Source organism: Anopheles maculipalpis, chromosome 2RL (genome assembly GCF_943734695.1).
Source record: "Anopheles maculipalpis chromosome 2RL, idAnoMacuDA_375_x, whole genome shotgun sequence".
NCBI lineage: Eukaryota > Metazoa > Arthropoda > Insecta > Diptera > Culicidae > Anopheles > Anopheles maculipalpis.
Genome location: NC_064871.1, coordinates 35,946,261 through 36,066,389, shown reverse-complemented (window position 1 = coordinate 36,066,389; position 120,129 = coordinate 35,946,261). Strand labels below are relative to the sequence as shown.

Genomic DNA, 120,129 nt, shown 5'->3' with positions numbered 1-120,129 from the left:
CACAAGCTCGCGCGCACACACACTCACACACTCACAGAACACACGCACTGTAACGTCCTTTTGACAGCTGGAGGCTGGAGAAACAAATACAGCTCCTGGTGCGAGGCAATGGTTAGCGTTGGATGCTGTGGATGCTGTGCTGCGAATGTTTCCGTGCCGTTCCGTTCCGTAAGGCACGCACGCACTTGCAAATGAGTTGTGGGCGCGAAATTATGCTAGCACTATCGCGCCGGAAAACGATGGCCACCCTGGCCTGGTGTAGATACGTCAATTCGGTGGTAAAATTGGCCAGAACACGGGAAGCACACACGTCCGCAGACGTTTTCTTCGTTCGGCGATTGACGTTTTGCTCTCCGAGTCGCCCGCTAGAGGCGCACCAGTCGGGCGTCGGTTGCGTGTCGTTGTGGCTTCGGGGGAGAGCACACAAAAAGCATTGCAAAAAACGGCTCCACACCCTGCTAACACACGGCGCTTTGGCCTACCGCGATAGGGATATTCGTGTGCTGAGCATGCTGGCTGTGGTTGAATCTCTATTTTCTGTGCTCTTTCTGTGCAGAATACTGTTGCTGCTACTACCTTACCCAGGCTACGGTGGATGCTGAGTTTGGGAGTCGCTCCGTAAGAGAGCGTCGACATTTTTCCGCTTTTCTTCCTGTGACAGACTCTCGAGGCGTTCTAGAGCGCATGATCAGCCATGCTTTCACTCCGAAACATTCCCGAACAGTTGACAGTACGAATGGGAAGCTTTTCTCAACAGGCACTGGGCTGTGGCTGCGAGAAAACACAATCGGTGAAACGCGCCGTTCACGGTGAGTTTGCTCAGTTCACTGCACAGAGATTCATCTCACGCTGCTCTTCGCTAATCACTCAAATTTTGTCTCATCGGTGAAAAAGTGCCACCAGAAATGAGTTTAATGGAACGTGGAACGTGTGCCACTCATGACGCTTGCTCGGGCACGGCCTGGATTAGCCCAAGGCGAAGGATGAATCTTTTTTTTTCCTCCTTTGCGATGACGTTGGCATACACAAGCGTTTCTACGGCGAAAGAGACTTTTCTTGCTCCTTTTTTTATGAATTACGCTACAAGCACTGGGCGGTTTCGCGAGCACAGCACACAGTTGGACTATTTCGAACTTCTTCTGCCACGTGTTTTCGTTTCCTGTCGCCGTTACACTCCCGGCCTTTTGGGGGTTGGGTGTGTAGTGTTCCCGGAATATCCCGGAACATGCGACGACAAGGAGCAAACGGGGTTCCCGTTCCATGAGCACGCGTCACCGTCAGTTAATTTATCGTCGGCGGGAAAAGAAATGGTAGAAGAAATGTCGCAAGACAAAAAATTGAAAGCGGACTTATTTCTTGATGGCAAGATTACAAGAAATATGCGAAAGAGCGGAAACGGATGGCGCTAGTTCTCGTACGAGCTTCACCAATGTCGAACCGAAATCACCGTTGGAAATGGCTGGTGAGCGGGTATGGAGGGAGGGAACACTTGGTGGCGGAAATGAATGCAGCCACCATGCTAGTGTTACATAATACGGGCAAAATGACTTCCGGCGGGCAATGTGTTTACCAATGGGCAGGCAGGACGGGCCGGACCAGTACCGGAAATGATTCGGTTGGCTCGGCTGGCTGCCTGAGCTTTGGGGCACCTTGTAAGGTGATTCCTTTTTTTCTCTGTTGTGTTTGGTTGTTCACCTCATATGCTCTTGTGTATAACTCCATCTTGCAATCTAATGCACAATTACCTTTGAATGGCGCGTTGCGGTGATGCTTGACGGGTGAATATTCCAAACCGGACGTTACTTCCGACTGTTGCCACAATCGCTGGGAATGAGGTCACCTATAGGATGGTTTTAGTTGGGCCTGTATTTAGACGGGACTGTTCGTCCTCCGAGATTTCCGGTTTTCTAGTGAACCTACCAGTCAAAAGGTGGTAACTGTAACGGTACGATCTAAGATCATCATTCAAAGCGCCTGTTTCTACGGGCAGTTAGGCGTGAATGTTTTTATTCTATATTAGAAAAGGCCAACCTACTCCCCGGGTGTCACACACACACACACACCCTGAGCGCTGGTGCAGATTAAAAAGTGTCACCAGCTGACGCCTCATGGCCATGGCGGATGCTCGATGACGGATGAAAGTGTGAATTGTTTTCGGTGACAGTCTCGGACGGAACCCCGGAAGCGGACGGTTGAGGAAAACTTTTGTAAATAAAGTGTAGCGAAAATTAATGGCTAGCATCTGGCCCCCGTGTAATGAGTATTTAATTGAGTCACCGTACCGGATGGTGCGGAAATGGTGGGAAAACATTTGGACCCATTTTTACGCCGTTTGGGTGGTGGGTTTGGCTGTACTACCGATTAGCGGACCGTAGCAAGTGAATTTGATCTGACAGCTTTGGAGTAAGGTTTTTGACATTATTTTGAAGTTGGAAATGCATTATGTTGAGATTGTATTTGGATAGCAATTTACAAACAGTAATGCTTTTTCGTATTCTTTGTTTCCTGCAGATTGATGAAAATCGTATTTTTTATGCACAGTCCGTTACAGAATGACAAAGAAAAGAAAGAATATGTAATTGGAATTTTGATTTTAAAATTTAAAAGGTGCACCATCACAAATGACTTTGTTTGAGATTCTAATTTGAATTTTTTGCCATACATTTTATTCTTTTATTCGACTCTTCGTATTCAAATTAATACGTTTCATTGACATCAATACTTTGTTCTGCTTTAACTGCTGTAATTACAAAGAAGTATCTGAAGTTACTAGGACTTTTCAGGAACGTCAATCGGATTGAATTGAGGATCAATGTGATGCAGACAAAATACCTGCTTGCCGGAGGCTCTGACCGCAATAGAGATTGACTCGTTAGCTAAATATCAGTTGATACTCAGATCTCGAGGTGGTAGAGGAGTTCTGCTACCTTGGTACGATCGTAACTTCGGACAACAACGTAAGCAGAAAAACCTGCGATCCAGAAGACTCCAGCAACACACAAAATGCACGATATTTTGCACCTCGATACGTGCGGTAGTCCTCTACGGACACGAGCCCAGGGCTTTACTGACGAAGGACGCCAATGCACTCACTATTTTCGAACTGCGGGTGTTAAGGACTTTCTTTGGGGGTGTGTGCGAGCAGGGCGTGTGGCGAAGGAGAATGAACCACGAGCTAGCTGAGCTGTTTGGCGGTGCTGATATTCTGACGATGAGGATGTGATGGGGATGCCCCACCAAGAAGGTGCTTGTCAGCGACCCGTTCGGCACGAGGCGTAGAGGAGCACAGCGAGCTCGATGGCTGCATAAGGTGAAGTTGAACCTGTTGTGTATCGGATGCAGCCGTGGATGGAGGACTGCAACTCTAGACCAAATTTTCTGAAAAAGAATTTTCGACCCTGCTATATTTTAGAAGACCAAAAATAAAGATAAGAAGAAGAAAAAGATGAAGGGCATGTTGGCGAGCTGTTCTGCATTATTTCGCCAGACGTCAACGCAACTCTTCAACAGTATTTAACACAGATGTCGTTACCTTTCGTAAGATATTCGCTGCGTAGGTAAAGATGTTAAAATATATCGCCAAGTATAGAACATTTTATTTTTCCTGACTTCATAATCTACAATAGCCTAGTAGATTGATTGACTGAACTAGTCGATGCAACGTAGTAGCAGAGTCAGACCTCACTACGAGGGAATGGTCCGGATGGGATTGGAAAACCGACTCCGTTATTGCTTCTACTACCTGTACGAAATCATGGCTGGTTCAGTGTAACTAGAATAGCTGCCAAACCTCACATAGTTGTATCAGATTTCACTGTATGTTCTCAGACAAAATTAGACTAATTTTGCTTTAATTGGATTAATTATAGACTCCCTGTGATAACAGGCCTTATATCCGTACATGGCAAATCCGTAACCCCATCCGATTGGGAAGTACTTTATTGTGTGTATACCGTCAAATTTAGAGTTAAGTAAAAATCGTTGACTATTCTAAGCTGGAAACTCGTTGAGTTATATACTTTTCGGGGGAGATTTGTTTAAGGGTAAGGTTTAATTTTATTTTATTTTGTGATGACAGCCAGGACGTATCCCTAAAATCTAATCTTAAATCTAGAATTGTTAAATTCATCAAACTTATATCCTATTGGGAGGGTAGACATTTCCTTCTCCGGGATAAGTGCACCTTATCCCGGGTAAGCTCGGTGGTGGATTTTGTTACTGCCAACAGTTTAAGGGATTAAGAAGTATGTAATTTGCGAACCGATAAGGAATAACACTTTTTAGTAAATATATGAGTTCTCAAAAAAAATTATGTAATGTTGTATAGGTAAAAATTTACATAAATAAATGTGTTCATTCACATGCGAGGAAGGCAAACGGCGGCCGACGGTACTCAACTATGGCGATAAAATTCAAACCACACGGTTTTTTTTAGAATTTTAAAGGCAAGTATTGCGTAATTATAAGGTACTTATAACGAACATTATTTTGAAGAGGTGGTAAAATGACACATCTGTATTGCAGCTACCATTTCTGCGTGTAGCAATCAATAAGCCCGGCTTTGCGGAATCATACAAGAAGCTTTCGGAAATACACGGTACCGCTGAACGATTGGTTTTGCGGTTTATTCTTCGAACTGGGCCAACTGAACAAGTTCGAGGTAAAGGTAGATATTCCGTGAAGTACGTTACGGAACTATGAAAAATGATCCTTCCCAAGCAGATCGAATAACTCATCAACAAACAAGTGTAAGCGCGAAGTGCAATTCGGACCGTGAAACGAACACTCGTAATAAAATCAATTGCAAATCATGACCATAAACAGCATATTAGTCGCGTCGTTACGCAGTCTGCGGCCAGGACCCGTGGTACGGAATCAAATTATTGTGTGTTTGCGAGAAAGCGGAAAAATAAATGCGAATAACAACGATCGCGGCAATCAAAAGCCGTAACGGTTGTCGGAGCTTAAACTGTAACGTTTTGATTACGTTACGCGAATCTATACGCCGACCGTCGAACGGTTTGTTATGCTGTGGTGAGACGTGATGTACAAGGCGCGTAGGGTGAAGTACGGTTTGGTTATAATTTCTGTGTCCTCGATGATAAATTAAAATTGATTTTCCACGTAAACTTGAACATTTGCATAGCGTTGGGTTGGGTTGACGGAGCCAGCCAGATGTAGCATCATTTGATATTCAGTCACGCTCTACAAATATTGGGAGAGTGAAACAAAATAATAAAAAAAGAGTGTAATCAAGCGAATGATACGGAGAGCTATTCACACAGAACACGGTTTGAGTACGGGCTGTTACTGGAATATTGATTTGCTCCCTTATTTGGCAGCTCGCTTGTTTGTTGCGTGTACTTACCATTGTTTATCTCGCTGTGGTTGATTGATAACATCGGAAGTTGGAAGCCGTGTTTGCTATACACGCTTGCGTATGAAAATTTTCTATCAAGTGTGGCTTCCAGTGAGCGGAGTTTGGTGTACAGGAAGCTGTTGTTAAAATATAAAATTAATAAGCAATATTTATGTTGTTTATAGCTGGTTTACTCATATCAAAAACTAAGGCGTGTTGTAGCAGACAATTGAACTGATTAGAAATTTTAAAGTTCGCTGGGTTAATTAAAAATCTTTTCTGTTTATTCTCAGCACATGAAATGAGTTCTTCCATTGTTGAAGTTAATTATTGTTAGTTATTACGGTACAATGCCGTATTGTCAAGCTGATAAAAGTTATTTAACTAAAAAGCTAGAGAAAATTCAACTGATTTGTGCCCCTGACATTTTGAATATTATTTTCGACCAGTGATTTCCAATGTGGTCCGCTCTCTACCGCTCACCAGTAGGCGTTGGATTTTTTTTGGGCTTTGGGTTTTTAATGGGCGATAGCTTTTCATTCCTATCTTTTCCTTACCTGGTTTTTGTTTATATTTATCGCCTACGGTGTACAGTAGATGAACATAAACAAAATCTGTCAAATCGCATGAAATTTTTTTTGAACGAACATTTCTTTATGTGATTTAACAATTTTTGTTCAATGCTCAATGGCTGTTGACCGCCGGAAGCCGTAAAAGAAGCTTTATTATCACCGAAAAAGAAGCTTTATTATAAGCTTACGAGCGGTTCATTCGTGATAGTAAATTAATTGAAGAGCTGCTTTTTTCCAAACGCCTAGAAACAGAATATCTTCAACGCCTTAAAATACTTCATGAATAAAAAAGCATTCCATTAGACAACATTTTAAGCGTCGCAACGGATGGAGCTCCAGCTATGATTGGACGCCATCGTGGGTTATCTCTCTTTTTTTTAATTTTCTTATGACGGCTAGGTTGTATTCATTCAAATCTAATCTTAAATCTAGCTTAATAATTCATCAAACTTATATCCTATTTGGAGGATATCCATATCCTTCTCCCTCAATTCAAGTGCACCTTCCCGGGTGAGCTCGGTAGTGGATGTTGTTGCTGCCAGGTATGGTTCTGAAGTTGTTCTCTCTATGTCTATTAAGGGGTTGGCGCCTCTTTGGAGCATCGTGCCGTGGAGATTAACAATTGACTCCCTAGAATACCCCCTTTGTTGTGGATACTCCTTGGTGTTCACCACACCATATAGTTGCCAGCATTAGTATGTTATGTCTGGCGGCCCCACCACTGGCAGAATGTACGAGTCCGCAAGCCACTACATCTTTGTGCAGTTACAGTAGCATCTAACTGACCCATTTCGCCAACAGTAAAGCCACCAGTCACAAATACATGTCGTCCAATGGGTTTATATCTTATTTGAAGCAAAAACTCAACATCGACAACATTTAGCAGCAAAAGATGTGAAAGAACGCCTTCACGATAGTTTGCAACTGGTTATTTATGCTTCAAATAACATAAAAAGTAATGCATTAAATTGTGTTAATTCGAAATTCAATGAAGTCAATTTACAATTGCTAGGAGAATTAATGAACAAAGTGAAAACTAAAGCTGTGATTTAAGCATTCACAAGCAAACTTGTAAATTTTGAACGAGATGTGGAACGCAAAGCATTGAGTCGATTTCCTCAACTGAAAGAACGCCAAGGAAAACTGATAGATGACGATACAAAAGAATATTGGTTGCATTTGGTGCTGCTACATCAGGACTTTTGCATGAGATTTTGCGACATTTTAATGCTCGACTTCCCTTCTTGGATTATCGATACTTTCCAGAATGGAAATAAATCTGCTTCTGGAAAAAGAGATCATCTCTCCAAAGCTTCAAACAAATAAATAATTAAAACCGATGTTTAAATTTGGGTATCAGGACTTTTGGCTTCAAACTACCATGCAACAACCTTATCCAAATTCATGGAAGATTGCTGAAACATTCCTTGTACCATTCCTATCATCATACTTAGTAAAACAAGGATTCAGTGCTGTTAATAATTAGCTGAACAACAAGATACCGCTTGCAAATTGTTGAACGAAGCGAATTACGCATAAAACTTATTAAAACGGAACGGAATTTATATAAAAAAAGCTCATAAAAAAAACTTCAGGTGCATCTTTCCCATCAAAATTCTTGGCCTACTACAAAAAAAAAAATAAATAAATAAAATAAAAATTACTAGAACTGAATTGTTCAGTTTTGAATATTTTATGTGGTGGGAGTATTGATGCTTGGAAAGTGGGAGTTGGATAAAAAAGTTTGGGAACCACAGTTCTAGACAAACACCGGAAAATTTTTGAATTTTATTCAATTTTCTCAAATCTCCATACATTACCTGAGCAATATTCACTTCTATCACATTCGATCATTTTGTTTATGCTTTAAGAAGTGCTTTCACTGCTGTGGATACTGTTGCGGATCGATGCCGGCATGCAACATGGTGCTGCATTAAAGTGAAGCGCATTCTTTGCGAGCGCGTACTGCAAATGTGGAAGCGCGAATTTAATTAAAATATTTCTACGTAACGGATGTCTTCTTCATTTGCCAGTGCACCGTTGCCATGGTAAGGTGGCGGGCGTGGAAGCATTTCTTTGCTTACTCTGTGTTCCATTTTCAAACGATGGCTTTCTGTTCTTTTACTCGCACGCTTTACGCATGCCTTCTGTCGCGGGTGGAATGTACGCTTACCGGCGCCGCATCGGCATCGTTTTGCACAGGACGCTGAAAAGGAACCGGAAATAGGCATACGCTATTAATTATAATCTTTTGCTTTTAGTATTTCCGCTGCCGTGCATCAAAAACGGGTCAGGGCAGGGTCGTGGCATGCAAAGGAAACATTCAAAAGAACGCATAAGTAAGGGCAGCAAATCTTAAAATTTAATTTAGATGGTTATGGAATTATTGTCAGGAGGTGGGTTTTTTTTGGAATTGATTTGTTTGTGGCACTCTATGTGAGTTGGATCATTATAGAAGGTGATTTTTGAATTTTAGCTACAGTATTTTTATACAATATTTAGAATATTGCATACCGTACAACATACTGTTGTTCAACGCACTTAGCAGCAATAATGTATTCTACTGCGTTGCGCTAAGTATTTTTCAAGAGTGGTGCGAAAGTGAAAAACAAACGCCACGTTGCAGGTGTGCAGATAGAAGTAGTTAATTTTAAAGGTGTACCATGTTGCCAGCCAATGTAGCGCTTCAAGTATCGTTTTCCACGCTGCATTCGAAACATTCATTCTGGGCACGTATCAGATACGAACCAGAGCGATTCCTACCGTAAATGGGATGTTTCGCTTAAAATCTGTATATAATGTGTTTCCATTCCTTTGGTCCCTGGTTCGGGCATAGTGCGAACTGTAGTTTTTTTTTTCCTGCAGCAAACCTTTTTCGATGGTGTTTTTTTCGTTACGTTCCGGTGCCGTTAGTATCCGATACCAACCCCAACCATTTGCGATGGAGCAGCACGGGACGGGATAGCAACGCAGGGCGGAGAGCCAAACCAATGCACATGGCAAATGGCTGGGAGTTAAAATGTGACGAAAGAAGAAAAAGCAACAAAATTGTTTGCCATTGAGGGATATTGTCGCTGGAGGCGATAACCTTAGCAAAAATAAAAACGAACATCCTTTCGGTGTGCAATTTACGGATCCCCCAAACAGTCCCGGACAAAGTGTTCACAGAGTACAGATTTTGTGTGTGTGTGTTTTTTTTATAGTTCGCTCTGGTCGGCACGGCTGCCTGTTCGGTTCGATCTCAGGTCTCAAAAAGGCGAGAAAAAGCGAGCCAGCACCAATCACTATCGGCAGCACTTAGGGAAGCTGGAAAATGAATGAGGCTCGAAAAATTCACCGGAAACATCGAAAGATAATGATGAAAACGTGCCTACGGCTTTTCCCACGGTCAACCGGTGTGTGTGTGTGTGCTTCACATTGGCCGCGAGTGTTTGATAAAGATGTTAAAAGCGTCCAAAAAGCGATTCTGGGATGCATCACAACTTTGTCGGACGCGCGCGCCGAAGTTCCGTTAATGTGCTGCTGCTAGCACAGCACAGCAATTTACTTTCCAGCATGGTTTTGGTGAGGAATTTCTATTCTCAGCATTATGTTTGTCATATGAATAGAAACGATAGAACTCCTGCATGTTCCCGCCATCGAGCAAAACTCTCGATCACATTTTCCCTTTCCATTAGGATTGGAAAGTTTGAAAGCAGTTTCACAAAGGGGAAAATAATTCAGCGCTAGCATTTGAATGCACCTCAGCATGCGACCACGCGGCGTAAGTGCAGTGTTTCTTTTGGGGCCGGGAAAAGTTTTTCGCAAACACAAAAACCCACTATTTGTACTCCAAAACAAGCTCCCTTTCTGCACGAATGGTTGTTGCCCGTTTTCGTTCATATGCTCCCCATGCGGAATAGGCTTTGTCCGTTGGGTTGGATGATAAAAATGTCACCGTGGCGTGATGGGTTGGGTTTGTGTGGAAAGGATGCAAAACACACACACACACACAGACACACATTCACCAAACATTTGCACCGCTGTATATCGCTACGGACGAAAATTCGAAGCATCCTTCTACATATGAGAGCAACAAGCAGCCATCTGAAAAGTCCCAAGAGCTTTGAGCATTTATCGAGAGGAGTGCGTATGTATGTTGCTTGTGCGTGGTATACGCGAGGGTAGCTTACGTGCTGCCGTGTGTGTATGTGTTTGCAAGCATTCACTTGCTAGCGAAGCGCACATATGACGCAAGGGAAAGAAGTGATGGCTGTGCGGATAGAATATTCCATTTTTATTTTTGCTGCGAAACAAACCGCTCCCTATCCATGTCTGCACTGCAAAAGTTCACAGAAGCAACCATTTTTATACAATTTGAGTTGTACGAAAAATGTAAAATAAATAAATAACCTGATCTGTGACGACCCTTTTGCGCTAAGGGGGGCGGTTTTTTGTTTAGTTTTTGCAAGATGAAAGGGAATTGTTTTAGCAAGCGACGAATGTGCAGCATGTGTACTGTGTAGGTTCGCTTCCTAGAACACAAAACAGCACTCTAACAGGGGAACTAATATCAATACCTGGGGTAGTTGCCAGGGCAGCACCACAATAACGGAACGGTTTACAATCAGCATGAGAATTTAGCTATTTGATTGTATGACAGTTATGTGTGTTTTTGTATTAGTTCGAGCTTTGTAAAGGGGTCCCAAAAAGCTGAGTATCAAAAGCTGTGCGGTGCGGGGGAAATTTATGGTAAGTCGTCTGCATTGCATGTTTATTTTACTATTTATGTAGACATATGTTTTGTCTCTTTTTTCATTAAAAATATTCAAAGATGCGCCATGCGAATCATGTGATTCAATGTGTTAATAGTAAAATGTTGTTATTGACAAAGGATTGGACATTCGAACGTTTAATCCCGTTTGGTCCATCCTCAACAAGCCATTTCAATAATAACAGCAATAGAACTCTCGTAGCTGTACTGCCTACGGGTAGTTCTAACCAAAATTTACTGCTGCAGCTCCGAATGTTTTAAGTTGTTTGGTTATTGATAAAATAAATGTTAGCTTAGGGAATATTTGAAGCATTTCTAGCAGCACACTGCCAGGGTACAAAAATTTAAAGTGAAAAGTAAAAACCACCGTCCCAAACAAATGTATATTATATATTTAACATGTGAGCAATACTCTGCGAATCGCGTCCAGTGAAATATCCTGCAACTTTTTTTTTATAAAACATTAAATTAGAAAAAAAAATTAAAAACCTTAAATTCTAATTTACAATTTAAAGAAAACAAAAACTTGATAAGAACAACTACAAAGGTTACAATGAACATTTAAGGGCTTTTACATCAATCACAGCATTGTCGTTTCCAACAATCTGGATGATGTAGTTAGCAAACAAACATAGGATTGGGATCCGCTTACTTTTACTAACATTTGTTAGAACAGGTAAGCGGAGAGATTGGAATGAGGGAGTAAGGGAGGGCTCGACGTTTTGGATAGCTTGCATCAGAATACTCCAGGCTGTGGGCACTCTGGAACACAAAGCAAATTTGTGTTCAATTGTATCCACCTGGGAGCACTCTGCGCAAGCTGAGGATCCACGATTCTTCCTGGAAAATAGCTCTCCGTGAGTTATTTTATTGTGTGCCAGCAAGTACAAGACTGATCTCTGTTTGGAGGACAGCCGTTGCGAACCGATGTTGCCCCACACTAGTCGCCAGTTTACGGTTGGAGATTCCTGCTCGACCTTTGTGTCGGGAAGCCTCTCAACTAGCATCCGAGGAATCGCTAGGGCGGTGATCTTATTTGTTGTGCTTGGTATGTATGCTAGCTGCATGACAACTTTTCTGAGGCACGGGTAAGTTGTTGGAACAGGGTTGATGTTGTTCGGGACTCCCACGAACAAAATTTGCTGGCCCCCGACTCGCAGATAGTCCTGTTCTGCAACATACCTGCTGGTCAGCAGCGCCTGGGTGTTGATGGCCGGAATATGCAGATTTAGCCTTCCACGGTTGCGGGGTAAGGCTAAATGTAAGAGAGGTACACGAATGCCTCCAGATCCTTGCCAAAGGAATAACCCAATCGTCAGTGAGGCTCTGGTGCCACATACAGATGCCACGTACCATAGCTTAGGCAGAAGAAATCCATTTAATAGGGCTATCTTCTGCATAAGGTTCAAGTCTCTCATACGGTGAAGCCAGACCAAATGCCGGAATTGGTTGATCACGATGTCCCAGTTGAGTCCCACCGCTTCACGAACGTTGTTGGTGCAGAGGATGCCGAGAATTCGCAACTTTTCCACAGTCCTCAGCCAAGCAATAGTGATGGTGTTGTTAACCGTGACATGTCCAACATCAAGTGCTTCGGTTTTTCTGGCGTTGAGTGTGGCACCGGAACATTAACCGAAAGCGTCAATGGCCACTCTGATCCGCTCGATTTTTTCGGGAGAGGTAGTCACCACGGAGATATCGTCAGCATATGCATTAGCATCGAAAATAATTGGATATTCAAGAATCATGGAGATGAAAAAAATTGTTAGCGGATCGAAAGTAATTCACGCATTGTACAGTTTCATTAATAAGGAATTCAAAATTAAACCAAGAAAACAAATTATTATTATAAACCATAGTAATTTGACCGTCTGATTTATCTTCAATCTGGGGATGTTGCCCACAAATGCTTAAATTTTTTTTCCATATTTTTAAAATCAATTTCCTTTAACGAATATTTAAACTGCCTTCATGGTAAAGCACTTTCGATAGACTGGAACTGAATTACTGGAATAAAAACAGTTAGGATTTAGTTAAAATCCCATCAATTCTTCACGGGCATTGAGTCACACTTGTTCACGTTTAGTTCACTTTAGTTCACTTTTTTTGGTATATTCCCTCCATACCCCTTACTGAATAAAGGATAGTTAAACAATTTTTACAACGTTACCGATCGTGTGAAAAACTTTTTCCGTGATCATGTGAAAGACTTTATCTTGGAATCATCTTTAGGCTATTTTTATTTATTTTTTGTACTGTTTTCCTTCTTAGCACGGTATAATATTATGATATGAGGAACTCATACATGACTATGATATGAGTTCCTATTTTAGGACTATGATATGAGTCACCACTTTTCATTTTTGGGTATACACCTCCGAAAACCTTTTTTTTTTAATTCATTTAAGACCTAAAAACTGCGTATTGTAATGTGCGGAAAGTACAAACTGCGTATGTGTTGCTGAAACTTGAAACTTTGCTCAACATTGATAAATACTTTATTAATTTTCCTTCAAAGCTGCTCTATAAATCAAGACGACATTAGCATCCATCTGATAAAGAGTAAATGAATTCACGAATTGGAGGTGGCCCGCTGGGGTAGGCGACATTGACACCGGTCTTCAAATGGCAGGACCAGGGTTAAAATCCCATCCGGACCGCGTCCCCTCGTAGTGAGGACTGACTATCCAACTACGTGGTATCGGCAAGTCTAGTAAGACGATTCGATGGCGTGTCCTTAGAGATCGTTAAGTCAAGAAGAAGAAGAAAAGAAGAAAAGAAAATCACTTAAGTTGGAAATAACAGTCTAATAGCTTTCTTGCCTGCTGTAAATGAAGAAAGAAGTTGAATCGTGAATGGGAAATATGAGCGCATAACGAAGTTATAAAATTGTATCATGCTCATGATATATAAACTTTTTTTTCCAAATGTTAGGTTTGAAATGCAACATCAGTTAAAATTTTTATTTTTTCCACTTTTGCTAAAAGCATACTACGCAAGCGTATATTTACATTAATATATTACAAATCCAGCACAGCACAGTGCCATCTATCAAGCTTTTCCTGGAGAATATATATCACAAGAAAGCAATCGATAAAAAGAGGTTTTCTTCAAATGAGTTCCGCCGTAAGGCTGTCACCGAAAGAAGAAAAAAAAACTCACACACACACCACTTCCTAACAGCTGCTTGTTGATTTGCGGCACGAAGCTCTTTGTTAAATTTACCTCCCAAATTAACTTTCATCAGTTGCGGTCCCCCGGGTTCAAGCTTCGGCAGAGAGCTGTTCAAAGCATAGTGTAGGCATGCAACACCACACTCACGGCTCCGTTGATGGCCATTTTGCGGCAAGAAATGTTTCCAGCTTTTTCCCCCCTTTTTTTTCTTGGTTGTTATTGCTCAAATACCAACGAAACGAACACGAAATCCGCTATCTACTGCCGCAAGACTCATGGTGGAAGAGTGCCCGGTGCCAAAGGATTTCGCACCAGGCTCGACGTACTGTCTGGTCGATTTTTTGACACCTTACGCTTTTCATACCACGTCAGATGCTGTATGTTGGCCAGCGCTGGTACTGGTTGAGGTGATGGTAGCGATATGTCGCCCGGTCGGATGGTTATTGCTTCGATTCGTACATGCTGATCACGCAGCAGTCGACAGTACATTTTGCATACCGAATTTCGATGCCGGCAACGAAAGGTAGTGTGGCTTCTCGCTTTCCGTGGAACCATTCGCTCCATGCTTGCCAGTGTCAGTGCCACTCACTTACGTCACTGTCTTATGCCGTTAGTTAGCTCCGGCCGGAAAAGTCTTCTTAGCGAACGTCAGCCACCAGAGCACCAGAGCTGGCTGGTGCCCCGTTTGCCTGACCATCATGCCAATAATGCTGCCTGATGTGATTTAATGGGATTTGGAAAATTAATCGCTCTAGCTTCGTTCGCTCACCGTCACACATCGATGCATTTGGCAGTGGTTCACTTTTATTAATTAGCTAGCCTGGGTCTGCGCGCGGGAGCAAGTCTAATCCGGAAAAAAGGAAAGCATGGCCGTGAAAGCTGATTGACACATGGGCAAACGTCAGTTGTGATCGCTGCTGGCTGATTGTGGTTGGTGAATAATTGAACTGTATAAGCGTTGTAAAAGGACAACTCCAAGACCAAATGAACGAAGCAGATATAACTGAGACCTGTTTTAAAGTAACCAAATATCGTCTTTTAAAATTCTTCACACTCTTGTACAAAAGTTCCTACACAAGTACCGGTGTTAGTTTCTGCACAAACGAATGGGAAGTTCACTACATTCGGAAAGCCGGAACCTGATTTACGATTCCGCAGATTAAAAGCTAATCCAATTGTAGAAGTTTTGTTCCGTGTCGCTTACCACGAATGTGTCGGGAGCGTTTGTTCGCAAATGGCAACTCGTTTTGTTTGGTGCACTGGTCGTTGGTTTGGGTGGGGGAAAGGGCTCGGATTTCCCGGAAGTCTAACACCTTCGGTACCTTCCGGTAGACTGTGCCGGTTACTAGCGTAAATAATGCAGAGATAAAACTTAAAACTTTACCACGAACAACTTGGAGAATGCCGGCATTCCTGGAAATGGAAACATTACAGGCGCGTAGGTAGACAATATAGGGATAGTAAATCTGAACGGCAATTGCTGGTATGGTAGCACCGGAAGCTTAATAAAAAGATATATACACACAACAGAAAGCAATACGGCGAAGGGTGTATTGGGCAACGTTTTGTAAGTTGTGTTTTTTGTTATGTTAAACAAGCATTCAAAATCTGCATCATGATAATCTGTACTTCAAAAAAGCTCAAAGACGCTCAGCTCAATATTGATAAAGGTTCTTCGTAATCCTTTCACCAAATAAAAGCAACTTTGCTTGGGAAAACTCCTTTTTAGCAAATAGCTTCGAATGGAAAACTTTACAGCGAGCTTTTATTTGCCTAAATGTAAATTCAATGTATCTAAATGGTGCAAACTTTACGCCCTGCAGGCAAATGAAGAAGAAAAAAAACCCGAAACCGATGCACCGATTCGTTGACAAGATGAAAACTAGCAATGTACAATTTGTTGATGGAATGGAACATGCAAGTTCGCCAGGAAAAAGTTTGATTGAAGTAAAAAAAAAGCTGTTTGGAACTCAACAAAATATGCACTTCGTCCCGGTTGATCGTGTGAAAGGGCTGACAGGAGTGCCGGGGAACATATTGTGGCTCGAAGCAGTGGGCGAGGAAATGTATCGTCAGTAATGAAATGGGGTTTCTCGTAAGGCCTCTCACTCTCTTTTATGTGTTTCCCCGGACGGTACGTCTGTAGCGTTGTTTTTCGAGGTTAGGTTTATCTTAGATCTTCTTGTTGCACTTTTTTTTCACTGCTTTTCGTCTTATGCTTTCATTTGGCTCTGATGAAGGAAGGTTTTAAAAAGTCGTTGAGTTACTCGACACTGCAAGGAGGACGGTTGTGTGTGTGTGTGTGTGTGTTTTTTTTTTGTTTTCCTTCTCCTTCTGGAAGTGTACATGGAGGGAAGGTAAATTTTGTGACTTACTTCAAATTGGCCGTTTTTTCGGTGTTTTTGTTGCCGCACGTTGGTCCCGACATTCTCTCGTGGCTCAGTCCCCCGGGACGTCCGAAAAGACGCAAACATCCGGTGGCCGTTCTGCCTGCACGTTTGAGCCACGCAATTTGGAGCATCTGCAGTGCGAAACTCGGGGTCTTATCAGAATCGCTTCAGGGATCAGATGAGGTTTTCGCCTCTTCTTGCCATATTTTGCGCCCGTCCTTATACATCGAATTTGTTCATACGAGTTCCATTGAATGAGTGAAAATAAAGAAAACGGAGCGTGAAAAGGTGAACTTTTGCACGCTCTTCCTCTTTCACGGCGTTCATTTACTGCTGTGTTGCGCCCGCTGTCCTCGGTTCATTGTTTCACGACAGAAAGTTTGTTTTATTGTCCACGATTTTTCCACGCGACCCGGCGTGCCGCTTGCCTTCCAGGCTGGGCAAGTTCCTGCAGGAACGTGGGGATGGAAAATAGGAACGAAACGACGCACCGACGACGGTACTTTTCGAAGGTTTTACTGCACAAACTTGTGCCGCGTTTTCATAGTTTTAAAAGATTGTGTGCTTTTTTTTTGCTGCTACGGCTTCGTCTTAAAAACAATTTTCCCATCAAGTATGAAAATGTGGCGAGACAGAAAAAAAAGAAATGGAGAAATGGGTGTTTAATTTAGAAATTAAAAGAACACGTTTTTACGAGTCGTTTGTTCGCGCCACGCGATTCGAAACTAACTTGTGGGTTTTGTTTCCTTTCTTTCTTTGGATTTCACACAAAAGTCAGTTGTTTCAATGAATGGAAGCAGGAGGATAAAGAAAAGTACATTATGCTTCTTATTTCCAATTTGAATGGCGCTCTATTTGAATGCACACCCTTTTTCCCTCCCTAATTAATACCGGAAATTAATTTGTTAAGGTGTTTTGTTTCACTTTTTGTCTTAGTATAGCATTTAGCGTGGTTGGTGTAGTTCAAGGCTTGGCTGAAATAAAACAATTTTTTTGTCATTCTTTACTCAACACATTAATCGAAATAGCAGTGTTAAAATTTTCCAGGCTTTCTTACGTAGGCTTCCTTTCCGTAAAATAGACGAGAAAATCAAATCAACGGAAGTCTTTGGCCACGTTACACACTATTAATCTGTGACAGACAGCTGACGTTATGACATACTAAAGCAAATATTCATCCGACATCGATAACCGCATTTTCCAATGCCATTTTTCCGACAGAAAACCTTTCCATCCTGTATGCGTACCGCTTCCTTCAGCCAGAAACTTGTCTACCGAGGTTAGGCATACAAAACCGTCAAACGTTTGTTGGGGGGGAACGGTGGATTGTGTGGCATTCCGATATGGTTCGCATGTTTGCCAGTGGTTTTAATATCCTTTCAAATCCCGGATGAGATTGTCGCACAAGAGACTATGTGGCCTCGGTCTTTCCATGGTCGATTGGTTGGTGTTTGGTGCCGATGAACCTTCGGCCGGGTTCGTGCTGTAGGATCGAAGAAGCTCGAGACCAATGGGACGTGTTAGGGGCGCGTGGTGGTTTGAGGTTTCGTTGTATGTCGGTAGATTTACCAGCCGAGATATGATTTCTCTGATTTCCATGTAGAGTTTGTGTAGCGTGAAAGGAGTTTTACATACGATGATGGTGAGGTAGTAATGAAACTATCACATCTAAACAGAAGCAAATATTGATACTGAGGTAGGGGATGACACGTGCGTTAAAGTTTGATAAATAACAGAATGAATATGATACAGTAATTGACAAATTTTTGGAAACAGTTTCATCGGGATAAGATGCAATTTTTAAGTTATTTTCAAGTCATATCGCTTGTTTTTGCTGGGACTTTTGAATCATTGGGTTCAGGGTTCTTGGATCCATAATCTGGAATCCAGGGATCTCTGATCCAGGATCACTAATCTCGGTGCTCAGATGCTCAGGATTTGCGATCCGGGATCTGGGAAGTCTAGGGGTGGCCCGGTGGTATATGCGACAGCGGCGCCGCTTTTGAAACGGCACAGACCAATGTTCAAATCCCATCCATACCGTCTCTTCGTAGTGAGGGCTGACTATCCAACTACTAGATGGCTATCCGAAGAAGAAGAAAATCTGGGAAGTAAAAGATCCAATGTTGAAGATCCAATATCAGAAACTTGAGGTGTGGGATTCGGGATCCGAGATTCAAGATCTGGGATCCGAGATCACGTCTCTAAAATGTCATAAAATGTAATCCGAGATCACGTCTGGGGTTCTGGAAATCTGGGATCCGAGATCCGGAAATTAATATATGGGATCTCGGATATTATAAAATGGAATGATGTCAACTTGGTGCTCCAATGTTAAAATCTCTTGTGTTAATGATCCCAATGCTTGCTATTTTACATTTCAAATTTTCCCTGGGTGGTAGTTAAACCATGAAATGGTTGCCTTAACCACATGTTGATTGGATTACATTACCATCTGGATTACCAGAAAAAACTTAATTGCCAACATCTTATGTAGAAATAAAGGTTAATTTTTGTGGCAATGTTCTAAGCCCGAGTTGAAGGATAAAAATTTTAAAAATGCCACAAATTACTCTACATCTCTAGTTTAACCACTTTTCAAACGTTTTGGTAAGGTGCAATGAATCAAAATATTCTGATGACCACATCTATACTGACACAGCTGTTGCCGCGTGGCAAAAATCGAAACCCGTATCAACGCTCGAGTGGCAGGATGGTTATGCTGTCTATAGATCGCACCAAAAGTACTCAGTGCACTTCTGGCCACACCCGTTCCTGTTTCGATTGTGACTTCACTCTAACTGGTCGCAAAAAAAAGGAAGCAGAAAAGAAAGAAAAAACCAGACACTAAAAGTTTAATAAAATACCCGTGACCACAAAAGAAAAAGCCCGCTGCGATGGCGGCCCTACATGATCATAATTCATACACAAGGATGGAAAGTTCCTGTCCCTTCGTTTGAAATACGGTAGCGATGTCGTTTCATGGCGATGAAATTTTCCTGCCTCGTTTAGTTGGTCGCCGGAAAATATATTTGCATCCCGAATTGCGTCAAAACTGCGCGACTGGAGGAGTGTTGGAGCCAACAAAAAATGTTGCTGGACAAAGAAAACAAAAATTGAAATAAGAAAAATATTATATAAAACTGGAATATAGCGCTGTGCTCTTTCATTTTTTTGTAGGACACTCGCTTTCTAGTTTAAGCTTCTCGTTATCGCTCGCTTTCTCTCACTCTTTTGCTTCCCAGCTTGTCTACTAACATGACAAAGATAAGTTTTCGGGAATCATGGTGCATGTCGTGTGAGGAAATGAGAGCAGGGAACACTTTTTGGGGCAGCATAAAATAACTACGCTGTTTCTCTGCTATTTTTTTTTGACTGCCACAACAACTACTACTGCTGGCGGAGGACCCAGAAGGTTTTTCCGATGATCTATAGCCCGGCTGAGATATGCGGATAACGGGGTGGATGAGTCCTGTTCGCGACTTATGCCTGCGTTTGTCCCAGTTTCTTGAACGCTCACTGTAAAAAGGAGACACCGTACCATCGCACGCTTTGCCATGTTTCGCATGTGCATTCTTCTTATCGTTCGCGATCGCTTCCAAGGACGACGATACACCTACAGCAGCAGTACTCTCAGTCGGTGCGTTTCTTGAGCTTGTTCGTGTATCCTGGTTTGCGTTTCGGAAGATGTTGTACCCTGTCCTGTACCTGTACCCGCGAACTCGTGCGTTCGTCCTCCGTGTTTTGTCCGAAACAGAAGGGAAACATTCCGTGAATATTTCATAACCTACTAACAGGGCCAACGGGTTGGCGCTATGCTGGGTTTGATCCGGCGAGCGATGCGAAATATGAAGGCATGAAGAACGGCTTTCGGGTTGAATTATGCGACGGGCTAGGGGCGGGGTAGGAAGCGAAAGGACATGAATTACAGCAATTGCTTAAGGGATTGCTAGTAAGGCCCGTCCATGTGTTTGGGTGCGTCTGTCTAGCATCTTTCGGTGTGATGTGTGCTGCATTGGGGATGTTTGCACCAAAAACAAACTACCGCCTTGTAAAGCTTTGAAAGGTGCTCGGCTAGTGTCTGGGGTTTCAGCGGTGGGAAAACATATTCTATCTTAAAGTTCCTCCCATCTGGGAAAAGGTTTTGTTTAACTTTATTTATTTCTGTCCATTCTGACAGACTGTCCTGGGTGGTTTGAGAGTTAAAGGGTAAGACGTGTAGGAGATAAGACGATTTAAATGAGATTTTATTAAAATCAATCGTAGAAAATGGATTTTAACTTTTTTCTTAACTATTGCTGAATAAACTTTTTCATTGCACATTCATGTATAGATTGTTTTTTTATTGTTTTGGACTGCATGTACATCGTGTTTTTTTGTATCGGTGAGAGCCAACTATAACACAATTATTATGTATAACAATATTCGCTTTACCTGAAAGACTTTTAAAATTTTATAATAATTCAAGGTAAGGTAGCAATCCCATAATTTACCTCCGCTCCGTTATTGCTGAGAAAAGAGTAATGACGATTGATTTATCATGCTTAAATGAGCATAAATACATATCTCTCCTCTGTGTGTTTAATGTATTTTTTTTTTAGTACGATGATCATTGCTTAAGGTTTTGGTACAGCAAAGGTACGCAATATTACAAAAAAAAAAATGCATTTTAATTCACTGCTGGATGACCTTCGGCGGACAATGCAAATTTGTAAACTGTTGTACGCTCTTGTTGTGATGATTATAATCGCCCTGACAGTCAGTAATATCATTACACGCGGGCGAAGAGCGTTTTCAGTTAATGTTAATTTGACGTGTAACAAGCGATAGCCAGCGCAACCGTTGAGATGGAATTGCATTTGACACAGATTGAATTTCGTACAACCGGATACTTGAGCTGTTAATATGGGTCGGTAAATTAACAGCTATACAAAAAGGCCAAGAGAAGCATAACCTTGTTTATGATGAAAGAGAAATGGTAAATAACAGCGTGGTTTTCCGAATAAAGAGCAATTCGTGGGTAAGGCTTTTCCAGTATCAGGTCGAAAAGCTTTCAATAATATTTTATGTTTGAATGTACTAGTTACGATGAAAACCAACAATCCCAAATATTTTATTTACCGTGGAAAGGACTGACTATTAAACCTTACTGGGTGAGTGAGTCTATGACTACAATGGACGAGTTGTATGAAGAAAATTTAAATTTGAAAGGAGTAGCTGAAACATTAATAATTTAACCTGCAGATAGAAACACTTCCTTCACATTATGTTGACTAAGATATAAGACTACAGAGAATTATAAATTTTTGAACGATTTAATGAATTCAAAAAAAACTTTATTTCAAAGAACTAATGCTGTTGCTTTCACATCATCTTTGAAGAACTCCGTAAGATAATGCTTCCCAGTGACAGACGGTCCAAAATCTTGGCCTTGGAAAATACGACCAACATTTATCTTATCACATCCACTGCCAAATTTCGCTCTACTTGATGCTTCTTGACTCGACACGGCACTGTAATGATTTATTGTCACGTTCACCTGCGGCATTAGTCGACTATATACAAAAGAAACACAACGTTCGCAACTATCGATTGCACTATCCTCTGAAACGCCCCAGCACCCCGGTGTAGCCTGATGGGGTCGAATCTATTAATCATGCTTTCCCTGTTGCTTCTCGTTTGCCATTTCCACGAATCGACTCGGCTAGCTATTTTGAACTTTCTTTATCTTCATGCCAGTGTTGTTGAAGGTTTCCACACTGCGCGATATTCCGTGCGGGATTTTAGGCACCAGTGTGTGGCAGTGTGTGTGTTTGATAATACCGGACTTGTTTTGTTGGTGTAAATTTAACTCCTTCTCAGACGTTTCCGACCAGTTGCAGATCTTTTCATCATACAGCCCGGTGAAAGATCTTCGAGGCCAAGTCTGTATCTTCGAGCATTTCTTCTCCCCAGGAAACGTACCGTGTTGAAAAGCGGACAATGATTGGGACTGTTATAGTCACCACACGGTGTAAGGATGCTGAGTCACACTTATTGTTGCCGTCATCTGGTGTCCATTCGCGTGCGTCCAGCTCACACACAGTCATGGTGTTTGCTAGGTGCAAAAGCGATGATGAAGATGTATCGCTGCTGAGCTGCTCTTTAGTGTTCCAGCGCATCCTGTTCCACCACCTTCCATAGTTGCTACCGGGTCACCTTCTATGGCTATCCTATGAAACCAGTTCATCATCAAGTCACCCAAAACCGATGTTCGCACGGGAATGACTTTGGCTTTTGACACTTATTGGAATCGGTCCACATTTCCACTTCGCCTCCTTCTACCGACCGTCCCACCGTTAGTTGTTAGTATTTGCAGTACATGATTGGTTTGCTCTGCGTCCGAAAAGTTCGCCCCCGCGTGCTGGAAAGTGTTTTGGCATCTTACGAAGCTGATTGGTGGGCGATGACTATTCTGTTTTTGAGCGTTTGCAACGTACCGGTCTGGCCGAGGCCGGCGCAAAGTTCTGCTTAATCTTGGCGTCGTACAATCAACCTACTTGTGCAAGCGTTTTCTTATCGGGAACGACTTGCTTTCGACTTGCTTCGCTGGTGCGTTACTCAAAAGGCGATATTGATTCAACTACTTTTAATTATCTGCATCGGTTCATTTCCGTTTTGAGGCTGAAAGTTTTCTGCCTCATCTCTGCTTCGTCTACATGAATTGTGTGCATCAGCCTTCGAAGCAGAAGGCTGCTGACGGTGGAGGTGGAGGATTCCTTCGTTTACTGTTTCGCTCGTTTTACCGTTGTTCGGAAATTTAAACTTTTCCCCATTGCGGAGGAAAAATGAAAAGCAAAACTAACTTTTGGTTTGGATATTTCGCCGGAATATTTTCTTGCTGTCACTTTTTATCCTATTGGTTTTGCATGCTGTTTGGTATTACTTTCTAACGTTCTGCGTATGCGTGGCTTCTCGGGACGCTTCCAGCGTCAATAATGTTCACGCTTCAGCTCTACCGGAGTGCGCTCGCTTTCCTTGGGGAGCTAGGGAAAGGCGTTCACCGCCAACCGGATGCTTCGGGGCGGATGCTGGTCAACAAATTCTCGTTAGTCGGGTCAGGCTAGGTGATTTGAGCTTTGGGCAAAAGTTTGGCCCGCTGAAAGATGAAGTTTTAATTCACTTTTCGCCTGACTGGTGGTGGTGGTGGTGGCTCAGCGTCGCCAGAAATCACCTGGCGGTAGTGCGTTTGACAGGATCAGATAAAGCGTTTGTAGGTGCAGGTGCAGGGTCCTGAAAGTAGGAACCTTTGGTTCGGATGGAATAAATTACTTTCCCGGTCTGCTTTGTACTATCTGCCGTTTGATGGTTGGTTTTTAATCAGCTGTGATGAAGGATCGATGTTTAGAGAGAAGATTTTGAAAAATCATTTATTTAAGACAATGGACTGTAAGATTCATGACAACAACATTTCGTTCGCCGTTGTTTGCTAAAATTTCTTGTAAATATGGAGCTAATCTACTACTAAATCAGACAACGCTAACACCAGAAAATTGTAACCTCTTGACATTTGGAAATGAGAACTTCGACATGTAGTGAACGTGTTTTCCGTTTTCTGTACCATGTAAATGAAATTGAAATTATTGTATTATATTACAAATACATAAGTCCCATAAAGTACTTCTATCGAAGCATTCATCCACACACATCCTACCTCAATTGGATATTGTAGATGTTTAATAATTGTTCGCGTTTTTGTTCATAACCTCACCAATACCGTGCTCATGGGCCTATGGAGCACAAGATATGCAAGAGAATGTAATTAACTTTTATTAAAATACTTATTAAAAGTTTAGTTAAACCATAGTTATTTACGCATGTGAGCGAAATATTAAAATATTGTTGTTTTCCTTATGATGTAAATTTAGGCCGTTTAGGCCATTGGGGTTCTTCACACCGATGTGTTAAAGTGAAGCGAAGCTTAACCTTCCCTCAATGTTCGTCAAATCATGGTTGGTACCGACTGGCCATCTTGGGGGATTGAACTCCCGGCATGGATTGTCTGCATAGCGCACCAATACGTGTTCCGATCGTCGTCATGATCGAACGAACGTCATGAAAACTCAGCTTTTTGGTTTATCAATTTTGTCGATTGCATTTTTCATGCTGGCTATTTGGCGTTGCGGTAGGTCGAGCAGAGCTGCAAAGGGTTGAGGGTGATACGTTTGAAGAGAGAAGCAAACTTTTTTAAAAGAAAACGTTATTACACCGCATTGCTTCATCTTTCACCGGGTTCGGTGATTCGTCCACTTTTATCTCTCGCTTGAATGTCGCATCGAAAGGGTGGTGAACAAGGACCAAAGCAAGAGGGGATGCCGTTTCCCGTACGGAGTCCCGGCTATGCTGCGAAGCTGGGTTAAACCATACGTGGTTAAAAATGGAAAATTTCACCCTCAGGTGAACGTTTCGACTGGTCGATGGCACATGTCAAGAGATTCGAGTGTGTGTGTGTGTGTGTGTGTGTGTGTGTGTGTGTGTGTGTGTGTGTGTGTGTGTATGTGTTTGTGTGCGTGTGTGTGTTTTTTCCTCGCTCCGATGCTTCTATCGCTGTGGGAAACGTTCTCGTGCCGGGTCGTCGAGTAGAGGCCAGCTTACATTTCATGCTTTTCGATTAGATGAAGTATTATGGATTTGTCGAGAAACGACCAACGGATGAAAACTCCATTTGGACGGTGTACCACTGCATAGGAGCACACCGGTCGCCGGTTCTTCGTCCGTTTATCCGAGACGCAGGCGTGCAAGTACAACAATGTTCGCTGTCAGTAAAACCTGTCCTTCGCAGGATGTTTTTTTTGTGTGATAGTTGCTTGCAATCAGTAGCAGGTTCGCTCTTTGCTAGAATTTTCTTTTCTGATGATAGGGAGATAAGCGTAAAGCTAGTGTAAAAGCGCATTGTGTCCGCTTATGCTTATGCCAACCTCCTGCCCTTCAACATGCAATCTTCAGCATGCTACAGGATGATGTTAGATGATGTGTTTCTTCGCTGGATTCGATCCAAGATGCGGATTACGATGCTGATTTCGTTGGTACTGGGCTGAGCTTAATCTAAGCGTGTGTGGGAATGGATGTTAGCCCCAGGAAAAGGGGAAGGCTTCACTTTCCCGTGCGACCTGCAAAAACTAATGGTCAATATCGGTAAGCTCACCCTACCAGCTTAGGTCGGTTCCATCTCTAATATAGTTGACAGGGATTAGCGTGTGTTACTGCTGTTGCTATTTATTTACCGCATTTGCAAGCGTTACCGTGTGAGTGCACACCTTGTAACGTAGTATGGTAGTGTGTCGGTTGAAACGAACTCATTGAAGCTAAAGAACGGCCCAGGTGGTGATGTTGGAAATTGTTCAGAGTGGAGCAGCAAAAGCAAAAGAAAAACCGCCCAGGCATCTAAACGAGCGCAAAACAAAGGTGCACCGTTGTCGGATCCGATGCAGGGCAAGGTCTAGGACTTTCTCCCCTTGGTGCTTATGAGTATGCACACGGGGTGTTCCGAGTCACTCCGGGCCGGGCCCTCCGTGCGGGTGGAGATTCTTTGCCAACGATTTCGGCTCAGCTGCTGGTAGCAACAAATTTTCACCGCGGTTACCCAATGGGTCTTCCGGGTTTTAGGAGAGCTGGTAGGTTTGGGGAAGGGAAGGTTCAGTGGTACGGCGGGATGAAAGAATGTGGCAGCATAAAAGCACTTCATAAGAAAGGAGCAATGAAAAGCGCCTGAAATTGTTGGAATGACGTTCTTTTCGTGATGTTCCTGTAGCTCCAGCAGATGATGAAGCAAGAGCGAGAGAATGAGGGACGTGTAGGAGCTGTGTGTGTGTTGGTGGACGAGCGGAGTATTTTTTCTTTCGTTTGCATGTACTCCACAAGGCACGAACATCCGTGTGCAGAGAAGTGGGACGCATTTCATTTTTTTTTTTTTATTCATAAGGGACAAGACGCATTTCATGGTACGTAAAAAAAAAATAGCTACGAGCGTTGAATTTAAGATGGGCTTATTGCGCTTGCATAGTAGGAGCGAAAGAATAAGGGACAATGTAATGTAAGGACGTAGGAAAAGGTATAAAAACAAAGCATACATCAAAAACTGTTCTTAAGAATTTTGGGTAAATGTGTTGTAAGGGGATCATTTTATAAACCAAAAACGTGCACCAAGGTAAACAAATCTTGTTAAAATAAGCAAACTTTTACACGCCACAGGGTTGAGCTTTTTGAAAGCAGTACAACACCAATAAGAAAAGGTACAAGAAGTATGAACATTAAATAGTAAGCAAACAAAACAAATAATATTTATTTTTATTTTAAATTGGCAAGCATTTGCTTCCCTCAATGTGAAACGAAAGCACATATGAATAGAAAACAAACAAACACATCTCATATTTCAAGTGTTAACGTTGAAAAGCATCGTTTCCATGCAATGGTCACTATTCTTCTAGGTACAAAAGAGAAGCAGCAAGAAGAATGAGCATAAGCAGGAAAGGTGCACCGTGTTGCACTATGCAAAGGCACTCGCTCATCCTGACAGCTAGTAGCAGTAGTGGTGGTTGTGGTGGTGGTGGTGGCGGTGGTAGGGTGTGGCTTAGTCATAAAAAGAACCGAGAAATGATAACATTATGAGGCATTATTGCTGTTATAAACACGTACACTACATCATAACACACCACTTCTCACCTCCGGGGCGTTCGAGGCTTACGGTTTGCTAGGGAAGGAAGGTTGAATCACCCCGGAACTAGCTACTTGTTCCGTATGAACGCTTGCACAAGCACGCGATTGTATTGTGCGTGTGAAAAAGCTTAGGGAAAGCTGCTGGTACAGTGGTGTGGTCTGTTTGGTGCTTAAGTTTTTCCTTATTTTCCCACAGTCCACAACTTCGATACAATATATTCCAGGTGATGTTTTTAGCACACATTTACATAAATATGTAGTTTTGCTGCGGTTTTTAATTCCTTTGAGAAATTGCCCTTTAATTTTTTATTGATTGTTTAACTCTCATTTTGAAAATGAAGGCTTCCAATACAAAAATATCAAAAGAGACTTCATAGACGAATATGTATTTAGTAATTATCTGTTAGCTTTAGTGTAGATATTTTCATATTTCTATGGTTAGCCCATTTTAGTGGATCAGGTTAATTTACTGTTAAATTTTTGAGTAAAACTTTTTCTTTTAGTTAATCAAGTGAGTTGGGCCGGTCCGATGATGCAGGCGACAGCGGCGCCGATCTTCACACGACGAGGACTGAATTTCCTCACTACGTGGTATTAATAAGTCTAGCAATACGGCCAGGACGTTCCTCAAAAGAAGCAAAATTAATCAAGTGAGGACTGTGTAACACATATTATGAAAAACAGCAGAAGAAAAAAGATCAATTTAACTAAATTGACACAATTACCACATTTATTCACATACCATTCAATGATACGTCCCTTGTTTATCTACATGACCAGGTCTCCAAACAGTTTCCAGGAAATCTCCAGGTTAGGTCTGGTTAGGACTGCAGTCCTCCACCCACGGCTACATCCGTTCTCCGACAGGTTTGACTCCACTTGATCCAGCCAACGAGCTCGCTCTGCTCCTCTACGCCTCGTGCCGAACGGGTCGCTGACGAGCAACTTCTTGGTGGGGCATGAGTCCGGCATCCTCATCACGTGCCCCAGCTAACGTACCTTCCGGCTTTGACTACCGTCAGGATGTCAGCACTGACAAACAGCTCAGCTAGTTCGTGGTTCATTATCCTTCGCCACACATCCTTCTGGATCGCGGGAGTTTGTGGAGTCCATAGTAGGCACGATTCCCCTGAATAATTCGCGAAGTTACGATCGTACCAATGAAGCAAAACTCCTCTACCACCTCGAGATTGTCGCCGTCAACTGATACTCTGCTTCCAAGTCGGGCTCTACCACGGTCAGAGCCTCCGGTAAGCAGGTATTTTGTGTTCGTCGCATTGATCCTCAATCAAATTCTATTAGCCTCGCGTTTCAGTCAGGTGTACGCCTCGCACACCGCCACCGTTGTCCTGGAGGTCTGGATTAAGTTTCTTGAAAATGGATTGGCGATCTTTCCATGTTACTATCCAGTGCCATAAGCATGGACAAAAGAAGCAAAATGGGAATGCTGTAAATTCGCGAAGGAGTGAAAGCGAATTAAAGAATTCCAAGCAATTTTTAGCAATATCCGGACCGTTCCCCCGTAGTAAGGATGAATTTTGCAACTAAGTGGTATCAACAAGTAAAACAATTCAATGGCCGGCGTGACCTAGTAGGTCATTAAGCCAACTAACTGAAAGTATTCCACCAAAAACTATTATGAAATAATTGAAATTTGAGATATTACCACGCGCATCTGCTCTACATATCATTAGAAGTGCTTCCGAATGCTGCCAGCGTAATTAGTTTCGTCATTACTAAACAAATCGCAACCGTGCCTCTGCGATACAGAGCGCTCGAAAACTGTTCGCTGCTGCCAATTGAATCGAATGGTGCATCTGTCTGCATGCGATTATACTAATGTTTCTTGCCCAACGTGCTTCACCACTCTGTCCGAGTCGTCCCGGGCAGTGAGATTTGAAGCTGCCAAAATCAACAGCATGATATGGTTGGCAGCAAACTAATCGGGAAAAGTTTTAATACAAATATTAAAATGCCAAATTATGCCCGCGAAAGCGAATGGCTTTCCGGTTCATGGTTGCGCGGCTAAAGCCAACCGAAGTTCTTTGGTGGTGGGGTTTTCCATGCGTTCCGAAAAACAATGTAAATTTTTACGATTACTTTTATTTGCAGTGCATTACGAGGAAGACCGTCTGGGAAGGGGGAAAATATTCTTTCCTTGCTTACCATTGTTGAGCAAAGTGTAGCAAACGGTTTGATGTAGAAGTTTTCTTAAATCCACCAACCATCTCGCGAACGCTCGGTGCGCTGGTGTTGTGTCTGTGTTTCTTTAATGAATGGAAAAGTACTTTTCACACCGAGAATGTTCATACCATTAGTTCGCGGTGCCGGCAACGATACCGTACCGCCATGTTCGCAAAAGCATCTATTTCTATTTTGCCATCCTGCACATACACACTCACACGTTACTTTGAGATTCTTGCTGGAATGTACACGGTACCACTTTAATGTGTTTGCGAAACGGGAACCAGCAGGATCAGACACATTTCGCCCAGCCCAGCTTTGAGAGACTTCCCGCTCGGAGCCACTCGGTGAACGCTAGCGGCGCAGTGGCGTTCGTGTCTTGTAATTAGAGCAACGAACCGAAGAGACCCACTAACACGTGCGTTATGGTCGACTATCAGGACGCGCGTCCTGGGTATCACCAAACGGTGACGATAAAAGGACATAGTTTTCGCTGTGGAAGGATAGTATCGAGCTGCGGCGTAAAGGGATTGGGAGACAGTGGTCGGAGATGGGCCGGTTGGCACGGAAGCGGTCGCAGCGTTTTGCACGATGTGCACGAGATCTGGTGCCAAAAGCGCAGCGCAATTCTGTAATGAAACCGAGGCACGAACTTTGCCCATAATGGTCCGATGGCCATTACAATCCACAAACATCGCCTTTCCGTTCAACTGGCCATCGGTTTTCGAGACTCTGGTTACTCTCTGGGTTACCGACGGGGACGGGTTTGAGGTTGAGGTGTAACAGCACTGACGGCTCTGTCGTCCACCAAGCGTCACGTCTTTCTCTGTACAGTACACAGTTGAAGCCTTACTCGCGTTTAAACTCAAGCTTAACCGTCCAACCCTTCTCCCCGTTGTAACTTAAACTCCGTTTTAGCTGGCACTAGCTCAGCAAACTGCCTTTTGTTGCACGAGTTGCAAAAATGAAGAAGAAAGCACCAGACTCTTGCTCCGCCGGGGGTCGAAAATTTGGAACTGATCCAAAGGTCCGAGCGCGATTTCTGGAAATAAATTTTCCCCACCTTCTCCGTGTGCTTTCTGGAAGTTAGTGCTTCGTCCTAGCCTTCAGACTTGCCCGAGCTTCCGGCTACCACATCGCAATTTAACGGTGCATACTGCACCGTACCACAATCGGAATCTGAACGCGGCCCAGTAAGGACAAAAGCGTGGACGTGCATGGGGTTTTTAAAATAAACTTCCACAGACACATGGGTTCGGTGGTAAGGGAAGAGCGAGTAGAGCAGCGGATTGTGAAAGTGGTCGTATTTCATCCCGGAGGCAAACTTTAATCGGTCGTCAGCGTAGAAATTCCAACCAGAATCTCATCTCACTACCGATGGGTTTGCTTGATGGTGGCATTGTAGGAGAAGTGTTTGGGCTTGAAGTTGGTGGCTGTACGGAATTATTCCACCTGCTCTTTTTTGTAGGGGACTAAAATTGGTTATAATAAAAATTGTCACCAGTATTGTTCGTGTTCTGGTTTGGCTGCATGTTGTAAGTGTCCAGTGCTAAAGTGCCTTTAATCTTGTGGATGTGTGTGACGTCACAGAAGGAAGATCGTTAAATTTGCTTTAAATGGTGCAAGCAGCACGAGTACGGGACGTTGTAGCCGGAGCTATGCTTGATTTCGATCGTTACGAGAACGATTTTTACACACACATATGTGTATGAGAGAGACAATAAATATGGCAGTTTATGCATGAAATATTTTCAATTTGTAGTTAGCAAAAAAATCGATTATAAATTGGTTTTTCTGTTGAAAATGTGCATACTCTGTTTATTTTTTAAAAATATTTTATTAAACATTTTCTGGGCAAGAAGCATCAGAACAGATTTTTCTGGAAGCATTACGTAATTTATGGACCATTAAATACGTAATGCTTAAATCGAGAATTGACCATACAAACTTTTCTCCCCTTCAAAAATTTTCTTAAATTTATAATTTTAGTTAAAATGCCAAGTTGATTGATCTTTTTATCAAATATCAAATATTACGAAAGTGGTTGGTCCAGTGGAAAGTGGTTGCCGCTTTGCACTCCCCCTCCTCCCTTTCCTTTCGAGTATTACGTAATATATGGACGCCTCCTTAGTGAAATTGAAATATATAAGACCAAGAACAAGGAGGAAATGGAGTGATCAGCCATGTTTATATAATTTAGACATCACAAGCCGATAAGCAATGTGGCATTGTATCGTCATGATTAATTATATGTCAATCAATGATCAATATCAATCAATAAATAAATAAAATTTGAATTTTTATTTATTTTACATCTACATAATAAAAGTCAACCGAGTACGCCTGGGAAAAGGCAAAGAATAAGGAGAAGTGCCTTATCAATATGTTCACATAATTTATTCTATGCAAGCGGTGTTGATAATACGGCATTGTACCTTCATAATGAATTGTAAATAAAAAATAAAACAATAAAAGTCAAAAGCAATGCATTTCCTGTCTGCAATGTCTGAGCATCTAAAGCTCAGGAAATGTACACAAGTAAATCTCTTTTTTGGTGAAAACAGAGCGGTTTTTTATCAAAAGACAAACAGGTCGAAGAGCAAATTTGAGAATCAAACAATTTATCTGAGTCCGTAAGACTTGATTTTCAAGTATTTTTGAATCAGACATGAACACAAATTTCCTATGTTGAGAGTAGATACGAACGTTACCGGAACAAACGAATCCAATAATAACTCTGCATATGTTGAATATGAACGTCATCAGCGTCGTACTCGGGGCGCCTTACTTCCTATTACCCCGCTTCATGTTTAGCGATTTGTTTGAGGCGTTTTTCGATGTGGTTGTTTTTGGTTGCTGGTGGTGAAAGCAAATTTATGGTTGCAATTATAAAAAAGGAAAGCAAACCAATTCCCTTGATGCATGAAAACAGTAATAATGCTGCTTAGCAAATGTACGAGAAACAAGCGATAGATAAACGAGAACAACACCAATCCAAACGCTCACACTATATACACTATTCACGTGGCACCGGTAATCTCTGGCGGTGATCCTCCCAAAAGTACCTTCTCGCTCGAGGATTATGTATTGTGGGGTGAATTTCAAAAGCTGGTCCTCGAGTGGAACCCTACACCCTAGCGTTTGGCCGATGAATAGACAAAGCCGGGGTGCAGCTGTGCAACCAACGGTAGCAGGAAACGCTGAGAGGGTGGAATCTGAGGATTCTCACTGTTGGGCCCGCTGTGTATTGTCCACTCGCTGGTCACAGTCAGCACCACCCACTGTCATCACCAGGGCCACCCCAACTCACAGTGGACCCGTTTCGCATACGAAATAAAGGTCCGACTCACTCCACGATGAGCAAGAGCGCTGAGTTTTGGTTTATTCCGGCAAAAATTCTGTGAAAGCGGCAACGGCAGCACGAGGGACGGGTATATTTTGACGCTTTGGTAGGACTTTTTGTAACTCTAGCTTAATTTATTACACTTTCATTAATAAAATCTTCTTCCGGATTCTTTTCTTTGTACAGTTTGGCCACCCTTTGCTTTGTGCTTTGCGTTCGGCTTTGTGCGCTCTCGATGATAGGCTGTAGAGTCGTTGGTGATAGTCAATTCCAGCTCGCGTGGAAATCGGTGTCGAAAGTTGGCTTTAAAGTTGATGAAAGTTTTGGTCTCTCAGCTTGAGTCCCCCAGCTTGTTAGTGCGCCAGCACCATCACGTTTGTGTTTCGGGAAGCAACATATTAGTGACCCACAAGCTGGCGGCAACAAATGATAGGCATAATTTATGGTGCTAAACTCGCGGGACATTTTCCATTCCCGTGCCATATATGCCGGAAGATACTGTGTTTTCTGCAATCATTGTTCCGATGAGGATTGTGGCTGTTGTACTGCTAGCAGGGAAAAATTGTCAAAGAGACCGTGACCGTTCGGGCAGGCAGAGTACAGTTCAGAGCAATCACGTCCTTGTTGGCCATTTGATTGGGCAAGTAGATAATCCGGGTCCAGTAGGTCGGATGGTGTTGGGCTGCAGTTGAAGCACAAAAGAAAGGAAAAGATGTCATCATTGAATTAGAGGAGGACATGAGCTTTGCTCTTTGGTCCTACCTAAACTGCTAGGAAGTAGGAATAACCGGGTGGGAAATGTATTGATAGTAAAGTTTCTTATGGAATGGACTTTTTTCATGGGTTATAGAAGTTTATCCGGATATAATTATTGGGCCACAAGATGTGTACAACATGCATTATGTGTCAATAGCTAGCATTTTAATGTCCGAGACTATTTAATCTGTAGCCAACAAATTTGTAAAAAATTGAGATCGTGAATGATTGGTAGCTTAATGATCGTGAATGATTGTAGGCAGGTAAAAAAAATGCAAGGTTTATCCCTTCCCCAATCTCCAGTTGATGACATTTGAAGATAAATTCGGATAATGATTGGAGACAAATGTTGCCAACGTGAGGCAAAGCCAAAAGCAAAGGAAAATTAAGCAAATTGCAGACAAAAATACAATCTTTTGTCAATTGTCGCAATTAAGCGATGACAAGCACGTGTCAAACTGTGCTAAAATAGCTTTTTATCGCGCGAAAGCAACCTGTCAACATTGATTTCTTATTTTGTCGATCGCTCACGATGCTATTGCTCACACGTGAAAACACGACCCGTGCCATTGCACGAGCGCGAACTCATGATGACCACGTTCGGTTTGTGCCACCAGGTGAACCAAATGCCGTGGTACGGTGGCTGCTACTTACGTGAAAATCACATCGATTATTTCGCCAATCAATCCGTTGTGTTTGAGCGGTGTTTCGGCAACCTCGCACACGGCCCGCAACAAACATGCCCGCCCATCGCGACCCCAGCGGGACATGCCCTGCTCGAGTAGGGTGAAAAGCTGTCGCCTGCTCTGATCGATTTCTGGCCATCGCACTGCCGTGTCCACGGCCCGGTTTTGAAACACCGATTCCGGGTATGGGTAGATGATGGTGGACGGAATGCGATAGTTGGCCTGCAGATTGTACGTGTTCACGATGACCCGTGGCAGCGGATGGTGAAAGCGAATGGGCACAATTAAACCGAGCACAACCTTTGCCACTCCGCCGTTGATGGGATAGTTGAGCCATCGTTTGGCACGTTCCAGGCGCTCATCGATGGCTTCAGCCGTGGCAGCTGAGGTGGACTGTGCACAATGGCTGGCACAAATGCACACCAGCACCAGCGGAAGGACCTTGCACGATAGCTGCATTTTGGCTGCGATGCCGCTCGACAGAACCTTTCGGAAGAAGTTCGACAACTGCGACGCCGACTCACAGCTGACAGGCCGGACCATTCGACCGTAAGATGGTCTTCTTTGGCCACAAAGTCTTGCTTTTTTGTTGCGCCAATTAGTTGTGTCAATAGACAGGGTGCCCAACTTCGTCAGCCGGGACGGTTTCGAATTGAAACGACTGTCAAAACTCGGAATTGCTCTCTTCCGAGCGCGGCTGCTTTCTCCAACGACGGATCACTTGTAATCAGCTCAACGGGCGTCTTCGTCGATAGGGTAATGGTTTGCGGCGCCTGGCGCTGGTGGTAATAGGTAGCGTGTTCTTTTGAGAGGAACGGTTCGGATAAACATGGGAACAAACGGCGACAGCCATTAGTCGAACGACGTAATGTAAATACCGTTTTTGTGTGCACGTAAGTGGAGTAAAATTGGGTAAATAAATAACTCGTCAAGTGAGCAGTGATAGCGCAGCAGTCAGACGACAGCAATAGTGGTCCAATACAACGGTCGGAGAAACGTCGTAAGACATAAACTGGGGAAAGACGAGAATGGTGTAGTTATGGGCGCTGCAAAGTGTTGAAGCATTTACTGAGAATGAAACCTCGTGAGAGTGAAGAGCGGAAGTCTGGAAAGGCTTAAAGTTTTTTGAAGAATGTTTACGGAACAAGAGTTTTGATGAAATTCAAACAAATTCATAAGGAATAATCGTTACTACAACTTTTGTAGACTTTTTATTCAGCCTGGTTTTAAATGTGTACTTAGGAGTTCTTTATTTGACCACAGCTGCATAATTATGTCATTGACACCTAGCCTAGGTCTATGACTAGCAGTTGCCTTATGCCTCCACTTAAACAAATATCACTTTCAATCTCTTCATAGCTCTAGGGCACTCATAACAGTGTCTTAAGGATAAATAAACTCTTTCGGAGCTTTGGGTGTTTTTTTGTTGTTGTTCCTTTGGTTGAGACTGAATCCATAGTGCTGGCTATCGATGATTGATAGTATATATTCCTCTTGTTTTCACTGGCACTTGACGCATTTCCTGTTTCTTATCCTTTGCCGAACTCGTGTAAGAAACACGAGCGCCGGAACACGCCTGCGGGCTCCATGTACGTGTGCGTTCATTGACGACCTCCTAAAAATGGACGTCAAAGTTTCCGTTCCCAGCTAGCGGTAGCGCCTACGTTAAGCTGCTTTTCTGAGCGAACAGCTCCGGAGGCGGGAGCATAAATCAGGCATAAAGTATCTATTAAACGTAGCTCCCATATATCACGGCCATCAAACAGCAGCCGCGGAGATGGTGTAAACAAGTGAAAGTACCTCTTCCAGCACGGTTCCGAAGATAGTTGCCAAGAGCTTTCCGGGCAAAGATGAGGTTGAGATATTCTTAGCCTTCGGCCTTAGGTTGTCGCTATGTGTGTTCTGTACAACGCTGTGCATATATGGATGAGCTTGTCTGGATAGTTAAACATGCGGCAGGCGAGCTTACGGGGGCGACGAAATATTTTGGATCATCATGGAGTTAGTGGCGTCGGAAGCAAGAATATGCACGTTCGCTAAACTGTAAACATTCCCAACCGTATTACAGCATATTTGAGGACAAATAACAAACAACAATAAGCAGCGCTAGAAGTGGTACGAAATGGTAACATAAAGTCCATGTTTTTCCACCCTCCTTTACGCTAACCTCTGCTCATTGCGCTAGAGGAAACGCGAATATTCTGATCGTTGTTCAGTGCTTGTTTTCTGGAACGACAACGACGATAGTGCTATCAGCGCGATGGAAAAAAAGGAAAGGTCCTACACTAGTGAGCTGGAAGAAATTGTAGGAGGGTAAGTAACTATTAAGAGTGGTGAATGCTGTCGCTGTGGGAGTGAAGAAAGCGGAAGGCATATGACTCAAACACATCCGAAAACATCATTTCGCTGTGTGCGTTACGAGGCGGTAAGAAATGGGGTTGCCGCAGAACGACGATGAAACAGGAAAAGAATAATACTGCTTAAAGGTGGCCTAGTTGCTGGCTTACGGATTATGGAAACTGCGACATGATCGCGTCAGTAATCCAGTTATCGTAGATGTGTGTAAAGAGCACTACTCTTTGGCATGCTGATATTATTAAAATGAATCAGAGCATATAGTGCTGATGGTTGGAAGCGAACGTGTTTAGCGACCGAAGCATTGTGTCATTGTGTGGTGTGAATTTTATACCAAGGAAATAGTGCTAAGGTGATAATTATAATTGTAAAGCGATTGGAATAGACTTGCTGTACTGCATATTTTCTGTAACCGTAGTGTCTAGAACCAAACACATACAAACATTTATATACAATCGGTTTTTGGATTGTTGTCATTGCGCCATACATTTTATATGGAAAGTTACATTTCTTCTTCTTCTCCTTGGGTTAACGACCTACCTGATACGCCGGCCGATACGATATGATGACGTCCTAAACATGTTTAAATCTCTTAATTGAATTGTCAAGTGCTCACCAAGGGGGAGTGCTTCGCATGAGGTTTGAACCCCGGTGCTGCCGTTTGAAGACCAGCGCTGCTGTCACGTTTTACCTCCGGACCGCCTCAAAGGAATCAATGGCAATCTGTGCCCGGCGTATTCCGGCGTATCCCTGGTTTTAAATCTCGGTACACTGATTAAGCTTTTTGGTTTTGAAAGCAGGAGTTACAAATTCCAAATGCATCATGCGATGTTAAGAATCTGAGAAAGAAACGATCTCTAAAGCCTAATTGAGGGAAATGGATCCGTATGCTGTTAACCAAAATCTTAGATCCTGGATCCAAGTTCTGAGTTGCATCCTAGTAACAGAGAAGTTTTCTTTACCAATTGCTGCAGGATTTTTATGGGCAGGAAAGAAAGACACGTCACGGTAATTAGTAGTCGGTATTATTGTAGTATACTTTACGACTTTCTAAACTCAATTGAAACCTTCAAAAATCAGTTTTTCGTCTAGACAAACTCGTGAGAATATTGTTATTCGATGTTAAGTTTGTATATGCCTGTTAAGGTATGCCCACCAGGACTGTAATTGTCTTATAAATAAAGTATAATTAACATAAAAAAGTAAGACGACTCGAATATCGGTGGCTCTTTCGACCCAAAAGCTATTTCATTTTTAAAGTTCGATTCATCTGAGGAAAAATATTTGTTTTATCAGCTGAATTCACGAATCAAAAGTATTTTTTTTGGTCTCAACTTTAGGATGAAGATCGATTTTCTAGTATAAAGATCGATGTGTTTGATTATAATATTACACTCAATTTGGTTGATCAGGGAGAAATAAATGATCAAAGTCAGAAAGATTTATTATTATTCGCGAAATTAGCTATTTCGTACTACTCTAGTCTAGACTCTAGACACAGGTACGATGAATAGTGTATGCTAACTTGATGACTTGTGACCTAATGGTCGTTAAGCCACGAAGAACTTGGTATCGTTTTTAACGTTTGGTAACGTTTTTTTAATAAAAAAAAAAAATGGTGGTTCACTTGCCCCAAGTTCCGCTAAACGGTAATAACTCATATTTATACCATATTTTGAAAAGAAGATAAATAAGAAATGAACATTAATCGATGAAAAAATCAGTAGAACAATACCTTGAAAGACCAGCAGCATCAAGCTCATTTTCCACCTTTTTTTAAATTCACCATACACGCGTCTAACTCTCTCACTCTGCCGCACCATTTCCTGTGTATGAAACGACATAAAACGCTTTCAAGTTCCTGAATCAATCGAAGCAAAGTTTATCTAGAATATAGCCGGCGGCCCTAAATCGCACCAGTTTGACAATTGTACCGACATATTAGATTCTTGTGCTACATTTTCCGAACCTTGGAATGTTGCGAAACGGGATCACTTCTTTTATCGTCTTGCTTAATGTTCTCATCGTTCGATACAAACTCAAGCTAGCAGTGGAACTGGTGGCGATTTCCTGCTTTCGTTCCTTCCTTGTCGTGCATGTGCATGACACCAAATCCAGGCAACAGGGTAGATTTGTGAATGCTAATGTTCGTATCGCAATATATCGTAACCGTGAAAGACAATTTCAATAAAAATGTCTGCGAATGTTTTGGCTACTAACACAGACACGCTTGCATGAGTGTGTGCGACATGAAAGAATGGCGAAGGTTGATCCTGAAGGTGCAAAGGTGTAAAGATGGTTCTTGGAGAGCTTGAAGCAATTGCAAATAATAGAAAACGCACCCCCACAACGGTGTGTCCCACGATGTTTGGAGATAAATTTTAGAATGGTTCTGCAACCACAAACAATCCCGAAGGCTGTTCGGCATTTACCAAGGACAAGGGATAGGTTTTTATCGCCCAAGATTTAGAGGACCTTCTTAGCAAACGATAGGCTTCCAAGGTTGGTGGTACTTTTCCCTGCAAGTTTCAATTTTACCCGGTGGGCATTGGGCCGTCAAACAATTGGAAGGAATCGAGAAAACGGTTCGCTTTGAAGTGATAATTTCATTCTCTACACTTTTCACTTCGCTCTTTGTGGTATGGTTTGAAAATGGGGTTGCTTTTACGAATCCGTTAGCTGGGGGGGATCTGGTAAGAGCTTGCGACAATGACTAGGTACTCCTGGAGCACCTTGAGAATATTCTGTGAAGCCTATGAAAAAGGTCCCAGTTCTCCTTAGGGCATGCTAGCTATTTCGAGGCAAACTCGACAAAAGGAACACTGTTAACGTTCCATCCTAATTAAATGACCTCTCGCGATCTGTGCACGGTTCCTGGAACGGGAGTAATGCCGGTGGGATTGTTGAACCATCGACGACAAGACGACTGTCCCAATCGATACCGCTGTCAAGCAAAGTGACCGACCGCGGAATGCTGTAATCAGCGCTCGAGAGCGAGATGGGCAATCGAGGCAAATGAAAATCGATACCCGCTGTATCATCTTCGTCACGAGCGACCTTAAAAAGGTATTTGTGCAAATTTGTTCCGTGTTGTTAGCTTCCAGAATTGCTGTCCGTGACGGTCAACTACATCGCGCCGGACAAGCCGCAAGCGTGTGGGTGATAAAGGGGAAGTAAACATTTTCCAGCCGGAAAAGCGAATCGGGTCGAATTAATCGACGGGAATCAATTGCAACCATCCTGGCACGCCCGTATTATCGGCGCGGCTCAGGTTCGTCTTCTTTCATTGAGTCTGCTGTTTTTTTTTTTTGTATCTATCTTTTGTTTCTCTTTTCTTTTTGCTCTTCTGCCGGCTGGAGAAAATGGAGAGAAAAGAGATAAAAAATCGCGCTCCCAATGAATAATGTAACGATGCTACTGACCAGCGCGATGATAAAAAGCGGAAACGCGCCAGGGCACGGAGGAAAGCCACATTGCTCGTAGCATGTTTATTGGTTTTCCGTCAGTGCGGCATTATTTACAACGAAAAAGCCCGTTAATTGGATTTCAAATGCATTTCGAGCCCCGGGGTTACTTACAGAGCCAGGCTTTGCTCGTTGATTTGCCACCATTGCGCCTGGTGAGGTGAGGGCTGTTACCAGCGCGGAGAAACAGTTTTGGGCAGAGGGTGGCAGGTTTCTTTTCGGGTGGACAGTTCGGGAGACGGCATGCGGAGCATGAATAATTCATCGCTTAACTGTGTTTACGGAGGCGAGAATTCGTTTTGCGAATTCAAAGCCAATGTCCACCCGGTAACGACAGCGAGATAACAACGATGTGAGCGTGGAAGCATATTGGATCGAACGGTTTAACTGTGGGTTTCAGTTCTAATTTGCTTTTTGTATGTTTTTGATGCTGAACTGGAGGAAATAGGAACGGAGACAACAGAAAGGTAAAATAAATAATTTGGGTTAAAATGGCATTAAACGTTGATACCTTGCGGTGCTTATTTTGGCTCAGAATGTATGATATTATTGTACAATAATGCTTCATTACGATCAGATGTTATACCCTAAAATCCATTTTTAGATGCCAATTATGCAGGTATGAATGTAATTACAAAATATTGAACACATCGTAACCTCGTATAAAATATAATATCAAAGGGTTTTGAATTGATGACTTCTAAAGCAATGCAGCCAGGCCATTCCAGCAGATAAAAAAATGTAGTTCCTCATATTATTTGTTATATATCGTTAAATTTTATTTTGTAGAAGCTATCTATTTTAACTTTTTAACGTTTCACAAATACAGTTTAAACTGACATTTTTACATTCTACAAGAAATGGGTCGCACTGGGTTTAAAACGATTACACATGGCGTTGAATTCGCGGCACATGACGAGGAACATGACGTTCCCATACGTCAAGAAATGATCTAGCACGGAGCGATTTCCCCGGAGCGTAAATGTTGATTGCAGAGAGCTGTGCTGGCGATTCGATGCGTTTGTTAAGTAGACCTGCGACAAAAAGTCTCTGCGCGCTACAATTATGCTGTTTCAGCGACTCCAAACTCCAGAGCCAAGGGGCGTAACGTATACCAGTTAAATGTAAATAATTGTCCTTTATTTACATAAAAACGTTTAAATGTTAATTTTAAATACACTTTCTTAGTTTTCAATACGGTTATATTGCTTGATAATGTTCCTGGTCAGCGACAATTACCGTTTCAACTATTTTGTTTACATTTTTCGTTTGTTTTTTGTGACACCATTTATTGATGGTAATGATTAAAACGCTATTATCATATTATTTTTCGTCATTGCTATTAAGCTTTCAACCTTTTAAGTTTAGTATTATTATTCCTCATAATATTTTTTGCGGACTTAGTTTGCTCAATAATTTGTCGTCTTCGAATACATTATGCCGTCCGTTCTGCGGATCACCTGAACTTCTCCTTAGTTTGGTTAAAATCATGCAACTTCAGTCCATGTGGATGGCCCTATACGGCTTCCAATTTATTCTCGATGTAACCTTTTCTGTTCTCGGCTTTAGCTTCGCGAATAACTAATCGTGTTGGCGAAACGCTTCGTAAGCGTTTAAGCGTTATGATACTTATTAGTTGATCAAACGAATGGTCGCTTCGAGGACAAACATAACATGAGGGTGTCGTTTAATGACATAAGCTTACGAAGAAGAAAACATAAAGTCAGTCGCAACATAAAGCACAAGAAGACACAAATTAGGAAGCAGACAGAAATTGTTAAAATATAAAAGCAGTGATTATTTAAAAAAAGTTGTCCGTGCAAAACGCTATAGGCCTCATTATCAAAGCCTTCTGTCTAACCAAACGCCGTCACCCGTTACAGTCAACGAATACTTTGTCGACTTTTTGCATGCATTCATACTTTTATAGATTGGTTAGTTCACACATTCACAGATGATTTTATTCGAATTAAACTTATCCTGAAATTCTGATTTTGATTTTGAATCAGTAACCAATGAATCAGTTAGATTTAATAATATACTTTTTGTGGTGAATTTTTTTCTTGAGAGGAATTTTGTTGTTCTGGATTCTTCTTTATTCTTGCCAAGAATAAATAAGACTTTGTTCCATGCAATAAATCTTTATCCTGCAAAGTACCAAATTAATTAATTCAAACGTCTTCGAAATGCTTGTCATGTCATATACACTTAAAAAAAATTACATTTTCTATCGAAAAACTCTTACAACTGATTTTAACGGATGCAGACTACACTTTTCGTTGCCCTTGACTGATGGAAAACTTTTGGCAATGACAAAATTTGATTTTTCGTTTAACAAATATCTGTCATCGACTTTACAACGTCTGATATAGCCAAAAGGAAAGACATAATACAAAATTGACAATTACGCGATGTTTAAGAGGACGTTTGGGTTCCACAACAGGCCTTATATGTATATTAGCCTATTGCGCCTTACCTCTGGTTAGCATGCTCAGGATTGAACACGTTTCATACGTACAACGATTAAAATACAGATCGGGAATGCTTCCGTTACGCGGCGGTACGTACCTTACTAAATTAGTTAACGGCTTAACGGTAAATGTTACGAAACCCAATCTTTTCCTAAGTGAGTTTAAAAAGTTCTCGCTAGATAGACTCGCTTGGCAAACTTGAGTATATGATTTATGTAACGGATTCTTCGGTTTGTTGCTTCAACTTTGTCCCATCCATACGCCACTCCACAGTGCATCGCACAGCCGACATTTCATCTCAAGCATACCCTTGATTCAGTGCGATCGTTATTATCTTCAATCCATTTTGTGCTCCTCATCTCGGCAACCTCGGCATCCCTCGCCTGGACAGGCCAACATGCGTCAGCTTGTGGCTTGTAGGTGCGTGCCAGTATTGAAACTTGAACCAAACCCTCATCCATTTTCCGTTCCAGTCAATTCACTGTCGTGGGGCCGTGTGGTACATTTGCCGACTCGAGTGTCACCGTTTGAGTACCTGCACACATATACCCATCCACAGACACACACGCCACTGTACATCGGTACCCTTTCGCCGTTAGATAAACGATGAGTGTGGATGTGTGGCAGATTGGATTTGCAGTCCAGAAACGGGAGAGGGAAAGCTGTTGGAAAAAATATTTTTCTACACCGTATTGATTGTACTGAGACAAGGAAACAAAATGGGATAACTGCTGCCGGTGTATTTGAGAAGCCACCTTTAGGGCCGTTATTTTTTTTTTTGCGAACGGCTTAGAACCCAACGTAGGTGGGTCGGATTACGATGAGTGTGGCAGAGCCGAGAGTGGTAGATTTGAGCGATTTATCTGGCTTCGTTAAATTTATTAGCCATCTGTATCATTTATAACAACTTCCTTCATTGAAGAGCGGCCATCGTTTGTCTTGTTTTCTTTGTTTGTCAAGATTTACGTCGCGCTGTGACAGGCAGCCGTCGTACCGGAAGTACATTAAAAGCGGGAAAAAAAGGGCAGAATTGAACTTCGGTCAAGGTTTCCATTAGCCTCTTGAGAATTGTGTCACCAATCGTTTTTGCCGTAAATAGCCCCAGTGGCAAACTGTTACCCTATTCGGTTCGCATTACAGCTTGGAGCGACTGTTTGTTTCCCGTGAAGCGAGTTTAAATCATTTTTGATTGAACAGATGGGGATGGGATGGCAAAGTTCTGCAAGATAGAATTTGTGTTGGTGGTACTTTTTTCTTGATGGTATTTTTATCATGAGCAATTTCGGTAGTGCAAAATAAACAAAAGTTGTCTTGAAATATTTTTTTCCCAAGTTGTTAATACAAGTTTGTTGAGCTCTTGACGTTATTAGAAAGTAATCATCATATTTCATATATTCTGAATCGATTCTATAGTAAAACACTGCTATGAACTGGTTAAACTTCTCACAGCGCAAACTAATGTTGCATGTGTTTTGCGGTACTGTACAAAACCGGATTCGTTTTGTTATGGGTTTGAGCTTTCTCGAAAAAGTAATACATTACGGAAAGTGACATTCAAGTCAAGGGTATTTGAGCCCCATATCGCCAAACCTTTGGTTGGGATAGAGAGCGGAACACACAAAAAATGGACAAGATTTTCCAATGGCAGAAATCAATTATGATAAAAAATTCACCACGATGAAATATTGTGTCCCATTTGATGAGGGTTCGTACATAGTTGAGTTGAAATCTTGACAAACGTACTCTTTGGAAGGGCTATCGAGTGGGAAAGGACGTATTGTTCAGGGACGACCTAACCACAGAGGCTGGAACCGAAGCAATTCGTCAGAGCAAAATGGGAACTAAAGGAAACACTGAACAAAACTCGTCGATGGCCGCTTTAGGCAGCAAGCAAATCACGCTGTGTAGATGATATGAACGGTGCACAGTTGTGGGTGAATGAAACTTTGGCTGAATGTTTCTCAAGTCCAACGAACGTGGATGCAAACTGGTGTGGTTGATTTTTTCTTTTCATTTTGATAATTTACTAATGGAGAGAGGGCATTTTAGGCGTTATTAAGGCACACATGAACTGTTGTATTTGAATGTATTGAATGAAAATGATCAAACGTCTCTAAGCAATGTGATTTCTTCTGTTTGTGATGTTTCAATTTATTAGCTAGATGAAGATTTTTATGTTTGTGTCATCTGTGTGAATGAGTTCAATAAATTGAACACGATTATAACGTGACGTAAAAAAGGATTTTTGTCTTGGCGTAACGACCATCCAAGGTCACGTTGGCCATCAAAAGGCCTTACTAGCCTTGCCGATAGACAATCCTCAACTACAACTACGGGGAAACGGTTCGGATGGGGTTTCAACCCCGTTTCTTCCGTCGTTTCTTCAGCTGTCGCCAACACCACCGATTGCGATTACAATCATTACATTTATTCAATATCACCGTTATTCTCCGTTCCGTGTTGGCTGCCTGGCAGGATAAGACTGACATTCGTAGAGTATAAGGTTGTACGCTGATGCTCAGGAATCACGTAATGACAATGAATCGAGGTGTCGGGTGCAATCTTGGCATGGGAACATTTAGAAGCATAGTCAGAAAACTGACTAGCTATCTGACTGCCGAACTGACCTAATCAAACCTACTTTAAATGATAGATCCACCAAATTTTCTTTTGCTTATCAATACAGGAAGAGTGGTGGTGGCTCAAAGAGCTGATGAAGTACTGACACTGCTCTATCGATGTGTGGCAGTTATGGTGTAGTGTTGGAAAGGTCAATTGATAACACGCTATTTAAAAAAAAAATCATGTTTCGTTACAAATTTTTTGAATCGGTGGTATCTTCTTAGCATCTCAACAAACTGCAAACGGGATGCTACTGCATTGAACGCAACACCAATTGAAGAGTCCTTTACGAAGAAGCGTGTTTGTATCCAAACAAACACCAACGAAAACAGGCATATCATTCGCTTTGAAACGGCAAAGTTAAAAGTCATCCCAATCCAATTCCAAACCCGACCGAAAGTTTTCATTCGCAAGCGAGTCCCACGGGACTCATCCATAAAAGGGGGAACAATCTAGCAGATGGTCAGTACCATCGCTAAACAAGCACCGAAGCTCGATGAAGTTTATCCGACAGGGCCAGTTTTCTTGATATTCATCGATCTGGTTACAGTGCAAATTGAGGTATCGGTGCAGGGAAGTGTTCGGAATGGTAGACACATAATTGTTCGTGATTCGTTTCATCGACGAGAGAACGGCCATAGTTTCCGGAGGTGGCTACCGGTGGAGGGACGTGGATGTCTCGCCATAAATCACAGCGCAGAGTTCATGAATTCTGGTTTGGTGGAAGATTCCAAACTATGGGCTTCTTTTCCGTGTTCTCAGCTATCCCCAGCTACCAATATCTCTTGGCAAAATTTTACGCTTCCGTTTCAGCCATTTTTCCCCAACTGATTCAACAAAACCTGCATGAAACCTCGGGTATGGAATGTGAAGCTCGAGTATAGATCTTTTATCGCTTCGAGCAGGTTACTTGTTGGGCGTTCTGATGGCGAACGCTAGCGTACCAGTGAATTCTTTTCCCGGGGAATAAGGATGCCATTCGAGCGTCAAGGATGATGTGTTCGTAGTAAACGGTTCATGTCGCTTCTATTTTGTGTACTTCTGCTAATACCATGCTGGAAGTTAGCGGTACATTTCTGGATGGAGGAGTCCCGAGACCGTGCAGGAGTAGGCTTTTCGCTAGAAGCAAATCTGCTCGCAAAACTATTCGTGCGGTAACCATCCAGGAGCAATGGAAGATTTCAACCCGCAAGTCAATATTAGCCATAAATTAGTGCTAAGAAGATAATTTATCGCATTCGGGCGCTAGCGCGTAAGGTCCGTTTCGTCCAGCTGGCATCATCGAAAGCCTTCAAACGGTCGTCGTTTGTCTGTCTACGGGATGTGAGAATCCCGTAGATCGTTCCGGAATGAACGCACTGGGATACCTCGAACTGGTGTGAAATATGGAACGAAGCAGTCGTAATGGTGTGCAATGGTGCTAGATGAAAAATGTTTGCACCATGTACGTGCGCTCGTTATGGCAATTCCTGCAAGGATTTGTTTTAACGCAGCATTCGTTAAGTGTTGCTGGTAATAGGTTCGCTTACTTTAGGTGGGTTTTTCACAGTTTGCTAGATCATATAAACGTGCAATAAAACTACCCTTTAAAACAACATGACGTTTTCATGAGCAAAAGTTTCAGGAATTCGTTTTAACTTGGTAGAGCAAATGAAATGTTTGGATGAAATTTCGTAAAAAACCGTAAGTTGTATTTTTTCTCTCTTAAGTAAGTATATCAGCAAAGATTGTAAACGGTTGCATCTTTTTTTTTTAATTTCAGCTACTTTGGGTTATTTTTAGAGAAATGCATGTTTTTATTAGTGCAAGGCAAAAACACTACACAGCTTTGCTTAAATGATCTTTAATGATTTTTATGCCGTTTGAAGAAGGTCAAATTTTAAAAGTGTACTTTTTGCAGGCATTTAAATGCTCTGTCTATGTGGTAATTCGCTTGCAGGATATTTCGCACATTAAAAAGACAATTTGAGTGTGTGCGTGTGTGTTTTATTATTTAATCCAAGTTTTATTGGTTATTTTTCTTTCAACTAGTGATGTTCTGCTTTTATTTTAAGAATTGGTTTTACTTATTTTTTTCTAGAGTTGAATTGCTTATTTAATAATTCTATAAATCGTTTATGATATATTGATGTTTTCCTCTGGTAGCAAACATTTTAAATATTTTTTGTAATATATCATTACTATCCATAAAAAGAATCACATATCATCACGTTCTGCTTTCACTGAGTGAATGAAAATCATTTAGCATCAACAAATTGGCTTCACCAGTTGTGCCATAATGGAGACGCCTGGTACCTCATTTATACCCGGTACGATGGAGACGCCTGGTACTTGTTGATGTAGCTCCATGACGTTTAACCCAGCCAGCGGCCTAGCTGCACGCCAGCCTGTCAGGGTAATCAGGGAGAAAGATTAACCAAACATGGCTTATTTTGTGTTTTATAATTTTCCAAACACACTCCCTCCCGCTACAGTACACGCTCACGCTTCGACTTTACGCTGGTACGTATTGAAGTATGTGTATTTCAAGCACCGGGCTCGGCGTCGGAGCTAGGGCTGTATGATATTTTGCCATGAATGGAATGCGGCTAGCGTACAAGGTTTTGCCTTTGCTTACCCGTTGACAGAGCGTAGCAGAATGGCGACCTAATCAAGGGATCGAAGAGTTTTAATTAGCAATAAATACACATCCGCTGCTGCCGTTCGTGGTCGTGCATTGTTGGAGACTTTGTTAATGTGGCTACTGGTCTTTGGTGAGGCACACATACACATTTCAAGTGGATTGCGAATAAATCAAGCGTTCGATCCTGTGCACACATTGTATACTACCCCGAGGCAGTAAAACCTTCGCAGCAATGGTGCCGGTAAACCTTTGCAGGACTAACAGTGAAGTGGGGTGTACATTCGTTTTGCTCGTTAGGTAGAGTTTGTTTTAATGTGTGAAGCCAGATTTCTTAGAAATCTGATCGCGATTGTAATTGGATATAGCAACCGGACCGGAGCGATGGCTCTTCTACGGGACAGTTTAAAACAACGAACACTTGTTCGGAAGGTTCCAGCGTTAGATTGCGATCACATACCTACTTCAGCTGAGTGTAACGAGTTAAAGCGGTACAGTGGGAGCAAGAAAATCAGAGATTCTCTAAGACTTCCATGACAACAATATCCGGCCAGCGGGACTACGAAGCGGAAGCAGGTTAGTTAGCTAGCAGTATGATTTATTACGCTCATTCCGTGCGCTGTGTGTGGATAAACAAAAGTGCTGATTTGCGCTCGACACGATGTCTAGCAGGCAAAAAAGATGGTAGCTATGGGTGATGGGAATGATGGGTGTTAGAACATCGGAAATCGGTCACTCCCCGTGGAGAATGCGGCAAACGATTGCTCGTACGACTTGGCGGATGGTGTGAAAGCGATGAAGGAAACGAATGCTTCGGTACCGGATGTGTTCTCTCGAGCAATGATGGTGGTATCGATAACAGAGCAGGGAGTAGATTAATTCCAACAAAACAAAATGTTCAATCAATAAAACGCTGCGAACTCATCGATAATAAATATCATGTTTTCGCAATCACATGCATTTGAAAAAGTGAAAAGTGTCGTTGCTGCTGGGTTTGGTGAAGATTATATTTGATTTTAAGTTTTTCGATGATAACCCGACCAGGATTACAACAAAAACTGATTTTGTTGCTCATTGCTCAAGGCTGCTAATTTTTTATTAAACTTGTTCCCAATCCATACCGTTAAAATAGATAAATCCATATGAAGAATTTGTTGACAGTTGACCTTACACATAATATGAAACGATGCACAACCATTCTGGTATTCGAACAGTTCCTCAGATATAGCTCCAATCCGTAAGATTGGTTGCTGTCGACTGCTCAGTTCATTCTTCCCAGTAACGATCATTACCTCCATCTGCGTACAAGAAAATTGTACGGCCAAAAGGTTTCTCAACACCTAACATTGCATGCATGCAAAACCCATCTTCCCTATCCCAATCTCAGCAAAAAAATCACCTTTTTCCTCCATCCGAAAGCGTCGCCCATTTACTTATGCGACCCCTGGGAACACCCAGAGTGGCACAAAAACAAACGGCTGTGAAAAGTCTGGCTTTTCCGACTTTCATTGCGTTTAGTTTTTTCCTCATCATTGCCTAGCGTGCGATTATATGTATTGCCTGGTGTTCCATTGGCAATAGACTAGGCAAACGAACGACCACCATTTCTCCTGCCCATACCCCTGTCGAGCCGTGTTGTTCATTGTTCGGTTTACCCTTCGATTCATCTGGCTGATTTGCAAAAGTATAGTTTTTGTATTTGAGCGCAAGTATGCTCATGTAAATGCCCTTGTTTGTGTGTGTGTGTGTGTGTGTGCGGAATTCCTACCTTACCTAACATTTCAGTAACAGTTTTTCTAGTGCCGTGTGAAAACATATCCACGGCCTGTTTTTTTTATTCTCTCCCCAGAGCTTCCTGTCGTGTTTTGGTTTTCTTTTCTTCTTTATCATGCATTATTTCTCTCCACTTCTCCGGCCGTATGACATCGCAAGAGTAAGAGAAAATCATCCGTTTAGCACTAAATAGAAGTTTTGGCCCATGTGCGCCCATCTGTGGAGTCTTTTAATTCGATGGCCTTTCTCGGGACTGCGCGATGAAAATCTTTTCCGAGAGGCTTTTCCCGGTAATGGCTCTCGCTCGCGTAGAAGACAATCCTACGCTCACGCTGCTGCTTCACGTGAGTTGGTACGATCATCGTTACCTCACGCCCCAAAATATTCGCGTTTTGCCATATTCGCAACTCGAGTTTACGTCAAGTGGCTTTTTTTTAGTGTGGTTTTTTCTTCGTTCGAATCTCATAAGACATGGAATATGATGGGGGCGTGCGGTGGGAGCTTTACGTCAGCCAGAATCAGCAGTTTCTTGATGGGTTGCTGTGGGATGTCTCTTATTCCTTGGACTGTACTGAAGAACGATTAGGAGAACGCCCGTTTAGCATTTGCAAAGTAGATAAAGTAGAAGCTGTTTTATTAAAATTATGGAAAATATTATGAAGATGAAAGATTTGGGCAATTTTATTGATTTTAAACAAGTTGTTAAGTTGCTTTTAGTTCTTCTCGCTAAATACAGTTTTCAAGTTGTCATAGCCAAAAGATTGTTTTATCTTTACGAAAAGTTTATGGCAAAATACATAACACTAACTTATCGATTTCACTTGCATTAATACATTAAGAACTTAATGTTCATTTAAAAGTTCATTAAAAAATATAGCTACCTTGTTAATATTTAAGAAGAAAATAATTTCTTCGTAAAATGCACTTATTGGCTAATGTGCTGTTTTAAACCATTATTTTAAAAAAATCATAACAAAGTTTGTTGAAATGCTGCAAAACAAGTTGTAACATCATTAATTTAAAACAACGTTAGGGAACGAAACACGCCTTGCAAAATGATTTGCCGCAAGGAACCATGTGGTCTGTCTTACCCCATAAAGCTCGCGGAGCAAAACATCATTAAGCATTTCAGCGCCTGGTATCGTTGCGCCAATTTGACCTGTCTGGTATATTGTCTGACGCCCCGTCGAATGCTGGGCGTCCGCGTTTGCGGTTATTATTGCAGTGCATCCACAGCACGGAACGTCAGTTAGGAGCCCCGTTTTTTCGCTCACCCTTGCTTATGTTTTGCAAACAGTTCCAACGGCAGTAAAAACCATCGCCTACATCGGCCACTGTGGACTGTGGTGAGTAAAAGGTGAGCCGTACGAGAAGAGAATAGTGAACCCGCACGAAACGCCGAACGAATTTGTTGACGTCCGTACGAGCCCTTTCCAGCGGTCCCAAAATAAACCGAAAGGAAAGCAGGCAAGACATGGTCGCACTTCATTCGAGGCGATTTCGTCGGTTTGCCGGGCTACCGTGGCTTCATACGGTGGTTGGTGCGAGCTTCCTGAATGCGACCTCGGATAACTGACGTTTGGGGCACTCCCTTTTGTGGAAATCGTAGAGCGTGAGCGTGAACGAGCGAATGTCGAGCGAGATGCTGTCGGTGAGAGACATTCGTGCTCATCGGACGCGTGAGAAGGTGTGTCACTGTGAGTTGATGTGAAGAGACTGGAAAAATGGCTAGCAAAAATACGGCAGTAAGGCCGTATTCGCCGTTGACAAAAATAATGTCCGATAAGATGCTCTCCATCACGGTGGAATGAAGGAAAATGTTGCTCCCGCTCTCGTGGCAGCTTCATGTTCTCTTGTTGCGAGCACAAGATGAGGATGAGATGGCACCAGCATCCTGACGAACCTCACCCTTTTACGGTGAGCGGTGCGAGTGAGCTAGGACGTCATCTCCGCCCGAACGCGAAACCCGAACGTGTTTGGCCGCGTGGTCGGGGATGATGGAGACGGCTTGCTGCGCGTCGAACCGCTGCAGACCTGCGCAGTTGCGCAGCCACTGATCTTTTCTCAGCCATCTCCAGTTGCCTTTGAGCCCGCGGATTGATGAAATCGCCTCGACCGTTTGTTACCGATTGCGATTTGTTGTCAATATTAGATAATTTTTGTTAACCCAAAATTTAACTGCAACGCTCTGCACGCGACAGCAAGCGCGACGTGCGACGTACGAAAACGAGGTTAAAAACAAACCAAAAAAAAAAAAAACGGCTGACAGACAGCACACTGTTTGTTGGTCCGGTTTCGGAAGTGCTGGAAGAAAATTTTGCGTGGACGGAAGTTTTAGTTACGGCCACTGGGAAGGAAGAAACGCCGTAACGGAAAACGCCCTCGAAACGAAATCGCACGGATAGCGCAGCAGCACACGGTCAACGGCGTGTCGTGGTGGTTTTCCGTTTGCGACCGTTTTGTCTGTCCCATCGTGCCAGTTTGCGTCCGGTAGCAAAGTGGTGGCGATTAGTAGAAAATAACAGCAGCAGCAGCAGCCGCAGCAGCATCAGCAGCAGTAGCAGAAGCACCAACAGTATCATTAGTAGTAGTAGCCGCAAACAACCTTTGCACCAGTGGTAATGCTTGCACAAGTTGAAGCAGAGTTAAGTAGCATCTGGTAAAAGGAAGGAACAGCAGCAGTAGCAGTAGCACCGTGCAACTATTCTTGGTAAGATAATCCTCCGAAATGTTGGTTCCTCCAGATTGACGACCCTGGACCGCGTGTGTGTGTGTTTTGGGCCTTTCCTCGAGAGCATAACTCGAGAGTTTGGTCAGAGGTCACGCATGTATTGGTCTTATCAAGAACAATAAGATTCTGAGTGTTTTCAGTAGCAATCTTCCTTTGGTCAAAATTGTCATTGTCAGCAGTACCAGCATCAGCACCATCATCATCATCATCATCATCATCATCGTTGTCATCGTTCCCAGAACAGCAACAACAGAGAGACTCCTATCGGAATAAAGCTCGAACGAGAAGTCCACTGATGCGCCCTGCGAGAGAAACAGTACGAGAAGAAAAGAGAAAGCAGGCGAATCAGTGTGTGTGTGTGTGTGTGTGTGTGTGTTTGTTTGTGTGCGTATGTGTGCGAACATGTGTATGTGTTTGTGCGTGACCTGTATGTATCGTTGTATGGCTCTCTGAATGCCTTGAATGTATGGGGGAGTATAGCTGGTGCGGGCCGTTTTTTTTTGGGATTTGCGATTTTATGTGGCCAAAAAACGGCCAAACCTTTTCCGCTGGGAAAATTCCATCACTTACTTGGGAGGGATAAAAAAAGGGGTTTTTCAAGGAAAAGTCTGACAATATGAAGAATTTGACTGGTGGAGTTAATGTAGTACCGTGTGAGTCAAGCTCAAGTAAAGCTCGTGGGACAGCTCGTTTACAGTAGCTGCTTTTTTGTTTTGGGGTGGAACTCTTCGAATGTGTTCGTATGCGTCAGTAGCATGTCATGTAATTATTTTTCTAATTTTTTTGGTATAGAAAAATTTCTACTTTATCAGCAGATGCGTGATAAACATGCAAATCAAAATGGGGTGGCTCATTTTCCCAGTGTTTGTGAACGTACGCATGCAAAACTCACGTACGAGTTCTTCATTTTGAGCTACCAAAATCACTGTTTCTTCGTCTGTAGTGTGCATCCCTGCATTGTTACCCTGATGGTAGTAAGCGAGGTATTGTATGACGTGCACGTGTCCGGGCGGGTCGGCAAATGTGACTGTGTGTGTGCGAATGTGTTGTGGTAGTGTTTGTATTCGGGCACCCTAAGGATACGACAGGGCATGGTGATGTTGCTGGTACTGCTGCTGCTAGTGTAGACGCGCCTCAGTGTCAAATCGGTGACGTGCCAGCTGCAATCCACGTCATCGCTAGGGCAAACGGAGCTCGATTGGGCAACGCATTTGGCTAGCAGTAGTAATACAGGGCCGGGTCGTTAGGGCGAATTGGGCTAACGGTTTCATCCGATAGTACGGGGAGGTCATAGTCTAGGTCACGGTGTGTTTTACGGGACTTTAGTAATTTAGTCACTGTTTTGGGAGGGCGGGTGGTGGTAAATAAGCTGGCGTAGTGCAGACTGCATGAAGAGTGAACTTGTCCCTTATGATCCGACACTTGCTGTGTGTGTGAAGATTGAAAGTGGGCCACGATAATAGAAGTATCCTTTGTGATGGTTGCTGCCTGGCAGTGTGTGGGCGATATGGTGAAATGGCAAGTGAAAGAGACATCAAGCGAAAGTTGTTCTTATGGTACAAACAAAATGCATTGTCATGTGAATGTATTTCGGGTGGTATTTATTACGAGCGAAAGACGCAATTGATAGTAAAATGCCCTCATCACGTGATCTTTGATCTAGTTAGATCTAGTAAGAAGTTGTGAGGGACAACAGCATAGGCAAAGTATTAAAAGTGTTCTTTATTGGTGTGTGAATGTGGGCTTATCAAAATTTCTGTGGTAGTCAATGGTCTACCTTGCGATGCATTATTCATTTAATATATTTCTGTAATGCAGTTTAGTAATTACAACTAATATACAATTGATACACTTTAGTTGGGAGGCAATTGTTCCTCTGTACCTCAAAGATGTTTGCCATACAAGGAGTGTGTTCGGTTAGAATAAATTCGTGTTAAAGTCCCACAATTGTCATATAAAGCTTCTAGCATTGAGTGAGAAAAACTGTGTTCTTCTAATAGTTTCCTTGTAATACACCAAACGCTGATTTTGAAAAGAATTATGTGAAATTCGTATGATTGAAACTATAAACTGTAAAGGAACATTCGTTTGCATACTGTCAAAGTGGACAGAAAAAACGGTTAACACCGGAACCTACACGTATTCAGCAAAGTGTTTCATCTGTCAGCGGTGTTGCCCGTACTCTCGTCCTAAAGAAGGCTTTTACCTTTACTGTTTGGTAACGAATTGAATCAATTTCACTACCACCAGCTCAGCTTACTATTTAGCATGACGACTTTTCGTGTGACGTGAGCGATTAGGTCATTTTACAACCTGTTAACGGGGTGGTGAGCTTACGGAGCAGTAGACCTGGAGAAGGTGAGCTAGTCAAATCAGCTCAGTGCTCGGGTCTAGAAGGAAGACGTTGGGACGTTTGTTTATTGTTAGTGGTGCATCGTTGACCTGACGCTTTGATCTTACGACAAGCTGTAATTTATGCACCGTTTCACCGAGACACAGTGTTGTAGATTTTGGAGCAGCAACAGCTCTATGATGTGGTGAGTGTTGATTCAAATGACAGCTTGACATCCGTGGCGTTGAAGCGAAAGGGTTCGGGGTATGTTCTTCCTGGAAGTGTCAGCCACGCAAAGCCGTATAAAGAGATTATATAAAGAGAGGAAACGTAAAGCGTTTCCTCCTCTTAAATAAATATTAATAGACTATAAGTTATTATTATAGTTGTCCCTTGATTTTTAAGTAAATGTTAGTAGCATTGCTAATGTTGGATCACTGTAAAGTAACCGCAAATTAGTAGTATTCAGGTCACGGAATTCAAATTTCCCATTCAGCTCAGCAGGAGCCGATCCGATCGTTAGCTCAAAACATGTGTCCCATTCCGTACTTCCCGTCCTGCCGTGAGTCGTTAAAATTAGTTGATAGAGAAAACCTGTGACCCAGCATCGGTTGTAAGCTGGCCCGGTTTCGTTGGTCCTTGCCTAAACCTTGATGAGTTTCGTTTCAACTGCTCACTCCTTCCATCGGCTTCTGCTGCTAACTTTACTAATCAGCTTGAACGATCCAGCGAAAGGTGGGCACACCCGATACACCCATGAGTGCATAAAACTCAAACAACTGGCAGACAGGCGGTGCATAATGATGATGGTAGCAACATGCCGCGTTGACGGCTACGGATTCTCGCAATTGCTCTAATCACGTCCGCTGCACTTGCTCGAAACAAATCATCCTGCATACGGGACGGATTTGTTGGGAGTCATGAACGTGGCAGTCACCGGTTCGTTGCGATTCGTCGTTCAGTGTTAGGAGTGGTGCGTTTGCCAGATGATAAATCGCTGTACTTTTGATGATAACGACGCTGTACATCAACGCGTCATAATGAGGCCGATGGCAACGGTGAGGATAATGATGGCCGTTTCCCATTCCCGGCAGAAACACACACACACTAACGGAACGGAACGGAAGGAAGTATTCGCCCGTTGCACGAAGTACGGCGAGGAAACAACTTTAAAGCGTGAATGGATTACTTTGGCTTCGTTGAATGTTTGCAGAAAATTAATAATTAAAAACATTTTGTAAAGCACAGCGAAACACATTCCCCTCCGCCCCATTTTCTGCCAACAAGCGGTAGGTAAATAAAGTTGTTTATGTTGCACGAGCTGTTGCCTCTGCCGCACACTGGGAAGGAGGCGAAGCGAAATTGTAGCAGTAAAATGCAGAAACGATTCAAATAAACTGTGCAAAAACGCAGAACAACTAGCTATTAGGCACGGAAGGCAAAAAGTTTGCCTCTGTGTTCTGGCACACACACACAGAGACACCACACAAAGGCGCACTTTTTGAGATAGCTTTGTTCGCAACTCGGTCACGAGGTTGGATATTAAAAGTGTCTCAATGGCAAGCCCCGTGCCGGAAAGTGGGAAGTTCAATAAAACGATCATTTTTATCGCGTTTCGCGGATTGTTCCGCATTGTGAGGTTTGATAGTGGTGGTGGTGGTGATGATGTAGGTTGTTTCGTTTGGTATAAGACGAGCAAAGTGAACCTCAAATTAAACTTGATGCCAAGGGTGTGTTAGTGTCATGTTCTTTTTTGCATCCAAGCATTATAGGCTTAAGCGAAATGGTGATTCCGTAAGCTGCACTTGTTGTGTTGGCGTTGGCTTTGGACATAAATTATTACAGTTTATTATGCGGGAAAGTAAACTTTATTAGCACGTTGAATTATATTAAGAACATGTTTCTGCACAGAGTCCTCCTAAAGGGCAATTATTTCCACATCCGAGATGTAATACATTGTGGCTAGAAGTTTTAAATTCAATCGCTTCCTATCACTGCCAAAGTCATTTATTTTCACATCATGAAGTTACATTAAATAATGTTCTTGTTTTTTTTTATGTTCCTCGTTCAACGCTCAACATTTTCCAACCTTTCCGATGAGTATCGGTTTCATGCGCTCCTCGAGCTTCTCGATAACATAATATCCCCTCGATGATTGATCTACTTTCAGCGTGGGAAGCGCATCGCGCCAAACTGCCCGAGTGTCGAACCGTCGGACGGTGGACGAGCGAAAGAAAAGCCACGCGCAAAAACGAGCGGACGCCCTGTGGCTGCATGGCTGCATGGACAAGTGTATAATTTAATTTCACTCATTTTGAGCAGACAAGAGACCGGCAACTGGATATCAAGTGGGTGCTCCAGCCACAGGGTGAAAAGGTTTAGAATGGGCAAACGGTGTGATTCGTCGTCGCTATTTATTTCACCACGGATGCATCGTGTGTATCGGGCGGCGTGAGTGCCGACCGTGCGGGGCGAGTTTTTCATTTTCTCCCGCTTTTGTGTATGTGTGTGTGTGCTTGTAGATGGAGAAAAACGAACAATCTTGAACGGGGTGTGCCTTTTTGCATGTGCTTTACTACTCGAACGATCTTGATAGTGATTATATTGATGTGTGGCGAGGGTTTGATGGTACTCGGCAGTCGGAAAGTAGGGCGATACGTTGCTGTCAGTTTTTGCAATCGGGTTTGAAACGGGGGAAAAGAGAAAAATTTCGCGTGTGTGTGTGTGTGTGTGTGTGTGTGTGTGTGAGGGAGAGAGAGAGCATGAATGTGCATTAACTAATCGACATCATTTAATCAGTGCATGTTTGTACAGTAGAGTGGGAAGGAAAGGAAGAAAATTACTTTAGTTCGCGTTGCAAGGATCGAGAATTTAATTAAAAAAAGCTTGAGTATTCTATTTAGTAAAAATATTTATTTTTCAAAATGAATATTGTGGCCATATTTTGAAACGCATAAAAGAAGAGACGATTTTTTTCTGTAATAAAAAAAACAGTAATGCTGACAAATTTTGAATGTGTTCATAAATTTAACATTAAAAAATCGAAAATGATTCCTAATCTAATAATATTCCAACAGTCCTATGTCACCGAATATCAGTGTTCTTTAAGCCTGATAAATATTATTAAAGTATTTCCTATGAAAACTACCAGGAATGTTATGGAAATCGTAATAACCTTGAACCGTATCCATTTTGTTACGTTTATTCTTCGACAGGTGTTTTGATTTCGTCCTATATCCTCGGTGATTAGATGGAAAAGAGGACGATCGTATGATGCAACGCGCGTACCAGCCTTGCACCGGATGCGTGTCTTGACGTTTAACCTTCCAACCCACGTTTACAGGCGTAGGTTGGAGCGTTAGCGCTTGCACATACATGAAGCAAAACTGATTCTATTTTTTTATAAACACGATGAACGAAACTCGATTGATATTTTTGATAGATACTGTTTGATGGGTGCTAAGGAATGTAAACAACAAGCCCGGTTTGATGGTACTGAAAATAGGAAATAAGACTAGACGAAACATAAAATCTTTCTCACAGAAACGAATTATCCATCCGTTTATGATGGTATTTCTATTTATTATTAAGTATGACGGCACGTTTTCGTATTGTAGTATTGATGGTTTGCGATAAAATTTTAATCTGACAGTCGAAAATGTATGAACACCATCATATATTTATATTTTTATCTGTTTAAAAAATTATAAAAAATTAAAATTAAAACAAAAGAATAGAAATATCTAAAAGAAATCTTATCCAGCGAAACCTTTTGATAATTCATAAGGATAGTACGTAACAAAAGGAAACAGTATCATATTTTCCTTCGGTTCACAAATTCAATCATAAAGTTACGGGCAACGCTTTCAGACAGGATATCGGCCGCTCGCCAGTAAGCTCTTTGGCTTTCGGTTTAAAATGTGATCCGCTCGGGTTTTTGTATGCTGGCAACATTGTGTTATGCCATTGGAAAAGCCAGCAAAATAAGTACATTTGAAAGTTTGAAGTAATTTACAATTGCTCGAAACTTTGGCAGGCTTCACTTCCGGCATGGAGGCGTGCGAGAACAATACTGCTTTCATCGAACACTTGGTCACTCCCCAACCGTTGGGGAGGGAGTCACAGCAACTGCGTACGCGCTTAAAAATTTCATGCTACCGGGTAGCGATAATCAAGTTTTCCTTATCGTTTGCCGTAATGCTTTTTGGATTTTTTTTTCTCCATCCGTTCTTCTCCACAGGATTTACTTGTACGCCCCTTTTATGCCACCATCAGCGCATCCCCCATCCGGTAGTGTAAGAAGTGGGGTGGTGTGTTACTATACAGCCAAAGCGTGACGGTGTGTTCGAATTTGCGTTCTATATTGCAAGCGTTTCGCCCTTCTTCTCGGGTGGAATGGTTATTTTGTTTTTCTTTTTGTTATGTTAATGGCGAGAAAAAAGTCTCTCCCTCCTTAGCCGGGCCGTGCGACCGGGTTGTGTCGGTGAGCGCATACGTACTTTTTTGGGTGGTTCGAAAATGAAGCATATTTGTTGCTGGTATCGTTAACTCTTGTGAACAAAACAAAAGCTCACCAAACAACAGTTCTTTTCGAGTTGGAACGAAAGTTTCCACGCAAATACGATGATGATGGGGACGAGCTTTTTTGTCACCGTACACATGATATGACTGCTGAAATGGTGGGAAAATAGGGAAGACAGCAAAAACACACACACACACACACACACGCTTACAACAAAGACACATGATTTTTCTCAAGCAAGCACCGAACGCATTGTACGCAGGAACAATCTAACTAAAAAAAAAAAACAAACCACCCCTCGCAGCAACCCGCCGGCACTTGAGCTTGAGCTGCAAATCGCGGGCAGGACTTTCGTGTGAAAATGCTACCATCGTTTTTTGCTTCTCCATTGGAATGTCTGCCATTGTTTTGTTCTTAATAAGTGAAACCATGATGTGGTGGGGCGTGTGCAACAAACCCGGGCAACCGGGAAAACCCGGAACAACAAGAAGCTAAAATCAACATCTTCGCCATGGTTTCCCGGTTGATAGTATGCAGGCCTCGGTTTGCTACAAATGATAGAGCTCGTTAAAATAAACATGTATGCTTGTCCCGTCAGCGATATGCGAATGGGGGAGGGGGACAACATGTTTTTGTTGTTGGTTGTCGTTGCTTTATTCTGGGAATGTTTGTGGCAACGTTCACGCACAAAAGAAACGGAAGAATGGGATACCGTCACCGGCCTGGGTGGTAAATAAAGCAAGAGAGAGACCGAGAGCTGGGTTGTGTGTTGTGTGTGGGTGTGTGTTTGCTCTGGGAGCGGCAATGTGGGCAACGCTATCCTGCCGCTTGGTATCTACCAAAAGCGCAAACGCAACTTCCTGCCGTACTACCTCAACAGCGTTTTGGTTTTCTCTGCGGAATGATAATGATACGATACAATTTTTGCGATTCGGTAAGGAGCGAGCTTCGTACTAGCAGGCTGGCATGGGTGCGCCAGCCCTTAAAGGTTAAAATAGCATCGCTTAAGCCTGGTGTGCCCGGTTGTACATCTGCTGATTGGAGTTCATTTTCGGCAAAAGCTTTGAATTGAGTGTGCTGGCGTATCTTTTTTTTGTGTTTTGCTTCGTTTTGCTGTCGTCTAATCCAATCGAACTGGCGCAAACAGGGCGCGGGATGGCGATGTGATTACGTGTGACAGCTGCTACTTTTGCATCACTCGGAAGGGTTTCAGCGCGATCATCATCATCATAATCAACAGCCGCACGCCGATGGAAAGAAATGAACCAAATATTCCCAAAATATGAATACAGTGTCCCTAGACGGATACGTCGTACTGATATTGCGAGAGTTAAACAGAAATTGATTCAAATTCGGTGAGGTTTAGCAAAAAACAAAAAAAAAAATCTCAACCCGAAAATCCTTTTCGCCACCGATTAGTTTTGCATGTTTTGCTACACTTGCTTAAAACCATGGAGTCCCTTTTTTGCGGGCAAAAATTTATGCAGATAAACGTGCACTGACGTACCGAGCTGATAAAGGCCGGTGTAAGGTAATGTAAACAAGCTTTATACATAACCATTGTGAACGGTGGAACTTTTCGAGGTGCCTTAGCATACCGGCATATTACGGTACGGTTTGCTTTTTCCGCGTTTGTTCAACCACAGCGTGTATGTAGCCTCCGGCTCGTGGACACCGAGCACACCTCAGGATGACGATATGGAACTGTAGTTTTTACGGATTATTTCGAAAGCAAAATATTGCCATCGTCACCATTGCCATCGGGTGGTACCATCTCGGAAGCATGATCTGGCAGGGCTGGACGTTGTGGATCGATTGTGTTCCAATGTGTTTCTGGCGGTTGCTGGATTAGGGAGGATTATTTTGTACAATAATGACACCCGGTTGTGAGTGTGTCAGCATAATAGGCTGTTCTGAGTCGATAATGTGAAGGTTTTAGGTTAGGAATAATTATAAATTGTTTAAAATAAGTATGCAGACAGCTGTTTTGTTCAAAAAAGATAGGATTATGTATGTGTGTTTAGTTTTTATTCAATTTTTTTTAAATAAATTATTGTCTCATGACGTTGAAGATTAATTGAAGATGAATCAGCGTTAGATGTTATTGCTTTGTGATCGGTGTATCTTGATTGCTTCTCCTCTCACTCTTGCCTGGAGCTCGTCCGGAAAAGACAGGAGCTATGTTTAGGCCATGGTTAACGATAGAAAAATGTGTTTGTGATAATTTACTACTGCACTACAGTGTTACATAACCATTTATGTGAGAATCAGTTAAACATCAAAAGAAGAAGATGGGTGACTTTCGTTTAGTTCACTTTATTTATTCTCCAATTCGCACGTCCTTCACCTTCGACATTTCGCGTTCAACTGACCTCCCGACCCAGCAGCGCGCGCCGCTTAAATACCCCCCTTCGCTCACTCGGCGCTCGCCACGATATCGCTATCTCGTTTCCCTACTTCACACGGCCTTTCCTCGACCGATCCTTTCGCCCCGAAGGATCCTCACCGCAATAAAACCGATAGGGTTTCATATGTGACGAAGCCGTCGACGTCACTTTTGGCCCTTCGCCATTGATCTTTTCTACGTCATAGCGATCATGTGGACGAACACTGGTTACCTTATATGGTCCAAGGTACTCAGCTGCGTACTTCCTTCCAGGCCCGAACTGCGTCCGCTTAATCACCACCAGGTCGCCTTCGCGGTAAGTTGTAGCCGACCGCGCTCGTAAGTCGTACGATCTCCGTTGTTCTTCTTGGGCTTTCTCGATAGAAACCCTGGCACCAGCTCGAGTCTGCTCTCGTTGATCGTGATGTTGGGCCACTCGAATTTCTTCCATCAGCTCACCTAGTCGTAAATCTCCTTCGTGTCTCATCGGTACCCCAAACATCGCTTCAAAAGGAGTAACACCGATGCTCTGATGTGGGCTCGAATTAATCCACCGCTGAATATTGGCAACGTGCTTATACCACTTTGCAGGATCGTTTACACCCATCTTTCGCAACATAGCAATAATCACTTGATTTACCCTCTCTACCTGCCCGTTCCCGCGCGGAACACCTGTCGTAACTTCCACACGCTCGATATCCTGATCCTCACAATACCGCTTAAAATCGTTTGACGTAAACGCAGCCCCTTTATCGCTAATAATACGCCTTGGATTACCAAATACCTCGCTCTGTGTTGCTAATCGCTGAATTACTTCAAATGAATTCGTCGTTTTAGTAGGATATATCCAAGTGTACTTACTAAACGCATCAACTACTACAACAAATATTTATACCTTTTCTCCGTAATGTCCATTGGACCCAAATGGTCTACGTGATACGTGTCTAACGGAACGTCACCTTTCGCGATTGGGTATAATAAACCGTCAACTTTTCCCCTTTTACGCTCTGCGAGGATACATTTCACACAACACTCAATCGTTTGTTTTATTTTCTCACTCGCGTTTGGAATGTAAAACTCCTGTTCGATAATACCCTCTATCTTACGAGCTCCTAAGTGACCCTTTTCGTGTATCCTACGTATCAAATCGCTTTGCATCCCCGATGGTACCACAATCACTTCCCTACCTTTCACTACTTTCATCAGCAGCCCATTGCACATGACAAAATCTTCAAAAGATTGCGTTTTTAACAATTCAATAATTGCCTTCGCACGCTCGTCACTTTGTTGCATTTTTCTGATCGCTTCTATCATAGGATCGCTTTTCACAATCATCACCGGTGCCCTGCTCAACGCATCCACATGCTTCATCGATGAACCTGGCCTATGAACCACTTCATATTCATACTCTTCGAGCATCAAAGCCCATCTCGCGATTCTTGCCGACAGTTCTTTCGATTTTAAAGTATGCCCAAACGCTGCACAATCTGTAACGATCTTAAACTTGATGCCTAAGAGATACACACGAAACTTTTCAACAGCGCGAACCACCGCTAGCACTTCCAAATGATACGCACTATAATTCTTCTCCGCGTTTGATGTTTGTTGACTCATGAAGGCAACAGGATGAAACTTGTCATCGTCACTCTTCTGCATAAGCGCAGCACCATAACCGTACTTTGACGCGTCCGTATGGAGCTCGGTTTCGGCACTTTCGTCGTAGATCTTTAACACCGGATCGGTCACCAAACACCGTTTCAACTCGTCAAAACTCGAACGCTCCTCTTCACTAAACACAAACTCAACACCTTTCTGAAGCAAACTTGTCAAAGGCTTCGAAATTGTCGCGTAACCAGCAATAAATTTTCGGAAGTAACTCGTAAGTCCCAAAAATCTTTGTAGCTGCTTCACATTTTTCGGTTCCGGAAAAAGCTGAACCGATCGCAACTTACTCGGCGCTATGCGATAACACCCGTTGCGAATCACATACCCGAGATACTCCACTTCATCCTTTAAAAATTGCGATTTTTTCCAATTGAACTGCACACCGTTCTCACTCGCGACATTTAACAATTCCTTCAACGTTTGAAAATTACTTTCCTCATCTAATGAAGGAATTATTAAATCATCCACATACACCAACACACGCTCACTCTTGATGAATTCCCGAAACACATCCGCTACAAACCGGCTGAAACTCGCTGGACTATTGACCAACCCGAAAGGCGTTCTAAGAAACTCGTACTGGCCTGTGTGGGTAACAAAGCCTGTGTACCGCTGGCTCGACTTTTCCACAGGAACATGAAAAAACGAATTTTTCAAGTCAAGTGTGGTAAAAACTCTGGCTGACTTCAAGCGATCGATTTGATCTTCTATGTTCCTCATGGGAAAACAATCCTTAATCATTTTTCGATTAAGTCCGCGATAATCAACACAAGCGCGTAAGGAACCGTCCTTTTTTCTCGCTAACGTTACCGGACTCGCAAAATCACTCTCACTTTCTCGAATTATTCCCGCGGCTAACCACTCGTCGATTGTTTTCTCCAGCACCGCCTTTTCACCCGGAGCAAAACGCCTTGGCGACGAACGCACAGGCGTCTCGTCATGCAAAATAATTTTCGTCTCAACACGACTATTCACGTTTCCCGCAGGTTTGTACCCCGAAATAACAGCCTTTACTCTTTCCGAAAATCGAGGAGACACATCCAAATTGTCTTCATTGTCACACACAATAGAAAACATTTCATCCGTTGAACCATATGGCCTGACTTTGACACCCGCCGTTGTCATCGTAACTTCAAAATAGTTCAAGGAATCTCTGCCCAATACTGCATCGTAAGACATGCTTTCATTTGGCACCACAAAAAATCGCACACCACTAAAAACGTTATCATCCACCGTAACGTCCACCGTGAACATGCCGATCGCCTTTGTTCTCATGCCACCAAAGCCCTGGAACCACATCGAAGTATCGATCAGCGGTGATCCCTCGATTCTTTTGTAACAACCTATTGTCACCAAGTTTTGGTTGCTTCCACTGTCAAACAATGCCTTGACCGATGTTTTGTTTAACACGACATCAACCATTCCCACCGATTCTTCCGTCACGTTTATTTTCGCAGGAACGACGCTTTTGTTCCGCGCACACTCGCTCGCCTTATGACCGTACTCACGACACGAGAAACATTTCGGACCACCCTGTGTCTGCGCGCACGCGCGAGCTTGGTGTCCTTTGTTTCCGCAATTGTAGCATCGCTGCTCCGCCCGTTTGTCAACGCGGCTACTGGATGACAAAACTCGTTTGTTTTCTTCTTTATCTGTCGTTTTCTTCTTTCGAGCCATGCGCACTTTTTCAAAATTGAGCAACTTTTCTTTTAACACTCGAATTGTTTGCGCCTCGTACAGCAATGATTTGAAAAAATCATCGTCGGTCACACCGTTCACGATGTACTCGCACAAGCTTGGTTCGTCTAAATCAATTTGGGCAGCAATTCGTTGCATTTCGTAAACGTACTCTCGCATCGTCTCGGCCGTTTCCTTCTTCCGATTTGCGAGAATCCGATGCACATCACTCGACCTCACAAATGGAGCAAATTCCGTGATCAGCTCTTTTTTCAATCTCGCATAAGTTTGCACATTACGCAAAGACGACACGAACTTTCTTGCGATTCCCGTCATCTTTTTACGTAACATGATTAGCTTTTGTTCGTCATTCCATCCTGCTGACTTTGATACGGAATCGAGGTGTGCCAGCCAAATACGCACATCGTGCCCATCCTCTGCTCCAAACGTCTCAATGCTATCTTCCACATCTCGAAATGCGTAAACGCGTTGCGGTCGTTTAGGCGTCGAGATTCGCACAGCAGTTTGAAAAGGGTCTTCTTCCGTTTCATCGTCATCCTCGGCAACAAAGCTATCACCTTCTTCCGGAAGATCCAGATCCGCTTTTTCCTCGGAATCATCATCGCAACTCTCGTACGGTTGGTTACCCGCGTAGTTTTCGACGTCGTCTATGGCGTTAGCTGGTTCTGCTCTGTGTCCACTCCCGGACGGACCGGCGTTGTCCCCTGACGCAACCGTCGCTCGGTATTTCACAATTCGATTCGCGATTTCCACTTTTCCTGCAGTGGTTTCTAGGCCAAGCCTCTCACACTCGCGCACCAACCCAATCTTCGTGAAATCTTCACAAAGCTCCTTGACCGTTGCCATTCTATCTCTCTCTATCTTTCACTCACAAAGCCGACACACACACTACCACACAATTTTCTCGCGGCTTCCCGCACTCACGCACAAATGTCACACTAGTTGACTCGTAAAATTCACACAGAATTTTCACAGGCAGGTTGCTGTAAAGCCTCGCTAAATTTCTTCACTCGGATTGCTTCGGAAAGCCTCGCTATCCCTCACGGATTCTCACTGGTTGCTAAAATAAAGCCTCACTAATTGCTTCACAAGCCTCACTGATTCGCACGGATTGCTACGAAAGCCTCACTGTTCATCTCTTTCACAAAACGTCTCACTATTTGCCTTCATAAAAAGGCCTCACAGTTTTTTGCTATTTAATCACAAAATAGCCTCACGAAACATCACACTATATCGCACCGATTGCTTTCATCGCAAAAGCCTCACTCGTTTGGGAAAACAGTATCCCGGTTGAGCCCCCATGTGAGAATCAGTTAAACATCAAAAGAAGAAGATGGGTGACTTTCGTTTAGTTCACTTTATTTATTCTCCAATTCGCACGTCCTTCACCTTCGACATTTCGCGTTCAACTGACCTCCCGACCCAGCAGCGCGCGCCGCTTAAATACCCCCCTTCGCTCACTCGGCGCTCGCCACGATATCGCTATCTCGTTTCCCTACTTCACATTTATGTTTATTTTTTGTTCTTTAGTTCACTGCCAATATTTTGCTTCATTACCTTTTAGTCCATTTGTCTAATTAATTGGCTTTTAAATAGTCGATCTTTGTCCTCTCTCTTAATTACATTTTTCTTGTCTTTTTTCATTCGCAGATAATAGTCAATTGGAACGTAAATCAAGGCACTCTCTACGACAGACGAATTGGTGGACAGAGATGGAGTCCAATTTAGTGTTTAAATCGAATCGTCCGTCATTCCATTAAATATACTAAAGACGCAAAGTGGGATACAACGCCAGCAAGGAAGCGATAAAATTCACCCACCAGAGCCATCCGTTATCTACTCTGGTATTGAAGTTCACCCCAAAAAATAAATATCGCGCCACAACTTCTTGTCACACCGTGCTTGGGTATGGCAAACCAGCAGCTTCCAGCTAAAAACCACGGCTTTCCAGCGAGGTGAGATAAAGACGATTGGAATTTCCGTCGCTTAAAGAATGTGCTTGCCATCCTGCACACATGTGGTGGATCGACGATGCATTGCATGGCAGTGACAGTACTAGACAGTGTTTTAGTGCAAACGTCAGTGGCAAAGCTGCGGGATAGCGTTGGTGCTGTTCGATACTCGGCAAAGTAAGCAGCCCGATCGCTCGCGGTAAGCGCGATGCCCAGCGCGAACGTACCCCGTTGCACAGCGTGAGCAACGACGGACGGTGCTTTGTAGTGAATAATTTTAAAACTAGCATGAAAATTCCAAACGTCACTTTTCGTAAAAATAACACAAATTTCCTACCGTACCGATTTCGAACAGTGTGTATGCAAGCTCGCTAAAGTTAGCTAAACTACAAGAGGCGGAAAAAATTGATAAGTTAAAAAAGGAATTGATGCCAGCAAGCGATTGATTGATATTACTATTTCATAAATATTATTATGATAATGTTTAAAATAATCACATTGTGAGTATCGCGTTCGATCAGTGTCAAAAAAAGTGTCCAAACAATCAAATCTCAAAACCCCGACCTGTTGGGCTGCTGCGACCTACACCCCCTATCGCTGTTCCATCGTAAATGGGTGTTGTTTGTATCTGTGCGTTGTGAGTGTTCATGTGTCATCGGTATACTATTGAAGCTATTGTGCGTGTGTGTGTGTGAGTGTGTCTGTGTGCATTCTTTCGCTAAAATATTCTTCCCGATCGTTGGTGGGGCGCCGATGGATCACTCAAGGATTAAAGGCAAACGGTCAACTACCCTCAACGGTGGCGGTGAAAGTGATTGAAGTATAATAACTAGCAGCCATTTTCATTGCCATTAATTGCTGCTGTCATTGCGTGTCAGTTCGTTACCCATAGTTACCCTAGCGCCGCGGAATATCATCAACAAATCGTCCATCTGAAACGTATCAGAGTGAGTGTTTGTGCGTGCGTGCGTGTGGTGGTGAACAGCGCAGTGTGTGTGTGTGTTGGTGATTCGGGAAAGTCCTGCATAGGAGTTGTCTCGCGATCCGTTTGATAAAGATTACACAACAATCCCACGTCCTATCGGCCTGTTCCACCACTCACTCGCTGGTGTCAACTGCGTGTGCGTGTGTGGGTGCTACAGTGTCTTTCGGTGGGTTCGCCTGAGTGTACAGATTTGTTGCAGACAAACTTGGACGCGACGGCTCTGAGAACGGCGCCATTCAACGAAGGTGCCAAAGGTGCCGCCTTCCTTAAGAAGGAGGCTCCGTATAGGCGCTAGGCTGCCAGCTGCAGGCGATGCACCGGTTTGCGGATCGACCGTAAGTACCACTGCGTTCAAATGTATAGTTTTCGCATAATTCGCTTTTTTTTTCTAGCAGGCAGATGCCTTGCAAGGACCTTCTTAAATGAATATAAATGATGACGGCCAAGCGTTTCGTTCGCCAAGTCGAGCTAATGAGAGGAATAGAGAGCGCGAGAAAGAGAGAGCGAGAAACAGTTGGCCGAATTCCTTTGGCTGCGGCAACTAAGTTCCACTGGTCGCCAAGTTGTTTTAGTTTCTTCTATCTCTCGAAACATAGTTTTTGTCTTGCCCAAGGCAACTAATATGTTTCGTCCGTACGGTCTGGGTCATCGCCTACACGCTTGGAGTTCGTATTTCAGATGCACCTCGGCACCGGTACCAACCACCTTTCCCTGACTCCACAGGGCACCCGAGATTGTTTTGGTACGGGTTTCTGCGGTCAGTTCGTTTCGTTGGGGGTAAACAATTTCTTCCGAGCAGATACGCATTGCAATGCCAGAGAGTGCCTTTGGCAACGGTTGAGTTTTGCAATCTAAATTCCGAGGTCAAATTCTGGTACTTGAATTCAAGTGCACATAGGCTTTGCAAGTGGGTGGTAAGTTGTATGGACGTAGAGCACTCTACCGACGCAAGTGCACGAGTGCATACAGTTTCAAAGTTATGTTTTTTTTTTCTTTCGTGTCATCTTATTTCTTGGCTGCAATGCATTAATTCTGGCAATGGAAAAATCCTTCGCAAAACTTTTTCTTCGAAAATGATTCCTGCGTGCATACAATAATGATTTCCTGTTTATCTGTTATGAAACCAAAACCCCAAAAAGTCCTTTTACTTTAGTCTTTGCCTCACGTCCCGCTTTCAAACATCAAACTAATCCAAAGCTGCTTCACAAAAAAGCAAGCATCTCGTTAAATTGTAATTCGTCTTCCAATTCAATTTTCAAGATCAAATCTATGGCATCATTAATAAAAACAGAACTGCCAAGACTTTTGCCTAGCCTGAAACCGGATAAGCCTCCGCTTGAGCATTGCGGTTGTCTACCATCAGCCGAACATTTTCGCTGCGGTTGATAAAAACAAAACAAAATTCAATCATCAGCTTCCTTTGTTTTCTTTTTCGTATGTCCATCGTTAGTGTAACATGTCCAAATGGCTCGAAGTCATTGACTGGTAAGAGACTGTTAAAAGCCACGGGAGTAAAGCGCAAGAAGAATTATGTTTTACATAATCCGGTCAGATGGTTTTGCCAAAAACTGAATGTATAAGGTATATAAGCATTACTTTGGAATTTAACATGTTTTTTAAATATTGGTTAAAAGAACTAACATATTTGATTTTATATTTTATGGGAAAACATTTGGTATATTCGAGAAGCGGTCCAAGACAAAAGTAGACTTTAAAAGAATATTTTTTCCCTTGATCTTAATATCTGCGGATGGTTGGAAAAAAAAAATTTCCTCCAATTCTCATATTATTTTGAATAAATGAATGAAGATATCGTTCTTAGATATCAAGCGATGTTTTTTTTCTATTATGTTTCCTACTACTTCCTCTTCTTGCTATCAGGGAGTAAGGTCTGTCCATGTGTATCTTCGAGTCTCCTACACGCTTGCTCCGCGTATTGAATTAACGGCGAATGTTTCGGAGAAAAGCTTCTTATCGAATTGATTTTATTATGTCCTTCATGCTCATAAATCTGTGCGAAAAGGAGGCAAAATGTTTGATATCGGTTGGGTTGGGCTTGGGATTTTTTTTTAGCTACGCGACGATCCGTCCTTGCTTCATTCGTGTGCATTCAGTTTCATTTGCCTTCCATCGATTGCTTAACGCTTTAGAAAGCGGGTGTTCATTTTGATTGCTGTCATTTAAAATGAGTCAAACATTATAGAATTATACAGGGTTGTATAGATATCTAATCGATTAAGGTTTTCCTTCGATCTGGTAAAATGTTTATTTCATTGCAGTGTTTCCAAAGCAATAGTAAGATGCTCATTTTGTTTCCTTGGTTATTATATTTCCGAGGTTCACATTCAATTCAAGTTTAGTCATATGATGGCAACGCAATATATTCACTCTGCTTTGATTTCTTCGATTGATTTCTTAACTCAATTCATAAGGAAACATTAGATCTATTTTCCCGGAATATATTTTGCCCGCTATATTCTGAAGAGTTATATGCAGACGCCCATCAACTAATTAAATTAAAATCTGGTAGTTAATCATCGCTTAATTAGCCGTAAAGCTTCTCGACTGCATTATTGCTGCCAATTTGAAGTCATTTGCGATTCATCTTTTGAAGTTTTGATCTTGATTATCTTCACACATACCAAGGAAAATACATACATGGAAACGTACCGTTCAAGTGTTAATGAACGCTTCGTTACTGCGTTGCATCATGGGTGTGGTTGTTCGGTACGTTCTATCTCTCGCAGTCAAAATGCGAAGCAAATCGCTCCAATGTATTATCGCTTGAACAAACACTTTGACGCTAGCTAGCCGAGCGCGCCAAAGATGCTTTATGGGGTGGTCGAGGAGGAAGCCCGCGTTTCAAGAGGGGTGGGCAAATCTATTATGGATAATGAAGCTCAGTGTAAGGGTAAACCAATGCTCAAACACGTTTTGCCATTCATTCCAAGTTTATGCGATCGTGGAATGTTTTTTTTTTCACATCCAAGTTTCAATAAAGTAGCGACGGTATAGATGGTTCTTTACTGGCATATAGTACAGCTTACTGTGGCATCGAATGGTTTCTGTGTGTGTGTGAGAGAGAAAGAGAATGAAATTTTCCTTCTATTTTGCAGGGCGGAAGGTTATCATAATGATACAGGCTGAGTTTCGATTCAGCCCGAAACAACTTCCCTCAGACTTGAAACTTTTGTTCACTTTGTTGTTTTTCGTTGGTATCTGTGTGAGTGTTTGTGTGTATGTGTTTTTGTGTACAATACCAGTCCCAATCGAGCACCCTCAGCCTTACCTAAATTAGAGTGCTTTTCCAGAGACGCTTCTTTCTCTCTCTTCTCTCTCTCTCTGGTTCCTTTTTTAAGCAGCCTCGCTCTCTCTCTGTCTTTATCTCGTTTCATCTCGTATGTTTTACTCTCTTCGATCCATAAATGGCTTGTTGAAATCGATGGACAACTGGGCGCCAGCTTCAGTGCCGAAGAGAAAAAAAAGGTGATTCGAAACCGCATGCAAAAGAAACGTGGATAATGTGAAGTAAATCTCATAGCTCTTGACAATCCATTCTTAGGCAAAGGGAGGCAGATACTACGTGGCAATGGTCACAGCAGATGAACGATGAAAATTTATATCCTTGCGATGATTGTCGCCAGTGGATCATGCTGAAGTGAATCATTGCAATGATTAGCTAGAGTTAGTCGGTGGGGTGAATGGTGAAGTGTGCTAATCCATGAATAAATTGGGACGATATTGCTTTCGAACGCTATTGATTGGTAAAAACTCGAGGACTTTGAACTTCGTGTATTCTGTGTTATTACATTTATAATTTTCAGTAATATAAACTAGCCTTTTTTTGTATAGCATTTTTTTCTGGATATTTTATCATTCATTAAAAACTTGATTTATATTTTAACCACACAAAGGTTATTATCCCTTTTAACATCACTCCAGACGGCAACTTTTTTACAGCAGATTCCATGCCATCACCAATTCCATTGAAAACCCACCAGCTGGTGCTTTGTTTGATGAACTGTTCCGGCTGAACGGTCGTTTTGTCATGAAATATCCACAGTGCTGGATCATTATGAAAATAATTTATTCTCATTAACATAATCAAATGCAATAAATTTTGAACGCAAGGAGATCTTTTCATGGATAATGCTTGTGGGTTTTTGAATGGCATTGTTTTTTTTTTTTTTGCTGGCAATCTATTTGCAACACGATTAGTATTTTCCATCTGTGTTCATACTTTGGCTCAACGTTAGTTATATGATTCCCACAGGGCTAAATGTGTTTTGAACGTACCTTGGTGGCTTTTTTGAGAGGTATGCTGATAGCTGAGTTACGTTGCATGAATATTTCGATTATTCTGCTCACCGTGCAGGTTGTTATTCGTTTTGTTATGAAGGCAAACTTATTTGAGTTTATGTGTAATCAAGCAAAGTTTGATGCAGAGTTCTTTAAATTAAAAAAAATAAAGTTAGTTTTTTTCTTATTTATTTTCCAATAGACTCATAGACGTTGGTTTGCCTATGTTAAAGTTTCCAAAGTGTTTAAGTTTTTTTATTACTAAAGTAATGAGCAAAAATCTAGTTCAAAATAATTTCGATGGAGGCGCATGGTCCACGAAAATCAGTGAGTTTAGGTATGGAGGCGCCTGGTGTTTTGAGTTAGTGCATGGAAATAACAATGATATTGAAAGATAATCTTTCTATTTTCGTTTAATTTCGGATGCTTTGAGTTTATATTAATGCATGCGCCTAAATTTTGATGCAAATATGTAATAATTTTCTTGTTTATCGATTTACCTTGCTGATTGTATCTATTATTCCTTTTTTCATAAAATTTACCTGTAACTGGAGGTTTTCATGACTTAAGTCTGAAATCTAAAAAACTTTGTTCTGTTGTCCAGTTGAGTAATGATAAGCAGTAAACACGAAACATGTAAACACATCCCGAAGTGTTTGACTTTTCATGTTAAAAATTTGACAGATTTTAACACATTTCCATCTACTATATCTAAAATTTAACGTTTTGCGCCGTATGGTAAGGTTTAGAAGCATGATTCATGAAATATTAAAATAAATTAAATCTTAAAATTTGATGAAAATTCAGAGTATGTTAAAGTAACTGTGTTAAATACATAAAAGGATGGTATAAAGTTTGTTTAGTTATAATTTATAATTTTTTTTTTTTAACTGATTACTTGACACGAACTGACCTTATCAAACATGTTCGAATAAAATTCAATACAAACGATTAGTGACATATTCCAGGAAAACACTCAATTGTCGCTTATAATACCAATCAGAACACTCTCATACGTTATCAATTCTCACAGAAACAACATTTTATTGCTTTCGCTTTGTTGTATTCACCGTAGTTTAACAACAATACAAATCGAGTGCGAACTGTGTTCTTTACCCTCAGCTGCAAATAGTGTTGTTCTACAGGGAGATTGCCAAATCACACCATTAAATAATCTCATGATGTTGGAAAACGGAAACACAAAACGGCTAGAATGTGCATCATCTATTGTGATTGGTGGAGTTGCGCGTCAAACACTCGAATAATTCGACTTCAGCTAAAACTTGCAATGATCCAGTGAACTGAATGACAGTGAACAATGAAAAAAAAAAGCCCAGTCATGCTTGGCCGACAGCAAGTTCATCGCCGTACATCTCACCAGTACGAGCGGGTGCTGTTTCGACGGCATAACCGGATTCGCCGATCCGGTAGATCGCAGGATCGCTGTAGGCTCACACCCCGTACCATACAGGCACGCTCGCTGCAGGCACATTTAATGCGGCATTGTTCGCACACGCCATCGATAAATTTATCGCCGCATCATACATATTTAATTTACGCACAATCTCACCGTCTCTCGGCTTGAAAATCGCTCTAAATCCGACGCCAGCTTCCGGTGACGGTCGAAAATCTCATTGCAATTTCCCATAGGCCCTTCCGCGTTCGTGAGCGTTGGGTGGGCTGATCTGGCGTCGATGGCACTAGTGGCTGGTACGAGGCGCGCCAGGACAGGAACAAATTGAGATGTACGAGTGTGAATTTTATCACACAATCTTATCTCGGCAAGCAGAGTGGAAGTGCGATAGATTGTTTCATAAATCAAAGACTTGATCATTACTTCCGGCTTTGTTCGTAATGTCGAGTAGGCTACCAGGGCAGTTAGTCACTTGATAACTTTAAGCTTTTGAAGCAGATTACAAGTGATTTATCTATGAAAGCACTTAGAAAAATTCTGCTCAGCTTTATGCGATTGAATGCGTTATGTTTCGTCGAAGGAACATGCAGATGGTTGTTCTTAATTTAGGGATTGATGAAAATTGTTTGCTTTGGTCCTATATAGGAGTATTCTTTGGAACGTTTCAAAGCATCAAACGAATAACAAAAAATTGAAGGATATCTTACGAACACAAGCCACTGACCTGCTCACGAGTGTAATCTTAAAAGCAAAATACCACAAAATAAAGCTGATTTTCTTTGCTGATATTCCTTCAAAGCAGCTCTGAAATTTTGTACAGATTAATGTCATTAATTCATGCAAACCATTCAACTCGAGATAGCGAAACGATTGCTCTGCACATCGTTCCTTGGAAGGTACAGGCATTTAATTTGTGCCAACCAGCCACGGCAGACTTTTCGACCAAGCACATAAATCTCCACGATGAACCGCAATGAATGACAACCGAGTGGAGTAAAATTAATGAATTTGCTCGCGCGAAACGCACGCACCGTACACGATATGCCTCAAAAAAGCCGGAATCTTCTTTCAGCCTTTCCTGCCGGCCAAGTTAGCCAATACAGTCACGTTTTGGATTTCGTGGGATGGGATGGTTGTGTTTGGTCCTGTTGCCACATAAATATCCAACGGACATTCTCCTGTCCGAGGATTACCGTGACGGTTTTGGGGTTTTTGGGAAGAATGTTGCTGCGACACCCAGACGCGCGGTTTGCGGAGTATCATCATTAATCATTAAGTTAGTTCAACTGAGCTGGCCATCAGGATTTATGGTATCAGGATGAGGTGGGAGCAGCAGACGAAGCCAATGGACGGTGAGATGCGGCTCACATGCTCACCAGTTCAGACGGAAAGCTATCGTTTTGATAGTGAGCAAGCAGCACAGCTGCTGAGACAATTCCCTTCCCACGGGTAAGGGAAACTTTGCTTGTACCCAGGGATCGAACTATCTGTGGGCAGAGTGTAATTTGTAGTACAAGTTTCGGTCAGCTTCGAAATGAGTAACAGTAGCACGGGTAAACATAACATGATGCCACCGGAGCCGGTAATAATCATTGTTTGCGAAGTGCGATTTATTTGGACTCGCTTTCACCGGGAGCCAGTTTCAATTAGTGCAACATTCTATGCAATTGCAGTCTGTTGGATGAAAAGCATGGACCGTACATACAAAGAGAAATCCTTGACGCTGGCAGAGATACGCTCAGCGGTACTCGTTGGCCAAGGGTTAAGGTAAGGCAGGCCGCCGGAGGCTCTTTGTTTGTCTGAGACCGAGTCCCATCTGTGAGAAATCGTCGAGTGTTGCAAAAGGAGTTTCGGTACTGAAACGTCGGAGCTCGTTCGTTATGCAAATGGCTCAGGGATTCCTTCCAAGCACTCAGACCTGTACCGTGGAACGGTACGGTCGAAGAAAGTTTGGACGAGTCGGAAATGAAAGCGCGCATCCTTTTGATTATAAACCTCACGTTTATGTTGTGATACAGCTATAGAGAGTCAGCACGAGGGTCTGTGTGGCTGTGTACGGGTTGAGCAGACAAAATGGACGGCACATTGGCCCGTGGTCAACATTCTGCGGCAAAAACTTCTTCCTCTTCTCGCATGCGGCATACATGCTGGCCAGTAAAATATATATTTGTGTGTTGATGTGTGTGTATGTGCGCCGTTTCGGACGTTTGTCTCTCTGCTGGTAAAGGCAAAAGAAATTTGCAGCAATCAAGGGGTACGAAAGACGTCCAAGAGACTACAGCAAAGGGCTTTAGAATTGTCAGACCATATGCCAACCGACAAGCTGGCTGGTTCTGTGTGGAATATAATAATATATTTGAAGAAGTGTTCCCTTCCCACTGCGTAGTGAAAAGGAAGGGAACAACGTCTCGGTACAAAGTGCAATAGATAGTCTAGAAATCGGGGATGAGATGTGCTGCAACGATAGGCACGTATTGGGCAGAGAGTGCTGCTCACAAACCTTAGGATAATTTAGAAATGTATTCAAACTGCTGCAGTCAAATAATTGGATCCTGAACCCTTGTGGGTTTTAAAAGGAGAAGGTTGCTAAAGAATAAACCGAAGAATCTATTGAATAAGGACTATCTGAAGATACCGGTTTGGAGAGGCAGTCCAATAGCCGAGGTGGTTGTAGCACCAGTTTTCAAGCGGTTGAACCAACTATCGAATCCCGTACTTGGCAGCCCGCGACCTCTCGAGATTATAGAAGCGGGAAAAAAGATGATTAAAATATAAACTTTTATTATTTAGTATCAATCAATTGTTGGACTCAGTTATTTTTTGTTAATATCACAAAAAATGTCGCTTATTATGCAACTCAATGTTAAATAAAATTTGATAAAGTGTCATATCAACTGTCATCCATCAAAACATTTGAATAGGACTCATACGGGATAAAACATACATTTTTAAACCATTTATCTTACTCAATTTCATCAGTCCTCCATTGGGTAAACGAGATTTTATACAGCATCAACTTGATGCTCAGGCACACCTCCATCTAGCCACTGGCGGATGTCTATAAATAAAGTATAATCAGTGGCACGAGCCTGGAGCATTGCCCGCCGGCTCCCAGGTGGGTAGCAATTTTTATACATTTGTTTTTCTACCTCCTACTCACCTGCATGAGCTTGTGGCGGTATAAGGGGTGCCATAGTGGATGGAGCTCGTGGGATAAACAATAACCCGTTGCGCCGCAATGACAGGCGGACAATGTGAAGCGATGAAGTAGAGCATAAGATTTGCTGGCACTGATAACGGGTCATGTGTTTGAGTGTGTGCACTTTACTAGGAAAAACAATGTATGAAACCATCCAGTGAATAAGCACCGTTAGTGCGCCCTGGAAGTATGTAGCACGCGTGGGCTCGGCAACGAGTTACCTGCGGTGCAAAATATCTGCACGAAAAATAGACAAACAAAAGCATCACCAGAAGAAGTGGCATAATTTATTATGCAAATCAAGCCAACAATCGTTGTCGAGTTCTTCAGAGCGACAGAAAGAAAGAGAGAGAGACTACTGAGCTTTTTTACGCTATTTTTATTTTATTCCGCACCTTTCTACTTCCGAAGCTTCGTATAAGATCGGATACTCGGTGCCAAGGGCTTTGCATTCGACGCGAGAGATACACCAGGAAGCTCTCACCTGTAGTTATGGTTCTTTGGTTCCACAGCAGCAGCCCAACTTCGACCGATAAACAACCCAACCGGGTAGGTGTTCTCTTTCTTCATTTTCCCGTCCGCGGTCTGGATGCTCGTAGCCCGGACGGCACTTTTCGTGGCAGTGAATTTCCCTGCGGGCTTGCTGATCATGGCATCAGCAAAAGAGCATTCGAAGGGGGGTTTTTTTTGCGCCGATTACTCGCGCCATTTTCCTCTCGCGATTAAAGCATCCAGCCCGCGTGTTGGCACTACCGGGAATGCATGTGTTGGTGTTTGGTAAAGAAAATATGTTCTGCGGCTGTTGCTCGTTGCTCGTGGGTGCTTTTCTTCATCGTTTTCATTCGCATCATTCGCCGCCCAGCAGAAACTGCGCCAAAACAAATGCTGGTGGTTGGGAGAGGGTCTGTGTGGGCGAGGAAAAGAAAATGGTGCGTTCATGCAAAATAATAAAGCGTTCATTTAATATTTATGTTTATTGATTTTTTTCTTGCTTGCTCGTGTATAGCCCCACTTATCGTCTCCACAGAAAATGTCATTCTTTCCCGCTTGCTCTCGAAAGGCCTGCATTGGGGTTCGGTAGGTAAATGGCCAGCAGCGCATACACAACATGGTTCACTTTATCGCACACATCACAGCGCTGTGTTGCATCATATCGATTCCGAAGGTTGGGAAAAAGTGGGGTTTTGTTTTGAAAACGAACTTTCAAAGAATTAAAAAGGCTTTTGAGTGTGCGTTAGCTCAACTTGTAATTCTCAAATCTTTAATTATTAATAGCCGTTCAAATGGAAACGCTCACGCTAATGCGAGTAAAGTTTTACAAGCCAATCAAATTACTTTATACATTCGCAGAATTAATTTCTCTTGAGGACTTTTTAAACTTTGCGATCAAAAATTTCTTGAATCAAATCGTTATCAAACCTTCATAAATATTTGATGAACGTCATGCCCTCCATGTTAGGATTGATCGTATCGTTTGCACATCGATTTGTATTCGAAAACCCTACACAAAGATTATGTAATTCAATAAAACAATTAATTTCAAGACGAACGATAACGATCGCAACTACCGTTTGCGTCGAGTTGACTTTGTCTTAGACACTCCCGCCCAGTTAGAAAGGTCCGGTGACTAGAAGGATCGCATCTTCGCTACTACCTTCCCAAACAGCTGTTTCCGCCATTTACAAGCCCCCCCCCCCCCCCCCATTCCGCATGACTAGTCGATGGAGTTAGTGGCGAAGTTGGCGAAAGTCATGGTACGATACGGTGCATGGCTTAACCCAAAAGCTGCTTTCTCTACCCCGCCACAACCACCCAACAACGGGGGCTGGGCGATTCGAACGTCATAACTTGTAAACAAAGCATTTTTATGAGAAGGATTATTATTATAACTTCTTTATTATTATCGATGTGTTATGCTCGCTCGCAGTCCCTCGAGATTGGGGCGAATGGTGAAACGATTGGTTTGGGAGTTTAGGTATGATATGCGTACCGATAGGCGGACTTAACTTTTAGGGGTGAAAGCGGTCCATAAAAATAATGATCGTAATGATAATGGCAAAAGCCAGCAGGAGGTTTGTCTAGGGTTTCACTGTTTTCTACTCACTTTATTTGTGTTATGAAACGGTTTGGTAAAAAAGTGGAGCTGATTTACTTTAAACTAACCATTCAAATTGTCAAACTATCTAATCAATAATTAGATAATTAACCAAAAAAAAAAAATAAATTAGGACAATAGTCCACAATTAACAGCAAAATAATGTTTCGCTAACAAAACATTTTCTGTTATTTGTTTGTAAATGGAAAAAATTGAATACCTTATACCCCTCATTCGTGGTACTAAGATGACGAATATTATCAAAATATGAACATTGTCTTGTAAAAGAAATTCTATCAAGCATATTAAGCACGGTGTTTGCTATTGTTTGTTTCAGGTCCTTCATTCGTCTTCTCTTGAGCGCCAGAACGTTGCTGTAGAGAACTAAACTAACTCATTAAACCAATAGAAAAATGCCTGCTACCTCTTTTTGTTTGGCTTTTATTGAGCAAGTTACTCAAGAGCGCTTAAGCATTAGCAACACCGTCCATATTTCAACGAATGAAACAAAAATTCCTCGAAGTTGTTCATAAAGTATGGCTTCCACGCAATTGTGCTCGTCCATTCGGTTTCCTTTCCACGGGCACAGCTCGGTACGCTCGTTTAAGGTTTCGCGTTCGTCATTGCCAGCAGCAGGAAACAATTAAATTGAAAAAAAAAACAACTGCACAGAATGTTACAGGGCAATTTTTCCCGCGGCTGGTTTTGGGCCACATTTTCCCTCCGTCCGTTTGGCTAATCTGCGCAATCCTTACACTTTTAGTGGTTCCTTATCTTATCAGCCGTTTGATTCAATTTTTGCTACTAATGAACAACAATCGCGTGAATAATGATGGACTGAGGATGTTGCCGTTGTTTGCTGGAATGAGTGGAGTGGGCTGTGCGTAAGCTCCCGATGTTGCTGTTGTGAATATTCCACCGTTCACAATGGCTGGTAAGTGCCGTCGGCGGATGTAACCCATCCACAAGGATGAAATATTGAGATGTTTGCGAACCAAAAAAAAAAAAAACGTTACACTCCCCCTGTTGGCAATGGAAAGCTTGTGAACGAGCATCTTTGTTTTGATTAATTTTCTTAACGCCAGATATTCCCGCTATGAAGATAAATCGAGACAAGTGCTGAGAGAAGCGGAGCAATCGGTCCAAGGAGTTTGTTTGTCCTTGAGATTTTGGGCGTCTTCGATAGTGTGATTTGTGTCTTGTTTCATTTGTATAACCGTTTGGTATAAGCTTTAAGCGTCGAACCGTCCAATAAGCAGCCATGTGTGTGTATGTGTGAGTAGAAAATCTGTCGCCAAAATCCGAGACACTGGCATCTGAAAACCCGAAGCCTATACGAAGAAACCCATCTTGAAGAAAGAGTAAGCAAAGCTCACCACCAGCAAAAGCAGAGCAAAATGGTAACGAAGCACTAAATACGAATGCGAAACAACATTACAGTAAACGAAGCGAAGTCCTTCGCGCCCGGGAGAAAACCCACAAGCCCGTAACGGGGTCCAATAAACTAACCTCACTTCCCGAACAGCGTCAGCATGAGCACGCCGCACAGCCAGCGAAATTGCTCCCCGGGGCGGATTGCGTCTTGGCGACAGCGAAACGCCAATATGTCTGCCCTCGAGGAAGACACAATGGAGAGCATCGATGGGAACGAGCGGAACTACGATGTTGACGTTTCGCACTGAACGTGGTGGCAACCCACCGTCGAGCGCGTGACGTTGAAGGCGGTCCCGGCGGTTTGCCCGAGCGCGTTGGAATATAAAATGTATTTTATGATTTTCATCATCAACCATTGGCTGCCCCTTTTCTGCGATGGTCGCTCGGGAAAACTGGCGATAGTTGTTGCTAAACGCAGGCCAATCGCTCTAGAGGTCATATTGAGTATGGAAGCAGAAGCTTAACCTGCCTTTGTGTCTGCGTGTGTGTGTGTTTTTTTCTGAAGATATCTATTTTGCTGTGGTTGCTTCTTTTGTCAAGGTTTTTTGACCAGTCTTGAATGATTTTTCTTATGATTCTATGGTGACTTAATTATGTTTTTTGTCTATAAAAGTCCAATTATTTGTTTCAAACAGTCTGTGTGCTTTTAGTTTAAGAAATAAAAATAACATAGCTCGTGCAATGTAAAATTCCGGTTTTTGGTGAGGTTTTGGTAGATATTTCAATCAATTTTCTCCACGAAATAAAATATGAAACTGTAACCAGTAGCAGCGAGAGTAATGTGACAAATGGTAGCATATCCATTGCAGTACGAACCCACTTTCAGAGCTAACTGATGCCTTTCACTTTCTGTTACGGTGTCCTGGAGCGCAATCAAACATAATATTATTTCCCGGTAACAGTTGACCTCACGTTTGCACAAGCCACAGGCTCTTCCGGGTGGAGAGTACGAAACAGACAAACCGTGCATCCAACCGGCAGCGGTAGCAGTTAAGCCGTGGGAAAGAAAAATGTCAAGATTTATGAATCATGAGTGCGGTTCATCTTCTCTGGGCACACACACACACACACACAACGAACCTGGAACGGACGAGAATGATTTTTTTTTTTGTCCACTTCTAAAGGATGCAAGATGTGTTCTTTACCAGTGCTTCCGTTGCTCAACTGTGGAACTCAAATATTTTCCATGGCAAGCAACCGACGAACGTCTGGCGAACGTCTTCGGTGGTAAAGAGAGACGGTAAGACGCTGTGTGTGATGAAGATCCAACAGGCAAAAAGTCAACAACCCATCCGTCATCCGGTAGCTTTGGCAGTGGTGTCAATGTGGTCTGCTCGTTTTATTCCTTCCTGTGTGCAAGCTGCGACCAGTGGACGATGGTCACGTTACACTGTGAAGGGTTTGTGTTTTTCACTTGCCCAAAACTGCCTGCTTTCGGAGGTTTTTTTTTCTCATCCTCCTACGATCAGTGTTTGTTTTCTTGTTGGCTCGATTTATCCCCGTGTCCCGGGGACTAACTTGTCACATTTACCATCCGTCAAACGATGTGTAGCGCCATCTTCGGGAGGCATATAAAAAGGCTTAACGTTTCCCGAAAATCAAAGTCACAGCTTTTTATGTGTCTTTTATTTTTTTTGACTCTCTGTTTGCGGACAAGGCGTTAGTTGGGTTGCTCGTAAAGCGAATGGTGTGATTTATTATCGTTTAAGCTGTATGTAGAGCAATATTTGCTTACAGAGCACGCTGGATTGTATGCGAGTCTAGGTGTGATTGTTTGAAGTGAAGTAACTGCGTAACTGGACGGTTTGGTGGCCGAAGCGAGAGTGTCTTCAATCTTCACATGGCAGAATGTCTCTTTTGAAGTAGAACTGACTATTCACTCAGAGGAAAAGTAAGTCAGGGAAGCCTTTCGGGAGGTTGTTGAGGCGAAGAACGGCGTTTTCATATGAGGTGTTTTTCAGCAAGAGAAGTCTTCCTCGTGGCTTAACAATTTCTGATGTCACAATGACCATCGAATGGGTTACTAAACTTGCCGATACCACGTAGTTGGATAGTCAGTCCCCACTACGATGGCATTTGAACTCCGATTCTGCCGTTTGAAGACCGGCACCGTTGTTGCCTACACCATCGGGCTGCCCCAAGTAAAAGAAGTCATTTGTAAATGTAACTTCGAATGATGTAAATGAATACAAATCTGTAGGAAGTGAATAATTAATAACTGTGAATCTGTGTAATCAAAAGCATAACTTCCATAATTACTGCAATTAATGATTTCAAACGCACAACACAAAAGCATCAAAAATTAAAGTTTAATTTAATTTCAGTCCAGCTGAATTGTGATGCAACGCATAAACAAACAATACCATCCGATAAAAAACACCCTTTCCCACAAACGAGACGATAATAAAGGTCGCCAAAGGTAGCATGTCGTTTGGAAGCATTCAGTTATTTATTCACGCACTTTTTATTCTGTATTTTTAGTTTTTCCCCATTCAGCTAACGTGGTAACGGAAATCATCCGCACTGAAAAAAAAAAAGAAGTTTTATTTATAAACTGCTGGTGATGAGTTTTTGCTAGTGTTTGAGTGCTGCCTGTATCCTCACCATGGTTGACGAGGGATAGGCATTAATCATACATTTAATTGAATTTTATGACCGAAATTAATGAAACCGCATTCGAACTTTTGCCCGACCCCCCGGTATGACATATTCTGTCGTCAACCGTACCCGCACGACACCATGCCAAAAAAAGTTGACGAAGAAGATCCCCGGATCGCCGGGTTTACCTGGCACCCACCCGAGTCATTAAACAGAAAAAACCTCAAACTCGAAAAAAAACACACACAAAATGGTACTGAAAATGTCAGTGCAAAACCACGCAGTAAAGGTTTTGGCTTTGTAACGTCGAGCTTTGGGTTGACGATGGAGCTAGGGCGACAGGAAAATGTGCCATGACAAGGCGAAGATATGCAGAACCTTTTCCCCCGAACGTAATTTCCTTTTCGCTTTTCGGGTAAAAATTCGCTCGGCCTCATTTCCGCGGTCGAAACGAATGGAACAGTTTTTGTGGCTTAATAAATCATCTCGCCAGGCACACCGATACCGACACACGCGCACATCCACCCTGCTTGAGTGATGCTTGACGCGTAAAGATAATCTGCGGACCCAATTTCGAAAGAAAGAGACATTCCCGCTCTCTACAGCCACAGCCAGACCCACAGCTTGCGTTCCTTATGGCCATGGGTGGTCGGTGTGAATGATGCGACTACTTTAAAGGCACTTTCATTCTCTCACATCGCACCGCGTGCCAAACGTGAGGGTACCGTCTCGCTCGTAAAGAGTTGAAGTGGTTACAGGAAGTGATCCCTTTTTTGCTAAAGTTAAGCGGCGTGCACGTTAACACATCCCGAAACCGGAACCGAAAAATAGCAATGATTATCTTACGCTGGTATGAAAAGGAGACAAGCACCACACACACACACACACCCAGACACACCCAGACACACACAACCACCAAAACAACAAGCCCCCTACGGTGACAAAATGACAAATTGTCTTTGTAACTTGTAGCGGAATTAAATGAGTGACGGAAGACAAAGGCAACGGCAACTGTTTGACATGATGTTATCAAGCAAGTATCCGTTTCGGTGGGTGTTTTCTGAAGGTATGTTTTGTTTTCGTTGGCCCCGTAAGAAGCGCATAGTTAAGAGGGCGAATTTAATTTATTTGATCCTTTGCTGTTTAATTTATTGCTCACAGTTATTTGTTTTGAAAGCAGTTTTCTATCAGCAATAAGATTTGCTTAAAACATCGGATGCTGATTAATTGTATATTATTTCATCTATGATTTGATTCTATACCATAATTTATCATTTCCGAAAATTGAATGTAAAACATAAATAATGTTATTTTTCAGCTTTTTGTGTTCATTACTATCTTGTGCGTCGGTCTCTGTTTTTTATTCAAATCAATCATTTTTGAATTTGTGACAATACGGCGTAAGCCGTCATACTTCAAATAAATAAAAAAATTTTTTTTTAATATGTGCCTTCTCATGGTTTTATATTTTATTTGATCATCTCTAGTAGTGTTGACAATACGGCATCATACCGACTAAATAATTCATAGATAAATGAGCAGAAAAATAAATCAATTTAAAACTTGTGCCCGGGATAAAGCAAAAAAGATGGAAATTCCTTGAGATTAATGTAAAATATCAGCACAATAATTGCTAAAAATACGGCCTTGATATTCCTGAATTTACATTGAAACCAGATTTATTTTCTGAAATTTGTAAATCTGTAGGATCTTCTTTCTATTTTTCTTCTTTTGCGCTATAACCACAAGAGGGTTGAAATCTTAAGGCTATGGAATATACTAAGGATAAGAGAGATTATCCATAGCTAGATGGCACATCTGGTGTATGAGAACCTTCCTGCAAACTTTTTTTTGGCTGCTTTAGCAAGGAGATATTTTTCGCAAATATGCTATAAAATAAAGTATATGAAACAATTCTTCGAGTTCCTAATTTTTAAATCACAAACTTTACCTAGAATATTTGAATCGAATTGAAAAGGAAAGAATTTTAGGTTAGAAATAAACTATTGTTCTTCAGAGTTTAGAAAGACTTCTTAAGGCAACTCCCCAAAAGTACCAATGCATCCAGTTGACTATAAATAAATAAAATAAATTGATAATAAAATAAATAAAAATTTAGTTAATTCGTCAGTATTCACGTCTTAGCAGTTTTCGGTCATAATAAATAGGAATTTTTCGGTATTACGCTTTATTAATTTGACCTTGTAATCCACATAAGTCGAGAAAGAACTCGACTACTTAACTTAACTTAACTTCTCGAAAGTTAAAGCTTGAAATATGTGATTATCATGACTTATTTTCAAAACATTTCAGTTTAAATCCCAAAATTAGTTTTAAAAATCTTTCCATATGAACGGTAACGTACCATTTCTAACGTGCTATAAGCATGGATGCTGAAATCAGCACTCAGTGTGCCTGGAAAGTGAACATTGTGCCCAAGAAGCGAGTTTGCCTGCGCGCGTGTGTGTGTGTTGGAGAGGAGTAGTTTGTCAAGCTAGCAGATTGTCATACACACACACACACACTCAGAGGTTTGAGAATCCTACAGAGAGCATAACAAAAGAGGATCATGCTTCGATTGGCGCCTTTCCCCGCCAGCGCCCATCTTCCCTTCCCTCTTCCCATCGCACCATCGCATGCTGCCAGCTTAGGCAGCGTGCGTAAATAATTCATGAGCAATATTTTTTCATAAGGATCAATATTGTTCTGATTGGATTTTCGAGCTGTTTGGTGGTTTTCACTGCTGATGCACACACGACAGCGCGCCTGCCCGCGTTCGCACCGTCATTCATGGTCCACCGTCCGGTCCGGGGGCTCATCATCGAGATTATTTGAGAGTAAATGGAAAGATTCCGGAAATTGACAAAATATTTCCAACCGTTGTTTATTGATTTCGGGATCCACCGGCCACCAGTTTCGCGCGGATTATGAGGTACCCGCGTACTTAACGGGATTGGATGCAGATGTCGAGCGAATGGTGGTTTGGTGGTACTACCAGCATCGATGGTAGAATATATCGTTACGATACAGGGTGACACGATAAATGGCACGGTATGAATAATTACCGCAGCTCGCTCGGTCCGTGAGTGAGCTTGAAAATTGACTGATTGGTAGGATGGTAGCGACTATTCCCCCGGGCATCGTTTTCGGGGGCTGAATCATTCGATTCGCAAAACAAGGTATGAATATTGCTAACGATTGCGGTCTACTGCTGTCGATGTCGGTGGGATACATTGGACTTTTTTGTTGTTGTAGGTAGAATCAATCGCTTGCTCAATTCGTCGTCTAACGTTGAATACGACACAAATGTCCTGGAATCTGGAACCCTGGAAAATCAACTGTCCTGGAATGCGATTTATACAGCGCAAAATGTGTAAGTGATCGAACGGATCGAACACATTCTATGCGAAAATACTATTTTCAATTATTGGCGTACTAGGAAAACATGAAAAAAGCTGAATCTGCGAAAAGGTTGTACCAGATATCCAATAACATGCATGAAAACAACACATGGCTACCGCCAAAGAAAACATACCGCCAAAACCTCACACACATGGTTGATCACAGGAACGGCAACCAAAACTCAGTTTCACGAACCATTGTTTCAACATCAAACATCGATGTACGGTGCGTGAGATGGATTCAGATAGAAATTCATCTTGGCCGCCGAAGCGTTCTAGGACAATGAAGTTAGCTAAATGTTTCGGCGAGCGTGAAATCCGTCCATTGAAAGTAGGTCGACCGGGCGTCTGAGATCTTTTGTTTGGTTTCGCGTCTTGCGATTTATTTTTGCGATGATCTTTGAGATGCTGCAGGTGATGTCTGGTGCGATGGATCTGTGGGATGGATGGTAAAGTAGTGATTGTGTACAATTTAGACAAAGTGTTGTTTTGCTAAGATACATCCAGGTGAGATGCTCCGCTAATAAGAGAAGAGATTCGAAGCATTCGCGAGAGTTCAAAAGGCGTTTGCCCATAGAACCTTCACGTCGGTGGTTCATGGATGAAACGAAGAATCCTTAGGAAAGAAAACAACTCACCATTATTTCTGCTGGGAATTAATGAAATTCACCATTCAAACAATGCAATATGCTGGAAATAAGGCTTGCTGCTTGTTTGTGGTGAGCAGCGAAACGAATCTTCAAAATAATCAGTGAAAGACTTCACCTGCGGCTGGTTTGATGGGATCAAGTTACTATTTCTTCCTCGTTGTGGTTTAGGCAACCAATCAACTTTTCTACTCCGATTGTTACCTTTCGTATATTGATTTTCTTTATTTGTTTCGCTGCGTAGAATATGAATGAAACAAGCGGGATGGATGTGGATAAAGAGAGTGAAAAATATCTTTCAGTACACACACACACACACACCCAAACCTTACTGTACGCATCGCACCTTTCGAAGAAACTTCTTACGCAGGATAATTCTTGCGGGAAGTGAACAAAACAGAAAGTTGGACAGATAAAGGAAAAGATTTTCTTAAAGCAGCAGCAGCAATGTACCGCTGCAAATCGAAAAAGCAATTTACGCGTAAAATATAGGAAAGTTTCCCGTAACATAATCCCGGCATTCATGCTAGCAACAAAAGCAAAAAGGGGAAGAGGAAGTACCTGCGGGTGGTTAGATGGTAAGGCTTATGCTTCAGTGAAGTAGAAAGTTCGTCATCTGGGGAAAAGGAATTCGTGTGAGAACTCGATTTATAAAATTAGTTTCTTGTCAACACGGGCCTCGGGAAGCTGGTTCTGTTTGAGGTGAGTTGTTGAAGTTATAATTGACACGAGGTAAATCATATTTTTTCAAAAGGAATTTATGCTTTGGGATTTAATGTTTTGTAGAATAAAATATTTTCATTTACGGTAACGAGTCTGGTGGGTTGTGTACAAGTTTAGCGTCCCGTTATTTAACTAAAGTTATTCATACACCAAAGCTTGAACAAATTACCGGGTGAATCGGATCGAAAATCGTCAAAGCAATCTGCCCTAATGTTCGATTGTTGGTGACATCGTAATGAGACCATTGTTTGGACCACCGGCTGGTACTAATGCACTCCGGCAGAGTGGATCCAATTCACATAGCGGTGGGTTGATTGGGTCAACCGTACCTACACCACAATCACCGGCTATGAAAAGGGCTCTGCTTGCCTGCAATGCTACCGCAAACAATGAAGGCTAGCCGAGGTCGTATTACAGCAGAGCAGACACTGTGTCCGTCATGGAATATTCAAATGCTGTACGAACGACACAATTAGTTCAACATGGTTTGAATTTTAATGAGTCAAAACGGTGTCACAGTTTTACCGAACCCTTGGGATACCTGAACCTGCAAGTGGGCGACAGGCAGTAAGGTGGATGAATTTTAAGAATCTTTCATTGTAAACTAGGAGCAGTCCCGGTGTTCTTTGCGCTTGCTGTCGGCTGTCACGGTCGAGCGGAGGTATCAATTCCACGGGGTCATGTTTACGAAGCAACTTTAATTAACACCTGAACCTTTAGTCCTTTGGACGCTAGCTTTCGTTTTGCATATCGTCTTTTTCAAACGAAATTTATGAAGCTTTGATTATGTAACGTTCTTCCATTTTGAATTAGCTGCCTTTCGCTATGATAAATGTGCTCGGTGCTTCTTCAGAAACTGTTTTGGGAGAGTACTCAAACTACAATTGTGATTCACTATTGCATTATTTGACATCCGCCGCAAGCACTACTTGTGTACGAAACAGAAACAAAACTCCCAACAAAAAATGAGCTCTTCTGTCACAGGAATCTGGATGCATGAAGCATGCACCACAAGATCGTGTTTGGCCCGAGGAGCAGGATTCGAAATGCAGTTTCAATGGGATGATTTTATGAAGTAATGCTTGTCCGTTGTACTGTGGCAGCGAAAGTAGCTTATAATCGCGTTAGGTCTGTTTATTATTCGGTGACCGTTAGTGGCCAGCTTCAGAGTGCCACAAAACACGAGCCCAAGAATGACAAAGCTGCATTCAAAGTGGAAAGCGTACTGTGGGCAGGCGCTGAATGGCTCTTCAAAAAGTGGAAAATGGATTGGGCGAACGACACTGGCTAACGGAAGCGTAACAAAATAGCGTCTCAACGCGCCTTTCGTTTCTCGCTCGCTCCCTTGAGACATCTTGAGATTGTTTTGTGTGTTGGTAAAGGAACTGCTGTTGCAACTAGCGTTTGAATTGGGTCGGTTTGGGAGATGAGTGCAAGGTAGAGTTCGTAAGATTTGGGCTTTGTTAGGACAACGTCACACTTTATCTTAAAGCGCCGATAGACGAACGAAAGTTTCATTTGAACGAAGGAAACTGAACTGAACACGCCTAAACGAGTTGTCAAGATGACATTTTTCTTAGCGAAAGTAAAATTTCAAAATATTAACGACACTGGATCGTAAATATTTCACAACATTGCTGTCAATTTGGTTGTCAATTGATGAAATTATTTGAATTTTTTCGATCACCAAAGGGTAACTTTCGTTTTAAATATATTTGGGGTATTATTTGTCGACTCTTGAGTTTCAATTGATTATTAAAATTTGTGTTTTGTTTATTGCATTACTTTGCCTAATTTATCACTCTTTTTACCGATTTTTACGCGCGTCTACAACTAAACGTTTAAAAGTTCTTAACAACCAGTGCAAGTTTTTTGTGTCGTTTATCAAAAGCTTGAGATCATAAACTTTCAGTCACTTGAAATGAATTTTTCAGGTGAATAATACTTACTTTTGTTTACTAGCGCTTTTACACAGGAATAATTTAAAGAGATCGATAGATATCATATTTTAATACAGTTAACATGTTTTATGTTGTTGTATAGACGAAGTCAACGAACCGTTGAACCTCTTAGATCTTTTGAAATGACATTAAGTACAATATATCTATTTTAATATGAGGGCTTATTCTAAGACAAAATTAACTAATATCAATGCATACATCCTGGTTGAAAATCGGCTTCACATATTAGCTACAAAAAGAGCACGAATATCAGATTTACTGTATGAGATTCGCGTGCAGGAATTTTTCTTCTAATGAATACTGTACAAGCTAGTTCTGCAAACATGTTGTATGTACACTAATACACTAACATACGACTTTTGTTAAAAAAATCTTCATGGGCAAAATAGAGCAAATAATGAGTTTTTCCTTAGCTTCATAGTTTCCGTTCCAATGTTTTTTCCTCAAGGCTATCGGATGAACTCTCTTCCTGCTTATTATGTGCCAACAGCCAACTCCATTTTAATCGCTAAATCCCCGCCACCCGATTGAAATATATACACAAACACACACACACACTATTTCACCATTCCCCAGACCTGGCACAGAACAGTTCCTTGTCCAAGGAAGCTCGTGCGCGTTTGCTAAAATAGGGGCAACTCCCTGCAGCACTACTACTCTATACGACATGTGTGAAAACCAACAGCTCATCGCAGCTGAATAATTAATTCTTCATTTATTCTCGCCACGTTACCACCGTTTTCGCATATTCTCTCTGCACTCTGCCAGCCGTTTGCCGGGGCTGATCAACCCAACGGCACATATTTTCCTGCCCAGACTACTTTCTACGCCCGCCACCAGCGAGTGCACAGTTTTCTATATCCTTCATGCAAATTAATCTCCCCAAACTCTCCTCCGACGGTCGGTGGGAGGCATACGTTTGGGGCGGTCTCGATCTTAAGCGCCCGTCTTTCGATCGCTTGCGGCAATAAAAACTTGATTGATTAAATGGGACGGAAGCATGCATATTTAACGAGTGCATATATGAATAAGACATGAAATGACTAATTATCCAACAGGTATTTATTGACTGCGTGTGCCTGTGTGAATGTGGTATGGGTTTTGGGCTGTATTAAGAGTATGGGTTTTAGATTGGCTCAAGCGTGGTAAAATATTATTTCCAAGGGTAAGAGCCACGTTGTGATAGAACAAGATTAAAATAGGAACGTTTAATAAAAAAAAGGTTCTTCGTGGCTCATGATAAAATACTGAAGCATCAAACGACTTTCTTTGTACCTGTTTAAGAAGAAATGATACAAGAAGAGAATAAGGTACGAAAATGCAATTCAATGAACATTGCACCACAGTCAAATGAACGTTGAATAAATAATTTCCATGTCCGTAGAGCAAGGAAAATCATTTTCCACTCTTTTCACTATCCTTCGTGTTGATATAAAATATTTTTATTGCATGCATGATTAAAACCCGGTCGGTAATGCTACATTAATAAAATCACCTCCAGCATCAGCAATACACCGGGAAAAGCTGAACCCCAAGTGCAGAAAGCCAGCGCACAGGTAAAATGCTGCGGAAAAGTTTTCCCGTTTTCGCCAGTCACATTGTCAGCAAAACTCATTCAGGCATGACTCGTTGTTAGATTGAAAAATCGTGTTCTAACCGATGGAAAAATATTTTCCATTCCCGCAGCATTCTTCCTATTTTCGGCTTTCCGACTTTCCGTTGTTCGATTTTTTCACTTAAAACACGGTTTAAATGCAGGACAGCCGTCACATGTGCTGGTGGGAGAAAGTTTCGACCATCGAGGACGGTATTGCTAACGGATGGCATCAGTACGGTACAGCAAGTCAAGAAAACCCTTCCACCGGGTAGATGGGAAGCGTTTTCATCTCACCCGACAGGGCACTCGGTTGCTCCAAACTTATGAAACATGCTGCCACGGTTATTATTATTATTATTATTGCTGATCTTGATGGTGCCTGTGGCTGCGCTGATGCTGACGGTTGTTTCGTTTCGCGACTGTTACAGTCACTCACATTCGATGATTTATGACCGCTTAACGAGTATCACGCACGAACGAGCACCTCCGGCACCGTTTGCAAGGTTCAGCAGCGGTCGTTTGCAGCACTGCCACCTTCCGAACGAGATGGGGATACCACCTAACCCACTAACACATTGACTTGACTGGGGCCATTTTTTCCCTTTGAGCTCCACGCCGGTGTTTGTATTCTCAGTAGTGCAATATTTTTCACACCCTGCAGCAAACGAATCCGGGGACAGCATCGAAGACGTGCTGCTTGGTGGTTGGTTTGAATGGCATGTCGTGCGAAACTCTGCCCTCTTGACTCTCCACACGCTTCATCCGCTCCACACTGGCCGTCCAGCCGTCCGGTTTGACCATGACACTTGGTTCTCAATGCTGTTTGCCAGCATTACCAGGAAATGCTGGTCCATTTCCGACTTTGGTGCTGTTCGAGCTGCAGCGAGCTGCAGAGAGATGCTGGAAGCGAGCCGACGACGGAGGATGACGGCACATAGTTGCTTCCGTAAATTGTCTTGGGCACAAGCTGGGGTGCCCATCAATTCGGAAAGTTTTATTTGTTCCTGTGCTGTGTTGCACTTTGTCCTATTCCAATTGGCACGCGGACAGCATACATTCGTCTCCACTGTCCCTCAGCAGACAGTTACATGTGTTTTTGGGTGGGATGGTGGTTTTAGTGTCCCTACTCCATGGGGTGTTTTGGGTTAGTATTTCTGCAAAAGTTGCAACTGGATTCCGTTATGGACTTCTGGGGGTTTTGAACCAGCAGCTGTCCCAAAGTATCGCGCATCCAATTTTGGTGTATTTGATTTCTGAAAAGCTGCAGCTCGTTCGTGTGTAAACGGTGGTGTGACTTGATGTTGTAGTTTGCTGACATGTTGCTATTTGTAAAATGGTTTATTTGTACATTCCCGCATTTTTTGTTGTTGTTTTTTTTCTATCACTATAACCTCCCACAAGAAGGGGAAAGAAAGAGAAGGGAATAAAGACAAGAAAAATATTTCCAACTGCATTGTTTCCCCTATGGCAATTATGTAGCTAACCGACTATCTGTCAACATCGATATGCTGTTCTGTCAAAACAGCAAAATCGTTCGGAACGACTCGTTCGGCATATCATACTCCAGTACCAGCAAACAGCAGCGTAACAAGAAACGATATTAAACGATATTCTAACGCGCTCGTACATCCGCTTCCTTAACGTGCGGTACAGCTCACAGTCACGGCAAGTATTTGCTCAACGATTAATCGTAGGAAAAATGATGATTCATCATATTTCATCCGACGACTTGTGCCCAACGACGACGCCAGTCTTTATTAAGGCGAATAGCACACGATACACGATTGACTGTACCGTAGGGTCTAGAAAGCCATGCTAGATCCTGCGTCCTGCAACTTCCCACAACAAACACGACGATGGTTACCGTGGAGAATCCCACAAGGAACGATTCCGTTGTCTAGAAACTCATCGCGCTCGCTGTATATCTGCCTGCTATCTGCCCGGTAGCTTTTATCCAACTGCCTGCCCCAATTTTCACTCTCCCGATACTAACAAACCATGACGTGTACTTCATTGGAACGCTCCGAAGCGTTTCGCTTTTGCTGAAGCTTTTTTGTTTCCTGCTCGTGGCGCACCATTTTCGCTTTGATCGTTTTGCCCTGCCATTATTAATTATGAATATGCGATTACGCTCGCTTTTATGCTTCGCAAAATATCACACGACGGCCGTTCGGTTTGGCCCAGCGCGATCAAGTCACACAGCCGAGTACCGGATGATATTAAGATTTTGGTGAATGGTGGTGAATGGATAGGACATACGACCGGGCATTGTGTGCTAGTGTCTTCTAGTGATCAGGACTTTCATACAGAGGAGCATGAGATTATTATTCTTTTTCTATACTCATTATCCGCTTGCTAGCATAGTGCTTTAGCATTTTTTTCGTGTGTCCATCAGCGTCTTTCAATGTCACTAAAGAAAACACAAAAAATATAATCCATCTTTCTTTTTTTACTGAAATAAATTTCAATGCGGAATATTACATTTAGTCTCTTTTTTTTCTAGGATTTATTTTAAAGGCACACAAATATCATATCATCTGTTCGAAGGACACTTAAATATTTATTTTCATTGTTTTTAAATGTTGAATGATTGATTATTATTATCATCTCTATCACAGATGATTTGATTGGTATTCGATCATGATTGCATGCGTTAAAATATGTAACACTTGTACTATCGAAACAACAACAACAACAAAAAACCAACATCCAGTAAAGATCACATCAACATGTCTAAACACGTGCCCGTTTCATTGTACGTTATTGAGTGAAACCGACCGGAACCAATGTTATCCATCATTCAATAAAATTTTCACACCATTAACGAGTTTAGCTCCGGATTGGTTATTCTATCCACACGCACTCACACACACACATGCCGACACACAGTACCTTAACGTGACAATCCGCAACAAGTAGCCCATCGGAAAAACTTCTGAGGTGAAAAAACATGCAGGACAGCAAACAATAGCGCCACGACCTAACTTTGGCAAACCTTTTGGAAATGGATGGTTAGGAAAACATCAATACTGAAGGTATAAATTTTCACTCAATCACAGGTCTGTCGACGTGTGACGGTTGTTTGTGCGAGCGGCTCTCCCGGTGGGCACTTGTTGCATTGCGAGCTACATCTTAAAATTTCCCATCGGCACCGTGATGGACAACTGTCAACCCCGTGAAAGCTTAACGCTGCTATAAAATTAATGATAGAGAGACGTAAACGTGCTGTGGAAGATTTTATCGTTTCGCAGTTTAGGATCCGCTGGTAGCATTGATTATCATTCAATCTTAAAGGAGTAGAACTTTTTTATTTATCAATTTTTATTTTTTTTTATTTTAAAATTATTTATTACGGTTTGATACCGTATTGTCATTCTTTTCCTGCTTTCTGGGCTAATTTCGATCGTTCCTTTTGTGTATACTTATGTATTGTAAAATAAACTTATGTAATGTAGATTGACCATAATTTTATTATCTTATAATCATGAAATAAAAACCAAATTCAGCACCACCTCAGACTCGAAAACATAAATCGAAAGGAGTGCGCATCAAGAATTCTAGAACAAACTGGTACGTTTAATATTTTTATTTTGAGCAGAGATCAAGAACTCATGCTTTGATTATTGGTTTAAAAGGCAAAAATAAATTAAAGACAGTTGTCCAGTAGGTGTAGGCATCAATAATACATAAAAGGTAGTAGGAACCAGGAAATTGTAGCCCTTTATCGAGATGTGATCCACGAGATTTAAAAATACCTGTGCTTTTTATCGTTAAGTTAAGGAAGTGTATTACCTCATAATTGTTTATCTATTTACAACTTTTCTCTTATCCGAGTATGCCCGGGATAAGGTAAAAAAATAGGGAGGAAATGTTTTATCCATATTTTCATGTAATTCAGTCATCACAAGCGGTGTTGACAATACGGCATTGCACCATCACAATGAATTGTAAATAAATAAATTAAATATTACCTTTTCTCCTTTTCATCATTTTTTGGCTGCTATTTATATGTCTGGCCTAATAATGAAAATGCAATCGTTTATCATCAAAAAGTGTTTTATTCTTTTTCTGTTTTTTGCTCTCCAACTTGATTCATACACTTTTGCATGCGCTCAAACCATTTGTCGACGCACTTTTTCCACTGTGACTAACATACCTCCAAAACGTGGTTTTTAACGCTTCAACAGCATCTTCTGGTGTCAAAAACTCGTTGACCACGCATTTTATTTCTTGATGTGCGCGAATATAATGAAGTCATTGGGTCCCAAGTTAGGGCTATAGGGCGGATAACTCATCTGTTCGACGTTTTGACCGGTCAAATAAGAGATGGTTTGAGCCGAATTTGTGAGAGCTCGAATTGCCATTGTGAAGAATGATCCGTTTTCTGTTGTTCATTTTTCGAATTTCTCGGAAGACTTCTGTGTGGAGAAGACCCACACGGTCAATTTTTGTTTTGTTTCGGGCTAATACGCACAGATCCATGATTCGACACCTGTTACGATCTTATAAACATCTTTTGAAGCACCATGATCGTATTTTTTCAACATTTTTTTGCACCAATCGACACGAGCCTTTTTTGTCGAGCCAATTGTCGATGTGCGGGATCAAACGAAAACAATTTTTTTACGGAATGGTGTTTGTGCACAACAGTGTTTATGCTGGTGGAAGGAACACTCAAAGACGCCTCTATCTCGCACTTGACGATCTAGTGCAATTAGATCTTCAACGGAATCGGAACGGCCGTTTTTGAACAATCTTCTCGAAATTCGTCATTGAGCGAGCGTCGGCCACGATGAAATTCATTACACCGGTTTTTAACAGCTCTATAGGTTGATGCTTTATCACCATACAAAGATTTGAGTACTTCAAAGCAGTCTTGTGTTAACATCACAAATGATGCTCGTACTTTAAATCGTTATGAGTATGATTACGCTCCAAAATGTCAAACTTTCGAATAAAAATATTGCATATGGCTATACTTCTTGTGGCCTTGGCCAGAAATATATGAAGCAGCCCACGTAAAACTAAAATCTCAAGACTTACTTAAAACTTGTCACTCAACGAGTATTAATCAAAACTTTCGTAATGTTATCGTAAAACGTCTTTGCATCGCTCCTGTTTTAGATGGAATGCTTGAAGTAAGTTTATAAAAAATTATTATATTTTAGAAGTTAGAAAATTATCAAATATTAAGCTATGATTTGTGTGCGAATCGAATCCATTTTAACTTTGTTTTAATTAGATCTGCAAACGAAACGTTTGCGTACAATCAAAGATCATACATTTTTATTAAAATACAAGCAACTACATTACCAGAAACAAAAGCGATAATTGAAACCAAACTTCACTTCATGTATTTGCTTATCTGCCAACGAAAATGACTGATAGGAAACAAAAAAAGACTTGTAAAAAGTTCGTAATGTGTTCTCCATGAGCTAATTAGGCCGTTTACATATATAAACAAAAAGCTAATTAAGCCTATCTTAAATAGAAACGCAACTAGACCAGACCAGCTAATTGTTAAGACATTAAACCATTCGCTCCGTGTCATGTTGAACGAAGCTCCCGATTGTGTGTGTGTGTGTGCTCCATAACTTCAAACTGCGCCCCTAGAACGTCCCGAAAACGGATTCATTCCTAATGAGAATAAATTTGCACACCAATAGGAACGTTCTGTGGAGTAGTGAAATCGTACACCTTCTATTTCATTACCAGCTTTCTTTGCACGGTTGTCGTAATGGGAGCACATTCCGGGAACGTAATAGCAGAATGGATCTCATGAATTCTTGGTCACAAGCATACCCTTTACCAACACGGTACGAGTCTAGTTCCGATCTTTGGAGTTTGAGTCATGCTTTTCGATGGCGCGCTCAAATCCATTCTGTCTGCAATAGAACAGTGTGTGCGTGTGTTTGTCACGAAAAGCATGTAAGACTTTCCCGCATACAAGTGTGATCCGCAGTTTGGAAACTTCAGCACTTCCCCCGCCCCGCTAAAAAAAAAAGATGAGTTTCGTTCGTGTTCGTGTTTTCCACCCCAGCAGTGCCACACCCAAATTGACGCTCGAGCCAAGTGTTTAATGCTGGCACTTTGGGGAATGGCAAAATGTCGGTTCTTCGAACATGCTAAAACCCACCGAAAAGAGAGGATATTAACGACCGCACAGCGCCGGGCCGTTCGGCACAAAACGTTCCTGCACCGGTTTCTGGCGTGTAGAGCGCCGATGCATAAATTGGTGGGTTATGCATGGAATAAATAATTATCCGCAGCAGCCAATGCGTCCCGCGTGAGATTCCCGTTCCCGTCGAACCCTGGGAGGCTGTTGAAAAACGCGTACCCCGGGCCGAGAACGGGCCTTGCAGCATTGAGTGAATTAGTGGGTGAAAGAATAAATTCAAGAGCTTAGGTGAATTGTGTGAGTGTGTATATGTATGGATATGTGTAAAAAGTAATGCATTGCATGCATGAGGAGGTAATGAAAATATGGAGCCGCTTGTTGTTTATGCTGCTTTTTAGTGGAAAACATGTGTGCGCCAAGCGTGTGCTGGCAATTTGATTTAATTACCCTTCGTTACTCCGACTGCTCGGTGTGCAACGTTCGTTGACCTAGGGGAGCCGCCCGAGCCGCCACGTAAAAGTAGGCCACGAAAAGTACTGGCCATGATTAACAATGTTGCGGTTTGGGATGTGTTCGAGAGTAGGTGCCAATGCATTCCCGAACGCAGCGCTGCGAAATGACCAATTGGGTGCTAATGATTGGTTGTGGAGAATTTAATTGCCTGCAGGTTCGATGCGTTTATCCGCTGCTGCTCACTTGTTGCATGTTTGCATTGTCCAACGTCAATCAAACATCATTTTATAAGGTTTTAGCACGAATAAATGAATTATGAATGTAAAAAGAGGTATTTAGATGGAATTACAATTTGATAGACGAATGTTATCCAAGTTAATTTTAAATAATAATGAATTTATTACGTTTTCATATTTCAACAACGGTCAGCACTGATCTTAACACGTATTATCTTCGTTCTCATTCTAGGGGTGGACCTGGCCTAAGATGGGGAGCGTGCTACTCACGGCTGTGTTCATAGCGTTACAATTTGCTACCGGCCTGGCCAACCCTGACTCAAAGCGTTTATATGACGACCTGCTGAGCAACTACAACCGACTGATACGGCCCGTGGGCAACAACTCTGATCGTCTGACAGTCAAAATGGGTCTAAGGCTCTCCCAGTTGATTGATGTGGTAAGTAGCCGAGTTTTCTACAGGTTTCGGGAGGGAACAAAATTTTTGTGTCAAATGTTTTATTTGCTAGACGCACGTATGTTTGGTCCGTGGAAAGAGTCGCACTAGTGTAATGCTTATTCCGCTGTGTCCAGTGATTCATCATCATTAGCGTAATTCGGCCTGCCGGAACTGAGTCTTGGATATCTTATTACGCCGTTCTATGAATCCGTCCTGCAGTACAGCGCACATCTTCGAGTTTTGTTCTGATGCCTTCCGTTCATCCTTCCATCCGCCATGCTGCGAAGGTCAACAGATGAGGTGGATGTGTTGGGCTAACGGTGCGTCATTCGCTTGGAACGTGTTGGTAGATAACCTCTAACTGGCAAATTGTGTTTCTGCACAACGGAACGGAACGCTGTTCGTAACCACTCGTTGGTAAGGGCGAAGGTGTTCCGGTTGCTAGCTTTAAAGTTTACCACAGTGACGGTCCTTGTAACCATCGGCTCTTAGTCATTGTCCAGCTATATTCTAGCCCCCGTACATTCTAGCCTTACCCTGCCTTACGTGGACCGAGTTCTCCAGCTCGTGAACCTTGTGCGATCTCGTACGTTTTCTTCATTAAGTGAAACGAGTAATTAATTAGAGGAGGGAAAAGTTTAGTTTTTAAGTACGGACATTAAAAATAATTACACTCCCCTCGAGCGCTTCTGTGGAGACGCCTTCTGTGAAGGAGCTTGACCGACCTGATCATGCAAGAACCGTCCAGACAGCCAGTTTGATGTAACAGATGGATCTGACATGAAAATGGACTATGTTTGGTTAGGGGAAGGTTTTAGAAAATGGAGACTAGCACGTTTGCTTTTTAGCAGAGGAATCGATTCGACACGTAAATAAGTTAGTGAAATTTACACACAGTTGTTATGATATAAAATATGTATGTAATATTGATCTTTAGACAGGAGTGGCGAATCTTTGAAACCAAATTTGGAAAATAATAACAAAGGATTCACTTTTAATCAGACTTAGTTACTCTGAGTTTCCTGATCTTCCTTTGTTTCCTTTTCACGAAAAATTGCTACGGTGCTTATATAATTTAACTAAGGGCTTTGACGCTAGTGATCATACAATAAAGTGATCCTTAAAGAAGGATCATGTGTTCAGCAATTAGCTCAATATATGACAGTACTCTTTGAACTTACCTCCTTTAAAAAATAGAAATTTCAGATCCAAAGACGTAGACAAAGATAAATATTGCCTTACATTTTATCATTACAACGTAATGAACTGTCGTTTTTTGTTTGTAAATCTGTTGCCAGCAGATTCAGCTCTTGTAAGACCCAAGTCACACCGGCATTTGTTGATGGATAATAAACAAATTCTGTTTTCCCTAAAAACAAATGCGACCGATGTTTTATAGCAGGACATTTAACGGGATCGCACGGCCCACAGGCCAGTGTAATAAGTACGTGGCACGTGTTCTACTTCCGTCCAGCTGAAGATCGATGATGGTTGTCACCAGCTGTGGAAAGAATAAATTTCTAAAACCCTCCGTAAAAGCATACCCCGTCCCGCAGGATGCTCACTTTTGTGGAGAACTGCCGGCAGACGGTTCTGTGGCAGACCTTCGGAGGCCCCGGGCGCAGTTTATTATTACTGAGCCCAGCTGCAAATCGGTGCTGGGTTTTGTTATCCATATCTTTTTTTTTATTTCCAGCCAGCCAGACCGGTCCTTTGCACTTTGAATCATCGTTATCACTGGTTCACGGGTGGATGTAAACGAATCGACGAAACCGAATCGATTCGTTCAACCTCAAGATCCTCAATAGCTTTTAAATTTTTAAAACCATCGTTGGGTGATTTGATTTGCAAATCGATTCGGCAGCAGTTCCGCAGCAGACGAAGCAGTTTCTTCACTCTTTATCGAATGCTTTTCCACTTCTGACGGTGGCCTTCTCTCGGAGCCTCTCGGGAGCTTTTGCTTGCCGGAGTTTAATTTTACATCACGACCTCGAACCACGGTCTCATCTTCGGTGTAACGAGTGTGTGTGTGTGTGTGTTTCTGTGTGTCTGCCAGCGGAAAGTGGGCAAGTGGTACATCGATTTCGGGTAAAAGTTTCGTTTTGTTGACCGTTCGTTTGTCGCTCGGTAAACATGGTCTCAGAATTCAACAGCTAGACGTGGGTGGACTGGTTAGACGGTTGGTTGGACGGTGTGAATCGATTTCTGCCTTCCGTTCGTGTGGGAACGGTCAACAGATTGCCATTTCCCGTTGCCGGGATGACGGTAAAGTGTTCAATAAAAACCAAAAATCTTCCAACGCTTGATGGCGCACTTTGCCGCAACTGGTCGTTGGTGTGCTCTCTGGCTGGACGGGCTTCCCAAACAGTGAAGGAGGCCAGTCCCTAGCAGGACGTTTTGATGTGGATGCATACATAAAAATAATTTACGAGTGCGGATACTGTTTTCCCTGACCGATGGAAAAGCAAGTGGGCGCTGGTGGGCGTTTTTCTTGAGGCAAGGTTAAGGATTTTACGATTTGCGTTAGTCTGTGTGTGCGTGTCTGCTTTGTGGTAAAAAAAAGGCTAAAGGAATGTAAGGGAAAATGCATCCCATTTCAAAACCGTACCGTTCGATGGTTGGCTGTTTGTTGTCCCGAGCATCGGATGACAGAAATTACAGCGCTTGGAAAATGTGTCTCGCATAAAATTGAGAGTACACTTTCCAGGGCACGTTGAGTAGATTGGAAGTTCGATTAAAGTTTAATGTATATGTGTACACCCGTAAGGAAGTGTGCATCCGTAAGCCCACCCGCTTTAGGCAAAGATTATCTGAAATGTATCCCACAAAATGGGTTGCGCTTAAGCGTTGTGAGCCCGTTTCCTAGGGAAATATATTGGCATTTTAAATTGATGAACTATAGATAGGCAAAAAGCAACGGATTTTCCCAAACAAAATGTTATGAAAGTTTGCAAATAAAACTGTCAGCCCGAGCGATGAATACGGTGGAACTTCACGATGGCGAGGGAAAAGCGTTGCCGCCAATTGAAATTCGCTCGAAACTTTGTTGGCACATAGTTTCCGCTGAATAACAACAGTTCTATTGTTTTATTCATTGCCATTGCTGCATTCTGAAGCATTCCATTCCTTCGGCGCTGTATATTGTTTTGTTGTCTTGTCGGTAAGGCGATCCACAGACACACATTTCTTGGCAAAATAAAGCGAGAAAATCCCTTCGCGTGCCTCGTTCCCCGTCGATGATGCTGGCGTTTGCTGACGAGCGTCGAAACTTACGGGGTGTGAGCATTACAGTAGTCGATTTTTCTTCCGTTCTGAATCACACCCACTTGAAGAGACTGGATCTGGTTCGTATCGTGCTTCGTCCGAATAAATTAAGCCTTTCCTGCCCGTTCGGCTTTGTGCTGCCGGAGACTGCTCAGCGTATCGTCGACCCTATCGAGTTTGTACCGTCCGCAGGCAACACAGCCCAGGGTAAGGACGGTAGACAGATTGATTTACTGCCAATGCTTTGACCACCATCCATCTTTGCATTCAGAACATTCTTCGGTTCGAATTTGACTTCGTCAATTTGTATGCTAATGATTGGAAAGTGAATTATAAAGAAATTTTCAACTCAAATCTACCGCCGATATCGAACTCATGGGTTAGCAGGAGTACGAGGAGCACGACTTTGCTGTGGGAATGCGAAGAGTAGGAAAGTTTCGCTGTGGGTTTTGCATTATGTAACCGGCTCCTTTTGTGGGCAACGATGTAAGAAAAGAAATATTTATGTTCCTTTTGTATGCTCTTTTCTTTCAGAATCTCAAGAATCAAATTATGACGACAAACGTGTGGGTAGAACAGGTAAGTTTCATGTGCACTGCTGTGCTGAGTTGGATGCTGGTGCTTTTGTTATGTGCTCTTCTAGTTTTATTAGCTTTTCAGTAAAATATAAAGAGGTTTTTTTTCCAAAAAATATGTTCTTAAAATGAAATTAGTGTCGTACAATCAATAAATTTGAATCGTTTAAAGCTCAAACTTGCCAAACAATATCAATTGTAGTATACTCATTGGACACCTGTCACTGAATAACTCCCTACAGTTGGGTTTTTCCGCTCGCAACATCTTACTATATTCGTCTGAAAGGTCAGCTTTCAGAGGATAGCTGTATGAGACGGAACAGAAGAAAATACGGCTACACGGTTACATCTACAGGGAAATGTTTTGCGTTTGTTGTGAATGCTTACGTGAAAATGACCCGCAATATATCAACCGTCATGGAACGTCCCTTGGGAGGCAGAAGGTTCCGTGCCTCACAAATAGACCGCAGCAAACATTCTCTCATGTGGAATCCAAAGCTGCAAGGAAAAGGCATTGTGGAAAGCCCATATCGATCGTTTCCTTTCGGACATTAATCTACTGTCGACTCACAAATTGGGTATTGTTGTCTCCAGATGATGGAAAAGACTTCTCCTGTCGCGGTAATGATGAAAATGTTCCCACCCTAGATGGTGACTGATATTGAGCTGATTGGCTTCCATCCAAAACGAAGACTGTCTATCTTCTGTACCGAAATCCAACAATGATCGTGCCCGTTTAGGGGGAAGTTCGCTGTAGTAAAGACGATCGTTTCCAGTGGATTCCCAAAGCTTTCGTTTCCACGACTGATATGTGACGGGAGTTTTTGCATATTGTGGACGTTTTTGTAAATATTTCATTCCATTTAGTGGAATAGATGTAGGAATTTTTGGAGCTGTATAATCTGCTCGATCTTTCGCCCAACTTGGCGGTATCCACGCTTCCGGGTGATCTTTCAGATATTCGTTAAGCTCCTGCTCGGACAGCTCATGCTGTTGGTGTGTAACGGCAGGCACTGGCATACTTGTAGTGGTTAGTTCATCGGGATACATTGCAACCTCTCCCAGTCGCAGCGATGTCGCATGGTACATGTAATCTGGCAATGGATGATACATATCCAACTCGGCGACCAGGTTGTAACCTCGAGGTGTCTCAAACATAGCTCCTTTACCACCAGAAACGGTAACCTAATGGAAGATAGGGCAACAAAAAATCCAAATAATAGCGCCCACGGTAAAAACTTACTTAAACCCCCACGTACGATAAAGTTAGCACCGGGTGGGAAGAGCAAATATCTTCTTTTTCGCGACAACACCTTCTCACGGTTGGCAGACGTGGTACCATTTCGGGTGCCTTCGAGTTGGCTGCAAAAGAACAAAGCCACTACCGCACCGAACAAAATAGACTTGGAATGCATGCCGGGCGGTTGGTTGGACACCGATGGCTGCTCAAGGCGAAAGGCTTATTGAAACTGATTGAACGAATCGTATTTGTTTTCGCCTACGCCGCTAGAACTTTACCATGGCCGTCCCGAAGAAAAAACAACAACTGAAATGTGTTTTGTTTGTGAAAAAAATTGACAATAGCGGCTACTGTGAGCGTGCCGCACAGTCACGAACCGTTTTGGGCCGGGAAGGCATACTTTCTCCTTTTGTTTGCATGACAAATAGACTAATTTGACAGGGCAATGAAGAACTTTGGAGTTGATCATTCGCTACAGAGAAGAGAGAAAATGCGCATTGATGCTTGCATCATAATAAAGGAGGCTCAAGTTAAAAGCATTTGCAGTTATTTTGTTCAGGTAAGGTGAAAAAGTTGTGCTTTTTTGGTGGCGGAAGTGGCAAAAAACAAGTTTCTACGAGATCCGTTCATATAAGTGGGGACACACAAATAATTTAATTGAAAAATTGTTTGATGATGTTTTTCCTGGCTTTTTGGTTGATTTCTTCTCTTGGATACTCAGTTTTTTCTTCTAGAAGTATACAGTTTGTATCAGATAATAATCACTCATAACTAGCAAGGCTTTGAGGGTGAATTTTAAGTTATGTTTGTATCGGTCGTGCAACGTAGCGTAAAATGAATAATTAGGCAATGTTCTAAAAAAAATCCTCCCAATTACATACCCTCACAACAATTCGTTGAAAACTGATCAAGCAATACCTTGCAGGCATCAGTTATGCTTCCGCATCGAATGCCATTATCATAAACTCAACAAACAATTAAATTTAATGAGATTCGTTGAAATGCTAGCAAACGTTAAATATTATTCAGCTACCGACTATGTCATCCATACGTTCACGAAAGTTTCACAGCCCCGAAGCGATTTTTTTAGGTATGTTTGCGTAGTTTAAAAGCTCAAACACCATTTACTGTGAATATCGGCTGGGTACTACTGCCAATGCTCGGGGATTCCATACGCAGAGCGAAAGCGCTCCACCATTTTAAGTGGTCCCGGAACGCCCATTCTCAAGCCACGAAATGGTGCGTGTTAAAAACTGCGGTCAAAACAACGGCAACAAAAATGCACAATACGCGCTACAAATACATTCAAAGCGCATCGGTAAAAGAACACGGGAGTGCACAAATGGCGCTGAAAGCTGGATCGAAGCAGGAGATGCATGCCATTAAAATGTAATAAACAGACCCCGGTTCGGTGCTCGGAAGCTCAAGCTCTCTCGTCCTTGGCGATCGGGGCCTGAAGGCTAATGTATTGCCGAACACGAATGCATTTTCCACCGTGGAGACCAGCCTAGGACTGCACAAATCGCAACAGTAAACATTGTGAAAATTTACGAGCTCGTCGAACGCATCATCCCGCCTGCCTTTGGTGCAGCGTGAGAAACGAAACAGCTGCCACCACAACAACGGTCGGTAGAATATTGCGTAGGTCGTTCGTTGTTTTTGCTGCCCGGTCGGACATACACGCATCAGCGTTAACACGGTTCGTTCGGTTTAACGGGTGGAACGAGTTCTTTCCGATTCCGCTCCGCGGATTATGCTGCGAGATAGTTAATATTGTGCGGATGGTAAGCGCAGCGCTAGCTGACTTCCTGCACTTAACGAAACGAATTGTTTGTCGATCGATATGTTGCAAGTGCTTGTGTATTGTGGCCTATTGAGGAACGGGTGTCGAGCGGTGGGTTTTTGCTACAACCGACGGACCGATGCAATCGATCGTTTGCAATCAATATGTGTTTGAGCGTTCGGTTCTGGCAAGGAAGAAAACCACAGCCTTCTGCTTCAATCAGATCAGCCAACAATCTTACATCGGTTGCATCAGCTCGACCTCGGGGCTTGTGGCTTACCAGGACTGCCAGGGTTGCTTCAAACTTGACATTTACTGCTCCTCGTTCTCCGTGCCGGCACGTTACTTGCGAGACAGCACCAGCGACCAGGATCTTTAAGTGCAGTGCTCTTGTGCAAGGGATGGCACCGGAACGATTTGCAAAGCGGGATAAGCGATTCATAATTGAGCTGTCAGCAGCAGATGCTCCGGCGGCCACATGAAAGCGACCTGTTTCGACTGACAACGGTACTGGTTGTGTGTTACTTCATGCAAACCATCGGAATCCCCAGCCCCTGCCTCTTAAAATCCGGCACTGAGCCACAACAAACCGTGGCGATCTTGCAGATTAGATTCACGCAACGAAGATTGGTTGTGCCTTTGTTGGAAAAGCGGCCTGTACTGACGTGTGACACGGTGGTTTTCCGGGGGATGATATTATATTTTGATAATGAGCATTGCTGGTGTTTGGTTACCCATTGTTTCCGGGTACAACTAGGGCCACAAATTAATTACGTACTGCTAAAATGATTTATTTATGATGAGCGTTAAACATATGACTTATCTGTTGTCAATAGTTTGTAACCCAAAAAACAACTTTTGTTAATTTTTCTAATTAAATAAGTCCTAGGCGAATTATAATTCTGCTCTTACATAGTAGCGCAAATTAATGTATTTTAGAGGTTATTCAGTTCTTGTTTCTTTCTTTCTTAATTTTGTTTGATTTATTTATTAGATTAGTAAGAGCTCATTACAAAGTTCAATAAATTAAAAATAAAACCAAAATTAGTTATTTATTTTTAAGTATGACGCCTCTCTGCCATAATGTCGCAAATTAGTTAAAGTGTGCAATTGATGTAAAGACCATCTTTTTTTTAATTTTTTTAAAATTTTTCGATCTTCGGTGTTACACAACGCATCGATCTTCTGCATCACCTTTTTTCTATCGGTTGGGAATAAGCTCGTTATGCAGTTCTAGTTCGATTTAATTTCAATGATGGTAGATTGGACATGGGGCTAGAGGAGCATTATACAGCACAAATGTGTCTGTTTTGACCAACTACTCTGTCTCGAGCATTGATTTGTGCTTGAGGTCATTGGTTTGCCTATATACAAATTTCCTGCCCAGCCGGTGTAGACTGATTGAAGCTGATACTCTTTATTGACCATTATCTCTTCGATAAACTCCATGGTGTCCGCTCTAGTTTCACGTATATCAGTTTTTATAGAACAATGCCATCTCTAGCATGCCAATCTGAAGCATTTCCGTCCATAATGCAAAGAATAGAATTTTGTCTAGGTTACATAACATTACAAAACATAGTCTAGGTTGTTTTCGTGGCTTTTGACGCAGGAAAAACGCTTTAGTTTTTTTGGCTCACTGATGAATGATTTTTTACTTGGCGTTCGACTCCTTATTCTGATTTCCATAAAAGTTTTGGTGATGGTAAGCTGACCTGATGTCACTGATAAACAAACTTTTTTGACAGTTTGTAATAGTAAACTTGTCGTTTGTTTTGCTGTAATATTACCGATGGACGACTGACTACGATTTTGATGTCTCCGAGACGTTCCAAGTTTTTCTAGTTCCAGCATGCAGCTTCCGGAAGTTGTCGGATAACAGTGTTGTCCTAGCATCAGTCACCAGCAACGACATCGTTGACCATCAAAGATCTTTGAATACCACTCTAAACAATTTTTAAGCTTAACAGGTTGGCTGATAATACCCCGGTCTAACAAAGAAAAACACATTTTTTTAATCAAAATTCGTTTTTATTATTCAACATAGCGCAACATAGAGCGATACAACGATTATAACGACCTTCCAATTTTTTGATACCATTTTGTGGTAGTACTCCTTCGATTTTGCCTCAAAATAGGCCTCAGTTTCGGCGACCACCTCTTCATTGCAGCCAAATTTTTTCCCTGCGAGCATCCTTTTGAGGTCTGAGAACAAGAAAAAGTCGCTGGGGGCCAGATCTGGAGAATACGGTGGGTGGGGAAGCAATTCGAAGCCCAATTCATGAATTTTTGCCATCGTTCTCAATGACTTGTGGCACGGTGGGTTGTCTTGGTGGAACAACACTTTTTTCTTCTTCGTTCTTTTTTCGTTCGTCAAGCAACCAAAAGTTGCTTGACAAAAGATGCTCTGTCTCACAAATTAATTGACATACAGACGTCAAATTTTGACACGAATCATTTGAAGGTTGGTGCTATATAAAAATAATATGCATTTAATACTAGCGGCGCATTCTATGTGTCAGACCGGGGACTTATTAGCCAACCTGTTAAATCTTCGGTATCGATTTTTACTCAAAGAAAAATTTAATCCTCGAAAGAAAAATAGACGCAATTACATTGTAGATCCCAAATTAGATATGTCTTAAATGATATGATATTTGTATAGCAAAAATATATCTATTTCCAGAGTTTTTCCATAACTAGTCGTTTGGTTCAATAAAAAGAATGTGTGAAAGTCGCGTATTGACTATCTGGTTGAAAAATGCACCAGAAAAATCAATTTTCTCCGAACGATTACCGGAAGTTCATTGGGTGTGAATCCATCAGACATCCTTAAGCTTTATAAGACAATAATACTGTTCGTCTTGGAATATGAATGCGTTTAATTGAGCAACCCAATCAAAAACCAATTCGTATAGAATTTATCCAGTATTGTTGGCTTAGAATCGCATTGATTTGTATGAAATTAATCCATACGTTGTCGCTCGAAGGGATGTGTGAAGTGATCAAGCTTCCGCTCCGTTTTGAGCTGCTCTCGCTTTGCCTTCTCGTATTCTCTATAGCATGCAATCCAATGAAAATTGAGAACTTCGTAGCACTGAATGAGAATACTTTTCATGATTTTTCCTCTAAGGTAGCAGTACTGTCTTCGAGGCGAATATTTCATACTTCTTAAACGAGTGGTTTGAGCAATCCTTCCGTTTTTTTTTTTTTTTGTTTGTTTACTTGATTATTGTATCTCTCCCAAAGTGTCCTTGAACATTTGGTTCCATGGGATCTTACGAGATCGTGCGTTCATTCGAATGATGTCTAGGCTTAGGTCTAATTGTTTTGCGTTGGGCGCATATCTCCAGCGTAGATGCTGCTCGACGCGCCTTGTATAGCCCAACGTTTTTTTAGTGTGATCCACTATCCTCCCTTGCCTTAACTCCTGCTGTTTGTCTGTTTCATATGAGTTGTAGCTCGCCTTTACGATTTATGCTGCATTAATGGATGAATGAGAAATTCAGAAAAAATAAAGCCACAACTGCAACTCAAAGAAGCGATAAACGGATGTGGTTGAAATGATAAAAATCTCAATAATCATTTTCAAATATTGAAGTGAAATATACGGTAGCCAATCTTCGGGGAATATCCTTTAAATGTATTGCTATCTTTTTCGCTGAAACCATTAAAGCCTTGGTATTATCCTACATAGCTCCAGATTAGAATTTGAAGAGCTGTGTTATGTGTGTAATCTTTGTGTGTTGGCAGCTATACGCTAAGGTTCTGATATTAGCCTAATTTCCTCGAGTTAACTTGTTTCGTCCATTAAGCATCATGATAGCTGCAAAAGATTAATTGAATCCAGTTTGTGTTCATCCACTGCGTTACAACCGTCCGTGTGCGCCGAATGTTCCACCAATGGCACCCTAACCACTATTCTCTTAATCCTTTCCACTTTCTGCAGGAATGGAACGATTACAAGCTCAAATGGAACCCAGATGATTACGGTGGAGTGGACACCCTGCACGTCCCTTCCGAACACATTTGGCTGCCAGATATAGTGTTGTATAATAAGTAAGTGTCGATTTGTTGCTTTACGGGGGTGGGGCGGGGGGACGAACCGCATACGGTGAAGAAGGGTGATGATTTATGAGGTTCGGTCGGTCACCGCAGGTCAGTGACAGGTAAGTTCCGGGCACTTGTGCAACCGGTGTAAAATCGGTGTTCACCGCCCAGCGTCCTCAACAAGCGCTCAGTACGGTGGTTGACTCTTTCGAGTACCCACTCCAGCCACAACTCCCGATTTGGCCTGCCCGTGACACTGACAAACCGACCAGGACCCATCCCCGTGATGGGTTTTGCTCTTCACCAGAGGACGGCTTCCCATAAGCGCCACGTATTTCATGGCTTTTTTTCCCCCATCTTGTTCTGCTTCGTTCTTCTTTCGCGCTTGCCACCCGGGACGGGACGGACACATTTTAGTGCGGACGGTAACTATGAGGTGACAATAATGACAAAAGCAATTTTACATCATACGGGTAAAGTAGTATGGAAACCACCTGCCATTTATAAATCATTTTGTGAAATCGATGTTGAGTATTTTCCATTTGATGAGCAAACATGTTTTATGAAATTCGGATCCTGGACGTACGACGGTTACATGGTGAGTGGTTTGGCACGGCGATTTTCTAGCACCAGGAAAGCACCTTTAACCCATCTGCTTTGTTCCCTCACGGCGCACAGGTCGATCTTCGTCACCTCCAGCAGACACCGGACTCAGACAACATCGACATCGGCATCGATCTGCAAGATTACTATATATCAGTTGAATGGGACATTATGAAGGTGCCTGCCGTTAGGAATGAAAAATTTTATAGTTGTTGTGAAGAACCATATCCGGATATTATATTTAACATAACGTTAAGGCGAAAGACACTTTTCTACACCGTAAACTTAATCATACCTTGCGTTGGGATATCGTTCCTTTCCGTGCTAGTGTTTTATTTGCCGAGTGACTCCGGCGAAAAGATATCATTATGTATAAGTATTCTGCTGTCGCTGACCGTGTTTTTTCTACTGCTTGCCGAAATTATTCCGCCGACGTCGCTCACGGTACCGCTGCTCGGCAAGTATCTGCTGTTCACCATGATGCTCGTCACACTGTCGGTCGTGGTGACGATTGCCGTGCTGAACGTGAACTTTCGGTAGGCATTGAAACGCGGCGAGGAGGTTGGTCCCGATAATCCTTGCAATCCCATTTTGCAGGTCACCCGTGACGCACCGGATGGCACCGTGGGTGCATCGCGTTTTTATAGAGCTACTGCCTAAGGTTCTGTGTATAGAGCGGCCAAAGAAGGAAGATGAACCATCGGACAACGACGACCAGACGCCGACAGACGTACTGACGGACGTGTTCCAGGTGCCGCCCGATGTGGAGAAGTACGTCGGCTTCTGCGGGAAGGAGTACGGCACGGACTTTGACATACCCGGTAAAGAGCTGCCGGAACAATACTTTCAAGATGACCATCCCCCATTTTAATCTTGCACGTTGTATGCTTGAATCTTTCCCTCATAGCGTTGCCTCCGTCACGGTTTGATGTGGCCGCCTCGGGTGGCGTTGGGCCGTGCTTTGGGGAGCCTCCACTACCTGCACTGCCACTGCCGGGCGGGGATGACGATCTGTTCAGTCCGACCGGCAACGGAGATATGAGCCCGACTTGTTGTGGCGATCTTAGCCCTACCTTCGAGAAGCCGCTGCTACGCGAGATGGAGAAAACCATCGAAGCCTCACGGTTTGTTGCTCAGCATGTTAGGAATAAGGACAAGTTTGAAAGTGTAAGTGTTTGTTGCATAGCGTAGCGTATTCGAACCAGCCTTGATAATGTGAACCGGGTACGGTACGAACCTCCTTTTTGACTTTCGCCCTACAGATAGAGGAAGACTGGAAGTATGTGGCGCTGGTGCTGGATCGTCTGTTTCTGTGGATATTTACGATAGCGTGCGTTCTCGGCACCTGTCTTATTATTCTGCAAGCGCCCAGCCTCTACGACAACACGCAACCGATCGATGCGATGTACTCGAAGATTGCCAAGAAGAAGATGGAGCTGCTCAAAATGGGCAGCGAGAATGTATAGCATCCGCCCGGGTTCGCATCCGCCGTTTGGAAGTACATTCTGAACTGGATGCGAACCCTGGTCAACGAGGATGACCACTAAACGCTAATCAAGTCGCGTACCCATCATCACCAGACGATAGACAACGAAAATGGAACACACTGCAACTGAGGGGCAACACAGGGATCATTGTCCCACTGCTAACGCTGTTTGATACGTTCCCCTGTTCATGTAAGTCATCCATTTGTTTGTACGGTCCCACAGGGTAAGCCTACACTGGAGAAGGCATGATTACCTGGCCCTCAACATTACGCCTCTGTCAACAGTCAAACACCATTTGAAGAATCGCACTAATCAGCACAAGTAACTCACCATTTCTTTGTAAAAAGGCTCTCCAGCGCCTTACGTTTGTCCTGTTACACGGCGAAGGACAATGAACGACGTTCCTATCATCTTGATTACTCCCAATGTGTTTCAATGCGTTTTTTTGTTTTCTATTTTCGCGTCTTCTCTGCCAACCTCAAACTCAAACAGCATGTTTGCGAAACATGCAAGTGTCAATAACAATCAAATTAAGGTTAATGTAAAGGAGAGCAGTGGGAAAAAAAGGCACAGGAGCAAGAAACTGCTCCCCCGTTACACGTACACATAAGTCTAGACGAGCATTCAATGATTTCGGGTTTATCGTACTAAGCAAACAGCCGTACAGCCGTGCTGCTGCTCGATTACGGGCATCATGCCCTGGACGAAGAAAGTATGCGGCCCTCCCTTTCGATTCAGGGAAGCGGCCCAGCACCGGACAACCGTAAACTCGCGAGTAAGGTAAAACCCCGTACATAATGGATGCTTCACACTTCGCGGCAACAAAGCTGGCTGCGTAGCAGCTCAAGAATAAGATATGCTTCCCGTGCGTAGTGGCCGCGTAGCAAGCAAAGATTAATTAAGGTTAAGGCCGCGTTTATCTGGTGGCGTCACTGCATGCGTATGTACGCGTAAAGCAGCATCGTAATCTTCGGAAGTGCTAGCGAAGCATAGCTGGCCAGTTTCGTTTCCTAACGTAACAAGCAACTAGCGCACGAACGATTTGTTATAGTTAAATTTTTGGATAGCACTTCTCAATTTCTCCCACCGTTCAGATCGTTGGTTTCGAGCGATATACGAATATTCGGCGAAGGCAAAGAGCAGCTAGAGCTAACGTTGTTCCTTTCCACCGTTCAATTAACAGCATTAGGTTCGATCATTCGCTCCAAAGCCTCAGCAACGGTGTGAGGATTGTGGCAACTGTGGCAAAGAAAAGCTGAGCTGAGGATTAACGTAGCCACACATCACAAACACAAGCACAATCACGGCACGTAAAACAGAACGGGGCACATACATTTGAAGGAAAAGGGGTTTTATACTACGTTTAGCTAATTGAATAACACGTTTGTGTGCACTTGTTGTCACCCGACCATGGTGTAGATTGTTCTGTTTTCTTGACCGTAGTTTTATTACAAGCCTGTTATGAGAATTTTCCTTCCTTGATTTATGTATAAGTTTGATGTTTGAAAGCGCCCGGAAGGTAACAGCTTCGTTTGCTAGCAGAAGCCGTCAACTATAAACTATTGTGCATCTTAATATCGCTCCCACCCTTCAACCGGGATCGGTTTTACGTTACTAATAGTAGTGTGATTTTAACTCGACTGTTCTAAAAGATGTCAAAGCGAAGAAGGGAGCGAGCGAGCGAGAAAGCTAGCGCACGTTTGCCATCGCAATGCTAGGCGTAGGTCTCAGAAGTCGTGGTAGAAGATAATATGTTTAAAAAATAATGAAAACAATCAGCATGAATTGGTCTGATAATTGAAGTGTCTTAACTACAGGAAATTCTACCAAAATTCCCGATTATATAAACGTGAAGCAGACGATCCTATCGACGAATGCACCAGCACACGTGCGTTTGATGACGGACATTCCCCCTGCAAGAACAGCAAGTATCGGGGAGGTCGACTACCGTATGAAATCAATTGCTTTCAGCAGGGTTTAAGCAAAAAAAAAAGGGTAAGCGTACGTGTAAAAATGAGAAAACAAGCAATTGTGTCATGCAGATCTTCGTAAAGGGTAGCTTTTTTATGAAGGAAGAACCCGTTTTCCATCACATTAAACATGTAGCGCAGCGAACGCACAGCGAACCGTGAAAGGAAATGCATTTATGTGTGTAAGGGCGCGCATCAGTAGTGCAAGGCGTGCATGTCAGCCAGCGCCATTTCTAACTAATTGAGTGAAATAATCAAAACTACACAACAGTTGAACGGAGCCGGATCCATTGATACAGTTTTAGGGAAAGCGGTGGCGTGTGGAAATTCTTTCGACGAACACACACACACACACGCTCACAAATACACGTAAAAGGAGGAAAGAAAAACAAAACACGCACACACATTCAAGTGAAAAGTTAATACATCCTACTGATACTGTTAGATAAACATTTTTTTACTAAGCAACACCTAGCTAAGTCGATTAATGTACTAAAACGAGACAAAACAAAACAAACAAACAAACAAAAAAAACTGGTATCGCTATAGACGAGTGTGTATGTATTTTATATTCATCGTGTCGGGAATTGAGCGGTAATAGAGCCGTGGTGCCGGTGTACGTTTTGTTACTAGTGCTGCACACATGAAGCTGAGAAGGGAAAAACCGCACCAGAACGTGCGAACATGTATACATAGTGCGGGGTGTATGGAATTAAGGGGACGGGTGGGAAATGAGAGGGCAAAAAAAAAACACATAACACTGCAAAGCGTGTGTAGGTGGAAGGGGGGAGGGGGGGGGGAGAGTACGGGAGTTAATTTTTTTCGTACAAAAACCACAACAAAAGAAAAAGCTAAATGTATTTCTGTAGTTAGAATTTGTATCAGCCGCGCCGCGCCGTCGAAGGAGGGGCGTGCGCGCAAAACTAAAGGACTCATCAAAAGGTTGGTGAAACGTAACGAACAGCACACTGGATCGAACAAAACCGGATGCACCTGGCGGGCCGGCCTCGGCCCCCAAAAGGGTAAACCGCACCGCGATCTCATGCGCGAAACAACATTAACAAAAACACACACACACACACACACCCTAGTATTAGCAAAATGCAGTCGTAGTGGTAAGGCAAGCTAACTGTAATCATGGTGAATTCGTGCGCCATTCGATGGAATGCGTCATTTGCGATAAACCAAAAAAAAAAAAAAAAAAAAAAAGAAGGTACCGAAAAATGGTACTGGACACCTCACCCCATACACATCGAAGCGACGATTGTTCGAGACAGCAGGTTTTGGGGGCCGGATTGGGATGCACGGAACAAACAACCTGTGGACGGTTCGTGAATCTTTTTAAAACAAAATGCTACACCAGCAAACCCCCATTGCGGCCGGGGTTCCGATGTGCGTTCCCATTGATTCGTGCCACAAAACGGTATGAACAATTCATGCCAGTGTTGTTGCACTAATTTGCGCTCAACGAAGAGAACAAACAAGTACAGAACGGAAACAGTAAACACTTTTCATAGTTAACAAAACGGAGAAGCAAACTTAGTCCATAGCACACTGCAGTAACTACAAAGTGACAAGGTCGGCTGCTTTAACTTCAGTGTGAGATGATCGAATCCAAACTTGGTTATTGGTACCGTACGAAACATTTTAAATAGTGAAAGACAAGGAAAAATAAGCACAGACAAGTTTAAGGTAAACCACCAGTCTTGGCAGAGTTTGTTTTGCTTTTAAATTAACCATAGTTTTGCTTACAAAAATCGCTATGGTTTTTCTCTCCCTTTTATTTTCTTTCTTGGGATTTTTTAAGAATTAATTTATTTTGATATTCTTGTGCTTGTTTTGCAATTTATCTTTTTTTTAAATCTCATAATGCAAAGTACTGTAGCATGTTTAAAAACAACACCACCATAGCATCGGAAAATCTTTGTAAATTGTTTGTTATCATGCAATTTTGCGAACAAAATACAACAAGTTGCATCAGCTCAAGCGAACACTTATACCGGATTTTATATTACATCCAAACCAGTGTACATGATTTTGATATGAAAGCCAATTTACACCATTTTGTTACCCTCAGCAAGCACACACCACGCACCACCATTGTAGTGCACATCTACCACGAACAAAGTAGCGATCAGAAAATGGCCGACGCATTTCCTTTCACTAAACTAAAACCCTTAACAATACAAAGCTGCTCCCAAAACGGTCAAGCCAATACCATGAGTGAAATCGTTAAATGAACGTGTGAATAAGGCTAGATAAAACAACAAAACATAAATGGAGAAACAAAATGCCATGACCTTTCTTACTAATGCCAGACTGTTGTAGTTGCCGTACTATTTAACAAGTAATTGCTATTTAAAAAAACAAACAAACAAAACAAACTCACTAATCCTATAACTAACTATGGTGGAATTTAAAAACAGAACAACAACAAAAGTAAAAGAAATGACAGCAAAACTTAGAACAACAACTTCTCATCATCACTCATTCATATTTCAAATCGCCAAATAAACTTCACGTTACACACGAACAATAACAAATTACAGAAAAAAAAAACGAACCCGTACACAATCAAAAATACACACAAAAACAACATAAACATTAAAATGTGCTCAAAGTTAACATGTATAATAAAGAAAACAAACAAAGTAAAGCATTTAAAATAAATAATACCTAAATCCAAATGGAAACAAAGGAAAACAGCTAGAACGTACGAATAGGTGGGAAAAAAAAAGATGGCTATTCCTAAGGCTATTAGATAGAATTTAGTAAATCACTTACAGAACAAACAAACGATGTTACGGAAAGTATCTAATTTTCTACCGAAAAGCCACATAGGTGCATGTGAGATGGGCGGATATTCAAACACCGTCCCTTTCGACAAATTTCGACAAAGTTAAGGTAATAAAAAAAGTGCGCATTGGTTTTAACTATAGTTTAGTTGTTGTTGAGCGTAATTTGGACAAAGTTATTGTTAACGTTTTTTTTATTGATAGCTTTCAAGCTTTAGTAAATGAATTTTCTCAATAGAGAGCTGCAGTTGCCAGCAGAGCAAATATGTTATCGGTGTACATATTATCTATTTTATGGGTTGTTTTTGTTAAGCACTGTTTCATGTTTGTCACTGATCATTAGATAAAGAAATCTTTGCGTTTTAATGTGTGGGAAGAGTATGGTTTATCATGGAAATACATCCTGCTTTATACGATTTAACTGTAAAGCAGTTAGCAAACAACAAAACAAAAATTTGTGCCAAAGCGTTACTATCTATCTGATGCTCATCTGGATCTATCTGGATTCAGCTCAGCTTTAATTCGTTTATGTAATAGATTTTGTTGAAGCGTTTACTTAAGACAATGGAGTCAAACATTGGCTCGCTAAGAGTTGTTTCTTTATCTCATGTGCATAGTAAATCGCCCGCTAGACGTCATTTGTATAATATAAACTGTTCGCAAAATAAAACGCAACTCAATGTGGGAAAAAGGCCTCGAACTAAACCTAATAAATACAGCTCTCGAATCTTGTCCGTAACGGACGATAACAACTAATCACAATTCATACCGATGGTGTAGCACTGAAGCTGAAAAAAAAAATACTAAATTTATTTTTAATCAACCCATTTTCCAATGCCACTGCAAATACAAGATGTCTCTTGCAAGTAAAATAATTACCAAAAAGGAAAAACCAAAACTCTCACACTAAACGCAACGTTCGCAGTACTAAACCGAAACCAGACAGTTGATAACCGTGTGAATGTGTTGACGAAGCGTGAAAAAAAAAACCCCCACAAATGATAATCTCTAATCGTGATTCCCGTGTAATTGCATAAGCGAAACGTCGTAAACTTTTGAACATTATGGCATGACCCTGATTTCAAATCGAGTGTCTTCCAGTCAAATGTCGTGCATTTGGTTAACAAAACAAAAGAAAGAAAGAAACCGAGTAAAGGAGTAAATTGAGTGCAAAAATTGAGTGTGTGTGAGTGTATCGAGTGATGTAAGCATTGAGCGGAATGTTTACAGTAGGCAGTAGGATGTGGTAGCAGGTTGACGGGTGGTAGCAGATGGCTGGTAGGCACTAAGCCCACGAGGAAGCTTCCCCGTGTGGTACCAATGCACTTAACAGCAGCAGCAGGAGCAGCAGTCTCGAGTGGATAAGTTGAGGAATTGAAAACAAACGGCCCTTCATAAAACATTAAGCCCAAAACAGCCTTTTTACACACAAGCGCATGCACGCAAATATTTGTAAATTATGCACTGTTGATGCCGTTTTTTTTTTTTGCAGAATCCAGCTTTTCTTTCATCGAATCAGTTTATTTAATTATTTTCAGCAGAAACCAGTTTTACAACACTTAACGTGTTATGGAAAACGGTGCAGCTTTCCAGAACCAGCCATCTGTTCCAAGCAGTGTTGATTTGATTTCACTTCAATTAATCCTTCGCTTAATGGTCCTATCAGACGATCCTGCGAAGGGGGAGCAAACAGAAAATGGTTGTGGCAAATTTTTTCGCTTTTTTAAACCACTGTTGAACAGGTCCTTTTTATTCTACTGGTTGTAAAGAGTAGTTTCTTATTGTCGCACTGGAACAATTGGAATATATTTAAAAAAAGTGGTACGAAATTCGATCAGCACCGAAAGCATTCTACCTAAAATGAGATTTTCCAAACCACTTCGACCAGCTCGTTCGTTTAGCAGCGTGAAGCATCCGCGAACGGGGGCTCAGGATGGGAAATTGGAAAACGAGGCGAATCGTCGTGGTCCTTGTCGTCGATTTTAATTTCCGACACCCGTGACTCAATATGGAAAAGCCCAGCCCACGCTGGCTAGGGTAAATAGCTTGGCAGGAAACAGTGGAAAGATACTTCCTGAATAAATACCTGCATTTTATTTTTGTTCTCTTTATCCGGATCTCTATCCATCCGCCGGGTAGTTCAGCTTTCACCCATTGGTCCTTTCATCGAATCAGATTCAGCATAATCTGATTCGATGCTGTGACAGTGTATGTGTGTGGTCAACGACTTCTGTCGACAGTTTCATGTTTCCGTCAGTTTTTCTAGGAAGGAATGACAAGGATTAAAGCATGAGCGGTGGAAATATGGACTGTATCCGGTGTACAGCTTACAGGATGTAACCGATTATCCTTTACGCTACAGGAATAATCGTACAGATGGACATTACATCGGAGATTTTAAAGTGGAATTCCGCAGGCTGTACTGAAAATAAAAATAATGCCAGACCATGTAAGATGTAAATTTTCATATGGAAAATCTCACAGCTTTGGCATTTCTATAAACTAAAAATGATTCTCCTGACGTTGTGCGTTCAACTTCCAAATTATGACAAATCACTCAGTCGAACTCTTCAATTCGCGTGAAAAAATAAAACCCTGCAACACTGCAAGAAAGCATTGAACAGCAAAAGGTCTGATCGCTTACCGGAACCCTTCTTCCAGTAAAGACCCTTCCCTTTGATGGTAACAAGGGCAAAGAAACGAGAAAAATCTCCTCCCCCGAAACAGAAACCGAACCGAACGGAAGTGTTTTCCAGCGAATTTATTGCTTTTCCTCCCTTCGAAGTGGAAACGTGACATGCCAGGCCAGCACCCCGAACGCAAGTGAGCCGTTACTTTTCCTGTTTGGCCGGGAGCCACCGAATACCGATCGTACACAAAAATCATCAACAACAATTCCGAACCTCCCATTTTTGCTGGTGGCGGGAAAATAAAAAAAAACCCGTGCACCAAATGCGCCTTGGCTGCTGGTTTGTTCTGGGGCTTTGTCGAGCTGGGTGAAGTTTGTTTTCCCCGTTGCTGTCACAGCCACTGCTCACGATGCGGTGTCTTGTGTGTACATCATCCATTTCCGGCGGCTGAAGCTATATGTTCGACAATGATGTTTACTGACAGCAACGAACTACCCAGCGAAGCACTTTCTTCACGCGATGACGTGATGCATCGAACAATTCTTCAACAAATCCTCTAGCATGGGTGGAGTGCTAAAAGGTGCTGGGTGAGAGGGGTTTGTATCGCATCCAAGTCATCTCACGAAAGTGAGCCAAATTCAATCACACATTGGCAAAAATGAAACGATTTCGTACGCTCGATGGCTCAATCGAGCGAAAGCAGGCGTTCGCGGAATAAAATGACCATTGGACGTACCACTTGGCACAAGTTGGTTCGTTCAATTTCATGCTTCCACTTACGACGTGTGTCCGAGAAGACCCGGAGTACCATTAAAAGCGCTCTTGCCTCTAGTAGAAGCGTACCGATACGTTGCTATTGTTATCAGTCGCAAGCAATCGTTCACTCGGTGCTTAATGAAACGAAATAATAAAACCCCAACCAGACGCACAACAGCGATTGACAGTGAGCTAGAGCATTAAGCAAGTTGTACGATTTTTATCTTCACTGTTTACGCTTACCATTAGCTCGGGTGGGCCTTTCATCTTTCATCAGGCGAATCTTCGTTTAGACGGGGGTGGAGAAAAAAATACGAAAACAAGCCAAACCCCTGATTTCGATTTACGTACGATCGGCATTTATGTATTTTCCTTTACTGGTCACTTCAATCTTTGCAATCCAATTTGCTTTCTCGCTATAGCCCCGGACGTTGTCGGTTTCCGACACTCGTTTCCGCCAGCCCAATGCAGTGGGCAGTGGGCAATGCAATTTTATGCTCAAACAATTCGAAAAACTCCCTTGTCACACCGTAACCTGGACCGCTGGGAAGGCCCCATATTTCGACGAGTGTTTTCCGAACGATTTCGTTCATATTCTCCCGGAAAATGGGCTCTTCGTCAATTCAATGGAACGTTCAGCCGCATAGAAAACGGGCACCGGACGGACGTCAATGGGGTTCGGTGTACCGTGTCACAATTGAGGTTAATTAACCGGCACGGGAGGGTTTTCCCTTTTTCCAAATGCTTTCGTTGGGTTCGGGTTCGATTGAAATGATTTTTGGAATATTTTTTTTACAAAGGACGTTTTTCGTTTAGATTAGTTGATGTAAACACGCTGCTGAGAAGCTGTTTTTAAAGTATTTGCTTTGTAAAG

General features: G+C 42.4%; 3 protein-coding genes across 3 annotated transcripts; 1 reads left to right on the top strand and 2 right to left on the bottom strand.

Annotated features, from left to right (window-relative positions):
- Window positions 1-32,983: 32,983 nt before the first annotated feature.
- Window positions 32,984-34,371, bottom strand: LOC126559053 (uncharacterized). Its single transcript, XM_050215156.1, has 2 exons — window positions 33,881-34,371; window positions 32,984-33,152 (listed from the first exon to the last, which is right to left on the bottom strand). The coding sequence occupies exons 1-2, from the start codon at window positions 34,369-34,371 to the stop codon at window positions 32,984-32,986; spliced, it is 660 nt and encodes a 219-aa protein (XP_050071113.1).
- Window positions 34,372-67,687: 33,316 nt separating this feature from the next.
- LOC126557614 (acetylcholine receptor subunit alpha-like 1) lies at window positions 67,688-111,207 on the top strand. Its single transcript, XM_050213456.1, has 9 exons — window positions 67,688-67,823; window positions 97,896-98,102; window positions 101,901-101,945; window positions 108,914-109,023; window positions 109,432-109,612; window positions 109,693-110,153; window positions 110,215-110,438; window positions 110,525-110,784; window positions 110,880-111,207. The coding sequence occupies exons 2-9, from the start codon at window positions 97,914-97,916 to the stop codon at window positions 111,081-111,083; spliced, it is 1,674 nt and encodes a 557-aa protein (XP_050069413.1). The 5' UTR covers window positions 67,688-67,823; window positions 97,896-97,913; the 3' UTR covers window positions 111,084-111,207.
- On the bottom strand, window positions 102,108-103,356 carry LOC126558579 (uncharacterized). Its single transcript, XM_050214615.1, has 4 exons — window positions 103,201-103,356; window positions 102,513-103,126; window positions 102,329-102,439; window positions 102,108-102,246 (listed from the first exon to the last, which is right to left on the bottom strand). The coding sequence occupies exons 1-4, from the start codon at window positions 103,354-103,356 to the stop codon at window positions 102,108-102,110; spliced, it is 1,020 nt and encodes a 339-aa protein (XP_050070572.1).
- Window positions 111,208-120,129: the final 8,922 nt, after the last annotated feature.

Excerpts from the sequence above, each read along its gene's own strand:
- LOC126559053 (XM_050215156.1), bottom strand. The coding sequence starts at position 34,371 with ATGCAGCTATCGTGCAAGGTCCTTCCGCTGGTGCTGGTGTGCATTTGT. Across the intron at positions 33,153-33,880 it reads ATAATCGATGTGATTTTCAC|CCCAACACCATCCGACCTAC; the intron begins GTAAGTAGCAGC and ends CTTCAACTGCAG.
- LOC126557614 (XM_050213456.1), top strand. The coding sequence starts at position 97,914 with ATGGGGAGCGTGCTACTCACGGCTGTGTTCATAGCGTTACAATTTGCT. Across the intron at positions 109,613-109,692 it reads GGACGTACGACGGTTACATG|GTCGATCTTCGTCACCTCCA; the intron begins GTGAGTGGTTTG and ends CACGGCGCACAG. Across the intron at positions 110,154-110,214 it reads GTGCTGAACGTGAACTTTCG|GTCACCCGTGACGCACCGGA; the intron begins GTAGGCATTGAA and ends CCCATTTTGCAG.
- LOC126558579 (XM_050214615.1), bottom strand. The coding sequence starts at position 103,356 with ATGCATTCCAAGTCTATTTTGTTCGGTGCGGTAGTGGCTTTGTTCTTT. Across the intron at positions 102,440-102,512 it reads GAGACAACAATACCCAATTT|CTTTGGATTCCACATGAGAG; the intron begins GTGAGTCGACAG and ends TTTTCCTTGCAG. Across the intron at positions 102,247-102,328 it reads ATATTGCGGGTCATTTTCAC|CTATCCTCTGAAAGCTGACC; the intron begins GTAAGCATTCAC and ends CGTCTCATACAG.